Source organism: Arachis hypogaea, chromosome 13 (genome assembly GCF_003086295.3).
Source record: "Arachis hypogaea cultivar Tifrunner chromosome 13, arahy.Tifrunner.gnm2.J5K5, whole genome shotgun sequence".
Taxonomy (NCBI): Eukaryota; Viridiplantae; Streptophyta; class Magnoliopsida; order Fabales; family Fabaceae; genus Arachis; species Arachis hypogaea.
In genome coordinates this window covers 120,973,304-121,090,836 of record NC_092048.1, presented here as the reverse complement: position 1 = coordinate 121,090,836, position 117,533 = coordinate 120,973,304, and the positions used below count along the sequence as shown (strand labels likewise).

The 117,533-nt window shown below is 36.2% G+C and overlaps 5 protein-coding genes, 1 long non-coding RNA gene and 1 other non-coding gene across 11 annotated transcripts; 2 read left to right on the top strand and 5 right to left on the bottom strand.

The window, feature by feature from the left end:
• Nucleotides 1-31,037: 31,037 nt before the first annotated feature.
• Nucleotides 31,038-31,145, bottom strand: LOC112740049 (small nucleolar RNA R71). Its single transcript, XR_003170984.1, has one exon. It is a non-coding gene; the product is annotated as a small nucleolar RNA R71 (small nucleolar RNA).
• A 21,071-nt stretch (nt 31,146-52,216) lies between these two features.
• LOC112733004 (MACPF domain-containing protein At4g24290) lies at nt 52,217-54,939 on the top strand. The gene is made up of 6 exons (XM_025781848.3): nt 52,217-52,710; nt 52,803-53,041; nt 53,112-53,313; nt 53,403-53,586; nt 53,690-53,856; nt 53,934-54,939. Exons 1-6 carry the CDS (start codon nt 52,456-52,458, stop codon nt 54,615-54,617), a joined length of 1,731 nt encoding a protein of 576 aa, XP_025637633.1. The 5' UTR covers nt 52,217-52,455; the 3' UTR covers nt 54,618-54,939.
• A 1,742-nt stretch (nt 54,940-56,681) lies between these two features.
• On the bottom strand, nt 56,682-61,554 carry LOC112733003 (uncharacterized). Of its 5 annotated transcripts, none has more exons than XM_025781844.3 (8): nt 60,846-61,554; nt 60,339-60,430; nt 59,707-59,854; nt 59,362-59,493; nt 59,104-59,259; nt 57,532-58,956; nt 57,243-57,444; nt 56,682-57,162 (listed from the first exon to the last, which is right to left on the bottom strand). In XM_025781844.3, exons 1-8 carry the CDS (start codon nt 60,957-60,959, stop codon nt 57,020-57,022), a joined length of 2,412 nt encoding a protein of 803 aa, XP_025637629.1. In that variant the 5' UTR covers nt 60,960-61,554; the 3' UTR covers nt 56,682-57,019. The 5 variants fall into 5 exon arrangements, with proteins under 5 accessions (XP_025637629.1, XP_025637630.1, XP_072068505.1 ...); XM_025781845.3 differs by having other exon boundaries at nt 57,275-57,444; XM_072212404.1 differs by having other exon boundaries at nt 59,583-59,854; nt 60,846-61,470.
• Nucleotides 61,555-63,079: 1,525 nt separating this feature from the next.
• Nucleotides 63,080-63,778, bottom strand: LOC114925001 (uncharacterized). The gene has a single exon (XM_029291255.1). The coding sequence runs from the start codon at nt 63,776-63,778 to the stop codon at nt 63,080-63,082; it is 699 nt and encodes a 232-aa protein (XP_029147088.1).
• Nucleotides 63,779-76,866: 13,088 nt separating this feature from the next.
• Nucleotides 76,867-81,668, bottom strand: LOC112733002 (phosphatidylinositol 4-phosphate 5-kinase 2). Its single transcript, XM_025781842.3, has 8 exons — nt 80,232-81,668; nt 79,976-80,140; nt 79,643-79,808; nt 79,368-79,478; nt 79,066-79,259; nt 78,831-78,961; nt 78,713-78,755; nt 76,867-77,737 (listed from the first exon to the last, which is right to left on the bottom strand). The coding sequence occupies exons 1-8, from the start codon at nt 81,329-81,331 to the stop codon at nt 77,410-77,412; spliced, it is 2,238 nt and encodes a 745-aa protein (XP_025637627.1). The 5' UTR covers nt 81,332-81,668; the 3' UTR covers nt 76,867-77,409.
• A 13,826-nt stretch (nt 81,669-95,494) lies between these two features.
• Nucleotides 95,495-99,857, bottom strand: LOC112733001 (oxysterol-binding protein-related protein 1B-like). Its single transcript, XM_025781841.3, has 10 exons — nt 99,127-99,857; nt 98,721-99,053; nt 98,538-98,637; nt 98,003-98,328; nt 97,739-97,894; nt 97,360-97,527; nt 97,107-97,247; nt 96,682-96,918; nt 96,466-96,579; nt 95,495-96,182 (listed from the first exon to the last, which is right to left on the bottom strand). Exons 1-10 carry the CDS (start codon nt 99,529-99,531, stop codon nt 96,009-96,011), a joined length of 2,154 nt encoding a protein of 717 aa, XP_025637626.1. The 5' UTR covers nt 99,532-99,857; the 3' UTR covers nt 95,495-96,008.
• A 5,535-nt stretch (nt 99,858-105,392) lies between these two features.
• On the top strand, nt 105,393-107,325 carry LOC112733000 (uncharacterized). The gene is made up of 2 exons (XR_003168171.3): nt 105,393-106,770; nt 106,896-107,325. It is a non-coding gene; the product is annotated as an uncharacterized lncRNA (long non-coding RNA).
• Nucleotides 107,326-117,533: the final 10,208 nt, after the last annotated feature.

Here is a 117,533-nt window from a genome sequence, read left to right as displayed (position 1 = left end):
TGTTGTTGTTGAACGGCAGTTAAAGGGGTAGCCAAGTCAACTTTTCTTTGTCGAATTCTAGCCAGTTTTTGCTTGATTCGGGCTAACTCTATCTCGAGATCTTCTTCTTGCTTGTTATAGTAAGCTTGACCAGTGAGGGCTTGAGTGACCCTTAAATCATATTCTTGATAGGATTCTTTCATCGGTTGAAGAACCGCATTGACTTCTTCTGACTCAGATTTGGTCTTATTTATTTTTTCTCTGGCTCCCTGCAACTTATCTTGAATAGTGATGTAGCTATTTGAAATTTTTGTAAATCTCTTCACTATAGAAGAAAGTGCAGGAGGAACCTAAAGTTCGAGGGAAGAACTAAAAATATATGATAAAAAATAATTCAGGTTCAATTGACTGGTCCATTCAGAAAGAGCGTGTTTTAAAAGTTCTAAAAGATTGGATAGTTGCTGCAGAATGTGTTGACTGAGTTTAGAAGAAACGTTGGATGATGAAGGAACTGTAGGAATGGGAGTTGAGATAGGCACTTCTCCTTCTTAAACGATTTCTGTTAGAACTGCTACAAGTTTGGCTAGTTCAGTGTTCGAAGGTGTGGAAGTAATGTCAGGTATCTTAACAGATGGTTCTGGACCATATGAGGAAGAAAGTTCAATGGTTCTTTCTGGACTTTAAATTCTTCGAGGAGAAGGGACAGTCCCTGCATTTTAAGCAGATAGTTCAGGGCTGTGTGTAATATGAGATGTGTGAAACGCATCAGCTCAATGGAAGAAAGAGGATATTCAATGGGTTAATTTGTTGGTGGTAAGGGTTGCTTTTGAGTTGAATCGGCCAAAACTTGTGTTTCTGGCAGGATGATCCAAATAGGATCAGCAAAAATCACGATTTGAGTAGATGAGTGGGACTCTTGTTGTGTTTGTCTTCTTTGATCCCCTTGTGTTCCCGATTCAGGAGTCGATGAGGGAGTAGAGACAAATTTAGCAGTTTTTTTGGTCTGCAATATGAAAAAGTGTTTTATAAGTTATGTTTCTTTCGATTTACATAAGCAATTCGAAATTAAAGTGAAGTTACCTGGATGAACTTTCTTCAAATGAAATGGGGGAAAAATAGCATCTGAGTCATTATCCGAATCAGATTCTTGAGAAGGAACAAAGATGTTTGGTTGTGCTGGTTGCTCGCTTTCATCAGAGGAACTTTCGCCCGATGATTGAGTCTAATAATAGCCAAAATTTTAGAGTTGAGATGTATTCAAATGAATTTGATAAAGGAAGATTTAGAAAAGTTTGGTCAAAAAGTTTACCTTTTTGGAGGTTGTTGCTAGAATTTTTTGAATTTACTTTGGTTGTTGGTGCTGTGCTGTGACTTCGAGTTTTCTTTTCGAAGTTCTTTTTGGTGAACGATCAACAATTGGAATGATTCTCAATGCTGGATTTTTTATTAGATCGAAAGTACGATCGTATTGAGAATATTATTTATTTCACCACTCAGAGAAGGATTTGGTGACGAATGAGATGCGCTCATAGAAGAGATGGGAGTAATTGCTTCAGTGTTGTCGGTTAATTGCAAGATAAAGATCAATGTCTTCTTTTGAAGAGCATGATTAATTCGAGGGATGGGTACTGGAATGGCTTAAGAAAATCCTAGTTGTCTGGCGACGTAGTGAGGAGAATAGAGGACCACTCTGAATTGTTCTTTTTTGTATTGGGGCAGTCCAATGAGGATTACCTGAACAGCAAGAATGTGTGCCCAGTTCGAGTTGGTTATTTCGTTCTCCCCGTCATCTGAAGGAAAGAGAAAGCATTTGAACCATGCAGGGCCACAGTTTCGACGCAGAAAAGGAGTAAAGTTCAAATTATTGTTAACAAAATTGTTGCAGGAGTGAAATAGAGAAAAAACAGCCCAAAAAAGGTCTTCAGTTGTCTTGGCATTTTCAAAATTTGGTTGGAGAGTGGCTAAACGAAATTCCTCAATATGCTGTTTTTCAGAAGTACTATTGATGAGCGGATATTTTATACGCTTTTTGGGGTTAATTTGATATAGATTTTAGTATGTTTTAGTTGGTTTTTAGTTTATTTTCATTAGTTTCTAGGCAAAATCCACATTTCTGGACTTTACTATGAGTTTGTGTGTTTTTCTGTAATTTCAGGTATTTTCTGGCTGAAATTGAGGGAGCTGAGCAAAAATCTGATTCAGGCTGAAAAAGGACTGCTGATGTTGTTGGATTCTGACCTCCCTGCACTCAAAATGGATTTTCTGGAGCTACAAGACTCCAAATGGTATGCTTCTAATTGCGTAGGAAAGTAGACATCCAGGGATTTCCAGCAATATATAATAGTCCATACTTTGCTCAAGGATAGATGACATAAACTGGCGTTCAACGCCAGCTCTCTGCCCAATTCTGGCGTCCAGCGCCAGAAACAAGTTGCAAGTTGGAGTTCAACGCCAGAAAAGGATCCAAAGCTGGCGTTGAATGCCCAAAACAGCCCCAGGCACGTGAGAAGCTTTAGTCTCAGCCCCAGCACACACCAAGTGGGCCCCAGAAGTGGATTTCTACACTATCTGTTATAGTTTACTCATTTTCTGTAAACCTAGGCTACTAGTTTAGTATTTAAACAACTTTTAGAGATTCATTTGGGATCTCATGACATTTTAGATCTGAACTTTGTACTCTTTGACGGCATGAGTCTCTAAACTCCATTGTTGGGGGTGAGGAGTTCTGCTGTGTCTCGATGAATTAATGCAAGTATTTCTGTTTTCTATTCAAACATGCGTGTTCCTACCTAAGATATCCATTCGCGCCTAACTATGGAGAAGGTGATGATCAGTGACACTCATCACCTTCCTCAATCCATGAACGTGTGTCTGACAATCACCTCCGTTCTACATCAGATTGAATGAATATCTCTTAGATTCCTTAATCAGAATCTTCGTGGTATAAGCTAGATTGATGGCGGCATTCATGAGAATCCGGAAAGTCTAAACCTTGTCTGTGGTATTCCGAGTAGGATTCTGGGATTGGATGGCTGTGACGAACTTCAAACTCGCGAGTGCTGGGCGTAGTGACAGACGCAAAAGGATAGTAATTCCTATTCCGGTACGACTGAGAACCTGCAGATGATTAGCCGTGCGGTGACAGCGCACCTGGACCCTTTTCACTGGAAGGATGGATGGTAGCCATTGACAACGGTGATCCACCTACACACAGCTTGCCATAGGAGGACGTGCGTGCGTGAATCAGAAGACAGAGGAAAGCAGAGATTCTGAAGACAAAGCATCTCCAAAACTCCAACATATTCCCCATTACTGCATAACAAGTAACCTTTAATCCATGCTCTCTTGTTTATTCGCAATTCAACTGATAAATATAATTGACTTCCTGACTAAGAATTGCAAGATAACCATAGATTGCTTCAAACCAACAATCTCTGTGGGATTCGACCCTTACTCACGTAAGGTATTACTTGGACGACCCAGTGCACTTGCTGGTTAGTGGTACGAGTGTGAAAAGTGTGATTCACAATTCGTGCACCAAGTTTTTGGCGCCATTGCCGGGGATTGTTCGTGTTTGAACAACTGACGGTTTATTTTGTTTCTTAGATTAGGAAAATTTTTCTTTTTGGTTTAGAGTCTCTTATTATTATTCTTGGTTAAAAATATCCTTCTTCAAAACAAGTGTTACATTTACTGTCCAATTGGCTAGAGCGTTGGTCTAAGTCCGTGGCAGTTTGGTATACTTTTTTTTTTTAAATCTTTTTCAAAAATAATAATTTCTCTATTAAATTTTGTGCCAAATTTTAAGTTTGGTGTTTTCTTATTGATTTCCCTTTGATTTTCGAAAATTTTAGTTTGGTTTTCTAAAAATTTTAAGTTTGGTGTTCTTTCTTCATGTTCTTGTGTTCTTGTGAGTCTTCAAAGTGTTCTTGAGTTTTCCTTGTGTCTTGATCTTAAAATTTTAAGTTTGGTGTTCCTTGGTGTTTTCCCTCCAAAATTTTCGAAAACAAGGAGCATTAGATCTAAAAATTTTAAATCTTGTGCTATTTTATTGTTTTTCTCTTTCCTCACTAAATTCAAAAATATCTTTTCTCTCTAATTTTAAAACAAATTTTTGAAAATTATTTTTAAAAATTCAGATTTTTTTTCAAAATTTAAAATCTTTTCCAAATCATATCTTTTTCAAAACTTCCTTACCACTTTCTCTCCCCTCATTTTTTCGAAAATCTTCACCTATTTTTATTTATTTTATTTTAATTTATTTTATTTTCGAAATAAATAAATAAATAAATAAATTAAAATAAAATTTTTTATTTTACATCATCTCCCTTTCTCCATCATGGATCTAAGTGGAAATGAACAGTCCAGGAGGACTCTGGGGTCATATGCTAACCCCTCTACTGCTTCATATGGGAGTAGTATCTGCATACCCTCCATTGGAGTCAGTAGCTTCGAGTTGAATCCTCAGCTCATTATCATGGTGCAGCAAAGTTGCCAGTATTCTGGTCTTCCACAGGAAGAACCTACAGAGTTTCTGGCACAATTTTTACAAATTGCTGACACAGTACATGATAAGGAAATAGATCAGGATGTCTACAGACTATTACTGTTTCCATTTGCTGTAAAAGATCAAGCTAAGAGGTAGTTAAATAACCAACCTAAGGCCAGCATAAGGACATGGAAACAGCTGACAGAAAAATTCTTGAATCAATACTTTCCCCCAAAACGGATGACACAACTAAGGCTGGACATCCAAGGCTTTAAACAAGGAGATAAGGAATCTCTTTATGATGCCTGGGAGAGATACAGAGAGATGCTACGAAAATGCCCCTCTGAAATGTTTTCAGAGTGGGTTCAGTTAGACATCTTCTATTATGGGCTTGCAGAAGGAGCTCAGATGTCTCTAGATTACTCAGCTGGTGGATCTATCCACATGAGAAAGACAATTGAAGAGGCTCAAGAGCTCATTGATACAGTAGCCAGAAATCAGCATCTGTATCTAAGTAGTGACCCTTCCATGAAAGAAGAGGTTAAAACAGTAACTACTGAACTCAGCCCTGTAAAACAAGCTGCTGAATTCAATCAGCAATTGGACTTTCTAACAAAGCAGTTAGCCGAATTCAAGGATAAACTAAAAGAAACAAGGATGGATAATATAAATATGGAAGAACAATTGAAGCAAACAAAGCAACAGCTGTCAAGACAAATAACAGAAGAATGCTAAGCAGTTCAATTGAGAAGTGGGAAAACATTAAATACCCCACCTCAAGGCAGCAAAGAGCCAAGAAATGAGCAAACCACCCAAAATTCACCTGAGGACAGTAAGAGCCCAGGGAAAAGTAATTCTGGCGTTAAAACGCCAGAAATCTGGTGGAAGGCTGGCGCTGAACGCCCAGACCATGCCCAAGACTGGCGTTCAACGCCAGTAACAAGCAAGGACTGGCGTTCAACGCCAGAAACAAGCAAGGATCTGGCATTGAACGCCCAAAATGGGCACAGTTCTGGCGTTCAGACGCCAGGAACAGACAAGGAGTTGGCGTCTAACGTCACTCTAGCTTCTAACTCTGGCACTCTATTGCCAGTGAGGGATCAGACACACACAAGTGCTGATGACAACCCCTCTAAAAGGGCTTCTTCAACCACTTCTGTAGGCAATAAACTTACAGCAACTAAGGTTGAGGAATATAAATCCAAGATACCTTATCCTCAAAAACTCCGGAAAGAGGAGCAGGATAAGCAATTTGCTCGCTTTGCAGATTATCTCAGGACTCTTGAAATAAAGATTCCATTTGCAGAGGCACTTGAGCAAATACCTTCTTATGCCAAGTTCATGAAAGAGATCTTGAGTCATAAAAAGGATTGGAGAGAAACAGAAAGAGTTCTCCTCACTGAAGAATGCAGTGCAGTCATTCTAAAAAGCTTTCCTGAAAAGCTTAAAGACCCTGGGAGTTTTCTGATACCATGCATATTAGAAGGTAATTGCACCAAGACAGCTTTGTGCGATCTTGGGGCAAGCATCAACCTAATACCTGCATCCACTATCAGAAAGCTGGGCTTAACTGAAGAAGTTAAACCAACCCGGATATGTCTCCAACTTGCTGATGGCTCCATTAAATACCCATCAGGCGTGATTGAAGACATGATTGTCAGAGTTGGGCCATTCGCCTTTCCCACTGACTTTGTAGTGCTGGAAATGGAGGAGCACAAGAGTGCTACTCTCATTCTAGGAAGACCCTTCCTAGCAACTGGACGAACCCTCATTGATGTCTAACAAGGGGAAATAACCCTGAGAGTCAATGATGATGAGTTTAAGTTGAATGCTATCAAAGCCATGCAGCATCCAGACACATCAAAAGACTGCATGAAAGTTGATCTTATTGACTCTTTGGTAGAAGAGATCAACATGGCTGAGAGTCTCGAATCAGAGTTGAAAGACATCTTTAAAGATGTTCAGCCTGATTTGGAGGATTCAGAGGAGATAAAAAAGCCTCCGAAATTTCCTCTGGAAGAGGAAAAACCTCCTAAACCCGAGCTCAAACCATTACCACCATCCCTGAAATATGTATTTCTGGGAGAAGATGACACTTTTCCAGTGATCATAAGCTCCGCTTTAAATCCACAGGAAGAGGAAGCACTTATTCAAGTGCTAAGGACACACAAGACAGCTCTTGGGTGGTCCATAGGTGACCTTAAGGGCATAAGCCTAGCTAGATGCATGCACAAAATCTTATTGGAGGATAATGCTAAACCAGTGGTTCAACCACAGAGGCGGCTAAATCCAGCCATGAAGGAAGTGGTGCAGAAAGAGGTCACCAAATTACTAGAGGCTGGGATTATTTATCCTATTTCTGATAGTCCCTGGGTGAGCCCTGTCCAAGTCGTCCCAAAAAAGGGAGGCATGACAGTGATTCATAATGAAAAAATGAACTGGTTCCTATAAGAACAGTTACAGGGTGGCGCATGTGTATTGACTATAGAAGGCTCAATACAGCCACCAGAAAGGATCATTTTTCTTTACCATTCATAGACCAGATGCTAGAAAGACTGGCAGGTCATGATTATTACTGCTTTCTGGATGGCTACTCAGGCTATAACCAGATTGCAGTAGATCCCCAGGATCAAGAGAAAACAGCATTCACATGTCCATTTGGAGTGTTTGCTTATAGAAGGATGCCATTTGGGCTGTGTAATGCGCCTGCAACCTTCCAGAGATGCATGCTCTCTATTTTCTCTGATATGGTAGAAAAATTTCTGGAAGTCTTCATGGATGACTTCTCAGTATATGGAGACTCATTCAGCTCCTGTCTTGATCACCTGAAACTTGTTCTGAAGAGATGCCAAGAGACCAACCTAGTTTTAAACTGGGAAAAATGTCACTTCATGGTGACTGAAGGGATTGTCCTTGGGCATAAAATCTCAAACAAGGGGATAGAGGTGGATCAAGCAAAAATAGAGGTAATTGAAAAATTACCACCACCTGCCAATGTTAAGGCAATCAGAAGCTTTCTGGGGCATGCAGGATTCTATAGGAGGTTTATAAAGGATTTTTCAAAAATCGCAAAACCTCTAAGCAATCTGCTAGCTGCTGACACGCCATTTGTGTTTGACACAGGGTGTCTGCAGGCGTTTGAAACGCTGAAAGCTAAGCTGGTCACAGCACCAGTTATTTCTGCACCAGACTGGACATTACCATTTGAGCTAATGTGTGATGCCAGTGATCACGCCATTGGTGCAGTATTGGGACAGAGGCATGACAAGCTTCTGCACGTCATTTATTATGCTAGTCGCATTTTAAATGATGCCCAGAAAAATTACACAACCACAGAAAATGAATTACTTGCAGTGGTTTATGCCATTGACAAGTTCAGATCATACTTAGTAGGATCAAAAGTGATTGTGTATACTGACCATGCTGCTCTTAAATATCTACTCACAAAGCAGGATTCAAAACCCAGGCTCATCAGATGGGTGTTGCTTCTGCAAGAGTTTGATATAGAAATAAGAGACAGAAAAGGGACAGAGAACCAAGTGGCTGATCATCTGTCCCAGATAGAGCCAGTAGAAGGGACGTCCCTCCCCTTTCTTGAGATCTCTGAGACTTTTCCGGATGAGCATTTATTTGCCATTCAGGAAACACCATGGTTTGCCGATATTGCAAACTATAAAGCTGAAAGGTTCATACTCAAAGAGTACAACAGGCAACAAAAGAAAAAATTAATCACTGACGCAAAGTACTACTTGTGGGATGAACCCTATCTCTTTAAGAGATGTGCAGACGGAATAATCCGTAGGTGTGTTCCTAGAGAAGAAGCACAAAGGATCCTATGGCATTGCCATGGATCTCAATATGGAGGCCATTTCGGAGGTGAGCGAACAGCCACCAAGGTCCTCCAATGTGGCTTCTATTGGCCCACACTCTATAAAAATTCCCGAGAGTTTGTACGTAACTGTGACAGTTGCCAAAGAGCTGGTAATCTGCTTCATGGTTACGCCATGCCTCAACAAAGAATCTTGGAGATTGAGTTGTTTGACGTATGGGGAATTGACTTCATGGGACCTTTCCCACCATCATTCTCAAACACTTATATTCTGGTGGCAGTTGACTATGTATCAAAATGGGTTGAAGCCATTGCCACACCCACCAATGATACTAAAACAGTGCTGAAATTCCTCCAAAAATATATCTTCAGCAGGTTTGGGGTCCCTAGAGTACTAATCAGTGATGGGGGCACTCACTTCTGCAACAAACAACTTTACTCTGCCATGGTCCGATATGGGATTCGCCACAAGGTGGCGACTCCATATCATCCACAGACTAATGGACAAGCTGAAGTCTCTAACAGAGAGCTAAAAAGAATCCTATAACGGACTGTAAATACCCGTAGAAAGGATTGGGCAAGAAGCTTGGATGATGCTCTGTGGGCATACAGAACAGCATTCAAGACCCCTATAGGGACCTCTCCATACCAACTGGTCTATGGTAAGGCATGCCACCTGCCTGTGGAACTAGAACATAAAGCCTACTGGGCAACCAGATTCCTGAACTTTGATGCCAGATTAGCTGGAGAAAAAAGATTGCTCCAGCTAAATGAACTAGAGGAATTCAGATTCACTGCTTTCGAAAATGCCAAGCTTTATAAAGAAAAATAAAAAAGTGGCATGACAGAAAGCTGTCATCTAGAATCTTTGAACCAGGACAAAAGGTTCTGTTGTTCAACTCTAGGCTCAGGCTATTCCCCGGGAAACTGAAGTCCCGGTGGAGGGGACCATATGTGATCACAAGTGTATCACCATATGGTTATGTGGAGCTTCAAGATATTGATTCTGATAAGAAGTTCATTGTCAATGGACAGAGAATCAAGCACTATATTGAAGGCAATATTGAGCAAGAGCGCTCAAGGCTGAAGCTAGACTAAAAGCTCAGCAAGGTCCAGCTAAAGACAATAAAGAAGCGCTTGCTGGGAGGCAACCCAGCCATGGGGCATCAATCCTCTAAGCATTTTGCCCTATTTTTATTTTTATTTGTTTATATAAAGTTCATTGATAACAAGGTAAAGAATCAATTGCATAAGTTCACAGGGTTACAGAAGGAATCTGCACACAAAACAGAGAAAAAGAGCTCACTGGCAAGAAAACGCCAGTAAGAGTCTGTTTTAGGCGTTCAACGCCCAAAAGAAGCATCCACTGGGCGTTGAACGCCAGTGAGGATAGCCATCTGGGCATTAAACGCCAGATTTACAGCATTCTGGGTGTTCAGAAAAACGCCCAGTAACAAAGGACTTCCTGGCGTTCAACGCCAGAAAGAAGCAGCAGATGGGCGTTGAACGCCCAGGAGAGGCAGCATTTGGGCGTTGAACGCCCAAAACAAGCAGCGTTTGGGCGTTCAAACGCCAGGATGGTGGGGAGGAGGTAAATTCAATTTTCTTCATATTTTTCATTTTAATCTTAATTTTCATGCTTCAATTCATGATTTCCTGCATAAACATGTTAAGAACCCTGATTTCTAAAATCCCTAATTTCTAAAAACCCTTCCTTAAAAATATCAAATGTATCTTAATCCATAAGCACAAACCCTCTTTTTCAATTTAATTCAACTCTTTTTCAAATTTTCAAAACAAATCTATCTTTTCAACTAATATCTTTTTCAAATCTCCACATTATCTTTTTCAAAATCTAGATTTATCTTTTTCAAAAATTTTTCATATCTTTTCAATTTTAAACTATATCCTCTCTTATCATATCTTCTATCTTATCTTTTCCAAATCAATCTTTTATTTATCATATCTTTTCAAAATTTTCGAACCCACCCCCCTCCCTTTAAATATGGGTTCGGCCTCCCCCCCTCTCCATCAACAATTGCACCTAGCTCTCTTTCTATCCCTCTCCTTTCTTTTCTTTTGCTTGAGGACAAGCAAACCTCTAAGTTTGGTGTGTTTATCCGTGATCACTAAGATCATGGCTCCTAAGGGAAAACAACTCACTTCAAGAGGCAAGAAAGAGAGTGTTCCAAAACCACTTTGGAATCAAGGGAAGTTCTTATCTAAAGAACATTCAGACCATTATTACAAAATAATGGGTCTAAGATCAGTGATCCCAGAAGTTAGATTCGATCTGAAAGAAGACGAATATCTGGAGATCCAGGAGCAAATTCGAATCAGGAACTGGGAGATCCTAGCTAATCCTGAGACGAAAGTGGGAAGGAATATGGTCCAGGAGTTCTATGTTAATATGTGGCAGACAGACAAGCAAAAACTATCTGGAACTGCTTTCTATAAATATCGGACCATGGTCAGAGGAAAGATTGTTCATACCATCCCTGACAAGATCAGAGAGATCTTAAAGCTACCTCAGCTGAAAGATGATCCAGACTCTTTCAACAGGAGAATGATGAGAACAGACAAGGGCCTGGATAAGATTCTAGAGGATATATGTATCCCTGGAGCAAGGTGGACCACTAGCACGAAGGGTGTCCCAAATCAACTCAAAAGGGAAGATCTCAAACCAGTCGCCAGAGGATGGCTGAACTTCATTGGGCATTCTCTGCTGCCCACTAGCAACCGCTCTGAAGTCACTGTTAAAAGAGCAGTGATGATCCATTGCATCATGATGGGAAAAGAAGTGGAAGTTCATCAACTAATTTCAACTGAATTCTACAAAATTGCTAATAAAAATTCTAAAGAGGCCAGGTTGGCTTACCCAAGCTTGATTTCTCTGCTCTGCAAGGATGCTGGAGTAAGGATGGGAATAACTGAGTATATCTCAATTGAGAAACCAATTACCAAAGCATCAATGGAAAAACAACAAGCACAGGATGACCCCATCAAGAAGAAAACACAGGAATTTCTCCCAAAAATCCCTCAATCTGAATATTGGGAGTATCTTGAAACATCAGTTACCAAGATGCAAGAAGCTATGGAACAAATAATAAAGGAACAGAAGGAACAAAGTCAAATTCTTTGCTATTTGATTAAAGAACAGGAAGAGCAAGGGCGTGACTTGAGGGAATTGAAGCGCCAGAAGTTATCTCTTGAAGGACCAAGCACCCCACAGATCCGAGGAACATCCACTTCCCAGAACAAAGGTTGTTAAATTCCAATTTCTGCTTTAACTCTGTGATAGTTGTCGTTATAGGAGTTTACCTTAGGAGTCATATAGTAGTAATTAATGTCTATTTTGATTTTACCTCCAATTAAGTTATAGTCTATTTTTCTCATCATCAGCAAACATGAATAAAATAGTAGATCTTTTGAATAAGAGGCAATAAAATTCGAGTTTTTAATAAGAAAAATTCTAATTAGTAACATGTGGTGGCGATGCTTTCTATCGTCTGAATGAATGCTTGAACAGTGTATATATCTTTTGAATTTGTTGTTTAAGACTGTTAAATATGTTGGCTCTTGAAAGAATGATGAACATGAGACATGTTATTGATAATCTGAAAAATCATAAAAATGATTCTTGAAGCAAGAAAAAGCAGCAAAGAACAAAGCTTGCAGAAAAAAAAAAGAGAGAGAAAGAAAAAGCAAGCAGAAAAAGTCAAAGCTCTTAAAACCAAAAGGCAAGGGTAATAGAAAGGATCCCAAGGCTTTGAGCATCAGTGGATAGGAGGGCCTAAAGGAATAAAATCCTGGCCTAAGTGGCTAAACCAAGCTGTCCCTAGCCATGTGCTTGTGGCGTGAAGGTGTCAAGTGAAAACTTGAGACTGAGCGGTTAAAGTCAAGGTTCAAAGCAAAAAGAATAGTGTGCTTAAGAACCCTGGACACCTCTAATTGGGGACTTTAGCAAAGCTGAGTCATAATCTAAAAGGGTTCACCCAATTATGTGTCTGTGGCATTTATGTATCCGGTGGTAATACTGGAAAACAAAGTGCTTAGGGCCACGGCCAAGACTCATAAAGTAGCTGTGTTCAAGAATCATCATACTGAAATAGGAGAATCAATGACACTATCTGAATTCTAAGTTCCTATAGATGCCAATCACTCTGAGCTTCAATGGATAAAGTGAGATGCCAAAACTGTTCGGAAGCAAAAAGCTACTAGTCCCGCTCATCTAATTAGAATCTGAGCTTCACTCAAAAAACTCTGAGATATTATTACTTCTTAACTTATTAGTCTTATATTTTATTTGTCTAGTTGCTTGAGGACAAGCAACAGTACAAGTTTGGTGTTGTGATGAGCGGATATTTTATACGCTTTTTGGGGTTAATTTCATATAGATTTTAGTATGTTTTAGTTGGTTTTTAGTTTATTTTCATTAGTTTCTAGGCAAAATCCACATTTCTGGACTTTACTATGAGTTTGTGTGTTTTTCTGTAATTTCATGTATTTTCTGGCTGAAATTGAGGGAGCTGAGCAAAAATCTGATTCAGGCTGAAAAAGGACTGCTGATGCTATTGGATTCTGACCTCCCTACACTCAAAATGGATTTTCTGGAGCTACATGACTCCAAATGGCGTGCTTCCAATTGCTTTGGAAGGTAGACATCCAGGGCTTTCCAGCAATATATAATAGTCCATACTTTGCTCAAGGATAGATGACGCAAACTGGCGTTCAACGCCAGCTCTCTGCCCAATTCTGGCGTCCAGCGCCAGAAACAAGTTGCAAGTTGGAGTTCAACGCCAGAAAAGGATCCAAAGCTGGCGTTGAACGCCCAAAACAGCTCCAGGCACGTGAGAAGCTTTAGTCTCAGCCCCAGCACACACCAAGTGGGCCCCAGAAGTGGATTTCTGCACTATCTGTTATAGTTTACTCATTTTCTGTAAACCTAGGCTACTAGTTTAGTATTTAAACAACTTTTAGAGATTCATTTGGGATCTCATGACATTTTAGATCTGAACTTTGTACTCTTTGACGGCATGAGTCTCTAAACTCCATTGTTGGGGGTGAGGAGTTCTGCTGTGTCTCGATGAATTAATGCAAGTATTTCTGTTTTCTATTCAAACATGCGTGTTCCTACCTAAGATATCCATTCGCGCCTAACTATGGAGAAGGTGATGATCAGTGACACTCATCACCTTCCTCAATCCATGAACGTGTGTCTGACAATCACCTCCGTTCTACATCAGATTGAATGAATATCTCTTAGATTCCTTAATCAGAATCTCCGTGGTATAAGCTAGATTGATGGCGGCATTCATGAGAATCCGGAAAGTCTAAACCTTGTCTGTGGTATTCCGAGTAGGATTCTGGGATTGGATGGCTGTGACGAACTTCAAACTCGCGAGTGCTGGGCGTAGTGACAGACGCAAAAGGATAGTAATTCCTATTCCGGTACGACTGAGAACCTGCAGATGATTAGCCGTGCGGTGACAGCGCACCTGGACCCTTTTCACTGGAAGGATGGATGGTAGCCATTGACAACGGTGATCCACCTACACACAGCTTGCCATAGGAGGACGTGCGTGCGTGAATCAGAAGACAGAGGAAAGCAGAGATTCTGAAGACAAAGCATCTCCAAAACTCCAACATATTCCCCATTACTGCATAACAAGTAACCTTTAATCCATGCTCTCTTGTTTATTCGCAATTCAACTGATAAATATAATTGACTTCCTGACTAAGAATTGCAAGATAACCATAGATTGCTTCAAACCAACAATCTCTATGGGATTCGACCCTTACTCACGTAAGGTATTACTTGGACGACCCAGTGCACTTGCTGGTTAGTGGTACGAGTGTGAAAAGTGTGATTCACAATTCGTGCACCAACTATCCCCATCTTTTTGCATGTATTTTTCGAATACAACATTGAGCTAGAGCTGAAGGAGCCAGAGAAGACCTCCTAGGCTCCTACAATGATTGAAGAGTTAGTTCAAAGACAAGTGACTAGGTGGCCAAGTTCTTCGAACAGGTGTCTTAAGACAAACTTGGCCAAATTCAATTGGTTGCCTTCATGTAACAGAGCAGCCAGAGGAAGAAATAATTTTTGCATTTAAACGCTTCTTGAACAAAAAATTATGGTATTCAGCCAGTAGTACAAAAATGTTACACTCTCTTCGTCGGTCACGGGATCATTTTCGTGACCCATATGATGATCAATGAAGTCACTGTATGAGGTTTTTAAAGTCATTTTGTATGTTCAATTTGGTTGCAAATTGGAGGTTACTTCAGGAAGGTGTACTGGAAGGCCAATGATACTAGCTACATCGAGTAGTGTAGGCCCTACCATTCCACAAGGAAGGTGAAAATTATTTGTGGTTTTGTTCCAGAAACATACACTGCTCCTATCATCCAATGCTGAGTGGAAAGAGAGAAATAAGAAAGTCGAAGAAGATCATAGATACCCACAACTTTCTAGACATCTTTCTTTGTTGTGATAAGGTGTTGATGCCAAGTTCAAAAATCATCTCCTCGAAGAGTAATTTTAGGGTTGTTCCTAAAAGACTTATTGTGATGAATGAAATGAGCAGTAGGGAAGTCCTTTTTAATGAGTAAATCCTCTTCTTTGGCGCTGGAAAAGAAGTCGAGCTTTTTATTAGCGCGCTCTAGGGTTTGAATAGGTCTAATAAAGCAGCATGGGTCATCATCAACAGTAAAAGGAATCAAAGTCCTTTTATCATCCAGTGGAAGTTGTGGGTCTTCAATGATTTCATCATTTGAAGGGTTTAAAATTCGCAAAGATGGTGGTTCCTGCACCAGAGTTGCAGGGCCTTTGCCTTTATCTTGAGCAGCGGGAGTGTTGCGAGATGAAGAAGTAGCCATTTTTGAAAAGATTAGGGAGTTGATGATAGTGAAGTATGGATGCAAGTAAGTTGAACGAGAGATTCGGAGAAGAAAGAAGAAGTTGGAGTTTTAGAGGACAAGGATTGAACGGTGGTAAGAAGATTTAATTTTGTGAATATAGTTGTTTTTAGCCATTTTGCAAAAGGGAATTCAAAAATGGAGGTAGCTTTCTGAAGAAGGTGGAGCGGTGGAAAGAGAAATTGTGAATCGTGAGAGACGTGTCAAACAGATAAAAAGTTAATAGGGGAAGTAAATGTCATTTATGGCTAATCATGGTGATTCCCGTTAATGATAAAATTAGGATTAAGTGTTTTGCCTTCCAAAAAATAATTTCGAAAACAAACACATTAATCCTAGGGAGTAATTTGTTGGTAAAAAATAATTGAATTCGAAGGAGGAGGTTATTCGAGTAACTAAGTGAGCTTTCAGAAAGAAGTTGGCATCGAAGGAGACACATGTTTGAGGACATTAAGTAAGAGCCCGATTAACTGAGAAAACTGAGGAGGTATTCGACAAAGAAGATCGAAGACTTTGAAATCGAAAGTCATTCTAAAACCGTCACATGATCAAGCAAAAGAGCGGGAACGGTTATTCACGTTTTCGCACATGTGGGATTTTCATTTCAAATTAATCGATTAAAGAAATGGTTATAAATACTAGAAGGCTCGAAGTCACAGGGGTTGGAACTCTGCTTCAGAAATTACTCACGTACACTCACATCCTAGGGACTTTTTGAGTCTGCTTCGAGTCAATTTTCTATAGGGTTCCTTCCATATGTCTTTACTTTCCATTCACATTTTCTGCAGACTTTACTTTTCATGCAAATTTACTTTTCAAGCAGCATTTACTTTATTCGTCCAAATTTATGTTTCGAAACTTTTAATCTTCATGTCAAAAGTCCTTCAGTCGACGGCATTTTACTGCTTTGTTTAGATTTAATGCAAACCATTTCAATTCCAGTTGATTTTATTTTCAAAACCTTTTATTTATTGTCTTTTCAGTCTTTTCTTCTAATCCTGTCTAATTTGAGAAACTTTGATGTACTTTTAGAAAACTGGTACTCGCAAAAGAGGAGTTGGTTTCACTCCCAGACTATTAGAATCGAACCACCATCGATTTGCTAAAAATCAACAAAACATGTTCGTTATTGTGTTTTCAGAGAATCATTTGGGAATGGAATTCGCAGCTGGAGGCCTTCTATGATCTGATGAGTGGAAAGTAAGGCAAGATGTATAGTGGACTACAACTACAACAGAGTCCGTGAACTTGAGTCCAAGAATTCACGATTGACGGGGGAGTTGGCAGCACTATAAAGTTATCTATGTTAGATTTGGCCGTGTAGCGTTGGTGTTTAGGTATAGTTGTGACTGTTTTAGTGGTTTATGCTCTAATTAAAATGTTTTATATGTTTAGACTAAGAATTCTATTGTGAACAGTGTAATATTTTGTTAAAAGTCCTTCAGTCGAAAAGTCCTTCAGTCGAAGGCATTTTACTGCTTTGTTTAGATTTAATGCAAACCATTTCAATTTCAGTTGATTTTATTTTCAAAACCTTTTATTTATTGTCTTTTCAGTCTTTTCTTCTAATTCCGTCTAATTCAAGGAACTTTGATGCACTTTTAGAAAATTGGTACTCGTAAAAGAGGAGTTGGTTTCGCTCCCAGACTATTAGAATCGAACCACCATCAATTTGCTAAAAATCGACAAAACAGATTCATTGTTGTGTTTTCAGAAAATCATTTGGGAATGAAATTCGCAGCTGGAGGCCTTCTATGCTCCAATGAGTGGAAAGTAAGGCAAGATGTATCCCCAAAAATGCTTAACAAATTTCTAAAGGCCACTAAAATGAAGATAGTGGACTATAATTACAGCAGAGTCTGTAAATTTGAGTCCAAAAATGCACAATTGACGGGAGAGTTGGCAGCACTGTAAAGTTATCTATGTTAAATTTGGCCGTGTAACGTTGGTATTTAGGTATAGTTGTGACTGTTTTAGTGGTTTATGCTCTAATTAAAATGTTTTATATGTTTAGACTATGAATTCTATTGCGAACAGTGTAATGTTTTGTTAGTGGAGTATTATGATGGTGAAGAACCATATTATGTATCGTTGTAACTAAAGTGAAAGGAAGGCTCCGTTAATTCAAAGAACATTTGTAGGAGATTATGAACATTGTTGAATTTGTGAAATGGTTAATCTCGTTTAGTATAGATACTAAATCAATATTAAAATGAAAGGAAGTGAGTAACAATTAAAAAATTTATAATTCTTTTGGCGGTGATTTTAAATTTTAAAATATTTTCGGTAGACAATTAAATTTAAAAATAGCAAGTAACAAATTAAATCCTATGCTGATTCAATGATGGATTCAATGCTGGATGGACATTGAATAAAGTGCGATAAGTATGGTTGGAACGATTTTTTTATTTTATTTTTCCATCATAAGTGATTCTTCTGGGTGGAGAACTGGATGTGAAGTTTAAATTTAACATAAAATAGAATAAATAAAAATATTTTATTGGTAATTTAGTTGTATTGACATGATTGAAAAGATTTGTAAACATTTTTTTTATATTCAATAAATTAATATCCATTTTATTTATATTAGAAAATATTTTTTTAATTAACTATATATTATCAAAAAATGATATTATTATATATTTTTTAAGAATTAGAAATAAATTATTTAGAAAAAAATTAAAATTTTAAAAAATCAAAATGAATTATTAACTTTTTAAAAACACTTTTTTATTAATTTAAGATATTATGTAGCACTAGGTGTTGCCACAAAACTAAACATATTACATTACATGACCGATGTAAAGCATTCATAACAAGCCCATCTACATATAGTAGACAAAATTTTGTCTCAACAGCCCAACACGATGTCGACTTCGCTAACGCTTCCAAGTTCCAACACCACTTTCGACTAAATACCCATTTTGGTCCTTGAGATTTATGCGATTATTCAATTTGGTTTCTGAAATTTAAAATTATCTATACTAATCCTCCAGATTCAAGTCTAGACACCAATAGGGTCCTTCGACTCTTTCTGGCGATGACTAGGCAAATGGAGTGCTGATATAGCACCCTCCCTGCTACGCTGGATGATGAGTAAACAATGTCGTTTACCCTTGGTACCTAAACAAGTCAGAAATGAAGAATAGTGGAGGTAGACAAGAAGAAGAATATTTTATTTTGGATCTCCATTGTTTCTTCTCCCTTCATATACAAAGTGATGATATTTCTGATTTGTTTGGGTGCCAAGGGTAAACGATGTCGTTTACTCATCATCCAGCATGGCAGGGAGGGTGCCATCTCAGCATTCCATCTGTCTAGTCATCACCAGAAAGAGTCGATAGACCACATTGGTGCCTGGACTTGAATTTGGAGGACCAGTATAGGTAATTTTGAATTTCGAAGACCAAATTGAGTAATCGCATGAATCTCAAGGACCAAAATAGGGATTTAGTCACCACTTTCCCATAATGCACTGCGAAGTTGCATTCTAAATTTCTAATTGACCAGGACACAAAGATTAAGTTCAAAATTCAAATTTCACGCAGACAGATCACTCGGTTGTTTATTCATGTTTTAGCTTTGTCAGTCCAAAACAGATCAATCCCACTGAATCATGATTTTTAACATTTTCTAAATTAAATATACATAGTCTGGACAATTGGGACAAAAAAAATTTAACTTCATACGATGGTATACGTGAACATTTATGGGTGGCAATGGGGTGAATAAAGGTAGATTTTTTGTCTTATCCACCCTACAATTATCTACATAGAATTCGTTCCGTTATTATATATGGATAAAAAATTGAACCCTAACTCATTTCCACGAGATATCTCCGGGATCGGATACCCGCTTCTATAATTATCAAAAAATTGGCAAATTCGCCACATTCTTGGCGAACTCCACTCAATTTTTTTTTTTTGTTAAATATGATTTATTTCGGTGTACTTATGTATTTTTAGAGATTATAACAATGGTTGTCATGGTTAAATATGTCTTATTTTTTTTAATTTATAATTTAAAAAATCTTTAAAAAAGTCATGCTTGTTGTCCGTGTATTTTTGTGTACTCCTATATATTGTTTGTAGATCTATATACTATTTTCTAGACATAAAAGTGCGTATTTCAAAAAAATTTGAGTGGAGTTCGCGAGAGGTTAGGTGAACTCTATAAAATTTATAGAGTTCGTCGGGAGTCCGACAAACTTATTTAAATGCCCAAAAAAAATGGTATCTAAAAAATTAAAATCTAAAAATCATATTTTAAAAAATAATAATTTTTTTTGTTTTATAATAAAAAAAATCCATTATTTTATATATATATTATATATATACTTAGAAAAGTATTACTCAAACCCGTCCTGTCCAAGACTCTACACGTTAAAAACCCGCTCTACATCAAAATGAGTGATTATCTGCTCCAAGCAAATAAAGAAAGGTAGGTAGGTATCCACAAATTAAAATTATGTTATCATTCCTATAAATATCTTCCTAAAAGATTAAGTGTTATAGAATTTTTGTTCTTTATTTTAGGTATACAAATTCAAAATATAAACTAATATATATATATATATATACTCTTGAATGTATATTATCTAATACAACAATTAACTTAAAATAGTCGGTCATATTTTATTGGATAATAATACAACTAAACAAGAGAAAGAGCATTTGCTTAGAGAATCAAAACTATCAACATCTATTTTTTTTTTTTTAATAAAATACACAAATTAATCATAAAAAATATAAATGTTGATAAATTTGACCATAAAAAATTTAAAATTGAATTATATCTATAAAAAATAATCTTCATTAAACAAATCTAACCGGTTGTCATTTGTCAATTGTTCATTAACCTCATTAGTGACCTATTCTACTTGTAACAGTAAACTTAATTAAATAATTAAAAATAGTAAATTAGAACCGTTCTTCTCCCTCTTACCCTTTTCTCTTTCTTAATTTTTCCATTCATCAACACTTATTATCATAACTACCCACTCTTTTCTTTCATCTTCAACCCTACTTTTTCTTCACCTTCATCAACTTGTATGTAAAATTTTATTTTTTTAAACGGTGCTATTTCTAATTTATTTTTGTTGGGTTTTAATTTTCAAATTAAAGTGAGATCCGCGTTGAGATAAATTAATTATATTATATAGTGTATTTTAATAAATGTATATTATTTAGAGATTGATTAAATAATATATAAATTAATATTAAATTTAAATTGTTTTATATTAACAATATTTTATAGAATATTTAATTTGTATATAATTTTATATAATTATTCAACTAAAATGTAATATAAATTAAAATATAGTTTATTATTTTAAAAATTTGAATTCATTTTAAAAAAAAAAGTATCCGCCTTTTATATTAAAGTTGTACAAAATTACATCTTCATTTGTTGTTTCTATTTTTACATTTGTTTTAGTTGTCATATTTTGACTTGATTTGGTAAAATTTTTTGACTATGAAATACGGACACTTCGCTGAGTTGCTGTGTTTGCGTGTCGGACACATTTTGGACACGACACTCACCGACACTCGTCCGACACGCGTGTCTGCTGTGTCCAACCGTGTTTTAATAAAATATAAAAAATTCTTTTTCGGACACACTTGGACACACCTAAATACCATCACGTGTCAGCGTGTCCAGTCTTATTCTTAACATATATTCTTGAAATAAATTTAGATATTGTATATATTATTATTTATTGAAATAAAAAATATTTTAAATACTTGATATAATTAAAATAAGACATTAAAAATAATTTTAAAAAATTAATTTATATTTTAATATCAATAAAATATCAAAATATTATTACGATTTATCTAAAAAATACTTTCTATTTTATATGTATCCGTGTCCCCGTATCTTATAAGATTTTAAAATTCGCGTGTCGACGTGTCCCGTGTCGTGTCGTGTCCCGTGTCCGTGTCAGTGTCTGTGCATCATAGCTTTTTGAAGACGTACTGTACTTTTCAAAAGCATAAGCACCTCATTTTGAGTTTGGTAAACAAAAAAGGTGCGCTTATGCTTGAAGCTTTTAAAAGTTAGGAGTGCTTTTGAAAGTACCTAAGGGAGGGCCTGGAACGGATCCACTCCTTAGGGTGTGGGGGCAAGTGCTCCCACTATAATTTGGAATTTTATTGAGTAGTATATAATAATAATATTTATTTGCCCCCACTAAATTATTAAATTTAACCCAGAATAATTTTTTTATTCAACTTTCGACACTTGATAGCCAATTTGAGAACTTCATATTAGATGTCCATTATAATGATCAAGTTTTAAATTTGAATAAGATTGATGTTCTTTCTTAGAAATCGACTCGAAAGAATATTATCTATTCATTTGTATTTCTTCTTTTAAAATTAGCTTTAGTTTTTTTTATAATAACTACACTAATTAAATGAACTTTTTCAACTATGAATATCATCAAGAGCTAATTGTATGAAAGTTGAATTTTAAATGATTGTTTAACTACATATACAAAAAAAAAGCATTTTAATTATATTGTCAAGGTTTTAAAATATAAAATATAAAAAATTAAATTTTAAATTATATGTTATTATTTAAATTACTATTTTAGTATTTTAATTTGTAATTAGATATTTTGAAACCTAATCATATTTTACAATAACAAAATATAATTATAACAACAATTATGCTACGTATACATAAAATAATCACTTGTACAGAATAAATCTTAAAATATAAATTTTGAAATATAAAAAACACATTAAAAATAAGTTAAATGATATATGTATTTATACACAAATTTATAGTAGATAATTTGATAACTAATTTTTTATGTAACGTAATATTTTTATTATAAAAATTATTATCATCTTATATATATTTCGCTCCCACTATCAAAATTTTCTGAATCCGTCACTGGAGAGAATTTTTTAAAGTTGGCTTATACTTATCAAAATTAAAAAGTCTAATATAACCTCATACATTAATTAATATATAAATTTTAAAAGCTATTATAGTATTTTTAAATTTTAAATTTAAAAGCTATTTTAAAAGTCCTTAATGCCTATTATAATATTTTTAAATTTTAAAAGCTATTTTAGATTTTACCAAATACACTTTTTATTACTTGTGCTTATTAAAAGTCATTTTTTATTTATTTTACCAAATATAGATGCTACAACTTTTAAAAAGTAAAAGATGTACCAAATGGTGTTCTTTGAATTAACTTGAATTGGTCGAGTGGTCAGCTCACTCGTCTGCTTAAGCAAGTATTGAGGATTCGAATCATTACAGGAAAAACGCTGAATACCGTCATATCTACCATTGGATTCGTCAAATAAATCCGCCAGTAATCAATTTAACGGCGGATTTACCATGGATCCTGGAGTTGACGGTATAAACATCGCCAAAAACTGATTAATGATGGATTTTTTTTACGCTAATTACCGGTGGATTTTTCGTCGGTATTTTCAATGAATTTGTCGAGATTGAGTTGATGATTATCGTTGAATTAATCCGATGGTAACTTTAGTGCTATTTCACTGTTTAGGCGCCAAGTTACTGTCGGATAAATTCGATGGTAAATCCTACGGTAATATTTTTTATTTTTTTGGGTACAGTTAGGCTACAATTAGTAGTCAAATTAAAATTCTTGTTAACAAAATTGTTAGAGAAATCTAAAATTAGCAGAAATCAACAAATTATTTTATTAAAAATAAATGGTCTGAATACAATAAAATATCACAGAAGTAGAATACAATGAAGTAGACAAACAAAAAAATAAAATCCTAACCCCTACAAATTCCGGTAATCGTCGTCATCGTCATGGTCTCTTACTAAGGCAGCGGAGTAGGTGCTGAGGTCGGTGCCTCACCAGTAGCGTTATCGCTAGCTCCAGCATGCATCTGCTAGTTGTACGCCTCCATCTGCTCTTGCTAGGGTTGGAAGTGAATCAAGCTAAGTCGAGCTAGACCAAGCTTAAGCTCGGCTCACAAAAATTGAGCTAGGCTCACAGCTCGACTTATTAACAATCGAGCCTATTTCTTAAACTCAAGATCGGCTCATCAAAAGCTCACGAGCTGACTCAAATAATAAGAATATAATCTATATTCTATATCAATAAATTATAACTTATATATTTTAAAAATATTCGAAAAGATCAATTTTATATATTGTTTATCTATCAATAAATTATAAAATTTTTTATGTCCTACATCAAAATTATATATAAAAAATAAATATAAAATTTTAAATAATTAAGATCATATATATATATATATATTACTATTTCCTATGTATATATATAATATGAAAAATATAGATTAAATGCATATAGGCTATGTATACTCAAGCCAGCTCACGAGCTAATGATATGAGCTTATCCAAGCTCAAACTCGGCTCATTTAATTTATGAGCTTAATTCCAGGCTTAAGCTTGACTCACTAGCTCACGACTTTAGCTTATCGAACTATTAACGAGTCGAGCTCGAGCTAGCTCATGAGCTGGCTTGACTCACTTCCAACACTAGCTCTCGCAACTGATCGAGCTGCTTCAACTTCTCCGTCAGGTCCAAGCTAATGGCAATAGCTCCTCCCACACGTGTAAGAAGGTCGGTGTACCTTTGCTCAGACTGCTCCGCTTGCTGGTGAAGCTCCTATGTTAGCTGACGAACTGGATTTTCTATTGGTAAAGAAGTTCACAAATATAATCGCGTTGTAAGTATAGCTCCTAAACCAACAGAAAATCCTTTCGTACAAATGTTTGGTTGTCACAAGTAACAAACCCAATAAAATTTATAAACTGAAGTATTCAAACCTCGGGTCGTCTTCTCAAGGAATTGCAGGGAGGTATGACTTATTATTGGCTATGGAAAAGGTAGAATTTTGGGTTTAAAAGGTTTGAACAAGGAAAATAAATTGCTGGAATTAATAAATTAATATCTAATAAAACTCTTGGCAAGGTATGAAAATTGAAAGTCCTATCCTAGTTATCCTTATCAATGGTGATGAGAATTGAGTTTTAATTCCACTTAGTTAACCTTTACTAAAGCAAAGGAAAGTCAAGTGGACTAATTAGTTAGATCCTCAAGTCCTAGCCAACTCCTAAGGAAAGACTAGAGTTATCGGAATTCAATTCAATTAGCAAAACTAACAATTATCAATCACGGTGAGTTTAACAACTCAAGAGTTACCAATTAATCAACCAAAGCCAAAAGAAAAAAATCTAAATTAAATTAAAAGCATTCATATAAATAAAGCAAAGCAAAGTCAAATCTGAAATACCTCAAATTATATTAAATAAAACATTCAAATTTAAATACGAAGAATTCATAAGCCAAATTGGTAACATGAGTCAGATACGAATAAAAGCATTAGAATAAATAAAAATATAAGAGGAATATTGAACTTGAGAGGAAGTTGAAATCCTAAATTCTTTAAGAGGAATCCTAATCCTAAAACCTAAGAGAGAGGAGAGAACCTCTCTCTCTAAAAACTACATCTAATCCTAAAATTATGAATGTATCATCTCCTCCTTTGATTCCTCTATTCTCTGGCTTATATTCTGTGTTTCTGGATTCAGAATTGGGCCGAAAAAGGGTCCAGAAATTGCTGGGGGCGTTTTCTGCAGATTCTGCACATGGCGTCTGTCACGCATCCGCATGGGTCACGCGGTCGCGTCATCTGGAGTTCTGCTCTTCCACGCGGTCGTGTCTGTCACGCGTACGCGTCATTTGCGTTCTGCTCAAGGCACGTGTCTGCGTCAGTCACGCGTTCGCATCGCTGCCTTTTCGCGCTAGGCACGCGGCCGCGTCGTCCATGCGTTCGCGTCGCTGCCTTTTTCTTCAAGACTCCATTTTTGTGCTTTCCTTCCATTTTTGTATGTTTCCTTTCTGTCCTCTAAGCCATTCCTGCCTTAGGAGATCTGAAAAAACTTAACACATAAATCACGGCATGAATGGTAATAAAGTGTAGTTAAAATTAATATTTTTAAAGCATAGGAAACATGTTTTTCACATATATCACATAATAAGGAAGGGAAAGTGAAACCATGCAATTTACATGAATAATTGGGTGAGGAATTGAATAAATCACTTGAATTGGGCACAAAATACATCATAAAATATGGGTTTATCAACCTCCCCACACTTAAACAATAGCACGTCCTCATGCTAAATCCAAGAGAAAGGGTAAAGTCAGAATGGTGGAATCTCATGCAATGCATTCTATTCTAAATGCAACTACCTAAATGAGTCATGCAATTCTAATTATTATCCACTTGTATATAAAGCTTACATGTAATTAAATTAATTCATATCCTCAAGGAATCATATATGCATAGCCAAACCCTAGATAATGTTAAAGCACTTTTACAATTGAGATGGGTAAAAGTATTTCACAAACTTGCAAGGCAATTAACAATTAAGCAGAGATATATGGTGATGAGCTATTGAACCCTCACTGGAGTTTGTGTTTACTCTCTAGTCACTCAGTGTTTATTGGGTTAATCACTCTATTCTTTTTCTATCCTTGCTTTCTAAAACTTTGTTTTTCATCTAACCAATCAACAAATATTGAATATAGTCATACAAAAATCATGAGGTCTTTTTCAAGGTTGTAATGGGGCCAAGGTAAAGGTAAGGGTATATGTATAAGGCTAAGTGAGCTAACAGAGTGAATCCTTGGTTAGTCTAAGATTTCACCTAACATACATACCTTATATAATTTAAAGTTCCTTTTCCTATTTACCCAAATTTTCCCACTTTGTATTACAAGCTCATGCATTAAATTTAATTTTGAAATTTTTTGACCCATGTGTATTGACTCTTTTTATTTTGCGTTTGGGAAATTTTTGTATCCCCTTTATTTAAATACTGAAGATATTTTTTTTTACACATGGTAATTTGACTTCACATGAGCATTCATTTTAAATCCTTACTTTGTTTCTATCATTCCATGTTCCGATAAAATTCCACACACTTAAATTGTACACAATATCTATCTTAAGCTAACCAAGGATTCAACTTGGGATTGTTATTTTGTTTTTCTGCTTAAGGCTAGTAATGTGGTTATAGAACAAGAGGGGATTAAAAGCTCAAGGGGGCTAACAAGGATGATGTAAAAAGTAGGCTAATTTAGGATAAGTGAGGAAAGATTCAAATAATGGCCTCAATCATCTCTTGGTATGTATCTATATTCTATATTGGACATATAGATTAAAACAAAGTAAAGAACACCAGAATGAAAAAGAAGGGCAAAACACACAGAAATGAAATTTATGGTTTGAATGTAACCATACAATTAAGCTCAAAACTCACAGACTGTGTGTTCTCCAGCTCAAAAATCATATATCAGTTATGTATGTTATGCAAGTAGAAATCAAGCGTTCCCATTATTCTCAATGTAAATCTTAGGGTGGCCCTTAAAATCTTAGTGTTCCTCCTTGAAGAAATGTTGTTAACTAACTAACATGTAATGCTATATATACAAGGTGTGTGGATTGTTTTAATTTACTAAAGTTTCTAGTTTACTCCTTTTTATTTTCAATTAAACCAAACTAATATATGCTAAAAGGGTAAACTATACTAATTAATCCACATATTCTATAACTAATAAGTTTAGAATTGCAAACTAAACTAAATGTCTAAGATATAAACTAGAGTGCAAAATGCGGAAATAAAGTAAAAATACAGCAAAAGAACAATGCACAAGTACTGAAAAATAAAAATAAAGATAAAAATACAGAAAAATAAACAAAATAAGATAGAAGAGTCTGTAGTGGTTCACCAAAAAGATAAGCCAGGGATGGCGACCTCCCCACACTTAAAATATATCATCGTCCTCGATGCTCACTCAAGATGGGTGTGAAGAAGTGTCATCACCGGAAGGATGGGCTGCTGGTGTCTCTGTGGTGGTCTGAGGGTCTGCAGGCTGGATAAGTGTAGGAGGATCGGTCTGCTGCAGTGGAGGATCTGACTGTAGAGGAATCTCCGGGTCTGCAGCCTGGATCTGGTGTGGCTCCTCATGCTGTGGCACAGCCTGCTCTGGTCCTGCCTGCTCAGCCTGGTGATGAGCAGATAATTTATACGCTTTTTGACATTGTTTTTACATAGTTTTCAGTATGATTTAGTTAGTTTTTAGTATATTTTTATTAGTTTTTAAACAAAAACCATATTTCTGGACTTTACTATGAGTTTGTGTGTTTTTCTGTGATTTCAGGTATTTTTTGGCTGAAATTGAGGGACTTGAACAAAAATCAGATTCAGAGGTTGAAGAAGGACTGCAGATGCTGTTGGATTCTGACCTCCCTGCACTCAAAGTGGATTTTCTGGAGCTAAAAAACTCCAAATGACGCGCTCTTAATTGCGTTAGAAAGTAGACATCCAGGGCTTTCCAGCAATATATAATAGTCCATACTTTGCTCGAGTTTAGACGACACAAACTGGCGTTCAACGCCAGTTCCATGCTGTATTCTGGAGTTAAACGCCAGAAACAGGTTGCAAAGTGGAGTTAAACGCCAGAAACAGGTTACAAACTGGCATTCAACTTCAAGAGAAGCCTCTACACGTGTAAAGCTCAATACTCAGCCCAAGCACACACCAAGTGGGCCCCGGAAGTAGATTTCTGCATCATTTACTCATTTCTGTAAACCCTAGTAACTAGTTTAGTATAAATAGGACTTTTTACTATCTTTGTAAGGGATCTTTGATTAGTTTTTATGCTATCTTAGACTTTCATGGGGGCAGGCCATTCGGCCATGTCTGGACCATTATCACTTATGTATTTTCAAACGGTAGAGTTTTTACACGCCATAGATTAAGGTGTGGAGCTCTGCTGTTCCTCATGAATTAATACAAAGTACTACTGTTTTTCTATTCAATTCAAGCTTATTCCTATTCTAAGATATCCATTCGCACCCAAGAACATGATGAATGTGATGATTATGTGACGCTCATCATCATTCTCACTTATGAACGCTTGCCTGACAAACACTTCCGTTCTACATGCAAACAAGCTAGAATGAATATCTCTTAGATATCTAATACAGATGACCGAGTCCGAGATATTAGAATCTTCGTGGTATAAGTTAGAACCCATGGATGGCCATTCTTGAGATCCAGAAAGTCTAAACCTTGTCTGTGGTATTCCGAGTAGGATCTGGGAAGGGATGGCTGTGACGAGCTTTAAACTCGCGAGTGCTGGGCGTAGTGACAGACGCAAAAGGATAGTAAATACTATTCCAGTATGATCGAGAACCGACAGATGATTAGCCATGCAGTGACAGCACATTGGACCATTTTCACAGAGAGGATGGGATGTAGCCATTGACAACGGTGATGCCCTACATAAAGCTTGCCATGGAAAGGAGTATGAATGGTTGGATGAAGACAGCAGGAAAGCAGAGGTTCAGAGGAATGAAAGCATCTCTATACACTTATCTGAAATTCTCACTAATGAATTACATAAGTATCTCTATCCTATTTTATGTTTTATTTATCTTTTAATTATTAAAACTCTATATCCATTTGAATCCGCCTGACTGAGATTTACAAGGTGACCATAGCTTGCTTCAAGCCGACAATCTCTATGGGATCGACCCTTACTCACGTAAGGTTTATTACTTGGATGACCCAGTGCACTTGCTGGTCAGTTGTGCGAAGTTGTGACAAAGAATTAAGATTATGAACGTGCGTATAAAGTTTTCAGCGCCGTTACCAAGGAATAGAACCGTCACGATTTTTGCGCACCAAGTTTTTGGCGCCGTTGCCGGGGATTGTTCGAGTTTGGACAACTGACGGTTCATCTTGTTGCTCAGATTAGGTAATTTTATTTTAATTTTAAGCTTTTTATTTCTTATTTTCGAAAAATACAAAAAAAATTCTTCTTTTTTCGTTTTTCCCAATTGAATTTCGAAAAAAAAATAAAAAATAAAGTTTAATAAAATAATAAAACCAAAAATATTTTGTATTTCTTGTTTGAGTCTAGAGTCAAGTTTTAAGTTTGGTGTCAATTGCATTTTTTTAATTTTCTAAAAAATTATTTTCAAAAATTTCATACATTGCATTCTTCATGATCTTCAAGTTGTTCTTGTCCAGTCTTCTTGTTTGATCTTCATATTTTCTTGTTTTGTGTCTTTTCTTGTTTTTCATATGCATTTTCAATTTGTTAATGTCTAAAGAATAAAAATTTTTAAGTTTGGTGTCTTGCAAGTTTTCTTTTCTTGAAAATTTTTCAAAAATAAGTTCTTCGTGTTCATCTTGACATTCAAAGTGTTCTTGGTGTTCATCTTGACATTCATAGTGTTCTTGCATGCATCACATGTTTTGATCCAAAATTTTCATGCATTGAGTCTTTGGGTTGTTTTTCTCTTTCTTCATTGAAAATTCAAAAATCAAAAAAATATCTTTCTCTTATTTCACTCATAATTTTTGAAAATTTGATTTGATTTAGTCAAAAAATTTTAAAATTTAGTTATTTCTTATGAGTCAAATCAAATTTTCAATTTAAAAATCTTATCTTTTTCATTTTTCTTTCATAATTTTCGAAAATTCCAAAATGATTTTCAAAATTTTTTTTCTTATTTTGTTTCATAATTTCAAATCTTTACTAACAATTAATGTGATTGATTCAAAAATTTTAAGTTTGTTACTTGCCTAGTAAGAAAGGTTCAATCTTTAAATTCTAGAACCATATCTTTTTAGTTTCTTGTTAGTCAAGTAATCCTTTGATTTCAAAATCAAATCTTTTTAAATTTTTTTCAAATCTTTCTCAAAATAAATTTCAATCACATCTTTTTCAAAATCAATTTCAAAATCTTTTATAACTTCTTTTTTAACCTCTTATCTTGTTTTAAATTGATTTTCAAATCTTTTTCAATCAATCTTATCTTTTTATTTCAATCATATCTTTTTCAAAACTACTTAACTAATTCTCTCTCTAATTTTCGAAAATCCCTTCCCTCTTTTTCAAAACTCCTTTTTAATTACTATTTGTTTTAAATGTTAATTTGATTTAATTTTATTTTCCTTTCTTAATTTCCGAATTTTAACCTTAATTTAAAATAAAAACAAAAATATTTATATTTTATTTTATTTTATTTTCAAAATTCTCTCCCCCTCAGCTCTTTCTAATTATTTTATTTATTTACTAACACTTCTCTTCATCTCAAAATTTGAACCCTCTCTTCCTCTTGGTGTTCGAATTTCTCTTCTTTTATTCTTATCTTCTTCTACTCACATAAAGGAATCTCTATACTGTGACATAGAGGATTCCAAATTTTCTTTTCTGTTCTCTTCTTTTTCATATGAGCAGGAACAAGGATAAGAACATTCTTGTTGAAGCTGATCCTGAACCTGAAAGAACTCTGAAGAGGAAGCTAAGGGAAGCTAAAGCATAACTCTCTGGAGAAAATCTGACATAAATTTTCGAAAAAGAAGGAGACATGGCCGAAAATAATAACAATGCAAGGAAGATGCTTTGTGACTTTACTGCACCTAATTCCAATTTACATGGAAGAAGCAACTCAATCCCTGCCATTGGAGCAAACAATTTTGAGCTGAAACATCAATTAGTTTCTCTGATGCAACAGAATTGCAAGTTTTATGGACTTCCATCCGAAGATCCCTTTCAGTTCTTAACTGAACTCTTACAGATCTGTGATATTGTTAAGACCAATGGGGTTGATCCCGAGGTCTACAGGCTTATGCTTTTCTCGTTTGCTGTAAGAGACAGAGCTAGAGTATGGTTGGACTCTCAACCTAAAGATAGCCTAAACTCTTGGGATAAGCTGGTCACGGCTTTCTTAGCCAAGTTCTTTCCTCCTCAAAAGCTTAGCAAGCTTAGAGTGGATGTTCAAACCTTCAGACAGAAAGAAGGTGAATCCCTCTATGAAGCTTGGGAGAGATACAAGAAACTGACCAAAAAGTGTCCTTTTGACATGCTTTCAGAATGGACCATCCTGGATATATTCTATGATGGTCTGTCTGAGTTATCAAAGATGTCACTGGACCATTCTGCAGGTGGATCCATTCACCTAAAGAAAACGCCTGCAGAAGCTCAAGAACTCATTGACATGGTTGCAAATAACCAGTTCATGTAGACTTCTGAAAGGAAACCTGTGAATAATGAGACGCTTATGAGAAAGGGAGTTTTTGAAATTGATACTCTGAATGCCATATTGGCTCAGAATAAAATATTGACTCAGCAAGTCAATATGATTTCTCAGAGTCTGAATGGATTGAAGGAATCATCCAACAGTACTAAAGAGGCCTTTTCTGAAGAAGAAGCTTATGATCCTGAGAACCCTGCAATAGCAGAGGTAAATTACATGGGTGAACTCTATGGAAACACCTATAATTCCTCATGGAGGAATCATCCAAATTTCTCATGGAAGGATCAACAAAAGCCTCAACAAGGCTTTAACAATGGCAAAAGAAACAGGTTTAGCAATAGCAAGCCTTTTCCATCATCCACTCAGCAAAAGACAGAGAGCTCTGAGCAGGATCCCTCTAGCTTAGCAAACATAGTCTCTGATCTATCTAAGGCCACTCTAAGTTTCATGAATGAAATGAGGTCCTCCATTAGAAATTTGGAGGCACAAGTGGGCCAGCTGAGTAAAAGGATCACTGAAACCCCTCCCAGTACTCTCCCAAGCAATACAGAAGAGAATCCAAAAAGAGAGTGCAAGGTCATTGAATTAACCATCATGGCCGAACCTACAAGGGAGGGAGAGGACGTGAATCCCAGTGAGGAAGACCTCCTGGGACGTCTAGTGATCAGCAAGGAGTTTCCCTCTGAGGAACCAAAGGAATCTGAGACTCATCTAGAGACCATAGAGATTCCATTGAACCTCCTTATGCCATTCATGAGCTCTGATAAGTATTCTTCTTCTGAAGAGAATGAAGATGTTACTGAAGAGCAAGTTGCCAAGTACCTTGGTGCAATCATGAAGCTGAATGCCAAATTATTTGGTAATGAGACTTGGGAAGATGAACCTCCCTTGCTCATCAATGAACTAAGTGATCTGGATCAACTGAGATTGCCTCAGAAGAAACAGGATCCTGGAAAGTTCATAATACCTTGTACCATAGGCACCATGACCTTTGAGAAGGCTCTATGTGACCTTGGATCAGGGATAAACCTCATGCCACTCTCTGTAATGGAGAAACTGGGAATCTTTGAGGTGCAAGCTGCCAGAATCTCATTAGAGATGGCAGACAACTCAAGAAAATAGGCTTATCGACAAGTAGAGGACGTGCTAGTAAAGGTTAAAGGCCTTTACATCCCTGCTGATTTTATAATCCTAGACACTGGGAAGGATGAGGATGAATCCATCATCCTTGGAAGACCCTTCCTAGCTACAGCAAGAGCTGTGATTGATGTGGATAGAAGAGAATTGATCCTTCAACTGAATGAGGACAACCTTGTGTTTAAAACTCAAGGATCTCCTTCTGTAACCATGGAGAAGAAGCATGAAAAGCTTCTCTCACTGCAGAGTCAACCAAAGCCCCCACAGTCAAACTCTAAGTTTGATGTTGGGAGGCCACAACCAAACTCTAAGTTTGGTGTTGAACCCCCACATTCAAACTCTAAGTTTGGTGTTGGAAGGTTCCAACCTTGCTCTGATTATCTGTGAGGCTCCATGAGAGCTCACTGTCAAGCTATTGACATTAAAGAAGCGCTTGTTGGGAGGCAACCCAATGTTATTTAATCATATCTATTTTATTTTCTCTTTGTTATTTCATGTTTTATTAGGTTGATGATAATATGGAGTCACAAAAACTACTGAAAAAAAATCAAAAACAGAATGAAAAACAGCATTAAAAACAGCACACCCTGGAGGAGAGGCATGCTGGCGTTAAACGCCAGAAACAAGCATATGTCTGGCGTTTAACGCCAGAACCAAGGATCTACCTGGCATTAAACGCCAGAAACAAGCTGCATTTGGGCGTTTAACGCCAGAAACAGGCAGCAGTCTGGCGTTAAACGCCAGGATTGCACAGCAAGGGCGTTTTACACGCCTAATTGGGGCAGGGATGTTAAGTCCTTGACCCCACTTGATCTGTGGATCCCACAGGATCCCCTCAGGATATGTGGACCCCACAGGATCCCCACTTTTTCTTCTCTCCTCTTCACACCTTTTCATAACTCTCTTCCCCAAATGCCCTTCACCAATCACTTCAATCACTTTTTCCCATCACCCCCTCATCACTCACATCCATCTTCTCTTCCCCATAAACCCCACCTACCTTTAAATTCAAAATATTTTCCCTCCCAAACCCAACCCTAAATGGCCGAACCTTAACCCTCCCCCCACTCCTATATAAACCCCTCATTCTTTCTTCATTTTCACACAACATAAACCTCTCTTCTCCCCCTTGGCCGAAACAACCTCTCTCTCCCTCTCCTCCATTTCTCTTCTTCTCCTTCTTCTTTCTTTCTTCTTTTGCTCGGGGACGAACAAATATTTTAAGTTTGGTGTGGTAAAAAGCATTGCTTTTTGTTTTCCATAACCATCAATGGCACCTAAGGCCAGAGAAACCTCAAGAAAGAGGAAAGGGAAGGCAATTGCTTCCACCTCTGAGCCATGGGAGATGGAGAGATTCATCTCAAAGGTCCATCAAGACCACTTTTATGAAGTTGTGGCCAAGAAGAAAGTGATCCCTGAGGTTCCTTTCAAGCTCAAAAAGAATGAGTATCCGGAGATCCGACTTGAGATCCAAAGGAGAGGTTGGGAAGTTCTCACCAACCCCATTCAATAAGTTGGGATCCTAATAGTTCAAGAGTTCTATGCAAATGCATGGATCACTAGGAACCATGATCAAAGTGTGAACCCGAATCCAAAGCATTGGCTCACCATGGTTCGGGGAAAATACTTAGATTTCAGTCCAGAAAATGTAAGGCTAGCGTTCAACTTGCCAATGATAGAAGAGAACGCACGCCCCTACACAAGAAGGGTCAACTTTGATCAAAGGTTGGACCAAGTCCTCATAGACATATGTGAGGAAGGAGCTCAATGGAAAATTGACTCAAGAGGACAAGCCCATCACCAAGAAAAGGATGGAGCAAATAAGAGATCATGGACCTCAACATGAGCATGAGGAAATTCCTCACCATGAAATTCCTGAGATGCCTCAAGGGATGCACTTTCCTCCACAGGATTATTGGGAGCAAATCAACACTTTCCTAGGAGAATTAAGTTCCAATATGGGACAACTAAGGGTGGAGCACCAAGAGCACTCCATCATCCTCCATGAAATTAGAGAAGATCAAAGAGCTATGAGGGAGGAGCAAGAAAGACAAGGAAGAGATATAGAGGAGCTCAAGAGCACCATTGGTTCTTCAAGAAGATGAAGACGCCACTTTCACTAAGGTGGACTCATTCCTTAATCTCCTTGTTTATTTATTTTCTTGTTTTTCGATTTTTAAGCTTTATGATTATTTATATTTGTGTCTTACTATATGATCACTAGTGTCTAAGTGTCTATGCCTTAAAGTTATGAATATGAATCCATCACCTCTCTTAAATGAAAACTGTTTTAAAAACAAAAGAACAAGAAGTACAGGGTTTTGAATTCATCCTTGAAACTAGTTTAATTATTTTGATGTGGTAACAATACTTTTTGTTTTCTGAATGTATGCTTGAACAGTGCATATGTCTTTTAAAGTTATTGTTTATGAATGTTAAATATGTTGGCTCTTGAAAGAATGATGAAAAGGAGAAATGTTATTTGATAATCTGAAAAATCATAAAAATGATTCTTAAAGCAAGAAAAGCAGTGAGTACAAAAGCTTCCAGAAAAAAAATAGCGAAAAAAAGGAAAATAGAAAAAGAAAAAGCAAGCAGAAAAAGCCAAAAGCTCTTAAAACCAAAAGGCAAGAGCAAAAAGCCAAAACCCTTTAAAACCAAAAGGCAAGGATAAATAAAAAGGATCCAAGGCTTTGAGCATCAGTGGATAGGAGGGCCTAAAGGAATAAAATCCTGGCCTAAGCGGCTAAACCAAGCTGTCCCTAACCATGTGCTTGTGGCGTGAAGGTGTCAAGTGAAAATTTGAGACTGAGCGGTTACAGTCAAGGTCCAAAGCAAAAAGAAGAGTGTGCTTAAGAACCCTGGACACCTCTAATTGGGGACTTTAGCAAAGCTGAGTCACAATCTGAAAAGGTTCACCCAGTTATGTGTCTGTGGCATTTATATATCCGGTGGTAATACTAGAAAACAAAGTGCTTAAGGCCACGGCCAAGACTCATAAAGTAGCTGTGTTCAAGAATCAACATACTGAACTAGGAGAATCAATAACACTATCTGAATTCTAAGTTCCTATAGATGCCAATCATTATGAACCTCAATGGATAAAGTGAGATGCCAAAACTATTCAAGAGGCAAAAAGCTACAAGTCCTGCTCATCTGATTGGAGCTAAGTTTCATTGATATTTTGGAATTTATAGTATATTCTCTTTTTTTTTATCCTATTTGATTTTTAGCTGCTTGGGGACAAGCAACAATTTAAGTTTGGTGTTGTGATGAGCGGATAATTTATACGCTTTTTGGCATTGTTTTTACATAGTTTTCAGTATGATTTAGTTAGTTTTTATTATATTTTTATTAGTTTTTAAACAAAAATCACATTTCTGGACTTTACTATGAGTTTGTATGTTTTTCTATGATTTTAGGTATTTTCTGGCTGAAATTGAGGGACTTGAGCAAAAATCAGATTCAGAGGTTGAAGAAGGACTGCAGATGCTGTTGGATTCTGACCTCCCTGCACTCAAAGTGGATTTTTTGGAGATAAAGAACTCCGAATGGCGCGCTCTCAATTGCGTTGGAAAGTAGACATCCAGGGCTTTCCATCAATATATAATAGTTCATACTTTGCCCGAGTTTAGACGATGCAAACTGGCGTTCAACGCCAGTTCCATGCTGCATTCTGGAGTTAAACGCCAGAAACAGGTTGCAAAGTGGAGTTAAACGCCAGAAACAGGTTACAAATTGGTGTTCAACTCCAAGAGAAGCCTCTACACGTGTAAAGCTCAATGCTCAGCCCAAGCACACACCAAGTGGGCCCCGGAAGTAGATTTCTGCATCATTTACTCATTTCTGTAAACCCTAGTAACTAGTTTAGTATAAATAGGACTTTTTACTATCTTTGTAAGGGATCTTTGATTAGTTTTTATGCTATCTTAGACTTTCATGGGGGCTGGCCATTCGGCTATGCCTGGACCATTATCACTTATGTATTTTCAAACGGTAGAGTTTCTACACGCCATAGATTAAGGTGTGGAGCTCTGCTGTTCCTCTTGAATTAATACAAAGTACTACTGTTTTTCTATTCAATTCAAGCTTATTCCTATTCTAAGATATCCATTCGCACCCAAGAACATGATGAATGTGATGATTATGTGACGCTCATCATCATTCTCACTTATGAATGCGTCCCTGACAAACACTTCCGTTCTACATGCAAACAAGCTAGAATGAATATCTCTTAGATATCTAATATAGAGGACCGAGTCCGAGATATTAGAATCTTCGTGGTATAAGTTAGAACCCATGGATGGCCATTCTTGAGATCCGGAAAGTCTAAACCTTGTCTGTGGTATTCCGAGTAGGATCTGGGAAGGGATGGCTGTGACGAGCTTCAAACTCGCGAGTGCTGGGCGTAGTGACAGACGCAAAAGGATAGTAAATCCTATTCCAGTATGATCGAGAACCGACGGATGATTAGCCATGCAGTGACAGGGCATTGGACCATTTTCACAGAGAGGATGGGATGTAGCCATTGACAACGGTGATGCCCTACATAAAGCTTGCCATGGAAAGGAGTAGGAATGGTTGGATGAAGACAGCAGGAAAGCAGAGGTTCATAGGAACGAAAGCATCTCTATACGCTTATCTGAAATTCTCACTAATGAATTACATAAGTATCTCTATCCTAGTTTATGTTTTATTTATCTTTTAATTATTAAAACTCTATATCCATTTGAATCCACCTGGCTGAGATTTACAAGGTGACCATAGCTTGCTTCAAGCCGACAATCTCCGTGGGATCGACCCTTACTCACGTAAGGTTTATTACTTGGACGACCCAGTGCACTTGCTGGTCAGTTGTGCGAAGTTGTGACAAAGAATTAAGATTATGAACGTGCGTATAAAGTTTTCAGTGCCGTTACCAAGGAATGGAACCGTCACGATTTCTGTGTACCACCTGGGCATGTGTCTCCGCCTCATGGTCGCTCGCCTCTGCCTCAGATGTATCAGAAGGGGTGTCAGGCTCGGAGGGGATGTCGCTGCCGGATCGGATCATCAACTTAAGGTGCTCATAGCGCCGCTTGTTGTGACGCTCCATATGATCCAGGCGGGCAAAGAGTCGATGCACCAGATGATAAATGGGCTCAGGAGCAGGTGGATGTGCAGTGGATGAGGCTGGTGCAGCAGTGGTGGCAGATGGGGCAGCTGAAGATGTGGCTTCCTCACCAGAAGCGGTGAGGAATGGGGTTCTGTAGCCTAAAGCCTGAAACTTCCTGCTGTGAGAAATGATCTTCTTGCAGTCTGCAGTAGTCGGCTTTGCATCAGCCAGCTCCCAAGGCACGTCAGCTTGGCGGCCTAGCTGGGTGATCAGATATGGGAAAGGGAGAGTGCCTCTGACATGGGCTCTGGCCATGTAATGCCTGATGAAACGTGGAAGATACAGGTCCTTACCCTCCATCACACACCAGATGAGGGTGATCATAGCAGCGGGCAGCTCTGTCTCATGAGTGCTCGGCATCACATAGTTGCTCAGAATCTGGTGCCAGAGCCGAGCCTCATCATTCAAGTAAATCAGCTTGATTCCCTTAGGCATCGCTGTATTCTTTCCCATGACCCATGGGATAGTAGGATCAAGGGCTATTCTCTGCTTGACAGCATCCCAGTCAAATCTCATAAATCGCATATCCTATTCAGCCTTTTAGTAACCGTCAGGCTAATCAGACTTAGGCTGAAGGTGGAGGATGTCCTCAATAGCTTCCTCAGTGACCAAAATATGTTTCCCTCTGAGGTGCACTACATCCAGGGAAGTCTTGAAATAGTTGCAGTAAAACTCTCTGACCCAGGAAGCATTGACCTCTGTCAAGTTTCTTTCCAAGAAGAACCAGCCTCTCTATTTTATCTGTTCAGAGGTGTACTGCTGTAGTTCTTCTGGAATTTTTAGAGTTCTTTCCAGGTATAGGTTCCTGAAAATGGCAAACACTGGATACTTAAGCTCACAGTATCTGTTTACAAATTTAACTGGATCTGTGGCAGTGAGGAGCTGGTCAGCCTTCTCCTGCGGGGTAAAGTGCTTTTCCCGCCGGGAGTCATCATGCAAAATGTCCAGGATGGTCATAGAGGATTCGCCTCTTTTCCTTTTTCCAGTGGTTGCTTTGCCCTTTCCTTTGTGCTGAGGGTCAGACATCTTGAAAAGAAGAAATTACAGGATATAATTGAAGAACAAAAGCAGGAAAACAAGTAGGCAAATAGAATAATAGCAATATAAGCACAGAGTGGCGAAAGAGCAAGAGAAGCATGAAATGAGTTGAATATATGTGCAATTTGGATTGTAATCGAGTGAAAAATTTTGAAAAGAAAAAAATGCAATCCAAAAGGAGTGATAAGCGAAATTCAAGTTAAATAGGAAAAATAATGATCATGCCCTGAGTTAGAAAGTTGAAGTAGTTAGGTTAAAAGCAAAAGAGAAGTTAGAAAGTTAAAAGCGGTTAATAGGTGAAAAGGAAGTTAGAAAGTGAAAGCAGTGAGTTAGTAAAAAGGAAGTTAAAGTAGGGGGCATGATAATGATTTCCTAGTTAACAATAAATTTCACAAGTTTAAAGAAAATAATCAACTCATAGTCAAGCAAGGATATCAGGTTATTGATGATAATTCATATAGATACCGGAGTAGCTAAAATTAAAATAAAATCATCAATAATGCAAGTTATTAACCAGGGAATCTAAAGGAATAAGAATGCGAGCCCGTGCATTCATGAATTGGTTTGGTTATAGCTAAGTAATGCAAAATGCAAAATTGCCAAAACCAATACATGAATGAAAATGAAACAATTTGCAAAAAATTGGGCAATATTCCGGCTAAAATTGGATGTTCCCGGGTAATAAACAGCAGGAAAAATCAGTTCATATAAATTTAAATAAAGCTGCAAATAGACACAAGTAACATGAACATGAAAGAGCAGTGTAACAGCAGCAACAAACATGGAAGAACAATATATGAACAATATGATCATCACAGGAAAATCAGAATTCCAAAATAGATAAAACAAGTAGCAAGAACGGCGCAATTATCAGGTCTAAATCTACTAACCACATCCTAGCTACCTAACCACCTAAAATCCACTACAAACATGCATCTCTAACTATCCTATTCTGAACAAAAATTGAAAAACTAACTAAGGAATCGAAAAGAGGAATTGCAGTATAGCGGAACCTGGTGTGTAGAAGTACAAATGTATGGAACAGAGATGAGGGCAGAGAGATGGTGGTGGTGACGCGGCGGCGCTGGGAGGGAGCACAGCGGCGCGGTGGTGGAGCAGGGGTGGGTTGGGGGTTGGGGTTTGGGTTGGGTGAGGTGGTAGAGGAAGGAAGGAGGGGGCGAGGGTTGTGGGGGCTATGGTGGTGGGAGACGGTTCTGGGCGGTGTGGCGGGGTGGTCGGGGCTGGCCACGGGTGGGGGGGCAGCGGTGGTTTAGAGGGGTGGAAGAGGGTGGACGGAAGAAGGGAGGGGAAGAAGGGGAGAAAGAAGAGAGGGGGTGTCGGTGGTGTGGTGCGGTGGTCGGGATGGCGGTGCGGTGGTCGGAGTGGGGCTGGGAGTGGTGGTGGTTGGGTGGCAGAGGAGGGAGGGGGTTGTAGAGAGGAGAAGAAGAAGGGGGGTATGGGGGCGCGACGGGTAGGGTTTCGCGTGAAGGGGTTAGTATTTTTGAATCCACGCGAACGCGTGTGGCACGCGATCGCGTGACTAGGGTCAAATGGGTTCGACGCGGTTGCGTGATTGACGCAATCGCGTGGGTTGGGTAAAAGAAGGGTGACGCGGATGCATGAGGCACGCGACTACGTCGCTGAAAATTGTGCTAGACGCACACTTCCAGCGTCGTTTCAGCGCAACTCTCTGTCTCCATTTAGGGGGCCATAATATCCACACGACGCGGACGAGTCGCTCACGCTTTCGCGTGGGATGAGTGTTTTGCAAGTGACGCGTTCGCGTCAGGGACGCAAACGCGTGGGCCGTTTTGTGCTAAACGCACACCAGCCGCACGATTCCAGCCTAACTTTCTGGGCGTTGGATATTTACGCCGATTTCCTTCTCACGCCCACGCGTGGCCTACGCGCTCGCATGGGGTGATCTTTTTTTTTAATGCCATTATGCAATTATGCAGTATGCAATGCTGATGCAAATGCTATGAATAATATCCAGTTTCAATGAAAGTAAAATAAAATAAAGACAAACAATCATGAAAATTGAAAAAGAAGCGATCATACCATGGTGGGTTGTCTCCTACCTAGCACTTTTAGTTAAAGTCCTTAAGTTGGACATTTGATGAGCTTCCTGTTATGGTGGCTTGTGCTTAAATTCATCCAGAAATCTCCACCAATGTTTGGAATGCCAACAGCCTCCGGGGTCCCAAACTAGGCATGTGAAGCTTTTGAGCAGCTTCAAACAGATTCTCAGGCTCCCGGGGTGACAAATGTCAGAATAGATTCTAGGATCCCAAACTTTGCTTTTAAATCCGCCTTTGTCTTAATCTATATTCTTCCATCCGGGCGGTTTAGAAATTGTATTCTCACCAAGATGACCAAACGCCTTCCGAGACCCATTCAATTAAACTTGATACCAATCCTTGCACTTCGAATTGAAGCTTGGAACCTTATTGAATCTTGCACACCAACTCTGAGTACGAGCCGTTTCCCTCTTACTCTTAAAGCCGCAGAGAGCTCTAAGCTGGCCATCTGTTTCAAGCAAACTATATTCAAGTGAAAAAGTAAAGATAAAGATTAAGGATTGTACCCACTTGAAGCTTGTATTAGGTGGTAATGGCCTTGGGATAGGTGTTTTCAGTGGTTCTGTAAGCTTTACTCCCTTATATTCTTCTATGAATTCCTCCACTTCTTTGCAAAATTCTTCAACTGCAACTGCGTCTTGATCAAAGTCTTCTATGTCTTCCTCGTCACTCAAGTCATAAGCTGGAGGTTGAGAGAAATCTACTTCGACATCATCTTCATATTCACTTGGATAAAGTTCTTCAGGCTCAAGGAGTTCAGTTGCAGATGCAAGTTCATGACTAGGAGAGGTTGATTCATGATCATCACTGCCTAAGGAATCAATTTCTTGGTTTGTTTCGTCCAATTTTTCACAAGGCATATGCTTTGGAGGTTGTGCACTATCCTCCTTGGCATCAAATTCGAACTTCTCGGTGGAATCCTTTATAGTTCTCGATTCCCATGGAGGTTCAGCATCTCCTAAATCTTCAACCACTTTTTCTTCTACAACTATTATGGCTTTCTCCACTTGTTCCAATACAAAGCCATGCTCCTCATTGTCCACCGAAGTTTCTAGTGTCTCCTCCATACTACGCTCTTCTTTTGATTCTCCACATGTAGCCATGGGAGTACTTTGAGTGCTCAGATGTTGGGAAGCTATTATATTTACTACCTCGGTTAAGGCAGTAGTGAGTTCCAGTACGTCCCTTTGCATCTTTGCTTGCCCTTGAAGAAGAACACGAAGTTTGTCATCCATTGGAGATTGGGGTGGATATGAGGGTTCATTGGTTGGGAGAGAGGGTTCATAATAAGAATGTGGTGGTTCTTGCAAGTAATTGGATTGGAATTGTGGTGGATAAGGATCATACGGTGATGAATGGTGAAAAGGAACTTGTGAGTGTGGTGGTTCAAAGCTATATTGAGAGGATGATCTATAAGCACAGAGTGGGGCTTGTTGGTAAATACAAGGGGGTCCACCATATCTATCAGCTTGGTATGCATTGTAGAGTGGTCCTTTCCCATGATATCTTGGAGGGTGTTGTTGCCTAAAGGGTTGATCAGATCCTCTTGGCTCCATCCATCTTTGATTGCTTAGACCTTGATGCATATTCTTGTTATAGCTTCCACTCCTTTCAACAAATTTAGAACCAAACTCAAAGCGAGAGGGGTGAGAATTCATAGTAGCTAATGGAAGTAAAAGGGAAAAACAAAAACAATTAAACAAGTAAAAGAAAAATATTTACAATAACCAATAATAAGGCACACGTTTGCAACTCCCCGGCAACAGCGCCATTTTGACGAACTGGATTTCCTATCGGTAAAGAAGTTTACAAATATAATCGCGTTGTAAGTATAGCTCCTAAACTAACAGAAAATCCTTTTGTACAAACGTTTGGTTGTCACAAGTAAAAAACCCAATAAAATTTATAAACCGAAGTATTCAAACCTCGGGTCGTCTTCTCAAGGAATTGCAGGGAGGTATGACTTATTATTGGCTATGAAAAAGGTAGAATTTTGGGTTTAAAAGGTTTGAACAAGGAAAATAAATTGCTGGAATTAATAAATTAATATCTAATAAAACTCTTGGCAAGGTATGAAAATTGGAAGTCCTATCCTAGTTATCCTTATCAATGGTGATGAGAATTTAGTTTTAATCCCACTTAGTTAACCTTTACTAAAGCAAAGGAAAGTCAAGTGGACTAATTAGTTAGATCCTCAAGTCATAGCCAACTCCTAAGGAAAGACTAGAGTTATCGGAATTCAATTCAATTAGCAAAAATAACAATTATCAATCATGATGAGTTTCACAACTCAAGAGTTACCAATTAATCAACCAAAGCCAAAAGGAAAAAATCTAAATTAAATTAAAAGCATTCATATAAATAAAGCAAAGCCAAGTCAAATCTGAAATACCTCAAATTATATTAAATAAAACATTCAAATCTAAATATGAAGAATTCATAAGCCAAATTGGTAACATGAGTCAGATACGAATAAAAGCATTAGAATAAATAAAAATATAAAAGGAATATTGAACCTGAGAGGAAGTTGAAATCCTAAATCCTTTAAGAGGAATCCTAATCCTAAAACCTAAGAGAGAGGAGAGAACCTCTCTCTCTTTAAAAACTACATCTAATCCTAAAATTATGAATGTATCATCTCCTCCTTTGATTCCTCCATTCTCTGGCTTATATTCTGTGTTTCTGGATTCAGAATTGGGCCGAAAAAGGATCCAGAAATCGCTGGGGGCATTTTCTGCAGATTCTGCACGTGGCGTCTGTCACGCGTCCGCATGGGTCACGCGGTCGCGTCATCTAGAGTTCTGCTCTTCCACGCGGTCGCGTCTATCACGCGTACGTGTCATTTGCGTTCTGCTCAAGGCACGCGTCCGCGTCAGTCACGCGTTCGCATCGCTGCCTTTTCACGCTAGGCACGCGGCCGCGTCGTCCATGCGTTTGTGTCGCTGCCTTTTTCTTCAAGACTCCATTTTTGTGTTTTTCTTCCATTTTTGTATGTTTCCTTTCTGTCCTCTAAGCCATTCCTGCCTTAGGAGATCTGAAAATACTTAACACACAAATCACGGTATCGAATGGTAATAAAGGGTAGTTAAAATTAATATTTTTAAAGCATAGGAAACATGTTTTTCACATATATCACATAATAAGGAAGGGAAAGTGAAACCATGCAATTTACATGAATAAGTGGGTGAATAAATCACTTGAATTGGGCACAAAATACATCATAAAATATGGGTTTATCATTAGCTTCTGAACCTCCTCCCTAAAGTCGACAACTTTATGGGGATTGGCAAGGTTGGTGGCAGAGGCAAAGGCAGAGGAAGTTGCCAACGCGGAAGAGCGGAGGCTACTGACGAAAAACGACCCCAACCCGAAGCAGCAATTCTTGTGGGGTTCAGAGGCAGTCTCGCGTCAAACCCTATCAGGATCTACCATTGAGGTCTCAGAGCCGGTTTCGTCGTTCCCACTAGGCAGTTGAGATTGCTGGGTCACGACATCTAACCTCTGGGTGTAATCCTCTTGTGTCACAGACGTTGTGATTAAGATAACAATTAATTGACTTTAAACCAAATAAATTTGAAACTTAGAATTAATTTAAACTCACATAATGGATCACAGACCGCTCGTCAGCAAATTTCTCGTTGTTGGCCTTCAAAGTATAGGTATATACTTGAAGGTATCCGCTAGTGTCGCCTCACGGTTCAACGACTTAGACTACTAATTAATATATCAACCAATAAAATAAATGAATAAATTAACCAACTAATTCAAGTAACTACTAAAAAATTAAATAATGACAAAATTCTTACCAGTCTGCTCTTCGTCTTCATGAAGGCCGCTGACCTACCCGTATACTTCGACGACCTAGGCGAAGTCCTGTTAGCGACATTCGTCATATGGCGATACTTGAACCCCTCATCATTGTTAAAATAGGCCTCCAGTTCTTTCTTGATGGCTGGACATATCTATAACGTTAGGTGGTCGCACCCTTACGAAAGTCGCTCATCATCTGCTGAAGTTATTTAGCTATCCGGTGGTCGTAGATCTTCCTGATCATGAGATTATGTTCTACATCCTATATGAATTTCAAGTGCACAAAGTGATTCAGCAACATTTGTTTTTTCCAAAGTTAGGAGTGAGACTCGAACCCGCGACCTCTAGGTGAGTATGGAGAGACTATGCCATTTGAGCTATAACTCGTTGGCGATTCAACAACATTAGTTAGTTGGAATAAAATATAGTTAATTAGTTCAATATTATTGGGTTCTTACCGCCCACTTTTGAAACCATCGATCTCTGGTCTCAACCGGGATCTTCGTGTAGGTCGGCCACGGGTGGTCAGACATCGACTTAATGACCTCAGAGATCTCTTATGTGCAAGCATTATTGTTTGGTGCAAACCTATTAGAGAAAAAAACCTAACATTAACAAATACATAGAAACGCATAAACTTAAGATTAACAAATTTAACCTTAAAAAATTGTATGTACTCACGCCTGCATGCCATCGGGCCAGATTCTCAACCGGATGACGGGCAGTGGTGGAGGGGCATCCTGCTGGGGACACTGGAGGAATCACCTACCATAGGCTCTGTCGCTGGATCTGCATGGGGCGTAGCAGAAGGAGACACGTTGTTCGGGTTTGGGACCATGATGAACTGCTGGTCCGCTGGACCCGCCTGTGATGTCACAGGGGTCAACGGGGGTAGTCGGAGTAGAGGGCGAGGACTGAACAATCTCAGGAGATTCGGTGGAAACTCTCCCTCTACCACGACCACGAGGTCCACTAGGTCTACCTCTACTACCTGTCGTCATGTCTGCAAAAAGAATGTATTATTAACACTAATCAACTTACAATTAAATTCACTAACTCTAAACATATTAATACACTCAATACAGTAAACATATTAATAACATCACAAACACCAATAAATAAAACATAAGAAAAAATTCAAGAAATAACAAATAATTATAAAAAATATGAGAAAAGATATGAATAACAAATAATTAGTTTAATTATAAGTTAGGAAGTCAAAGTTAAGTACGAATTATTCAATATTTAAGATTATATTGCAATGTTACAATCATACGAAAAAACTCAAGAAAAAAAAATTGTACATAGACATAACTCAAAACACTTAAAATAAGAATTTTAAGAAGAAACCAATTTATGTCACAATTAACACAAATATCTATCAACCCTAAACATAATTCTAAGACTTTCGAAAATATAATTTTAATTTTTCAATTTTACTCAAAATCTTACTAAAATTTCAATAGAGTCTCCCCTAAAATTTGGATTTTTCCATCCTTCAAAGGTTCCATCAAAGTCAAATATCCATCCAAACTAATATACAAGGCCACCCACCAAACAAACCAATGGAATTTACGTCAAAAATTAAAACAAAAAAATTTCTCATAGCTCATGATTTTCCAATCTAACAAAAACAAGTAAAAACAAAACACAAATAATAATCAAAAGTAAGAATAAATTCTAAATTATTATATGATAACCATGACACAAATCCTAAATTAATTTAACCCTAAATTAACATGACCAAAAAATATAAATTATAATTTAGTACTGTATGTTCTGATATTCTAATATAACAATTAATAAACACAAACATATAAACTAAACATGATTTTTGAACTAATATTCTCAGACATCCTGATTTCTAAAAAAATGTATAATACTCCAACTAACTCAGAATTATTCAACAGCCACAACCTTCACTAATCAAATTTCTAACACTAATAGAATAACAAACTAACAGATAACACACTAACAATTAAAAATTTTGGTTTCTAATTTTGAAATGGATGTCATGGAGATAGAGAGTGAGGATGTACCTAAATCTGGAGCGGTGACAAAAGGGCTGGGTAGAGAGAGAAACAAAGAAGCAGCGATAGAGCGGGACCAACGACGGTGGGCTGGAGCGGTGGCGAAGGGGCTGGGCTGGGTAGAGAGAGAAATGAAGAAGAGGGTTTAATTTAAGAGAGAGAGAGAGAGAGAGGGTTTTTGAAATGAAGGAGAGAAGGTTCGCGCTCTCAATTTTAGAGCTGAAACCGTCGGATTCACCATCGGATAAATCTGACGATAACCCACTGCGTGTCACCAAAATACAACATTTAACTAAAATATGTTACTGTCGGATTACTGTTGGAACAATCCGACGGTAAATCTGAGAAAATAGTTCGCGCCTATTCCATACCTTTTTCGTCACCAACCTTTTTTGCATACAAAATTGTCCCTAAGGTTTAAAACCAAGTTTTAAAATCATCCTTTTTACTTAAATATTAAAATTTTGGACCAAGTTATTCATAATAAAAAAATTATAAAATAAAAAAAAAAGAGAAAAAAAAAGAAGGGGAAAGGGAAGAAAAAGAAGGTGGAAGGGAAGAAGAAGAAGAAGAAGCTGTCTACGATCAGCCTCTGTTTCCATCGCCACCTCTGTACGTTTTGGTCCCTAAAGTAAGGACGATTTTAAAACTAAGTTAAATCTTAGGGACGATTTTTTATGCAAAAAAATGTTCGGGACGAAAAAAATTTTTGACTTATACCTTAGGAACCAAAATCGTACTTAACCCTTTATGTTAGTTGTCATACTTTATCTTCTCATATGGTATTTTTTGGATTGTAATAATTAAAGAAAAAAATTTTTAAAAATGAATGAGAATGAGAAACACAAAAAATATAAATTAGTTTTATAATAATGATATATTTGAATATACTTAGTAAAGAGATGTACCAAATTTGAACTTACTTGGGTTTAGAAAAATGAATAATAACGAAAAATACAAAAAAAATTAAATATAAAATTATGAAGTAATTTATAATCATGATATATTTTGAATGTATTTAGTAAGAAAATGTGACAAATGTAAACTTATTTGAAGGAGTTTTCATTAATTGGTATGAGAGATTCAAAAATAAAGAGTAGTAGAGTCTTATGTAGCATGCATAAGTAGACCAAATGTAGTAATAAGGGTATTAATATGTATAAGTTGTAGAATTTATAATTTTTAACTGAAAATTTTTTAATTATTATTATTATGATACTTTTAATGTATATTTATTATATTTAGTTAGCTTTTTATGTTTTAATTGAATAATAATAGATAAGAATTTTTTTTATTTTTTAAAAATCTTTTACTAAAAGATTATTAGTTGATTTTCAAATTTCGCTAAGTAACAAAAATTGCTGACATGGTATCGTTAGAAGAGGAAATATGGCCTAAACACACTATAAAAGAAGGGCAAATCACCCATATAAACTATAGGCTTGAAAAAATTATGTAGATCACCCAAATCAAAATACAATTTGCACATGTCCCTAATGGACATTCTTATATATATGATACAGGTAGAGTCGAATTATCCATGCTGGTACTAAATCGAATGAGCATCAATCGAATTAGTATGTACACGTGTAAATCGAAGGAGGTTGATTCGATATACTCATAACCCTAGTAAATTGACTGAGGCAAATTCAATTTACTCATGCCAATAAAAAACAAGTAAATCGACTGGAGATGCTTCGATTTACATGGAGGAAAGCCAATGAATAAAACTACACAGCTCAATTCGATTTAGTATGAACATACGAACTAATATAAATGGATGGAAGCAAATTTGATATACTATGGTACAAACGTATATAAATAGTTGTTGAGTGTGAATTCTTCATCATAGTAAGCATCACAATGGCTAGTGATGAGAGTTTTTTAGTTTTGGTGCACTATAGATGATAAATTAAGAAAAAACGCGTTCCAGAATTAAGTTTACTAATAAGGAGCCGCTTAGTGTTTTTCTCAAACCTTCAACGAGTTTCACTGAGTTTCAGAATACTATAATCTGAAGACTGGGGCTGCAAGGCGTGAAATGGGTGGAGAAGTTATTCTACAGAATTCTGATTTCCATTTTGCAGGATGATGTGAAGTATTATTTGTTTGTTATAGGCAGCGACGAAGATTTACAAGTTATGTTCCATTGTCGTCGCCAATTCCCGGAAGTGAGGACCCTTGAGTTGTTAGCCAAGCTTGTGGATGTGGTCTTTACTTCAGGAGGTTCTAACCAGAATTCTCAGCATTCTACCATGGCAACCTGCTCTAGTTCGAGGCCTGTTGGAGCCTCTTCATCTCTACCTGTGCTTGAGCCTGAGGCAGTTTTGGTTGCATCCCCGTCCTTCGCTGCTAAACCGCACTCGTGATGGAGAAGTGGGCGACACTGATGTGGTACCGAAATCCCGACAGGGTGGAGCACCGAATGGTGTGAAAGATGTATATCAGGATGAGGATGATGATGATGTGGAGCCCGCCACAATTACCGATGATAGCAATGATGAGGATGCGAGAAGTACTCCAGCTGGGGGTGGTGGAGTGGCTAGTTCAGGAACTCCGCAATACCCCCCACACTTTTCAACTTTGGACTTGGATGCCATGAGATAGCAGGAAAAACCTGCCGTGCCTAGAGGCTTTATGGCCAGAGACACACAGGATACAGGAGGACTAGCTGAGTTCCAAGTTGGCAAGCAGTTTCAGGATAAAGGGGAAGCCGTGCTGAGCATGAAGACTTACAACATCCGACGTGGGGTTGAGTATAAAGTGTTGGAATCCAATTATCATAAGTACCATGGGAAGTGTAAGAAATTTGGCAACGGGTGCACATGGTTGATTCGTATTAGTCTCCGCCAGCGCAGGGATATTTGGGAGGTAAAACGGTACAATGGACCGTATACTTGTCTGGCCACTTCGATTTCTAGTGGTCACAGGAAGCTTGATTACCATGTGATCTCGACTTTCATACTGCCTATGATTAGAGCTGATGCTGCCGTGTCGATATAGGTACTGCAGAATGCGACAGAGGCCCATTTTGATTTTTGACCGACTTACAGGAGGGGTTGGATAGCTAAGTTGAAGGTCGTGACTCAGATTTACGGAGACTGGGAAGAGTCATATAATGAGTTGCCGCGGTGGGTGCTAGGTGTGCAGATGATGATGTCGGGTAGTGTGGTAATGTTAAGGACGAGTCCTGTGCAATTGGGTGGCTAAATCGATGAGGAGCAAGCTTATTTCCACCGTTTTTTTGGACATTCTCACTGTGTATCGAGGTCTCTCGATATGCACGACCAACAATATGTGCAACTCCATCCAAGCGATATATTCGATTTGGGTCGTCTTTCATTTTTGTGGTATCAAATTTGTAGCACAGCCTTATTTTCTTTGGATTTTGGGATGTGGTGGGGGTAGGGAGGTGAAATGTAATTCAAATGAATTTAATTCGAATTCTATATATAGGGTGAAAGAGAGTAAATCGAATTAGGGGCCAAAGATTTACATTGAAACTACATTGTATATAAATCGAATTATGCTGCTTCGATTTACCTCAATTCGAAAACCATTGCTAAATCAACACTCCCTTATTCGATTTACTATGGGCGAGCTCAAAACCATTTGCTTCCCTAGTAAATCGAAACTCCCTGTTTCGAATTACATTCTTACATACTAATTCGACATACATTGATTCGATTTACTATTATTACTCGTAATTCGACAAAGCCTAATTCGATTTATATAGGACTTGTAATTCGACAAAGACTGATTCGATTTACATAGTTACATGCATTAGGGACATGTGCATAAGATTTGGGTGATTTACGTAATTTTTTTAATCCTATGATTTATATGGGTGATTTTTCCATAAAAGAATTTAGTATCAACTTTTATATAATAAGAATAGAAGTGAAATTTGAATTTGACAGATGCTTTTCATGTTAACCAATGCTTTTTCTCAAGAGATTTTAACTTTTTGGAATTTAGATTTGACAGTAACAACGTTAAAACGAGCAATGGACAACGTTATTTACTCAAAGTCAAAATCTGATAAAATTATGAACTTTGGCAAGAGCAAGAGAAGCTCATACGGCGGCAGTAAAAAATAAAAACTTGTTCTTCGGCCAATCGCAATCCGTTGTCACAGCCAAGGACAACAACAAAAATAAGAGGAAGTCTCCAAATTTGAGAGAAAATAACAGTAATGACGGTATATTTTCCTTCACATCCGGCGTAATTCTTCCATTATGGAAGTGAAGAGCCGGATTCTTCCATTATGGAAGTGAAGAAAAAAGAAATATGGGTTGATGAAGAAAGAGAAGAGTGGATGGTTATAGTGATGGAATTGATGAATGGAGAAGTTTAGTTTTTGGAAAAGAAGAAAAGGGTCAAGGGTAGAAAAAAAATTTAGAATTTATAATATATTTTTAACTATTTAGTTTCATTATTTAATTGAATTTTCATATCAATGTCACTTAGAAGTTAAAACACTTAATTTACATGTAGATAAATCATTAACGGTATCACTAAATAGAAAGTCTAGGGAGCTAGTAATTTTTGTGTTTTGTAGTAAGCATTTAATTATTAAAAGAAAAGAGTGATCTTTCATCATTAGATATAATCTCACACTGTTAAAAATATTATTGATGACTAATTAATGGTTATAAAACACAAAAGTTACTGGCTCTCTAGTACTCTTCGTTACTAAATAATTGACTATTGGTTAGATTTGTCTAATAGAAATTATTTTTTGTGGGCACAATTTAGTTTTAAATTTTCTATGATCAATGTTATCAGTGTTTATATTTTTTATAGTTAGTTTTGATACTTTAGTTTTTTTTTATATAATAAAACAGGGCTAACAAACTAAATTATGAGACATGTAAAAGACATTCCGCTAAGGCGCTATCATCATCATTAATTAAAGGATGTAGTTAACACGTATTTTAAAGGCTAAAAACACATAATAAATTTATTATTAAAAAACTTTTTAAATATTTGTATTTAATAAATACAAAACATTAAGGACTAAAATTAAAGAGTGATAGTTTGTTTAGGAGATTAAATATACATTATTTATTTTTTTAATTAATTAATACTGTTAAACTACTAAAATGAAATGAAAATTTATATTACTAAAAAAAATAATATCAAAAAATATGAATGACAAATAATTTTTTAAAAAATTAAAAATATAACAAAAATAGTCAAATATTAAACATATATTCTTAAAAAATTTTGAAGATCGGATTTTGACACTAAGCTTAATTAAAAAAAAAAGCCTTTTTATTATTAAAATTTGGTGATTTTATACTATAAATTTATTTTTTAATTTTTTTTATGTGGTATTTTGTAATTTTTTTAAGAGTTTAATTTTGATGTATTGATAGTGTAAAACATTTTACACAATCATGCAATTATAACCCTTTTTTTGAATAATCATTCACACAATCAATGTAAAAGGTAGTTATTTTTGCTAATATGCCATTATGTGATTAGATGCACATGTAAATATGTGATTAGATGCACATGTAAAACGGTTTTACACAGTGCATCAAAATTATTATTTTTTAATACTGAAAATATTTAAAAAAAACAAAAAACAGAAAACAAATTTTGTTCATTCTAAATAGTTTGCCTTATTAATACATGTAAATTAACTGCTGGGACTAAAATCCCGCGAATATTAGTTAATAGCTAGTATCTGAAAACTGAAAAGCATGCAAACCTAATCCACTCAACAAGTCAATGCACTGAATGACCCTCTATTCCTCCTTGCTACTTCCATTATGAAATTATTACACAATCTTTGAAACCTAGTCTTTTAGATTTGCGTTGACTTGGTTTAATTTCATCTTAACTCAGTGTGTAGTGGTTTTGTTCATTCAAGTTTGAGAGTAATGGAAAGAAGAATAGATACACGTTTTGAAGCTGCCCAGAAAGCAATAAACTCAATTGGTTTGGGTTTTGACATAACCCAAGATATAGATTTTGGTAACTGTAAGAAGGGTTCACGGTTGATCCTCATCAATGAGAAACAGTGCCGCCATCTTGATATTCCTGAAGGCCTTTCAGTTCCAGATGTCCCTGACTCCATCAAATGTGTCAGAGGGGAATCCAATAGAGTCCACTCTGAAGTTCTCACCTTACAAGAGGCATCTTCATCTTCGTCTTCATCTTCATCTTCTCTTGCTTACTTGCTTTAGTTTAATAAACTAATCCTTTCGATGTTTAAACATGTTTGAAGATGTTGGAGCACTTCAACCAAGAAATGTGCTTGGGAGGGAAAACTGCGTCTGGTCATTTCTGTGCATCATTTGGATTATCTGGGAGATGCATAAAAGAGTTGACTACCATTAAGTCTCTTGCATATGATGGATGGTTCATCAAACGTTATGCCATTGAGTTAGAAAGGTATCATGGTGAGCTCCAAGACCATGTTAAAGAAGCAGTGCCATCCTCATGGGACCCTGAGTACTTGGCTAGGTGAGTCTGATCTGTGCTTGTGACTTCAAAATGATGTTTAATTAATTCTTTTTTATTTTCATCATCAAAGGTTTATAGAGCGTTTTGGAACTCATGTTGTGGTTGGGGTAAGCATGGGAGGGAAGGATGTGATATATGTTAGGCAAGATGATCCATCATACCTTCATCCAACTAGTATTCAGAAAATTCTCAAGGATACAGCTAACAACAACTTCATGGATTCTGCAGAGAATAATTGCGTTGCTTCTCAAGAATTATGCAACACCAAAGAGGTATATATCCATGGCTGCATGCCCATATTTACTTTGCATCTCGTTCAACTTTCGCTACTGGTTTAGTTGCCTCTCATCTTTGTTTCCAGAATATTGTTGTGATACACGATAGAAGAGGTGGTAGAAGAGGAAAGATGTATCATGGTGAATGGTTGGATACTTTAGACTCAGAACCTGATGTGATATCAATGATTCTTCTGCCTCTGACAACACTATTGAGAAGTATCCGAGGAAGTGGATTTGTGAGCCATGCCATAAACCTTTACCTTCGTTGTAAGCAATTATTTGATATATTAGCTTCACCACAAAACAGAATATGTGCCATGAATATCTGAATTAGCTGAACCCTGCACATGAATTGTGACTTTTTAAACAGACAAACCTCCAACTGAAGACCTTCATCAGTTTTTCGAGTTTCAGCTGCCAAGACAATGGGCACCTGTACTTAGTGAAATTCGTCTCGGTTCTCATTGGAGGCACCAAGTCAACACCTGGCTTCGATTTAGTATCTTTGGCCCTAAGCTTTACATAAACACGATTCCTGTGAGTATTGAATCATATCATCAGCATTGGTATTGGTGAATTTTCAAGAATGTTGCACTCACCTTTGATCACATTAGGTTGATGTAGGCAATAGACCAGTGATTGGATTGAGATTACAATTGGAAGGAAGAAGAAGCAACCGATTGGCAATTCACTTGCAGCATCTGGCTTCTCTGCCAAAGTCGTTTCCACTCTCAGACAACGCGAACGCTTACTTGTCATGTGACTCTTACAGCTGCAGCAACCACAAGAAAGTGAAATGGAACTGCTTCTCATATGTGTGTACAGCTCCTGTTGAATCAGATGACAGTCTTTCCATGGTGACAGGAGCACAACTACAAGTTGAAAAGAAGTGCCTGCTTTTGAGGCTGCGCTTCTCCAAGGTCATCGGCGCCACGCTTCAGAAGCCACCTCAGTGGGATCAGTCCTCTAACATTGGCTATTTCAGCCGCAAGTATGGTGGCATATTGTCATTCATTTCGAAGGAGGGACAAAAGGGTCGTCCGAAACCTGGTGACAAGACCATTGGCTCTAATACATATTCTGCTGCACGCCCTGCTCCGGTTCACACTCCTAAGCTTCAAAGATTTGTGGACACAACTGAAATGATCAGGGGACCAGAAGATACTCCGGGATATTGGGTTGTTTCTGGAGCAAGGCTTTCTGTCCAGAATGGCAAAATATATCTGCTTGTTAAGTACTCACTCTTGAGCTTTGTTGTGCAATGTGAAACTCAAGCTTCAGAGCAGTGCTTTATATAAGGCTTATTTGAAGTCAAAGTTGTTGAATGTGTCTGCAGAATCTGCTGGTTTTTTGCTGATTGTCTAGGACAAATGTTATCAGAATTTCAAGCTAATATTGGATTGATTATATATATATATAGTGAGACTGATTCAATGACTTGTGTAGGTTTGTTACTTAAAGTGACTCACTTTAGTCAACGTATTTAACTAGTATAAGATCCTAATACTATTAGGCCTGTAATTTATTAATCAAAATTTTTCGCTTTGTATTTTTTTTTTGTGACTAGTAATTTGACATGGTCAAAATTATTTAATGATAACAATCAAATTGGTATTTCAATTTTTACATGATTAAATTAATTCCTTAATTGATTTAATCAACTTTTCAGCAATATTAACTTGTTTGGTATTTGTATGTCTATGTATTTTTATAGGAATAACAAGAATGAATCATTTTTATCTTGTTTGGTATCTATTATAATTTATAAATAGACTTAAGCAAGCATGAAGCATTATAAATTTAACGTTAAAAGAGCGTGATTATATTTGCGGGCTCTACGTTATTGTCATTGTCGTCTTTTTTCCTTCATGTTCCTCCTTCACCTCCTCCCCCTCTTCCTTTTTCTTCTTTCTTTTTCTTCTTCGCGTTTCTTCTTCTTTACGTGTTTTCTCCTCATCGTCATTCTTTTATTGCTGCTGTTATTGCTGCATTTTTTTCTTTTTCTCTTTCTCTCAATAATTTTGCAACATTGTAAGTTTCTTCTTCTTTTTTATTTGATTTTTCTTCTCTTTTTCTTGGTTTTATTCCTCTCAAGAGAATGAAACAAGAAGAATTATAACAAAATAAAATAAGAAGAAAATGAAAAAGCAGTAGAACATGAGGAGGAAGAGTTTTGAATTGTGCAAAACAACGAGATTAAATGCACCTTAATTCACTTAGAAATGAACTGAAATTACATCCAAAATGAACAGAAAATTAAATTTCAAATGAACCGAAATTACTTAATTATGACGATATACAAACAAATTCGTTTCAAAACAAGCACAGATCAAATGCAACTTATTTAAATCCAGAATGAACCGAAATTACTTAATGATTGCGTTCAAAAACAAACACACAAACAAAATTGAATGATCATAAATTCACTAAAAAATGAACCAAAATTACATCTAGAATGAACTTGAAATTACTTAATGACGACGATACACAAACAAACTCGTTTCAGACCAAGTGCACCTTATTTAAATAAAGAATGAACCGAAATTACTTAATGATTGCGTTCGAAAACAAGCATATAAACAAAATTGAATCATGAACAAAAATACATCCAAATCCATCAAGTGATTTTGCAGCATTATACATTTCTTCTTTGTTTGATTTTTCATGTTTTTATTATTGTTAAGAGAGTAAAACAAGAATAATTATGAGAAAAAAATAAAAAAGAAAAGATGAATAAAACAAGAAGAAGAAGAATCTGATGAGGAGTTTTGAGGAGTTTTTTATTCTTCCTTTTTCTTTTTTGTTTGATTTTTCTTCTCTTTTTCTTGGTTTTATTTCTCTCAAAAGGGAATGTGAGGAAGAAGAGTTTTGAATTGTGTAGAACAACAATATCAAATGCACCTTAATTCACTCAGAAATGAACCAAAATTGCATCCAGAATGAACTGAAAATTAAATTCCAAATGAACTGAAATTACTTAATAATGACGATACACAAACAAATTCGTTTCAAAACAAGCACAGACCAAGTCAATTTTAAACAAAAACACATCCAAATCAATTTTGGATCAGACAATGTCATCAATACAGCAAAATTCGATGATAACGATAACAATAACGACGACAACGATAACGACGATACGTATTAGAAGAAGACAATGACGATAATGATGATGATCATGATAATGATGATAGAGGAGAAGGATGAAAAAGAGGGAGGATAAGAAATTCTAATAAGAAAAGGAGAAGAAGAAGACGTAGCATCAGGGGTGAAAAAGAATGTGCGTGCCTAAATTTGAAGGAAGAAGAAGAAGAATGCATGAAAAAAAAGTGTGTAAATCTAAAAGATTTGGTTGAACTTGGTTGATTAAATTACTTGGATGTAGAGTTTTATTCTATTTGATATTATTTTGTCCGTAAAGTATGAACTTTATGATGAGTGTGCTTCTAAAAAAAAGGCTACTCTGAAGTTTTATCTCTGTAGCCCCTCACAGGAGGAAAAAAATTACAGGAGCTGGCTTTTGACCATCTCAAAGTAACCATTATTCACTAACCAATTAAACTAATACTCTTGTATCTCTAGCCCTAAGCAGTAAGCACCAAGATCTCAAGTTGAAGAAACTAATGCTTTCTTTTACTTTTTCTTTTCTAATCTTGTTTTACCTTTTATTATTATAGAAGAGGCTCAAATATCAATTACTTCAATTTAAGCTTCTCTGCTGAATAAACCCCTTCAGTAGTCCTCTTTGCTTTTGGTGGTGAATATTTCTTACTCTCTTCTTTACCTTCATCATTAAATGCCTTACTTGGTTCTGGATTTGCATCTTTGTCTTTGTCATTCCTCCTATCATAAAACACAGATTAGAACAACAAAATAAAAAACTAAAGGAGGCCAAATCAAAGAAGAAACAGAATAAAAAATACCTGACAACCTAAAAAACGAGTCAAACACGAACCTTAGGTGCAAAAACAGGAATAACAAACCAACAGCAGTGGCACCACCAAACACTGATTTCAGTATTAGCTTCTTTCGGGGTTTTGACTTTGATATTTCTGCAATTTTCTCTTCTTTCTCATCTAAATTGTCAAAGGAGTGCGCACTCTCGTTGTCCGGATTTATTACTTCCTACACAAGAAAATTGCAAGAGGCTCAATCTGCATATAATGGAAAAGAAAAGTAAGCATTGCTTGATAAAGCATCAGAAAAACTTACTTGAACAGGTAACTCAGGCTCAAGGGTATGTTCTGTATGGCAAACGAGAACCATGTCGTCTTGACTTGATTGATTACCATCATTGCATTCAAGTTCTGAGCTTTGATTTGTTATGCAGATCCGAGTGTTAGATACATCTTCATCATAGTTGGCAGGAACAGTGGCATCATTGGTGATCATATCTATTACTCCTTCACTTCCATCTTCACAGTTATCCAAACTCATAGCATTTGATGCTATAGCCTCACTATCATTTTCTGGCTGTTCATCATCTACAAGTGACTTGAAATCAGTTGCACCAACCGCATACGCTTCAGCAGTTTCTTGTTTATGAGTCATAGTTTCCTCATGTGAGGATTCATTGTTGTCTATAGCTCCACTTTTTGTCATAGGAAATTTTCCTTTCTGGTCCCATTTACAAAACTGGGGTAGTGAAGAGGACTGGCAAGACAGCAGCTTCCCACATTGGCTACAGCTATTAAGCGACGATGAAATTGAATCAACTTGAGACTTCCAGTCCTCATATACAAGAAACTTTTCTGATATAGTTGCATTTATGTCATTGCTGTCGGAGACAGCTCTGTTCGAAGAATCAGTCTTATTACATAGGAAGCAATCAGGAGAATATAATGAATGCTCGGTTTCCTCAAGTTCCTTGACAAAATATGTATACTTTCCATAAGTGATTTCATGTTCAATTTCCTTATACTTCATTTTCTCCTGTGATTCATATTCTTTTATACCTTCCCACTGATCGCTTTTCTGATAATCATTCTCTGCTTCAAATTGGTCTCCCAAGTTCAGTACTTCATGTAGAACCTCCATATTCTCACCAGCTCCAAAGCATCTACCATTTTCAATACTCAATGGAGTTGCGCATGAGCCATGAGAACTAGCACTTTTATGTACATCTGCTGGAATATTTTCTTCAATGAGCAGATCCTGGTCCCAACTATCTTTCGCATTTGAGCTAACATCTCTTATCACTGACATCCTGTTATTCATAGGAGTTCCAAGGATCGAATCATTATCTCTTAATAATTCATTCTGTGTGTAACCAAATTCCATCATTCTACTTTCTTGGCCCCTAGTATCTAAATGAGGTATACCACCACTAAAGTCAACATGTACATTCCCGGAATAAGGAGTCTCAGAGATATGATATTGTAATAATTCCCTTGAGCATAACAATTGAAACTCATCATCAGAAATTCTTGGTCTCTGCCGGCTTCGACTGCCCAGTTCATCTAAACTGGTGGACATAAAATCATTTTCAACCATTGAAGAAGTTGAATTGCACTGTATCTCTGATTCATAATCACACAAGTCATCAAAATGATGTACTAGATGTCTGATTTCTGTGTCATTAGATTGGTCTGAATATGTTTCCCAATCTTTGATCGAGTCTGTAACGGAGTAGTAGACCTACAGAAGCATCATTGTTTTAGAGATACAAGTAGCAAAATCATTTAGCAGTGGCTCAAGGGTACAGAACATGAAACTCACATATGTGACCATTCATTGGCAATATAGTAATTTTGTTTTTACTTATTAGTGAAAACAAGGACACACCTCCCTGGATTCTTGCCCTGAATTCTTCTGTAAGTAATAAGTGGAAGAATCTGCAGGCCTTCTGTGAGACAGCTCTATGCTTTTACGTATGTATCCAACCACATCCTTCGGCATGGTTACGGCACAAGTAACATTAACAATATCAAAATCTGGAACCTGGCAACATGTTTTTATGTTATCAAGAAGCAAAATTTAAAGGACAAGATACAAGAGCAGGTGACTGGAGTTCATAAGTGATATTTTATGCAACTTACTTACATCTATATCCTTAGACCTTAATTTTTTGGAGAATGAGCGTATACACATGCATACTTTTCGAGTATTTCTTCTCTCAACAACATCTGATGGAGAGAATAGGTCAACTCCAGTCAATTCCAAGATTTTGCAAATCTGTATAGGAAAAAAAGAGAGATAACTTTGATACCCATTCATTAATGTCTGTTTTCACCAACCAAAATTTGAAAATATTTAGAACTAACTGAAATGAGGCTCCAGAGTTTCTCTTTCTTCTACTAACGTACTCATATGCTTAAATCAGTAGACATGATTTTGGCAAATCTTCCTTTGAATTCTGTCGAAAGGAAAGGTCATGTAATAATTTACCTTCAGGAATGAATCAACATTAGAATAAGGTCTATATCTCCCACTGTTACTCTTAGAAGCAAATGGCTGGCTTTTGGAAGCTTTTATGTGTTTTAGCTCCATATGCTTTGCCAACAGCAATTTCCACACCACTTTTGACACTAAAAACCTATAAACCAATTAACTTGTATTTAGATTCCAAACAATATACTGAAATGCCAATGCAAAAGCTTCATGTTCAGCTCCATTCCTCTTGGAGTTTAATCCTTGTACTAATCATTTAAAGTGGTCCTAGTTTTAGCTTTTAATTCAATTAAAGATATTAAGGCTAAAAAGTAGCCTCTTTAATTTATGACAGGTGAAGTCAATTAGTCAAAGTATTTAATCTCAAATTGATTGAATCTTGCTGGAGGTTTGCTTGGACTAAAACATACCATTTATTATTCTTTACAGTAACCAATAACCATGTAACTTCTTGCTTATTGGGAAAAGGTTCAAAGAGGAAACAACTATTGCATGGTGCAAACAATTATGGCAAAAATTCTGGTTCTTAGCAATTTCCAAAACTTAATTACATACCAAAAAAATAGGAATAACGGAAAGTGTAGGCTAACAAAAGAAAAAGAGAGAGAGAAATAGAGAAAGTTAAGTACAGCAATTCTCCATCAGCAAGGAGTTCGGATATAATGAGTTGCTCATTCAATCTTATCTTCAATACTTCCCCGAGCCAAATTCTCGTTTGAGTCTGTAAATTGAAGGCGAAAAAAATGACAGTGACACGAAAAATAAACATAAACTAACAGCAAATCCAGAGAATAAAGAAACGATAAAGTCTAAGAATAAATCATGGATTACTTATGTTGTTACCGCCAGAGAATTGAGATAGTTCCAAGACTGAACTCAACCTTAGCGATAAACATAAACTAACAGCAAATCCAGAGATAAACTAACAGTTCCAGGAATACATCTATCTATTTTGATCCTTATTAGATTAAAAGAAAGAAATGAAGATGCAATGCAAATCCAGAGAGTGTTAATCCTGATTCCAATTCCCTCAACTTGAAAGTTAAAATCAATTTTGATCGGTGACAAGATGACACAGCAAGAAGCAAACACGAAAAACGAGCAAGATCGAAAGAGAGAGTGAGAGAGTGATAAACCTGCAGAAAGGCATCATCGAGTTCACGAAAGCTGGATTCCGCTGAAGAAGGAGAAGCAGTTTTAAGAAGCTCCGGCGATGGAGCAGTCTCCGATGACGAATCTTGGCAAACCATGGCTTGGTTTTCCCGCCAAACAGAGAGAGATGAATTGCAGTTTGCAAAACGAAAAGAAAGACACGACAACCTAAACAAAGAAGATAGGATTGGACAAAAAGTGAAGTGCAGGTGAGCAGGTCACATAAGACAGTGCGAGGATTCTGTGTGTCCTTTTTGTTTTCTTTTTATTTAGCAAAGTACCCTCCCCAATCCCCATGCTTTCTCTCTTCATCTCTCCTTCAACTTCAATTCATTGTGCCGCTTCCGCGGATAGAAATACGGGTCAACATCTTCATTACCCTACTTCACCAATCACATTTACCCTCCTGTCTCATACAAAAATTATACAATTTTTTAGTGCATCTCTTATGTTATGTTATGATATAGTGTTACTTTAATTAATTTTAGAAGAAGAATGGTCACATGGTCTCGTTATGGGATTCTGTATTCAGTATGCACTGTAATTGGAAGCTTATGATTATGGGACGGCTTTCTTGGAACATTGTAGATCAGAAATACTACCATTACTAAGGTTTTTCTACATATGAACCAAAGAACTCGCCTTATAAATTAAAAAGATGTTTACCAATACTAACAAGGTCCAATCCAACATTCCTTTTTTAATTCGTCCAGTTAGATATAATTATTAATATATATTTATCAATTAATTTAAATTTTTAAAGTAAACAATTTTATGATTTGATATTAAACAATTCATGTAAATCCCAAAAAAAATTACATGAAAAATTGTATTAGTTACAATTATTTATATACTTTTACTATTACTTTAAATTGTTAGAATAATTAATATATTGGAATTGACTAATAAATAATATTGGTATTGTTTTCTTCGTATTAATAGTAACAAGGTGTGCCTACATTTAAATGACGACGCATGTTCGGTGCAGTATTCATCGCAGTTTTCACACGTTAAACAAAGGACGTTAATTAAGGTTAAATAAATAATAATTTTTTTAAATAATATAAATAATTATTAATTAAATTAAAATATATTATATTTTTAAATTATTTATCTAAATTTTAATATTAAAATAATTATTCATATATTTAATAAAATAAATATTTAATATATTTATTAATTATATTATTTAATATTTTTATTGTCTATCTATATTTTTTAATTAAATATTAGTATATGGGCCTAATGGATATTAAATAGCAGTAGCAAGTACAAGTAGGAATGCGTTTGGCATCGAAGATAACAACGTGGATGAGTGGAAATCAGGCACCGATAAATGTGCACAATATCCACCTTCTCCTTATGCGACGATTGCGTTACGTGTCCCTTCCATAGACACTGCCTCTATTTCTGTTTTCTTTGTCCCATCCTTGCTGTCTTTTTTTTGTTTCTTTCCTTTTTTTTTTTTTCTCTTTTCTCTTATTTCTACCTTTCACAAATCACAAGTTTTGTTTCTCCTTACAAAAATATTGGCAAATTTTGACCAGACTTCTATCAGTCGGATAAAATATATCAAAATCATGGATAAGGTTGTAATGCATTGTTGGTTTACCGTGAAACCTGCAAATAAAAAGAGATAAATAGATAGAGGATAAAAAACCTAAATAAGCTAAAGGGAGATTAATTTTACAGAGATAAACTAAAGCAAAATCTGATTCATCAATCAATCAAAGAATATTTCTATATAGTTCGAACTAAATAGGTTCGAATTCACTTTCCAAGTAATTCGAACCAAATAGGTTCGAATTACACTTATAGAACAAAGCAACATAATTCGAACTAAATTGGTTCGAACCCTAACTTAATAATTTGAATCTAATAGGTTCGATTTACACTGAAGAAATATTTATAAAGTAATTCGAACCAGTTTGGTTCGAATTACTCAGAATTCGTTCCAGCAAGCAATTTAAGTTACGAACATAGTTTCCGCATCATGTCTTAATAAAACTTGTAAAGTTATTTTTGCTGGTGTGCATTAGACATACATTTCGTTTAAAACTGCGGTGACAGAACATATTCATTAACTAAAATCTCATTCAAAGTACATCGCACTAACGTTAACGATTCTATCAGTCACCAACTACAAGCAAGAAAACCGATAATAGTAGAATCTAAACGCGAAATTGAAATAACAAAAGTACCAAAGCCACCAATACACCTAATCATGTCCCCGTGTGTGCTCTGCTCCTCCGAGCTGTGGGCAACTCCGACGTGTGTGGTCGGGCTGCCGACAAAGCCCACATCTCTTTGACCGGTTCGGATCTGCCTCGTCCATATTGGTCCGTATCCGAGTGGACCTGGGACGACCCTCTCTCGCACGCCTCTTATTGGGGTCAAGGATGACAGTCGGCCCGTCATATGGTGGCCAGAAACCCTCCGGAATGGGAGGTGTGAAACCCATCTGATACACACTGAAAACCGAACTAAGACGATACACCTGGTGGACATAAGGCTCCCATGTAAGCCGTGAGTAGGCACAGCATGCCAGTGCGTGGGGACACGGGAAATGAAGTGCCTGGAAGTATCCGCAGTCACATGTGTGAGATGCAAGCGAGACTCTGTAGGTACCCAGTGAGAAAGAACCAGTCGGAGTTGTCTCTGCGACGATGAACTCGGAGTTATCCCTGTCGTACACAGTTACCGTGAAGCACCTAGCCGTCTTCAAGTTGGCCTCTATACACTTCACCAAGTGCTGACTAAATTGTTGTCCGGTACCCATCTGCGCCTCAGCCTCCCTCCCTTTGCGAACAAATAATTCGGCCAACCTTCCGTATGTTGCCTTGACTAGCGAGCACACAGGAAGGTTTCTGACACCCTTGAGGATCGAGTTCACACACTCAGATATATTCGTCGTCATGTGTCCGAATCTACGCCCCTCATCACAATGCTATGTCCACAAGGAATACTCAATCCGGTTAGCCTAGTCACACATCGTCGGGTCTTCGGTCCTAAGAATATCAAACCAGTACTGGAACTCGACCTCGGTCTTAGCGTACGCCGCATTTACAAGTAGCCTCCTTGCGTCTTTGACCTTGAAGGTGAGGGCGAAATTTGCCACAACATGTCGAATGCAGAATGCCCGGTATGCAGACGGAGGTAACCAGCCTCCGTCAGGAGCCTCAAGGGCGGCTTTGATGCCGTTATGCCTGTCCGAGATAACCAGCAGACCCGGCTGCGGTGTCACATGCTCACGCAGGTGGGAGAGAAAGAAGGACCACGACTCAGCATTCTCACCCTCGACTAATGCGAATGCAACAGGGAGTATGTTGGAGTTCCCGTCCTGTGCAATCGCGACAAGCAACGTTCTCCCATACTTGCCATACAGATGGGTGCCGTCAATACTAACTAGGGGCTTGCAATGACGGAATGCCTCGATACATGGTGGAAAGGTCCAGAATAGTCTGTGAAAATAAGCTCGAGACTCGTCCAACTGTCCACCGACACGAACAGGGCTCGTCCTTAGCACTGCAATAGTACCAGGCATCGTCAACTGCACTCCTAACACCCACTTTGGGAGCTCGTTGTACGACTCATCCCAGTCACCATAGATGAGGGCAACAGCCTTCTGCTTCGCCAACCAGACCCTTCTGTAAGTCGGCCTAAACCCAAAGTGTGCGGCGGTGGCATTTATGAGCACTTTGATGCTGACGGATGCATCAGCCCTCACCATTGGCATAATGAATGCCGATATGACATGGTAATCCAAACTCCTGTGGTCGCTGGAAATGGAGGTGGCGAGACAAGTATGCGGTCCGTTGTAACGTTTGACCTCCCAAATCCCCTTGCGCTGTCGGAGACTGAGCCGAATCAACCATGTGCACCCATTTCCGAACTCAGAACACTTGCCCACATACCGGCAATAGTCAGACTCCACGACCTTGTACTGTACCCCTCGCCGGATGCTGTAAGTCTTGACACTTAACAGGGCCTCTTCTTTATCCGAAAATTGCTGACCAACCTGAAACTCTATCAGACCTGCAGACCCTTCAGCATCTCTAGCGCCAAATCCAGCCGGCTGCCCAGCAACCCCCTCCTGCCTCATGGCATCCAAGTCCAAAGAGGAAAAATGTGGAGGGTACTGCTGCGTGCCAGAGCTAGAACCACCGCCCGGCCCAGCAGGCTCACTTGCTCCAACATCATCGCCACTGTCATCAGCAATCATATCCGGCTCGACATCATCGTCCTCTGGATCATCCAAGAATCCATCTCCAACCCCAGCCGGTGCAGCACACTGTAAAGATGTCGGCAGATACCCACCTTCACCGACCTTGTCGCCTACACTGCCGATGAGATCAACAGCGAACGAAGGGGAGGCGACAGGTTGGACGGGTGGCTCGTACGCAGGGACGGAGGAAGATGCAACGGCAGGTCTGGAGCTAGAACCGGCTACCGTGGCTAAAGTGGTGGTATTCCGATTTGAACCCCCAAGCTGGACACCGCGTCAACCAACTTTGCCAACAGTTCTGGTGTCCTAACCTCTGGAAACTGCCAGCGACAATGAAACATGACCTGCAAGTCCTCATCACTCCCGATCGTGAAACAATCGTACTTTACGGTGTTCTGGAGCACCGTGATTGAAAATCGATAAAAAAAACTTCTTAACCCGTTTCACACCTTCCAGACCGAGTTTCGGCAGTACAGAGCTAACAAGGTCCTCATACCTCGTCGTAGGCGTGACGATAATACAGAGAGGATCCTTATCAGTGAACTTCACACTGGAACGAGTTTTCTTCTTAATGGATCCTCTGTGGTGAACCAACACAGTGAAACTCTCCTCACTAGCCATGTAACCCCACTCTAATAATAGCAACTCATCTTCACACCATATATATACAGCTCTCCTCCTCACTAATTCGAACCATGCTAGTACGAAATACGGTCTGTGTAATTCGAACCAAGCTGGTTCAAATTATGGAGGTTGAGTTCGAACCAAGGTGGTTCGAATTATGTGGCTATGGGAACATGTGTAATTCGAACCTATTTGGTTCGAATTACTTGGAAATTGAGTTCGAACCTATTTGGTTCAAACTATATAGAAATGTCATTTGGTTGATTGATGAATCAGATTTTGCTTTGGCTTATTTGTGTAAATTTGATATCCCTTTGGCTTGTTTAGGTTTTTTACCCATAGATCGAGGTCTAAAATTAAATAATACCTTTTGTCTGTTGTACATCACCCGTTCATGGATCCAAAGGGTAAAAAACACAAATAAACCATGGGAGGAAACTTGTTACATGAATAAGCCAAATGGAAAAGTGACTCACGAATCAGCCAAAGCCTATTTTTATATAATTCGAACCTATTTGGTTCGAACTCCATTTGAACATAAATCGAACCTATTTGGCTCGAACTATACAGTTATAATTCGAACCTAATTGGTTCGAATTACTCTTGATTACGTGCCTCCAATAATTCGAACCTAATTGGTTCGAACTATGAACAATTGGGCTATATAAGGAGTTCGAATCAAGCAAATTCGAACTACTTATCCTTTTCCATACCCCACCAAATCTCAGAGAAAACGACCCAGATTCGATCCGAGAAATAGTAGAACCGAAGACTCAGCTGATGGGGGACGATCCTGCAAGGCTGTACCGGTTGGACGGGGTTGCTCATATAGCCGGGGTCATCAACGACGAGGTTAGTAGATAGAAAACTTTATGCACACGGTTTATCTGAGTTAGTGGTTTTGCATGTGGTTTTAGTGGCAGTTTATGTTAGTGGTTTATCGTGGTGGTATTGTTAGTGGTTTGTTGTAGTGGTTTTATATGCGCTTCTGTTAATGGTTTATGTAAGTGGTTTATGTTAGGTGGTATTGTTAGTGGTTTGTTGTAGTGGTATTGCAAATGGTTTATTTTAGTGGTTTTGCATGCGGTTTAGTTGGTGGTTTAGCGTAAGTAGTTTTTTGTACGTGGTTTTATATGCGGTTGTGTTGATGGTTTATGTAAGTGGTTTATGTAATTGGTTTATTGTGTTAGTTTATTTTTTGGTTAGCAGTATTGTATGTGGTTCTAATAATGCGGTCCGTTTAATGCGCAGCCACAGCGATGCATCAAGAGCATGCGGCGGCAACAAGGCATGCCACTCGATGAGCATTATGTTTCCTACTTGCAGATGGCCGGGTTATACCATCTGGCTAGGCTGAATGATAGATGGTTCCGGTTAGATGAGCCCCTTGTCAGCGCCTTCGTCGAGAGGTGGCGTCCTGAGACGCACACCTTTCATATGCCCTTTGGAGAGTGCACGATCACGCGTTATGTCAGCGGTTGCCTTACAGACTTCCATGTGTATATCGAGGGTGGACGTCCAGCTTGGGTGTGGTTCGAGGAGTTGCTTGGAGTGATTCCTCCTCCGAGCCAGGTTCAGAAGTTCGTAGTAAACTGCACCTGGTTCCAGGAGACTTTCGGAGAGTGCCCCGAGGGAGCCGATGAGGAGACTGTGCGAGGGGCGTTCCTATTCCTGTCGAGGCGTCACAGAGGGGTCCTGGGCGAGTTCCTGACATGGATCGAGTCGACGACGTCCCTGATAGGCGTCGGGTTGAGAGGAGAGCTCGTGTTAGGACACAACGGAGCCAGCGTGAGGGGAGGTGGCTAGAGCAGGCTATCGACGAGGCTGATGAGGCAGGTAGGGGTGGTCGTCGAGGACGAGGGCGTGGAGGCAGACGGAGGGCACCCGTTGCGGGCTAGGACGATGGTGAGGCTGGTGGCCTTGGTGGACAGGGGTACGCCACCGGAGATCCCACTGCCCATGCTGAGGCTAGACTTGGGGAGGGGACGCTCGGAGATTACTTTGTTGGAGTTCCCCCTGACGACCACACACGTCAGGAGAGTAGGCCATGGGTGAGTCCAGGCAGCACGTTTTCAGACTTACTTGCCGGTGTTGGGTTTGATGAGGATCTTGGATCCCCCTTCTTTGATGACATCAGTGCCATCATGCATGATGATGAGGCTGTCCCTGGGCGGAGTCAGACGACGGGGACACAGGTACCGTTAGATGTCGATCTGAATGAGCTGCCTTCCGTGCCTCCTCCTGAGTATTTCGCTTTGGGTGGTACCCCAGCTTCGGCACATACTGCTGGGTCACATTCAATTGCCGGGCCATCCTCATCCCGACCGGTACATGTCCAGCCTAGGACGCCTGCACAGCCAGCCCCGCAGGACGAGGACGAGGACGAGGAGATCGAGGATCAGGAGCCGTTTATCCGGAGAGGTCAGAGGACACGGGTTCCACGTCGTTGCTTCACGGGGTCGCACCTTTTTAGATGATTTCTGTGCCGAGTTGTATGTTACCTATGTTCGTCTATGTATTTTGTTAGCAGTGTTACTTCGTATCCACCTTTAGATGTATGTGTGTGTTACTCTGAAAACATCTGTACTTTGCATTTTGATGTTATTTAATTGCCGCATCATGTCTTGATTAATTTAACTCGTAGAATAATTTATTCCCATGCGTGTTCAATACACATTTTGTTTAAAACTCCTTAAACGAAACATATTCATCAATTCCGATCCCATGCACGTAACATATTCAGCTCTGTTCCTTACTAATTCGAACCATCTTGGTTCAATTTGCATTTAAAGTAATTCGAACCAATTAGGTTCGAATTAGTTGAGGCACGAAATCAAGAGTAATTTGAACCAATTAGGTTCGAATTATAACTATGAAGTTCGAACCAAATAGGTTCGATTTATGTTCAAATGGAGTTCGAACCAAATAGGTTCGAATTATATAAAAATAGGCTTTGGCTGATTCGTAAGTCACTTTTCCATTTGACTTATTCATGTAACAAGTTTCCTCCCATGATTTATTTGTGTTTTTTACCCTGGATCCAAATCCCGAATCTGTATTATCTTTAAAAGCATAGTTTATATGAACGAACTCTACTAATAACTAAAGCAAGTAATCATCAATTTGCCAGAGTTATAGGACGACTAACATTAAACAGAACATATCATTTATGAAAAAAACTCCAAACGAAAAAAAATATTATTTTTAGTCAGTATCTTTAATTATTAATCTAATTTTTTAGTTTAATGAGAGGTGTTTGAGATTCAGTTCAACTTGAAATTCAATTTAAATTTTAATCTATTTTATTGGATTCTAATTTATTATTTTTATTTGATGTTATTTTTAGATTAGATTCATATTGTACTTCGGATCACTCGATTCATCGAAAAATTACTTTTTATGATAAAAAATATATATTTTCAAGTGAAATTAATAATGTCATATTATATTTTTATATTTAAATTAATATTTTTATATTATACGGTATTGATTTTGTTAAAAGTAATTTATTTTGATATAAATATGATATAATATTTATTAAATTTAATTTTTAAAAATAAAATCTTATTACTTTAGTATATAAAATTTAAAATTTTGTATATACTAATTTTATATCGGGTTAATCCTATTTAATCCATTTTATTTCGGGTCGCATCAAAATAGACCCTATGACCTTTTAGACATAAATCAGGATTTAATTAAATTTGGCTCGATTCATGAACATTACTAAATATAATAATTTAATAATATATTTTTAGTCCATATTTTTAAATATTATTGACTAATTGCTGGTTAAAAATAATAACTTCTATTTGTTTTTTAGCATTCCTCATCATTTATGGTAACGGTGACTTGTTGGGCCAAACCTGCCAAAAAAAAAGGCAAAACGGGGAGAGATTTTGGACCGACCAAACTTTTAAAACCTACCAATCCCCGCACTGCCGAACCTGCAGCATTTGGCGGTGCAAGGTGGGCTGTCTTTTTTTTTAGGTTATTTTAGTAACTTTAAAGATTAAGTGTTGTTTTGGTCCCTAAAGCTGAGCGTGAAAATTGAAACCGTCCCTCATCTAATTTTCGATTTAGAAACGTCCTTAACGTTTTTTTTTTTCGTATTAAAATCATCCTTTTAAAATTTTTTGGACAAAAATACCCTTCATCACTACTGGCACCTTTACCTCCACCACCGGCACCGGCACCGGCACCGGCACCGACACCGGCACCGGCACCAACACCAACACTAACACCGGCACTAACACCGGCACAAACACCAACACCTCCACCTCCACCTCCAAGAATAACAGCATCAACAGAGAAGAAGAAAATCAACAAATCAACACAAATTTAACACAAGCAAAAACAGAAAGTAACAAATCAACAATGGAGAAGCAGAAGCAGAAACTCAACAATGGAGAAGCAAAGCAGAAACTCAAGCACAAAGCAGAAAATTCAACAAGAAAGAAAAGCAGAAGCAGAAAATTCAAGCACAAAGCCAAATCAACAGAGAAGCACAAAGCCAAATCAAAAATTCAAAGCACAAAGAAGCAGATGCAGAAGGCGAAGCAGGACCACCGGCAGCTCGTGGGCGACGGAGTGACGGCGGCTGGGTAGATCGGCGGTGGCAGGAGCATGCATGAACGGCGGCGACACACTCCATGGCTGGGTAGATCGGCAGCTCGGGCTCCCCTTCCCGGCGACGCACTCCACGGTGGCGGCAGAAGCATGCATGAAGGGAAGGCGGCGACGTCTTCCTCTGGTCGTGGTTCTGGCAGCGGCTCGTGGGCGGACTGGAGACTATGCAGGTGTCGGATGATAGCGGCGGCTATGGCGAAGGACTCCTCCCCTCCCTCCCGCGTTTCCTTTCCCCCACCCCCCACCCCAACGCGTTTCCTTCCCCCCCCCCCCCACCCCCAACGCGTTTCCTTTGCCCCCTCCCCCAAAACGCTTTTTTTTTTTTTAAATTTTATTTTTTTATTAAAATAGGGGTAGTTTAGGAATTAAATTAAAAATTTTATTAAAAGGACGATTTTAATACGAAAAAAACGTTAAGGACGATTCTAAATCGAAAATTAAATGAGAGACGGTTTCGATTTTCACGCTCAACTTTAAGAACCAAAACAGTACTTAACCCTAATTTTAAAGATGATATAAATACAAAATTTGGATTAGGGATTCACACTTTCACCGTTTCAAATGCAGCCTCCTTACTCCCTAAGCTCCCTCTTCACTCTCGTCTTTCACTCTCGCATTCTTTGCAGCGACGACAGCAGCAGCAGCAATTCCATTGCATAGTCACATCAGCGTCCCTTGCTCAGAGCATCGGGGAAGGCGTCTCCCTCTCTCATAGCTCTCCATCTCATCCCTAGCTCTCTCTGTGTCCTCCCTTTCTCTCCCTCACATTCATGGTAGCAAGATACAGTCGTCTCTCCTCTCTCACAACTCTATCTCTCGTCCCTAGCTCTCTCTGCGTGTGTCTCTCTCTCCCTTGAATTCACGGAGGCAAGGCGCGCTCGTCTTTCCTCTCTCAGTTCTGCGGCAGACGACGGTGAAGTGCTCCTATTCTCTTCCGGAAAGCTCCTCCTTTAGTAAGCTATTTGTTTATTTGTTTATTTTTCTTTTATTTTTTCTGTTTGTGGGAGGGATGTTTAATACTTTGATTATTTTATTTGATTGCTGATTCTGTTTATTATTGACCATTGATTTTGTTTGATACTTTGTTTATTATTGAATATTGATCAATAATAAACAGAATCAGTAATAAAATAGAATCATCTAAGTATCAAATATCTCTCCCACAAATAGAAAAATAAAAAATAAACAAATAGCTTACTTGAGGAGGAACTTTCCAGTGGTCAAAACAGAATCAGTAATCAAATAGAATAATCAAAGTATCAAACATCCATTCCACAAATAGAAAAATAAAAAAAAACAAATAAACAAATAGCTTACTAGAGGAGAAGCTTTTCGGCAGAGAACAGGAGCACTTTACTGCTATCCGCCGCATACCTGAAAGAGGAGAGATGAGCGCGCCTTGTCGTCGCGAATGCGAGGGAGAGAGAAACGCGACACATAGAAAGTCAGAGACGAGAGGTAGAGCTGTGAGAGAGGCGAGACGACGGTGCCTTGTCACCGCGAATGTGAGGGAGAGAGAGACATGATGAGAGAGGGGGATGATATGGAGAGTAGGGGTGTGCATAGCCCGGTCCGGTCCCGAACACTTTAGGGGCTAATTTGGTGTGATTTCATCGGGTCTAGGGTCGGGTATGGGTCTCAAAAATAGACCTGGTCATTATTTTGGGTCGGGTCCGGGCCATAGCTTAGGTCACCCGAAATTGGCCCGGTGGCCCGGTCATCATACATAATTAATATTTTGTGTTATTAGTGATGGATGATGGCTATTATTATGTGAAATTTAAGTGTTGTAAACCTTAATATTTTGTGTTATTAGTCATTATATATAAGACTATAAGTTAATATTTTATGTTTAAAATGCATAAGACTTTAGACTAATGCATAATCTTGTGTTATTTGTATTGATTTAAATATTTGGTGTTATTAGGCAATATTAGTATTGATTATGGTTATGCTTTAATTTTAGAGAAGAGTTGGTTCTTATTATATTTTTCTAAGTGAATTTTACCATGTCAAATAATGATTGGAGTCTTGGAAATTTGGATATTTTTACATGCTAACTTACAAGAAGGATCAAGGTAATATAATGTTAATGGCCCAGTTTTCACCCGGTTTTTACCCGGTATAATCGTGGCCCGAAAGTGTATAGGTTTCATCGGGTCTAAGATCAGGTTCGGGTCTAACAAATAGGCCCGGTATATTTCGGGTCGGGTCTGGATCACATCAAACCCGGTTTCACCCGGCCCATGCACACCCCTAATGGAGAGCTGTGAAAGAGGGAGACGCCTTCGCTGTGCTCTAAGGTAGGGACGCCGATGCGACTGTGTAATGGAATTGCCACTTTTGCCACTGCTGAGAGAGTGAGAGACGAGAGTGAAGAATGAGCTCAGGGAGTAGGGAGGCTGTGTTTAGAACGGTGAAAGCAAGAAACCGTAATCTAATTTTTGTTTTTATATCATCTTTAAAATTACCAAAATAACCTAAAAAAAAAAAAGGCAACCTGCTTAGCCAGCCCGCCCTGCCAAAGTCTGCGGGTTTGCAAGTCCAAAATATCTCCTTGACCCATCTTTTTTGGCGGTTTGGCCTGACGAGTTCAGCCTATTTTTCTACCACTAAAATTTGGATACCCATTTAATTGTAGGTGAAAGTGAAGATGTGATTCCTCAAGGTGCTAGGTGAGATACTTCTAGAACATATTCAAATTTTATTGATTTGGAAGTTGACAATTAATTTATGTGTTGATTTATGAATTATGTTTGTGTGTTTTGACTTAATTGTAGTTTAATTATTAGATATAAATTTATGTATGGATTATTTATTTAATTATTTATGTTGTATTGTTGTTGTGTTTGAAACTTAGTAAGTTATTATGGTTAATTTTATGATTTAAATGTGTTTGAAATTTAGAATAATATTATTTTGAGATGTGCCATTTCGTCTTTTGGCGAAATGGGATAACGAGTTGAATCCATATCAATTTAATAAGATGGATCGATCCACTCCATATTTGAGTGGGCTTTGGGGGACAGGCAGACGGATTTCCTTTGCCACTCTTAATTTATAGTAACTTGGTTAATATAAATTTAAATTGAATCAATTTATCGCTATAAAATAAAATTTTCACAATTGTAATGCATAGATTTTAAATTTAATATAATATCTAAAAAAACATCAAAACATAATTCTTTTATTTTTATTTAACATAAACTTAAATAATTAATTAAAAAATTATATTTGGGATACTAAATGTTAGACATAATTCGAAAATTTTTAAATTTTATTTAGTTTTAAAATAAATTTATTTTATATAAATTTAATAATTTTTTTAATGATTATTCATGCAATTAATGTAAAATGTAGTTATTTTTTTAATATGATATTACATAATTGGATATAGGTGTAAATTTAATTTATACTTTAAAAGCATCAAAATTAATTACATTTTATATTATCAACATATTTTTTTTTAGGTTAAATACTATTTTATTCCTTAACATTTGGATTAAATCCTAGGATTTAGTCCGTAATATTTTAAACGTCAATTTTTGTCTTAAAAAATTTCAAACAGGTTCAATGTTGTCAGTTAACAGAGTAAGCAATATAGACATTACAACCTTATCACTTAATTCACGTATTCTTTTGTGTGTTAAAAAAATATAATTAAAACATTTTTGTAACACTTCTTCTTCTCAACTTGCTTCTTATACAAAACTCAAAATTCTATCAATCAATAATCAATGTTTCAAGATTAAAGAAAAAACTTTTAAATTGGTCAATAAATTTTGTTTACAAATTAAAATTAAATATTATTGTCTCTTCAATATGCGATTTGTTTGTGTCAAATTTAATAATAAGATAACCTATTTGAAATTTTTGAGAATTGTAACAAGACATCTGAAACTTTTTTAAGATTGAAATAAAACTTTAAAATGTTAAAGACTACATTAAGACTTGGCTCAAATAATAAGGACCAAATCCTTTACTCTTTTCTTTTTCTTTTCCTTTTTTGGGTTTGATTCTTTTCTATTTTGGGCCCATGTCCTATAAGTATCATTGTTACGAAAGTTGTTGAGTTTTAGGTAAGGGCCACATAGGATTATTGAAAACGTTTCTAGCTGTGGGCTACGGCTACCAAATCAGCCCAGACTCACCAAGGTTTGCCATAAATCATAAATTCCATACTGATCTATATCTAAAAATGTCATAGGGTCCAGGGTTGATACCAAAAACACGCCTTTGCACATTTGATTTTCCTTTTCTTTTATTTTTTTTTTAAATTTAGAAAATGGAAATTGTATGCTCTGCCCGTGCAATTAAATTCTTACAAAAAGAAAATATAATCTTAAAAAAAAATTATTATTGCTAAAAATTGGAATTAATATATTGTCACCAAAATTTGTTTTGAACATTCTCTTCTATGGTTCTACGTAAAAAATTCAAATTAAAAATTAAACACATTTTGAAAATGTAAGACAAATGCATTTTTTAGCCTGCATTTAGAAAAGAGATTGAACCAAAGAAATAAAGATTAAATTAAGTCTTTGTATTATATTTAGTGTAAAATATATAAGACTAAATTATATTAAGATAAATATAAAAACTGATTGATAAATTTAAAATTAAAAAATTTAAATGACAGTATTTTATAAAAAAATATTATTAAAATTTTAATTTTTATTGTAAAAATTTTAATTTCTTATATGTGATCACCAAGCACAATACTAAATCCCCAATCTCCAGTATCATGGCAGTCTCATAAAACAAATGCAGTCTTACGGTATTTGGTTGTAGTGTTATAGAAAGCGTGAAAACTGAGAAGTGATGAATCGAACTAGGACAAAGAGGCTCAAAATTTATAATTTTGTTAAACGGGAAAGGAGAAAATTAAATAGTTTGTTTAAAATAAATAAATAAATAAATATTGATGAAGAGACAGAGACACATAATTCTGCGAAGTGGCTGTGGCCTGTGGCTGAGCATGCGTGTGGTGCTGTAACGCAAAAAAGCGGTTCTGTTTGGTTCTTTAATTAATTTGTCCAATCATTCCATATTATTCTGATGATTCACCAAAGCAAAATCATTCATTTCATTTTGGACGTAAAATCATTAGTTTACAGTCTTGAAAAACAGCCTTGTTAGTTGTTACCGACATTAAATCCTAATAATAATAACTGAATTTCTTTCCTGACTTGAATCCATTGATTGCGTTGTTGTGCAATGATGCAATGTGCTACACTGTCACTGCTCCAAATCCTTCACATATCAAAATGGTGACCAAAGCGTATCTCCTTCCTGACATTAACGCTGTGGTGTCATATGCTCTCACCAGTGTCAATCCATGCCATAATTGTTATTATTTAATTTTAATTTCCACACACATTAACATAATAATTTGCATTTTGAATTGAGCCTAAAATAAAGTGATGCTTTCTTTGAAGATGTGGTTCAGAATCCAGGCTGGGAATTCATTTGATCTTGAATTAGACCAACAATGCATTATGCATACATTACCATTACTATATAATATAGTTTGGACCATACCTTAATAATTTAATATACACCAACCAACCATATACAATGTAAAATAAAATTACTGTCTGATGAGAAGGAGACAGAGAAAATGACAAAGAAAAGTTAAAAGATTACGAAATTGGCAGAGTGAATGGGAAATGAATGGATCTATTCATTCATAGTGTAAATAGAAAACAAAGAAATAGGAAGTAGGCAGGAGCGAGCAGGCAAAGGCAGATTTGGGATCATAACTGTTGCTATCTATTTGGATGTTCACTCACAGTCACAGTCACAGTCTCTACTCTCTACAAACGGCCACGATCACCCTCAATAAACTTCCAAATCAAAGCAGGCACACCAGCACCCAACAGTTTCCATTACTTTCACTTTCTAGCTTTCTTTCCTTGCCTAACACAACAACCTCTTGCTTCTCCATATCTTGACTATAGTGACACATCAATATCACTGTTTTTTTTTATTTTATTTTATTTTTTGTCTTTCATTGCTCACTTCACCTCATTCCTATTGGGCTCTCTGGTGTTGTAAGGGGGAAGCTACTTCTCCGTTGAAGTTGCATCATTTCTTCTCAATATTAAAATGCACAATGCCATAGACATAACATGCATACATAGCTATCATATGCCAAGCCAGTTGGTCCACATTGACATGCCACCAATTTATATTGCTTTGTCGTCTTGCTTTGTTTGCACCTTGGTCTCCGTTTTGTTCAAAAGAAGAAAGAAAGGGGCATACCCCCGTATTATTGTTATGTTTTTTCTTTTCTTTTTTTCAAACTTGGTTCATATATTAATATATGAGAGTGGTAACATTAAAGAAACAGGAACATGAACCAACGAAACAACCACCTCTTTTCTTTCTCGTTTGCCTTTCTCTTCTTTTTATGGCTTACTCACTGCCAAAAAAATAAAAAGTGAAAGAGAAATACCCGTTTGAATGAGACTGCGGGACAGTGTAGGGCCCCCCTCTCTGGAAACTTTACTTTCTTGCACAACAGGTAAACTAGACTAAAAACATGTCTTTTTGATTTTTGTTTTTCTACAACCAAAAATTGTATGTTCAATTCTACTATCATCAATCTTTGACTGTCTCTCTGTACAGTTATTAAACCCCTCCTAGGTCAATTTGAATCCCACCCTACCCTCTTCCATAACCATATCCATTTGCATTTTTCTATTTACCTCTATACCCTTTTTCTCTACACCCCCACAATGGTCCACATCCACAACAAAAAGCAATAAGAAAAAAGAAAGGAAAAAAAAAAAAAGAATATTTCATCACATGCCAGTGATGCCATAAGATGTACAAAGCTATTGTGTGAAAAGGAAAATGCCTTCCCCTCCAAACTGAAGAACAAAAAAATAGCATCTGTTGTGGAAGTTTTCTCCCGCCATCTATTTCAACCATTGTATTTTGCAATGGCTATGAGAAAAATTTTCCCACCAAGAATGTTGCAGGGCCTCCAATTCCAACTTAGACAAGCAACCATTTTTACAAGGAATGCTCATGGTTTTTCCAGTGGTCTTATTCCCCCAAGCATATCATGTGTCCTCTACAAAGATTCTGTGTATGAAATCCCTGAACCTTTTGGAGTATAGCTTAGGATCAACGGCTGAGATGGAAGTGGGATCCACTTGCAGTGACTTGTATGCATGCTCTAGCTTTTTGCTAATATCATAGTCTTGTAAAATGTCAATGATACCAAAGTAGAGGATTACATCAGAGATCTCACTGCTACTCTCTGAAGGAGTTGAGTTGCTACTACTCCCACCACCACTACCTGCCACCACCAACTGATCCAATCCACCACCCTTACACACTCTCTCAGCTCTTGCAGGCATGTTCATTCCAAGCCGGATTAGAGGTCCCCTGAAAAATCAAGGACGAATCACAATTATGGACGAGTTCTCGCATAATTTTTAGATTGATAGATATTATGGATGGAGAGAGTAATTATCAATTTATGTAAGTTAAAGGTTGCCATTAGTTAGGTTTAAATCAAAGAATGAGGAGGGAGCAAAAACAATAAATACTCATGCATATGTCAAGAAAAAACGAAAATGCTTATGATATGTCACTGCCCCGCAAATATGTATGTCCCAAGATTCAAGTCCTAAAAACGACCACTGATCCATCAATGTCTTTGTCAGTTTAACATTTGGCTTTCTTTACAAAAGAAAGCTATTGCCCTACCTAAAAGATCAACTGGACCCCACCGGCATTTGTTGTCAATTGTCAACAAAAACTGTCAACAATTTCCCCAACGGGATCATTGATTCATTTCTTTAATAAGAGTTCAATAAGTTCATAGATGGATAGGTCTAAAGACTAGAGAGAATGGCAAATATAATCCTCTTTCACCTTTCAGTTCTTTTTACATGACCATGTACTATTTGACATTTAAAGACAGAAGAACTAGCCTCTCTGGTTAATTTTTTAAACCCGGGACCATTTGCACCAAACCTCAACGACACAGCACATGCACACAAGGGAAAGCAATTCCACCAACATGTACAAACAAGATATTGATGTTATAGATTGATACGCCATTCTCTCATGAATCATCTAGTAGTAAATTTAAGTTACTGAGAATTAATGCATGATTACAAGAATCCACCAAATGGTCCTGTTGGACTATAAATGCCTGGTCTGGAATTACCTCAACAGTTTTAGACAGAACAATTAAAGCGCATCAAGATTTCCAAATCACCAACTGTTTCTATAGGATATTGATAATGATCATAAATTAATGATAAAGAAATGCAAACTATTCTACGCTAGAGAGACAAGAAGGATTTCTATATACATACAAAAAGAAGAGGACATAAATAGAAAAGAGCATACCTGCATATGAGCACCTCATCATCATGGGCATCTCTCTTGCCGGCTACATCCATAAGCATGCAGATTTAGTGAATTCACATGAAAGGATAAGAACTAGAAAATAAATATATATATATACCTCCCCTCAAATCATCTGGTGAGGTTTTCAATTCATCAAATGAGCAATCATCACGAAAATGAACGCCAATGAGAAGACTGTAATCCATGATCCCCTCTGCTTCCAGGAACTCAGTGTCTCTATCAAGTTGCCTGAGTATAAGCCACTATAACATAAGACCAGACTAACCCCAAGAGCAGCAGTTAACGTTGAATGTAAAAGCAAAACAAGGAACTCAGAAAGTTTGGTACTGTACCATTTAAGCTCTTGAAACCACGACTGTTCTAGGCGAAAGACAAAATTGAGATCAAGGTCCTTGAGAGTGGTAGTCTCGTCAATCTCCTCCTGGGGCTTATCTGTTATCCGGCCATAAGAAGAACCTTTGAGGTCAAACCTCTTATGGATGCGATACTCCGAACAAAATACATTTCCCATTACGATGAACCGAGTCTGTTTTGTCATAGCATTATGAGCATTACAAATTTTCATCACACCACAACAGGGAATTTGGAAGGTTAACCAAACCAATAACTCCAAAACTCAAACGGGAAATCATACCTTTTGACCCCCAACAGGCTTGACACAATGTACCCCAAGGAATGCTGTTACCAGGGAGTTCTTGTACTGACAAACATGCTGATAGTAACTTGGAAGCATCCTAATGAGAACCTGACATGGGCACCAATTAATTGTTATTGAATACCCAGATAAAAAGCATGGTGACCAAAAGTTTTACCTTGCTGAACATAATAAATAACAGAGTTTTTCACTTGAAAATTACGGGATTCCAACTTCCAAGTCTATACTTGGCTAGGAAAGCAACAACTACTAACCTTGACCTCAGATTTCTTGACGGTCTTGATTATGAATCTGTCATCTTGAGTGAGATAAAACAAGCTTCCACTTTTGCCAGGAGAAGACATCTCTCTGAGTGTGTCACTTCCGCAAATGGCAAGCATGTAGTCCGCAGGATCTATGGCAAATAATTCCCTTAGATGTCTAATTACCCAACCAACCAACCAACAAAAACAAGTAACCACCAAAGATATAGGCAGAATTAGTATGGTATACACAACAAAAAAATCTTTCCTCACTCAGAAATGAAGGCAAGTAAAAACAACAACAATTAATAAAATTGACTCATAATAACAATAATGCCAACACACCTGAACACCATGGGACAATAGTCTTTCCACCTGAAGTCCATTGACTGATGCCGAGGCGTAACCTTGGACCCTTCCGGCGGGAATCTCGTCCAGAATTTCTCGTTCGGATCGAAATCCCCTGGCCGGAGATCTCGCACGATGGGGGTATACTTTCCAACAGTGTACCTAAAAATAGAAACCAACTCCTCGAAATATAAACATAGAAAAATCAGATAAAATTGGAACCCAGCTGCTAAAAAAGAAATAATACACCTACCTGATACCAAGTTGAAGATTAACCATCAAATCATAGTTCTTGTGCCCCTTGGACACAGTTTGACCTGGTTTCTTGAAATCACCATCAAGAGACCAACAAGGACTCTTCTGAGAAGAAACCCCACAGCTACTACTCTCTCCACCATTCTCAGACTCGCTGCCGTCCCTGTAAAACATAGAAGCTTCGGCATTATCAACAATGTCACAGGTAATGTCACCAGCTTCACCATCAAGCTCCCAAATGCAAATCCTGGGAAAACTGACGCTCCTTCTGCCACCATCGACCGAACAGCGCACGCTCTTCTTCCCTTCTTCATTGACAAACTCCTTCCCCCAGTTACCGGCACAGCTTCTTCCGCTTCCATCGCCCCAAGTGAACACACCCTTCCCTTTGGGCACTCCTTCTTCCCAGAAACCTTCGTAGCGGTTCCCATTCGCCCAAACCAAAATACCTTTCCCCGAAATGACACCGTTCTTCCACTCTCCGATATACTCATTTCCGTTCCTCCACACGTACCTTCCCTCGCCGTCCTGCAAGTTGCACTTCCACCAACCTTGGTACACGTCTCCGTTGCCGTAGCGTTTCTCACCGAAGCCGTGCTTTCTGTCGGCGACCCATGATCCGCGGTACATGTCGCCGTCGACTCCAATGAAGGAGCCGAAGCCATCGATCCGACCGGACTTGAAGTCTCCCTCGTAGGTGGCGCCGGAGGGCCACGAGAACCTTCCTTTGCCGCAGGCCTTGCCTCTCCGCCACTCTCCCTCGTACATGCAGCCATCGGACCATAGGTACTTTCCGGCGCCATGAGGAGCGTTCCCAGACAGGGTGCCGATGTAGATGTCGCCGTTGGGAAGTGTCTTCTCTCTGGCGGCGGGGGTAGGGGAGTCGTCGGCGGCGGAGGAGGAGGAGGGAGAGACTCGGCGAGAGGCCGGTTGGGATCGTGTCCGAGCAGGTTGTATGCAGGCTGAAGGGAGAAGAAGGTTGTCGGTTGTTGTGAGTGTGTGTGAGTGCTGCTGCGATTTTTTCTTCTTTGGAGTAGCAGAGTTGTTAGGGTTTAGATGAATGTCTTGGTGAGAGAGAGTTAAGAGGCCCTCTTGCATTGTTATGACCGGCGGCGGCGAAGATGAGTTGCCGGAAAGTGAAGTGCTAAGGGCTAAGGCATAGGTAAAGCTATCTTGGTTAGTGGTGCCTTCCACATTGGGGATCGCTAATACCCTCTCACTCTCACTCGCTCACTCTCCCTTCCCAACATACAACATACATAGACATAGGCTCTACCAAATTCCACGTGAATTTTGGTACCACTATTGTGTATCCCCCGCGCCCACAGGTATTACACTGTTAATATTAGTATTCGTAGGGATCTACTCTACACTCTATGTGGATTGCCTCATTGCATGCCCTTCTTATGTCTTTTACTTTACACCGCATGCATTCACTCCCACATCTATTAATTTCTCTATTATATGCTACTAATTTCTCCATTAATCAAAGTGGGTCATCAATCAAACACATAGTGGACATCACGTAGTAATTCCACTCACTACTCATTACTAACAAGGCTGACTATGCTCATGGAAAAATTAAGACCATGCATGGTTTTCCACGGATTTATCATTTTCCTTTTTTTAACTAATGTGTGTAATTCATTTGTAAATACTTTAAACATCTTTAGAAAATGTGTTTCGATGTCTAAAAAAAGACTTATTAAAATATTTTTTATTTTTTTGGTGTCTAAAATCTTTTTTATTAATAATCAGATATATATGAATGTATGTTGTTAGACAAATCCTTTTATAAAAAGTGGTAACTTATATTTATGGGAAAAAATTAGTAGTAATTAGAGGGGAAAAAAGAAAGAACGAACGAAACCATGGGTTAGTAGGGGTGGTACACAGTAATTTTGTTGGGGCTAGGAGAAGCAAGGAGTGGGGAGTTGGAAATAAATGGGTTTGGTTCACAAGTCACAACGGCTATGATCATGAATAAGGCTTAGGCTGTGTGGTTGTGCGGCACTGTGCCCCATGTTTAAGTTTAAGCCAATCATAACGAAGGAATTAAGAAACTCTGCGCGGGAACATGCCCACTTCATTTATTGTGCTCAACTAAATTAACCACCTTAACCTTGGGCCAACTTACCTAAATCAACATTAAACTAGTTTCTTTCCATAAACCACTGGCGTTTTCTTTAAAAAAAATAAATATATATTTTTTCCCCAGCATGTGAAAAAGGTTCAAATGTTTGGATATTGTTCTTAAGAATTCGATCATTTAGACTAATGTAAAAATTGTTTTATATCCTAAATAAAGGACACAGAAAGAAAACAAATTATATATACAAGAAGAGTCGAAAAATGAAGAATAAGAAAAAGAAGAGTAGAAGAACGAAGAAGGGAAAAAAGAGTAAACTATTATATTTTCCTATGAAAGTTGAAAATGCTGATAAATTTATTCATAAAAAATATTATCATTTGTATTTATAAAATATGGATTTCATAGAACAAAATTATTTAAACACTAAAATATTATATAAACACTCTAAATTACCCTTATCATTATTCACATCATCTTTTCCCTCCCCACTAATCACTCCATCATTCTCATCTGCTCATCACCTTACCACCACCACTAATCTCATCCTCTATCTCTCACTAATAAGTAATAATCAATTGATTTTCAAACAATCCTAGCAACAATTTTTTCAGCCGCGAGCCACCTCTTCTTCTCCGTGACAAATGTCGCGGTCTCTATTTCTGTTCCTGCAGCTTCCAGCGTCAGCGACCACCACTGTCGTCCTCCTTCCATTGTAGCCACCCCTCCTTCTCTCCTTCCCTGTCTTGCCCTCGCCGACCAGAGGACCTTCGCACCAGCCCCTGCTTCGCCGTTGCCAGCAACCCTAGAGCCGCAGTGCCTCGCCTCTCCTCTCTTCACTGTCGACCGCCCTCACTTACCGTGGCTACCTTCTCCTCTTCACCGAAGTGCCGCTGACAGGCCACTGCACTAGCCGTCACCACCGCAATCCCCTTTGCGAACCAAAACCGTGGCGAGCTCTCTCTCTCTTCCTATCTCTTTCGCCATCTGTTTTAAACCACCGAACCCTAATTCACTTCTCCTTCTCCTCTTCGTTCCCTTCTTCTTTTCTCTTTAAGAACCAGAGACCTCCGAACCACCATCACAGCCCTGCCATTATCGCCGTCCGTACTTCCAACCGCCAGAACCACCGCAAACCACCGTCGTTTCCACCATCTGCGACGAACCCAAGTCACCCTCACCGTCCCAGTCGTTCTTTCTCTCGGTCTAGACCATCGCCAGCGAGCCACTCACCAGTCTTGCATCTCCTCCACCGAACCCTAACTCAGTCCCTGTTCTCGCTCTCTCTTCTACTCCAACGAGTTGTCGACAATGTCACCATCATCATCAGCTTCTCAATCGCCAAACCTTCAGAACAACTGTATAGCTAGCGTTTCTCTCGCCGAAATAGAGCTGAAACAGAACAAGTTCACCCCTACCTCTCAGAGTTTGGCTCAGGTGAGGATTCCTCAATTTATTCAATTCCTCACATGGGCTGTTTGAGTTTGACAATTAATTTGTTGCAGGGGCATTAGGTGGTAGCACTCTGTTCCGAGTTCAATGAAAAGTTGAAAACGATGATGATGAGGGTAATTTGGAGTTTTATATGATTTTTTAGTGTTTAGATAATTTTGTTGTATGGAACCCGTGTTTTATGGGTACAAATGGTAATTTATTTTTTTATGGGTAGATCTGTCAGCGTTTTCAACTTTCACAGATAGAAATGATAGTTTCCTCGAAAAAGTTAAAAAAAGAAAATAAAGAATTCGTAGAAGGAGCACAATTGTAACAAAAAAAGACTCATCAACAAAAGAAAAAATTATAAAAAGAAAAAAATGCGTAATTTCATCTACATATATTGTATGAATAAATTTTGTTCTACAATAAATTATTAAACTAAATTAAGTAAATTTGTTGAATAATAACTATTTTCAACTATAAACAATTAAGACGCTATAAAAATTAATAAAAAAAATTAAACAAACGTTATATCCATTAAAGATAGGTTTTATCATATAAAATATTCAACCGTTTATCTTTTTGTTGATTCTATTTAAAAAATTACCAAATTAATCTATTATTATCATTAATTTTTGATATTTCAACCCATCTATATAATAACAACAATAAAATTTTTTCAAAAGCATCACTAAACTTTCGTAATCTTCTTTTATTAATAACAAACTTCACCTCTATAATCTCCATAACACAACATAACAGAGCAAAAAAATATCTCACCTTTACTAATACTACCATTGTGACTATGTTGACAACTATTATTTTTTATTAAATTTTTAAAGTGATCATTGAGATTCATGTTGTACATTGATTTGGTCCATAAAGTTCTAATAACACTATGATCATTCTCGAGATTAAGTTTTGAGTACTATAGTGGTCCTTCAACTCATTTTTTGGCAATGACTCAACAAATAGAGTGATGAGTTGACACTCCCATGTCACGCTGGACAATGATGAAACGACATCGTTTGTAATCAAAGCAAAAAAATATTGTTTTAATAGTTGTGGGCACGAAAATGGTTTGCACACACTTTAATTGGGAGCCAAAAGCAAACGATGTTGTTTCACTCTTGTCTAGCGTGGCAAGGCAGTGATGGCTTACTACTTCATTTGTTGAGTCACTACTAAAAGGAAGTTGAGGGACTACTATGGTACTCAAAACTCAATCTTAGATACAACAATAGTGCAATTGAAATTTTAGGGGTCAAATCAATGTACGTCATAAATCTCAATGACCACTATAGAGATTTAGTCTCATTATCTTTTCTTTGGAACACAATAACCAATGTCATCATTGGCAGCCACAATAATAATTAAACACACAAATCATAAACAAATTATTCTAAACCCAAATTAAAATTAACCATAAATGATCATGGTTGTAATTTCACCTCATCTTCTTCTTGCAAGGAATCCATCTAGCTTTTGACTAACAGTTTTTGATCTCATGTATGTACAGACAGATGGCTCTACCACCAAAGAAGTTAGTATCAAGGAAGCCACGTGCTCTTCTCATGCAAAATGGAGGCATCTGATGAAAAAGTCGAGGCTGACCTATATTAGGAGATAGTTACAGTTTTTTCTTTATAGCTGTTAGAATCTATTTCTGTTAGTTAGAGTGTTGTAACTTTTTTTTACTCTCTCTGTACGTGATTATGCATATATATATATATATATATATATATATATATATATATATATATATATATATATATATATATATATATATTAAAATGCCATGCACCGTAACAAAATTGAGTTTTAAAATATTATGTAGGAATATTTCATTCATCTATTCTTCTTTTGAAAACTTTGAACTTTTTTTCATTATCTTCTATATGGTATTACGAGCTTTTTCGATCCTTGCTCATTTCTAATCTTTCTTCAACCTTGTTCTTGTTATTTTTTGTTCTTTTAATCCATTCTCTTATTATGGCAACTTCTACTGAAACCATAAACAAGAACCAACTTATTCCAGTTCCTGATAAACTCACTGAAAATATGTTTTTTAGATTCCATGACACCAAATTGCTCTATCCACCATCCTCTCCTAGAACTTTGGTGATCATCTTGATCCCAAAAAATTTCTCCCAAATTTGCTTTCAACGCTGACAAAACAGCAGGCAAAGAATATTCAACTTACACAGCATGGACTCAATAGGATTATGCAATTCAAACATGGTTTCAATCTTCCATGGATATCTCATTTCAGACTCAAATTGCTAGTTGTGATCATACTCATTAAATCTAGAAAAGGCCCAACACTCATTTTACTGCGCACACCAAATCAAGAATCAAATAATTGAAGACTTAATTAAAATCCACCAAGAAACTCACCCTCACCACTACGGAGTATCTTCTTCAAATAAAAAAGATTGTTGATCTTCTTGCAGCTGTAGGTTCACCTCTTACCGTTTATGAAACATGTTAATGCAATTATTGATGGTTTGAATTATGACTATAAGGCTTTTTGTACATTCATTTTTGGAAGAAAAAAAAATCATGGAGCATTCCAGAACTTGAAGCTTTTCTCATGGCTCAAGATGAAATGAACAAACAACTCAACAAAGAAGAGACCCCTTTGGTTCAGGATAATTACACTCAAACACACTCTTCCACACCTACACCTATTAATACTAATTCTCAATCTTCTTTCACTAATTCTTGTTTTTTTGGTTCCAATTTTCGAAGATTTGGTGGCAGATAAGGAAGAGAAGGTCATAATTACCTTGAACGTTGCAGTTCTTGGCAAAGCTCTAATTGAATTTAATGCCAACTTTGTGGCTGTCTTGGTCATGGAGTGTGATAGTGTTACTTTTGTTTTGACTAAACTTTCAATAACCCAAATTCTTCCTCCTAAAAACTCCTGTCTCCTCTTGCATATACATCCTTTTATAATCCTCAAGCTCTCATTGCTACTCCTTCTTCAGTGTAGGACAATGCATGGTACCCCGACTCTGCTACATCAAATTACCTCACCCATGACAAACAAAACCTCCTTTCCAGCACCAAATATTGTGGCTCTGAACATGTTGCCATAAAAAATAGCATAGGTATTCGTATCCATTATATTGGTAACCCAACTCTTACATCCCCTTCTTCAAAGATTCAATTTACTTTACTTAATTTATTGCACGTTTCTAACATGGCAAAGAATTTCATTAGTGTCCAAAAATTTGCTGAAGATAATGGAGTATACTTTGAGTTTCATGCTCATCATTGTTGTTTCGTTCTTCACATAATGATCATATTCTTTTGCATGGCATTGAATCTAATGAAATCTACAAATTCCAAAATGTTTCTATCCCTAAATCTCTTACTTTATCTAAACTACAAGCCCTTTTTACCAACATTTCTTCCTCTGACTATGGCATAAGCGCTGTGGTCATGCTTCTTCGAAGGTCATTGTTGTAGCTCTTTGAAATGCTTCAACTCCATACTCTCAACCTTCCAACCCCTCATCCTTATGTGATGCATGTTGTAAAGCCAAAAGCCACCAATTACCTCATCTATTAACATATACACTCAACCTCTTGATCTTATCTTTGCTGATGTGTGGGGTCCTTCTCATATTTCTTCTTCACCTAGTTATCAATATTACTTGTCCCTAGTTGATGCATATTCTGGATTCACTTCCATTTTCTTGTTGATCAATAAATATCAAACTTTTACTGCCTTCAAACAATATAAATCCTTTGTTAAAAATCTTACTGGTCGCACAATCAAGAGCCTCCAGACAAATAATGGAGGTGAGTTCACCTCTAATGCCTTCAAACATTTCCTTCTCTCTTCCGACATCACTTTTAGACTCACATGTCCTTATTTTCATCCTCAAAATAGCAAAGTTGAGCGTAAGCATTGTCATATTACCGAACTTGGTCTAGCCATGCTAGCCAATGCCTCTTTTTCTCTATTTTTTTAGCCTGATACTTTCACTAGTTTCACATAAATTATCAATCGCTTACCTGCTTCTTCCTTAAACATCAAATCTCCCTTTGAAATTCTCCATCATGAACGACCAAATTACACCTTCTTTAAGGTCTTTGGTTGTCTTTGTTATCCTTATCTTCGATGTTACAATCGTTACAAACTTGAACATCGTTCTAAACCATGTGTTTTTCTTGGATATGCTACGAATCACAAAGGTTACAAATGCTTAGCTTTTGATGGCAAACTCTATATATCTCATCATGTCCAATTTGATGAATCCATCTATCCATACCACACTCTTTTTTCTCAAGAAACCACTCAGCATCAGTTCTTTGCCCCAACTTTTATTCCTTCTTGTCCTTCTATTCCTATAACCTCTTTTCCTACTCATCCACCCTCTCCTCCTTTATTATCTCTGCCATCCCAAATAGATGTCACTTTTTTCCCACCTACTACCTCTGCTACTCATCAACAATCTCCCTCTATTCATTTTATAGCCATTTCATCTCATGTTCCCATCACTGGAATTGAAGTTCCTCTCCCTCTACCCATTCTTGATCCACCACAACCTCTTAACACTCATCCCATGCAAAAATGTGCTAAGTCTGGCATCTTTAAACTAAAGTTTTACCATACTACTCTTACCTCATCACAAGACTCTTTACATATAATTCCTTCCTCTGTTGACCAAGCCATGCAATATCCTAAATGGAAAAATGCAATACTTGAAGAATATAGTGCACTGCTCAAAAACAAACCTTAGAATCTTATAGAGCCACCACCAAAAGCCACTATCATTGGCTGCCATTGGATCTTCACGGTCAAACAAAATCCAGATGGATTGATAAAGAAATATAAGACGTGTCTAGTTGCGAAAGGCTTCCACCAAAAGGAGGGCCTAGATTTTGACCAAGTCTTCAGTCCTGTCGTTAAACCCACAACTATTCGTATCCTTCTCACTTTAGCTCTCTCAAAAGGTTGGCAAATTCGTTAATGTGACTTCAATAATGCCTTTCTTAATGACACTTTAGGCAAAGATGTTTACATGATTCAATCACTTGGATTCTCATCTTCATCTACTTTCTCTATGTTTAAGCTTCATAAGACTTTGTATGGCCTTAAACAAGCATCCCGTGTCTGGTTTACTACTCTAACATAAACTTTAAACAAATTTAGGTTCCATCACACTAAGTCAGATCACTTACTCTTCATTCGTACTAATTCATTTTCTACTATTTACATACTAGTTTATGTTGATGATATCCTTTTGACAAGCACTGATCTAGCTACAATTTCTTTGTTAAGTTCACAACTCAATGATGTTTTCTCGCTCAAAGATTTAGGAATTTTGAATATTTTCTTGATATTGAATTTATGTTTTTAACTAATCATCATGTTGTCTTGCCTCAAACTAAGTACATTAGGGAGCTTCTTAATCGGGCAGGGACAACACATACAAAACCCATGCCCACACCTATGACCACCAACCTAAAACTATCAAATCAGGGTGATGATATCTACGAAGACCAAACTCTATATCATTCCATCGTTGAGGTCTTCAATATGCTACGATTACTCGACCCAGAATTGCATAGTCTCTAAATAAAATAAGCCAATATATGTATCACCCTCTTCAATCTCACTGGTCTGCAATAAAAAAGGTATTGCGATATCTTGCGGGTTCATTGTTTCATGGTTTAGAATTCTTTAATACAAATGATTTGCGTTTGATTGGGCTAATAATTTGGATGATAGAAAATCCACATTTGAATTCTGTGTCTACTTGGGGAGCAACTTAATTTTTTGAAGCAACAAGAAACAGGTGAAACTGAAAGTGAGTCACGACAGCACGAAGGTGGAGTTTCGGAGTATTATGTTAATAATGGAGGAACTCATTTGGTTGCAGACCCTTCTTCAAAAGCTTCATGTCCCTCTCTCTCACCCTCCCGTTATCTACTGCGACAACCTCGGCACCTGTTTCTTAGCTGCAAATCCAGTTCTACATGGGCGCTCAAAACACTTTGCCTTGGACATGTCTTTTGTTCGAGAAAGGGTCGAGAAAAAGTTCTTCTTTGTGGAACACGTCCATCTAATACACAAGTCATTGATGTTCTTACGAAATTGCTACCTGAAACCAGTTTTAGATTTCTAAAATCCAAACTCAGGTCCTCTCTTCTAATTCGCTCCCGAGTTTGAGGGGGATATTAGGAGATAGCTACAGTTTTTTCTTTATAACCGTTAGAGTATGTTTTCGTTAGTTAGAGTCTTGACTCTTGTAACTTTTCTTTATTCTCTCTGTACGCGACTCTGTGTGTGTGTGTGTGGGGGTGCAGGCCCAAGAAACAAGAAGAGAAGGGTGGGGTGAAAAAGATGCAAGCGTATAGATGAACTTTAATTTTTTTTGAACTGGTCGAGGTAGCAAAGAGAGTTGATAACGTGATTGAAGTTACAGTAAGACGGAAATTTGACTGCTTCTTGATATATTAATTAAATGTGTGGCGGTGACAAAGATGATGAACAATTTTGCATTTGAGTGGAGGCTATGACTACTTAATTAGTAGTTATTAGAAAGGAAAAGTCTAGGGGGCCAGCAATTTTATTGCATTTTGGCCAACATGTAACCAGCAGAGAAATGTGAGCCATTGGATGATATCTTACATCAATCTCACACCATCAAATCATCATTGATGGCTAGTTGATGGCTACCAATCACAAATGTTGCTGGCCCCTAGCATTGCTCTATTAGAAATTAAGGATATGGAGTGAGTGTATATTGAAAAAAGATTATGTGATTTGATTATTAATAAAAGTTGAATTTAAAGGATAAAAAAATTGATAACGATAAAAGAAATAATTTAGAAATTTAATATAATTTTTAAACAAAATCAATAAAAAATATTTTTTATAGATATAATAATTGTTTTTTAATTAATTTTAAATTTTTTATAGTAAAAAATGATTATTTATTCTAAATTTGATTGTAAAAAAACACGGTGGAGAAGGGTAAACCATAAGAATAATCAGATTAGTAGTTAGTAGTTTTAGGTTGTATGCATTTATTTTAATCACGTGAAGAACTCACTTATTTGTGGCCACAAATATGGATTATTTTAGTAAGATGCAATTCTAGCATAAAGCATGTGACGCTGGCATAGCTTAGTGGGCCTCAGTCCTTCATTCAACTAACAAAACACATTCAATATTCTCAAGTTTTGAACTTCTGATAAGGGAAAGCTCAATCAAAACCAAATCTACTTCTATTAAACTAACTCCTTTTGCGCAAACCACATTCAAAATATTGCCTTGTTAGACAATTGTCGTCACAAAAATAAGAATTAAATTAATATGACATGTTAACCAATAAAATAACAAATATTATTATCTATTATCTATAATAATAATAATATATAATGGAAATATAGAAAAGAGTTGGTATATAAATTCTTTTTCTTAAAATATCATCTATTATATATAATTCATAAAAACTTAATTGTACTGCTTGATCAGAATGGAACTCCTTAAATTCCCAGACCCAGGTTCTGAATCTAATGGCCAAGTAGAAGAGCTGGTGATCTGGGTCTTCCTGATGGCTATTTTGTAATGTCTGATTAAGAGGGTATTATGTTCTAGTGGAAAATATAAAATATAAAATAAAAATAAAAATTACTATATAAATAATAATATTATCGTACCATATTTTGGGTCAATGATTTCTGGGCCAGATGGTGATCTCAAACGACAATAATCCAAATCATCCACCAGCCGAATTCCAAAGATAACAAATTTGTGTTCTTTTTTTATTCCCCAGGAATTTTGTTTCTATTATATATTTGTTAGCTATCACATGGGTATTACTACTAATAGGTTTAATATATAACTTTCTTGAGATTTTATAATAGCTTAGCCCTTTGATCCGAATTGGAAGAAGAAATCGCTGTTCCATACTTCCATAAATACTTTATTTTTGCCTCTTATACCAATTTAACATGCTTTATTGCTTCATAATACATGTTTTTATTATCCTTGTCCAAATTAGACGATTATGAAAGTTATAAAAATAATATTTTAATCAGAAATATTTTCCCCTATAGCATAAATTAATATAATTTATAATGATGTATGTCGTTTAAAGTCATTGTTAGATGAGTGCTAAGAACTATTTTTAGTTTGTTGCATATCTTTATAAAAACATATTTAAATATAATTTTGTTACTTTATTGGTTGTATTTCGTGATCAACGGAGTAAAATTTTAAACATAGTATATTAGATGCATTATATGGTGATATAGCATATCGTTGAATAGATCATCATCATCATCCTTTGTTCTTTGCTATGAACACAACCAAAGTAATTACAACTAGACTTAATTAAATAAAAAATCTCTGGGTGTCACGGGGAGAACCACACAATTTTCTGGCCTCTAGTACATGGAAGCCACTCTTATTCTTCTTAATGGAGTTGATGCTAATTAAATATTTTTCACCTACTCCGTACTAACTAATAATAATGCCATATTTCCATTAATTGTAACTTGAATGCAAACAAGATTATAGTCAATGGAAGAGGTTTCCTCTTTAAAAACAAATTAGAGTTGGATCAATGTGGAGTCCCTCTTCTATGCATTCTCTGGTGCTACTGTGCTAGTATCTATTTTATGCATCAGGAAATTAAATACAACAAGTTGGAATTAGTGCGTGATAAATTAATAAGATGATCCAGGTTAAATAAATCTAATTAAAATTATTAGGATTTAATTAATATGCATCGTAAAAGTAGAAGATTATTATTATTTGTAGAAGATTTTAAACTTTTGATTTAAATAAATGCATAATAATTACATCGGAAATTAAATTTTATGCATATTTTTATAATAATTTTTTTATTAATAATTTTAATTTGTATCTTTAAGAAATATGTTAACTAAATTTAAATTATTAATATGCAACTGTGTTATAATTTGTACTATTTGATTTGATTATGTTAATTAGGGCATACTATAATATCCTGCTTTTATATACTATGTATGTATGTATGTACGTATGTATGTATGTATGTGAATTTGATTTGATTATGTTAATTAGTGCATACTACAACATCCTGCGCGCGCGGGTGTTTGTTTAAGGTAAATAAAAAAAAATCATATTTAAAAAATAAAAACAATATAATTATATAGCTTTGTATTTGATAAATAAATAAAAAAATATTTTTATATATGTGGGTTTAAAAATTAACATTGTTTAAAAAAATTATGTGTAAAATTAATTTATGCTTATTAAAATTAAATTATTTAATATAACTCCTTATACTAATAAATACCTATATTTTTGTTTTTATCATGTTTACATTTAAATTTTAAAAATCTTTTATTAAAAATAATTATTGCGAGTTGTATTTATTAAAAGTCAATTTTATTTTTGTTTACGTACCAAACATAGTTACCAATTTTTTTTTTAAAAATTGAACACTTAATATGATTCTTCTCCAATTTTAATTTATTTGTAATATATGTGTTTTTAATCCTCATAAATTATTAATAAATTTATTTTTAAAAATTCTTTTACTGGTAATGATTTGGTGGAGAAGGATCATTCAAAAAGTGATGTTGCAAAAGAAAAAAGTAAGTAAAATATAAAGATCTTTTAAAAAGAAAAAAAAAATGTCAAACAAAAAAAGAAGAGAAAAAAAATGGTATGTTGGTTGATAAAGAAGATAATAATACTAACAAAGTATACTGACATAACAAAAACAGTACAAATATATAGAAGTTATATTATCCAATTTTTTTGAGTTAAGAATAGTGTTATTTTTCGTATAAATAGACATGGACTGAATTGAATATTCAATCTTAAAAATTATAAAAGTTACCTTCAATAGCTTAATGCTGAGTGCTTCTCACATGTCACTGATTGTAAAGCTATATTTCTACCGAATAGAGCTCCTAAGGCAATCAAGATTCCTGTTAATCCAGTTTCCTATTGGACAGGTTTAGATATAATAAGAGAAAATAAAATAAAATAAAAATGCTTGATTCATGAACGTCAAGTCTTTGGATTTTCTTCGTTGTTATTTATTTACGTGTATATACGGCATAGAAGTGAGTCAAGCCAGCTCATGAGCCAGTTCGAGCTCGACTCGTTAACAGTTCGATAAGCTAAGCTCGTGAGCTGGTGACCAAGTTTGAACCTGAAATTGAGCTCATAAATTAAATGAGTCGAGCTTGAGCTTGGATAAGCTCAGCTCATTAGCTCGTGAGCTGGCTCGATTATATATATATTATAACAATCTTAATTATTTAATATTTATATTTATTTTTTACATATAATTTTAATATAGGACATAAATAAAAAATTTATAATTTATTGATAGATAAACAATATATAAAATTGATCTTTTCAAATATTTTTAAAAATATATAAGTTATAATTTATTGATATAAAATTATAGATTATGTATCTATATTTCTCTTATTTGAGCCAGCTTGTGAGCTCGAGCCAGCTCGTGAGCTTTTGGTGAGCCGAGTTTGAGCTTAAGAAATAAGCTCGATTGTTAATGAGTCGAGCCGTGAGTCAAGCTCAATTTTCGTGAGCCGAGTTTGAGCTTGGCCTAGCTCAACTCAGCTCAGCTCACTTCCAGCCCTACGTGTATACTATGGTCACTATTATTTTTGTTCATATTAGTTGCCTAACTTGTCATATTCAATGTTTTTAATGTATGGTGAATCTTAATCAGAATCAAACTATTAAATGGTGACGTATCACACTAAAATTATTATTACATTTGTGATAAATCATGGTCACGCCATTTGGATTCCATTTTCTTTTGGATTTCCATGTTTAATTTTTGGATAAATATATACTCGTTTAACTTCAAACAAACTCTATCGTTATATATATATATATACACACACACACACACACGAGAGAGAGACTCTGACAAAAAATATTTAAAACATTTTTAAATAAAAATATTTGATCTTATTTATTAAATAAATTATTATATATTAAATTTTTGCATAATATATATTAAAGGTGTTGTTATACTTTTAAAATCGTTAATTTAATTTTAATGCTAATCTTTTAATTTGTTTAAAATTTAAATTTTTAACCAAAAATTTCAGTGAATTATTTTATTTTTTATTATTTTTATAAATTTTATAATATTATTTTTCTTCTTTCATTTCATTATCATTTAATTTTTTTCATTTTACAAATTTAATTATTTTTAATGAATTGGGTTTTTATTTATAATTCTCTTAATAATTTTTTCTAATTTTTGAAGATCTATATTTTAATCTACAAATTTTTATTACTAATTATTCTACTTTTAGTCCAATAATTCTTATTATTTTTTAATTCTTTGAATAAAATTTATCATGAAATTGAGATTTTAAAAAAAATTATTTTATATTGATTTAAAAAATTCGAATTAATATTAGTTATAATCATTAATATAATTATTTCTTCTTTTACATCTTCAATTTTATTCATAATTTTTATTTTATTATTAATTTATGTTTTTAGAGTATATTTTTTAAATGTGACTAAATAAATAACTTAAAAAAAATATTTTTGCAATTTTTATGAGTGGTGTCCATTCCGAGGACGTGTTAATCGGCTTCAATAAGCATGAGGCAACATAAATATGTGAATAGAAAAATGTTATGAACCCAGGTATAGATAAAGATTGAGTGGAGTTTTATTCTATTGAAGAAACTGAAAAGGCGCATCTATATTAAAATGACAAGAGAGTAAAGATTATAATAAATACAATCATTAAATAAATTTTACATTTATCAATCATCAACCACTCTTCCAATCTTGCACCGAAAGGTAAAACTTTAATAATGAAAGACCACCCTATATATTACGTTTCGCCCAACAAACTTCAGAAACAGATCACTTCCATGGCTCATTAGAATAAACATTAAGAAAAGAAAGATAAAAAAAGTGCATATATACGTTGGATTCCCCTTTAATTTCCTACAAGGTATATCTAGCTTTATCTTGGTTAAATACTGTGTTTCTCCAAGTTAAACTCAATCCAAAACCCAACTTTGATTTGAGCTTTTGACTGCGAAAAAAGTTGCAGTTGGAATTGATTAGCCACTATATATATGTGCACTCAAAATTACCTATATTCATAGCTAGGCTTTAAATTACTAAAGCAATGATTATAAATATGCCTAGGATTAAGGAAGGTAGAGTAGGCAAGGATCACAGGAAAATTGAATTGGGAATTAGTGTTTCGGGTCATGATTATCACTTATCAATATCAGTATCATTAGTAGGTAGTTGGCCAAAAATGTCATGGCATGCTTCCCAGTTGCCCTTTTCTCTAGCTTCCCAGTATCCACCAACATAACAGTATGTATGGCTATTTTTGTCCATAGCAAACCACCTTGGCTTCCAACCCTTTTCTTGCACCTTCCTTGCCTGCCAATACAGTCAACTATCAAAAACCACCAAATTCATCTCATTCACTACATATATTAAAGATATAGAGATATTATATTAGAATGTTTGTTAGATATTTCCGAAACTAATCACCATATTTACCATCCTATATAAAAGTATAATTCAATTGTAATCAGCCGTTTCCACTATTTAGCAAATTTTTTAATTCTTGATTTTTCTCTCAGCTATATTTTATTCACAAACCACCATGATTCTCAATGAGTTTCAAATATTTGATTTGATTAAGTTGCACCAATGATACCTGCCGTTGTCTTTGTTCCAAACGCAACTTCTCAGCATTGGCCTTTTCATACTCTCCGTTCTCCAAACACCTTTGGTCAGGTCTTAATCTTGAATCGGTTGGTGGCAACTTCTCCTGTTTGTCAACTCAAATGTAATTAAACACTAATCATCAATGAGGATTTGTTCTAGGATTTTGTCAACAAAAGAGAATATTACATAGATTCACATTGTTTACCTTTAGTTCAGGTGTGATTTCATTTAGTGTAATAGCAAACTTGGTAAGGTTATATCTTGTTTGGTACTCGGAAGGCTCACTCTTCTTCCATATTAGATGTGATTTTGATGACTCATTAGACCCTTCTACTTCTCCTTTACTAGAATTCTCTAAAATTTCATACTGCAAGCTTTCATTCCATTTTCCATACACAGTTGCCACTTTTTTGCCTTCCTTATCTTCCACTACTCCACGTACCTGCAGCAAAACTTGATTACAAAGCATGAGAAATATTACATGTCTACGGACTATGAACTAGAACAAAAGTTATTCAACTCATCATTTTGGAGAAATAAAATCTGCATACATCAACCCTTCCATATGGTTGCTAGGGGTAAAACCAAAAGCATTATTGTTGCTACCATATAAATATATAGAAGAAGCACCTGGTGCGGGTTTCTCTCGATGATTGATTGCTCCTTGAATTTAAGCATACAAGAATAATCGCGGTTCCCCTTTATCCTCATTGTACCATAATGGTCACAATAGAGTTTTCCTAATATGAGGTTGTAAATTGCTGTTGTTACCTGATGGTAGAAATGTTGAATTAAATATCTTAAACAGAAAACTGGCAATCTTTTGGAAGAGACATTGTTAAACTAACAGTAATAAATGCACATCAATCAAATCCACATATACCTTGCTCCACTGAAAGACTTCACCATCATCAAACTGCAAAGTTATTACACCAACAGGATCAAGATGAATTGAACGACCCCAAAATTTACTTTTTAAATTGCTGTCACCCCAAATTGTCCATCCTCTTCCCTCACAATGGCATGCTAATATCATTGGGTGATGACTGACCTATCTCAACATGAGCACCGTAAGTATTTTATTTCCAGCCACCAGTTATTTTCACAACTAGGGGGAAAAAAATGCCTTTAGCATGATGTTGAGACAATGATATATCCTTGCAAATGAACTTTTAACAATAAGATATAGAGTATATACACATATACAGTACCTATAACTCAATGCAGTACTAATTGTTAATGCCAAAGTAAGTATAGGATACCTTCTCAGATATAAAGCGAATGCCTTTTTCTGGATACAATGCCTCATATGTCTCACCCAAGAGTGGATTGAATGGTTTGCAAGTCCTGCCATCAATGCAAGCATACCCTGAAACCGCAAATGCAGCCACACATATCATCCTCATGACATTGTTACCCTGTATACCATGTAGAATAGTAGTAAGAATCAGTTATAGACAACAATTGCCTCCAAGTGAATTTTGTATTAACTATGTCTAAGGCATATCTTGCAAGAAGGAAATAACCATTTTGCCCCAAGCATATGCTTGGTCTAGAAGGTAAGAATACTCCAAATCTTCAAGACATTTCTGCAATGAAGAGAGGGGTTCATTGAAATAAACCGGCAGACAGATTCTTGTAAGGTCCTTCCCGATATTATCCTTTATTATTGACCACAAACTGACTCCTTTATCTTTTTCAACAGGATCAGGTAACTTCTTTCGTCGACTAACATCCTCATGTTCCAAATCAAGGCCGAATCTATAAGGCCGAAATCCAGTGCTACTCTCAGAACATGTTGAAAGAATATCAAAAGTATCAAAGAATGCATCACGGTCACTAACACTTCCTTCTGTAATATATCAAAACAGTAAAAATAATTTAAAATCTGTTGTATGGATCCTAGAAAGATCAACATGATAGCTTGATAAATTTAGAATAACAAGGATGGCCATATACTAAATCAGAAAGAATGTCACTATTCTCAACTAAAAGCATTATCATTACCAACACTTTACAGTCATAAGTATATTGTACAGCTAATTCAAGATATATACGCACCACTGTTATTGTCATATGTGGTTCGATAGGAATTGGCATCATCCCTTGAGTTCTGACTTTTGCTTTTAATGTGTGGGTTTTGCAAGTCAATATCTTCTGTCTAGAAAAGACACAGGTGGTTGAAGTGAATACAATAGTACACACTAATGGATGGTTAACATAATCATAAATAATTACATGTACCGTGTCCAATACATGCAGCAAGTGATTGTTGTTGAGGACATGTGATAGCTCAGTTCTCATAATGTCCTCACTGTCCTGGATAGCAGCCTCAGGAAGACCCTCCTCCAAGAGGCGCTGCCTCAACCTGTGGGTGGTAACCACCACCGACGAAGAAGAACGAGGAGAAAAAAAAGTATTACTATTATTAATGGTGCTGTTCTTGACGGCCTGCAGGGCCTCGAGCCAGGTTGCACGGTCCTCCTTATTCTCTGCCTTCAAATGGATCTTTTTCTTTGTTCCCGTGTACACACAAAACCTCTTCCCATCTAATTTGTTCTCTCGTGCCGTACACACCTGCATCATTCAGAACAAATTTCATGTAACGATAGAGTATATTCTTGCAAGAGAAATGCTGATAATAGCGTACCCTGAGATGGAACTGGCCAAGGGGTTGTTCCGGTTGGGGTTGGGATTGGCGGGAAGTGCAACGGATATCGGCGGGGAGGCGACGGAGAGACTCTTGGCCGACGATCTTGGCGGCGGAGGGGGTGAGAAGCAGGTTATGTGTCTCCATCTTGTAATAAGACAAGACACCATCCTCGAGAATGAACCACCGTGATCTCCACCCTCGAGCGTAGTTCACCCATTTGTACAGCATTCCCGATATTGTTATTCCATTGTCATTATTATTATTATTATTATTATTTTCAATGATCTCGCCCAAGCGGTATTCATCGGCGGCTATCGTGTTGCTGCGGGAGAACCGCGCCGAATCAATGCGGTCGCTGCTGAAGCTGCCAAGGGATCGGAACGACGCCGTTGAGGTTGCCATGTGTCCGCTGATTGTGGATTGATGAAGCGTCGATCATTAAAGGAGCAGAAGAAAAGAAACGAAAGCGATGCATAGCAGCCAAATGCAGTTGGACGCGCCAATGGAAGAGGAAGAGGAACATAACTAGTAGCTACTTCCTCCGCATCTATTTCATAGGGACAGCGTTCTTGGCGCCCTGCCATCAACTCTATTTTGTTTCTCTTCTGGGTTATGCTCGTATTGACTAATAACAGATGGGCTTAGGACCAATATTAATAATTGGACTCCTTATGGGTTGCTCCTATATGCCCCAAAAGTCAAAACGTTTCAAGACCAAAAACAGAGATCAAAGCCCCAATCCCCGCTTTGCGTATTGTTGCACACTTGCACTAGCTATTGCTGTTGACTTCCTGACAAAATACAAACCTTGTTGACTTTAATGATTATTACATCTGAGTGTATTTTTCGGCCAAGGAGAGTTAAAACTCATTTTGGCTTCTAAAATTTTATTTCGACGTTTGATTCTGAAATTCTAAGTTACTCAATTGAGACTTTCAAATATTAAATCATAATTTATGTTTGTTTCTGCAGTGATCTCCGTTAATGAAGCGTTGATGTAGCACATTAAATTGTCACATTAAAATTATCAAAACGACACTGTTTTAAGACTCTTGCATGCATAACTTTTACAAAAGAGAATCATTCATGATTAACATTCATCTTCTCCCATATTGTTTGAAGAGGTTGTTAAAGAATTAACATCCGCATAGTAACAAAGGCTGAAAAATAGGTTAATAATAAAAAAATTTTTATAATTTTTTCAGATTCTGTTCTATATTTATCTGTTGATTTAGAATTTATTTTGTGTGTTGACTTGTGTTACAATTTAAGTTTAGAGTTTTGTTAGTTTGTAGATTTTAAACAGATTAAGATTTTGGATTTTTTTTTTTTTTGCTGAACTTAAAAATGGTAATCATTATTTAAATGTTTTGTTTTGTATTTCTATAAACAAGAAAAAAGAATTGGACAACAAGCTTAAAGAAGTTTTTATTTGTTTTGTATGTGTATTATTTGTTCTCTATTTTTAGTTCATACAAATAAAGATATATATAATACAAATTAGAAAAAAAAATTACACAAACTATTATCATTGTTATACAAGTAAAAGCAGTTATTTTAAATTGTTTCTTATTATAATTATAAGCTCTTCACTTTTATTACTTTATTTTGAACAAAATATAAATCCAATTCGAAGTGTTTGGATCAGTTATATAGAATTGAACGGTAGGATATTAACACTATTGACATATTATTTAAAAATATAACTGATGTTATTGTTATTGAATTTGTATTGTAGATGGATGATGGAATAACAATTGTTTTTTTTTTTTTTATCATGGAGGACAATTTGAGAGCCAATCAAGGTGGAGATGTGGTTTATATCAGAGACCACATTGATAACTTGGTTGGACTGGATGAGGACAAAATAGATGTCTTCTCAATAAGAAAATACTACAAGGTGCTGAAATATGACAAGTCGAAGGAGTGCTGGTGGCTAGCTCTTGGGAAGCCATTGAAGAGTGAATTGAGAGCACTCTCAAGTGACAATGAACTGTTTGAGATGTGCTTTCATGTAATGAATAATCATGGAGTTGTACATGTCTATCTTGAGCATGGAGTATCTGAACTTGAGGCTGTAGAGGTTCTAGAGTTGATTGAGATGACTCTCATTCCAGAAGAACCTGAAATTGACTCCAACTCAAGCACCTCATGTATCCGAAACACATCTCTTACCCAAAACACCCACATATATGCTGGCCAGTCCAGATCCAACGCCCCTATGGAGCCCACCTCCACTTTTCTAGTCTAGCCTACCTCTGTGAGTCCAGTCCAACCCACAACTGCACCTCCAAGCTCTAATCTAGCCCATACAATCACCTCCAACCCAACCCACCTCTTCAGCTCCAGCCCAGATCACCTCTTCACCACCAATTCAGACCACATCCAAATTCATGATAAACATCCTACCAATCTAGCTTCTAAAGCAAAACCTAATCCTATTAAGAACTCTACACTAACCACCACCACTGTTAAAAATTTCACTCCAACTATAACTAAGAAATCTAAGTTTACTCTAAAAATAAGTACTACCAAAAAAATACTACATCACTACCTAAAAAGGTGACAAAATCAGCTTCTAGATTTGCTCCGAAAGGGAAGAAGGTTGCTGGTGAGGTGGTTACAGTGACCCTCTCGAGTAGTAAGAGCAGTGACTCTTATGAGAGTGCGAAAGATGAGTTTTATAGGCCTGGACTTGAGGCTTTTGAAAACTCGAGTAACTATGATTCTGATTGTAAGGTGGCTACGGCAAGGATTAGGGAGTGTAAAAATAAGAAAGGTAAGGAGAAATCCAAGTTATGCCTTGATGATTTCTGTGATGAGGATGAGGTCATTGTGCATAATTTAGATGAAGACATTCAAGTGACTTTTTTGGAGACTCTTATTGATAGTGCTAAAGATGTTGTTACTAATGATGTTCCTAAAAATGTTATCACTCTTTCAAAGATTGTGCTAACCCGACCACCTAGCTCACAATTAGAAGATGGAGATAAAGTGATTTCACCCTAACTTAATTTAATTTTAGATTTAAATTGTATTTATGATTATATATTTGCTATAATTATGCCACTAACTTAATTGTATTTGTGGTATGGTAACATAGGTGACCCCAATAGGGAGGCCCAACAAACTACTACCTAAAAGAAAATCCTCTCCAACCCCAAGCTCAGCAAGTCTTGATCCAATGCAGGGAGCAAATTCTGAACATCTTTAAAGATGGCTGCATATATAAAATTTGTCCCCACACCTAGGCCGAAACAAGAGTTTAAACCTCCTAAAAATAAGTGATAGATAATTAGATTAAGAATATGCCTTAGTATTATGTTAATTTTTCCTTCTTTTTTTTTTTTGTGATTGGAGCATGGTTATCATATTTTGTGACTTGGCTATTAATGCTTTTTTGAGTTGTATTTTGTTCATACACTTATCAAGTTTATGTTGCTCAGTTTGTGTTTGGTTGGTTTATGGCAAACGATGCCCTTGGATATTGGTTATGCTATGCATGCCTTATTTTGAATACATTTATGTAGTGACAAATTTTGAAACTTATAAAAAGTTCTAGTAGATTTTATATATTAAGATTTATTTGTTAAGAATTGTATAACAGCTACAGTATCTTTGTAAGAAGGATGCTTCAACAATATATTTGTTTTTACATTGATTTGCTTCATACTACGAATTTATACAAACAGTTACATATTTCTAATCACATCTTACCTACACTTATACCATAAATAATAATAAAGACACAAACAAACAAATCATCAAGCTCAAAAAACTTATCTACAGTTTTAAACATCTAATCTCAGAATTTATTGTGCTAATTCTCCATGCTAAACACATCTTTCAATTATCATCGTTGTTTGTAAGTACTTGTCTTTCCACTATGCTGTCTTCTTTCTCACTATCTGCACACACAAAGAAACCACACCACATCTTTTCAGCTGTATGTCATTTTAGCAACAACAAAGAAACAAAATATTACAAGAATATCCAAGAAGAATTGCAGTCCAGTAACAGATTGAAGAAGACAACACATAAAGGGAAAATTATACAGCAAATAATTTATATTATAATTTGGACACCCATAAAAAGGTCTCTCGAGATTCGCATGTGTCCTAGACTACCGAAGCACAAGACGCATTCCATAGCCACACTAATTTGGACTCTTCCCCAATCTATCACGATTAGGGTTCCTCGCAGAGACGCCATAGAAATGCGACCTCGTAGAGGTCGCAAAAGCTTGGCTACCTGAACCCATCATCTTCCCAACAAGATCGAAGATGGGCTGTAATTTAGGGTTTTAAGTCTATTTTCAGGGGCTTTATTTGGGTTATTTTAACCTTTGCCACATCATGTATCCATCAGCGTTCCACCATGGCAATCTGATACTCAGGTGGCAATATAGTTTGGCAACTTATCGTGCCGCATCAATGCTCTGTTAACGAAGATCACTGCAGGGACAAACGTAAATCACGATTCAATATTTGGGGTCTCAATTGGGTAACTTAAAAATTTTGGGGTCGAAATTGAAGCGGACGTGAAATTTCAAGGGCTAAAATGAATTTTAACTCCTAAAAATAATGTTGATTTTTTTATTGTATGCTTATATTAAAATTTATGGATTTTGTCTTTTATAAATTAAAAAAAATATTTAAAAAAAATAAATGAATATTATTTATCAGGATGTAATCTTTTCAGAATTTTTTTAATATGAAAAATATTTGAGTGTTATGTATCTATATTCCATTATGATGTGTTATGCAGAAATGTGGACTTGCAGTATCTCTGAACCAACACACAATATGTGTGTTGCTTTTGGTGGAACCAACTTTTACACAGAAAGAGGAGGCGTGGCGAGCTCCTATTGACACACAACCTACGTATTTTAAGCGGTGGAACCAGCCTTTGCAGGAAGAAGGACGCGTGGCTTGCTTTGGTCAACACGGAGGCTGAGTGTTGCTGACTTTTGCAGAGAGATTTTCATCGCTTTTTCAGAGATTTCATGCAACACGGTGAATAAGTGTTGACTGTCTGGCTGCATGTAGGAGGCGTGCCTGCTCCGAGAACATACGACATAGCAGAGTAAAAGCTTTAAAAGTCCCTTCTAGGTGAGCTCCCCTCCCTTCTCAAACGAGTTTGCTAGTGAAGAAAAGAGAAACAAAGAGCTTTTTCTGAGTGAAGTCAGTAAAAAAAAAACAATAGAATTTTCAGTGTATTTAGAGAGAGTATTTAGTATATCTTGTGTGAGATTTATGCATAAAAAATTATAAATGCATGCTTAGTAAATATAGTACGTAATTATACATCGGTGGCATAACATATTGTCAACTATTTGAGATAACATAATTACGTAAGTTTATTATTTTTACTAATTTAAAACTTATTATTTGGTTAATATATACTATCTTGAGTGCAATTATTTTGGTTAATTTTATTATTAGCAATATTGGTATAGTTGATCAATTGATTCATTTTTTTATTTTATGTGATGAAAATATTATTTTATTTTAATTTATAATTATTAAAATTAATGACTAAAATAATTATCAATAAATAATTTTTTAAATATTCTATAATTATTTTTTATTTTCTATTATAATATTATTATTTTATTTTAATTTGTTATGATTAAGAATAATAAATAATACAAATATTAATAAATAAATTTTTTGAATATTATGTAATTATTTTTTATTTTTTGTTATAATATTATTATTTTAATTATTAAAGTAAATAAATAATATAATATCAATAAAGAAAATTTTCCAAACTTTCTATAATTATTTTTTATAGTTTTATAATATTATTTTATTCTAACTAGTATTTAATAAAATTAATAAATAATATAAATATAAAGAAATAATTTTTTCAAACTTTATATATTTATTTTTTATTTTAATATTATTATTTTATTTTCTGTTGTATTTATAAGAAGTAATAAATAATAGATTTAATTACTCTGCAGGTCCCTAAACCCTAAACCCTTAAACCCTAAACCCTATAGTTTCATCGAATTTTCAATTAGGTCCCTATACTTTTTTTCTTTTCAATTGGATCCTTAAATTATTTAATTTTTTTTAATCAAGTCCCTACCATAAAAAAAAAGTTTAAGATAACAGAATATTCTATTAAAAAAAGAATTTTCTAAAATTAAAAATAAAAAACCTCATTTAAAACACTTCAATAATTTTTAAATTTCAAAAATGCCCTTTAACATTTTTTAATTTAGAAACCCCATCCCTGCCTCTGATCCCCTTTTCACCTCCTACTCTCTTGTCCACTTCACAGATCTGATTAAAACCAACGGGAAAAAAAAGAAAATTTATGGAAAGCATGTGCAATTGTTGTGAGCTCACTCACTCAATCGTTCTTTCTCTCCCTCTGACTTTATTGTTCGGCTACCAACCTTCGACGCCGCCGATCCACCGCATCCATCGGAGAGAGAGAGAGAGAGAGTCGATCCCTTCTGTGTATGGCTTCGGAAGATGTGAAGAGCGGTGAATCTCCAGTCACAAAGATCGTTACTCTGGCCGAGAAAGCTAAGCTCGCTAGTCATGAAGGCGTCGTCACTGCCGCCGCTGCTCCTTCCTACGCCTTCACACCATCTGCAAGTCCCTTTTCGCCAGTGGAGCCGTCGGAGGAGTGTCAATTCCGTTTCTCACCTCTTTTTTTATTTAATTTTTTAATTTTAAAATTGATTGAATATAATAAATTAATGATAATAGTTTGATTGGAATTTGAAAGTATTTTTTTGTTTGAATTTTGATGCTTTGTTGTTGTTAGGTTTCTCGAAGGAACGATTTTGATGTTTCATTGTTTCATTTGTCTGAAAACACTGAAGCCTTTGGCTTCTGTCATACTAAATTATTTATTTTTAATATTTCATAGACCGATAATTATGGGAAATAATTGTGTTTTTTATTTTATTTAATGGGATCTTGTGAGTAACATGATGTGTTGAATTAATATGACCGATGTTGTTCATTTGGGAAGTAGTATTGATTGTGCTCTTGGTTATATATCACTGTCCCTTTTATTAGGTTTGGATTGGATCATGATTAAAGAACTACTACAAATTTGGTGAATTTACAACAAAATATTCATTGTTTTTAGAGATTTAGATTATAAAGTTTGTTTATTGTTGATTATGAAATTTGTTTATTGTTGATTGTTGTTGTTGTTGTCATAATGCTGGTTTGCAATACTTGTCCAAGTCTTCGGATAAAAAGTCTTCGATATGCTTTTTCTCTTAGACTTGATCATACCCTTATCGCTTACTTGGTATATATATATATATATATATATATATATATATATATATATATATATATATATATATATATATATATATATTTTGATCCAAATTTTATATATGTTCACAAGCTACTTTTACTGAATTTCATATATTCTACCTTTTCTGTAGCACACTAAGCTTAGAACGAATTTCTCTTAGTGTCACATAAATAGCAAATTATGGAACTACACAAAGAGTAGCAACCTCTCCCTTAAACTCTTCATCTTGCCGTGACTTTGGCTTGTAGCATGCCTCTTGTTTTGGTTCATGCAGTTTTGTGGATTGGTTTTATGGTTTTGAGGTTGTGGATTATGATGCTGGTTCTGCTGCTACTTCAAGAGAAGGTGCTCCTCTTTTTGAAATATGTTTGATCATTTATATTTCTTTATTAAATAGCAAGTTAAATGGCAAGTTATGACTGTTCGATGAATTTATTATGTTTGACTGTGTGACCGGAGAACTCCCGAAGAGATGAATGGACCTTACAAATATGATCCTGCTCCGACTTCTTTGTTCTGAAAGCAAGCTACCATGATTTAATTGAAGCTTTTGGTGGAAAAGGCCATCTTGTTGGGACACCAGATGAACTTAAGTCTGCTCTTTCAGCATTCTTCTCGGCTTAGAAATCGGCCATTATCAATGTTATTGTTGATCCCTATGCTAGTTCAGAGAGTAGGAGGCTGCAATAACACAAATTACATAGCCTTATGGTTTTCTATGGTTTTCATTTTTAGATTTCAAATTTCAATAACACAAATTATATAGCCTTATAGTTTTCATTTTTGTGATTTTTTAAAGTGTACCATGATATGATACTATATTCTATGAATCCACATAAATGTAAAATGTTACATGATCATAATAAATACTTGAATGATGGAAACTGAATTTTATATATACTTATTACTACTATTTCTGTTTCATTTTATCCATTCTTTTTTTTTGTATGTTCTTAAAATGAGGTATTTTGAAAGTAAAAAAAAAAAGAGAAGGTATTTCTGGTATAATTTGTATATAATAAATAAGCAAAAGAATAATAGTGACAAAATAAAAGGGATTATAGGAATATCTTTCATTGAATATTTATAGTTTCATTGAATTTTCAGTTAGGTCCCTATACTTTTTTTTTTCCTTTTCAATTAGGTCCATAAGGGTATAAAAGTAATTTCACAATTCACTAACATTTTTTTGACGTTTAACGTTAATAGGGACTAAATTGGAAAAAAAATAATGTATAGGGACCTAATTGAAAAGAAAAAAAGTATAGGGACCTAATTGAAAATTCGGTAAAACTATAGAGACCTGCAGAGTAATTAAACCTAAATAATATAAATACTAATAAATAATTTTTTTGGAATTTTCTATAATTATTTTTTTTTGTTTTAATATTATTAATTTATTTTATTTTGTATATATTATAATTAATAAATAATATAAATGTTAATAAAAAATATTGAATTTTCTATAATTATTTTTTTATTTTATTTTTTGTTATAATATTGTTATTTTATTCTAATTTGTATTTATTAAAATTAATAAACAATATAAATAATTAGTATAAATATTTTTTGTTACACCAAGTTAATAAGAACCTTCTGTCCCATAAATTTGATTTACCGGAGATGTGGCATCCGGCGGTTGATGAGGCCTTACAGACAATTGAATTCTACCAGATCTTAAGAATTTTGGAGATCAGAGGACATTCTGCATTGCTAGCTGCTCTTGTGGAGAGTTGGAGACTAAAAACTCACACCTTCATATTGTTGATCAGTGGGGTTACAGTGAGAGTCGAAGACGTGGCACATATATATGGCCTATCGATTGATGGAGAGGTTTTGACCGGATACACGGATAGTAGTTATGACTTCTTGATCAACCAGAGCCTAGCAATTTTTGGCAACAAACCCACTGTTAGTAGCTCCTCCAAAAGATACATAAAGTTGTCTTAGATTCGTCATATTAGAGATAGACCTCCTTTAGACACTTGAGAATCTGTTCAGTGATACGTTAGATGTTGCATCTTCCGATTGCTAGCTACCACCCTTTTCGCAGGTAAGTCTACGACATATGTCCACGTAAAGTATCTATCACTGCTCCATAATTTTGAGCAGATTCACACTTAATAATCTAATTTTCTAATAATATGTTGTATTTTGTCTTGCGATTGTATGAAGGGCTCATCATACCTACTGACCTACGTGCACACCTTGAGGTGTGTGACACAGTGAAATCGTTGCTGTTATTCGAGTATGTCGAACGGCACCCTGCAGACCAAGTCATGTGCCAGTATGGGTATGCACAAACTGCCCCTGAGCCTGCCCAAGTCATCGCAGTGGATTAGCATTGCGTCACTCTTAAAAATACAATAACCAAAAAAGACCTACGAACCACCACTATCACCAAATCCACTTGGTCCAGCACGCTGAGGACATCTACTCCGACTATGACCTTGTCTCCTATAAAGACGGCATATCTAAGGACCACGCATTTCCAATGAATCTATTTCATTCAGATAGCGGGTCGATTTAGGACGACCTTTTGACATTTGTCTCGACAATATTAGCGACCATTGTCGGTCCTTGGTAAGCAGACCATGTCTTTGTATTGTCTAACGGGACAAACTCCACTCTGTAGACCTTGTGAATCTCTAACATCTTGTATATATTATTGACATACACATGCCAATCGAGGCACTGGTTAGTACAACAAGCAATAACATGGCGACATGGTAGTTGCTCCACCTGAAAACGCCCACAATCGTATATCCGGCATGCAAGATCAACTACTAACAATTTTTACTAGGCATTTTGCACACCTTAAACACCTCATTTCTTCTATCAAACTAGTGTATAACTGTTTCCTGCATGCTGCATATTTGCTTTTATTCGTCGAGTGACCAATTCAGAGTAAATAAATCCAATACGCTTGCGTTGGTGAGCCTCAATACTCTTCCATATAAATAGCTCATTCAACCGATGATATATTGCTCAGATGAGTGCCAACGCAGTAAAATTTTTGATACCTTTCAACACTGAATTGATGCACTCAACAAGGTTCGTCGTCATGTAACCCAATCGATGTCCCTCGTCAAATGCCAATACCCAATTCTTAACTCCGATGTTGTCGCACAACTTAGTATATGCTTTGCCTTGCTCTTGCAAACTCTTGTAGTTGATGTTGTACTCCTCCACTATCCTTGAATAGTCTATGTTGACCACAAGCTTATGAAGTTGCTACCGATGTGCTTAATGTAGTATATCTACCATGCTCTTGGAGGTTGCCAATCACCGTTGCTATGATTTATTGCTACCCAGATTGACTCATGTTGATCGAAGATTATCCCTACAACGTCTCTTCAAATAACATGCCTTCATAAATTACTGAGAAAAAGTACCACCCATCAGCGATCTCAACCTCCACAATGACAAAAGCAATCAGCACAATATTTTGGTTCCCATCTTGTGTAACTGCAACAAAAAGGCAACATTTGTATTTTCAGTAAAGGTGTGTACCGTCAACCTGAACCAGCGACTTGCAATGCTGGAAAGTTCTAATGGATGAATTGAAACTCTAGAATACCCGGTGAAGTATTCTGACATCGCCCACATTTTCACTCCTATTATACAGGGGTCATGTTTCTATTTAGACTTGTGAACCAGGTATCTTCTGAACCATTGCCGAGAACCACAATGACAAAGCTTGGTAAGATTCTTCTCAGCCACCAAAACTTTGGCTATCAACTTCTACTTTTCCAATCAAACAATGACTAGACTTTCGCAATTATAGATTTCACCTTTATGGGTAGGTCAAATTCAACCAATGGTCTCATAGCCTCAGCAATTGTGTTCAATTCCAACTTGGAGTGATCCTGTGAAATCATTTCATGGAGGACATGTGCCTCCCGTTGTATCTCTGTATCTCCCAACAACCATTCTTTCGTATTAAACTGACTCGGATAAACCAATCACACCCACGGCCATATGTCTTGCATTTTGCATAGAACATCTGTGACTCGGATTCATAAATAACGTAATCGACTCCTCTAGAGATAGTATAACTCTAAATTGCCGTAGTTACCAATTTTCTAGAACTGTATTCCATTCTGATCTTGAACTTTCCATCCTCAGGATCAACAACACCTATAGAAAAAATAAATTGCCGCTCATCGATTCATCCAAAAAACAAATTAAGAAAAACGTATTACATACTTCTCACGTACCTATGTTTGCATATTCAAAAAATTTTAGTGTATACATGGTGTCAAGATCCAAGCTACACATAAAAAGTAGAACGTCTATGGGTTGATTGACTGCAGGTGGAACCACTACATTTTTCAAGAATACCTTACCTCCTCCATGGCCATCCTCGTCCTCGTCACCGGTTTCATATGTAGCTTCAAAGTCCTCTTCGCTATTACTGTTCAATTCTTCGTATACTTCAACTTAGTCATCTTGCACATCTAGGTCATGTTGAATCCCATCCGCAGCTATACGTTCAAACTCAACATACAACTCAATCATTGGGTGTTGCATCTGAGTTTTCTGGTGAATATGAAACATACGTTGAATATTTGTTTTGTCAACGATTAACATAATTTCAAACTGTATTAGATTGCTAAATATGATAACCGGACTCTGGTAGAGAATATCGTTCACCCTCTTTAAAATATCACTCTATATGCTTTGATAGAGACTGTACTATAGTTATGCGAATATCATAGTATATAGAACCACAATCGAAAATGGATTCTCATACACAAAACTCACCCCCTCATATGTATTTCGTATAATCTCACCGTTGTGGTAAACCACTATATTTGCAGTGTCTTTCGTCACACTAACAATGCACTAAAATACCTCTCTTGCAATGAAGTAAAATGGTGACGACTTCAATTTTTATAGGTAGAAAAATCTACCACGTAGGTTATGTGTTGGAATCGCATCGAATCAACAACTGACACGTGTCCACTACGCTTCCTCGTGCTGACTTAGCATGTGTCCTGCATGTTGGGCCAGCCCTACCTACAACATCCACTAACTTGTATATACATTATAAACGGCTATTTCTAACAAAAAAAACCCAATTTTTTTTATATAAAAAAATAAGCCTAATTTTTTTTGGACATTATATGTAGTTCATTAGGCGAATTAATGCTCTTCAACCATGCAGTTCGTCTAGTGTAACCTAATTTTGATATAATTTAGTACGATTTGGATCGTATTGATATTTTCTTTAATTAATCTAATTTTATTCAAATAATTTTAAAATTTTAAATAGATATAAATTAAATTAATAATTTAATTTAATTTGATAAAAATAAACATAATCGTAATCTGTATCATTATTCTCCTATAATTAACTATGTTTATTTTGTTTGGAAAACAAATTAACTCTTTAAAACCGTTAGTTTTAAATTTAAAAATAAGAGTACTAGTATTATTTTAAATTAAAAAATTTAAATAAGCATATCCGTATTATTTTAAATTTTTAATTAAAATAAACATACTCATATTATTTTAAATAAACGTATTTTGTGTTATTTTTAAATTAAAAATTTTAAATAAACATACTCGTATTAAATTTTATTAAATTAAAACAAAATTTAATTTAAAAATAATACAAAGACATTTATTTTTAAACAATTAACTATTTTTTAAAAACGAATAAACACAATTAATCATATGAGTACAATAATATGAGTACTTTTATTTTTATAAAATTACATCATTATTTTTAATTTTAAATTAAAAAATGAAAAATTTTAAAATTTTAAACTATTTTAAATAAAATCAAATTGATTAAAAAATATATCAATATTTCAAATCATAACAAATTATATCAAATTAAATTGCAGAACACACAGTTCTTCTATTCACTGGTTGAACTGTTTGGTTGAGGAATATTTTGTCTAGTGGATGAACTAAGCTTATTTATTAAGTGAATTGCATATAATATCCAAAAAAAATTATATCTTAGTAAATAATATTTTTTATTTATTTTTAAAATAATAATTATTTTGAACTTACAAAAAATCTTAAAAGCTATACATTATAAATGAGATAATAATTAAATTGGTCATTGAGTTTTGAGACAATGATCAAACTAATCCTTTAGTTTTGAAATGGTCATATTTAATATCTTTAAACTGTTAATTCAATTATTAGTCTCTTCATTTGTTGATTAGTTAATATATTAATAAAATATTGATATTAACAGTCACTATCACGTGGAATGTTATATTGTTATTAGATAGGAAAAATATATGGAGTTAAGTGTCCACTAGTCAAGAATTGAACAACTCAATTAATAATAATTAATTTTAAATTATTTTTTTAAATTCAAAATTTGATTAACTCACATTAATGCCATTTTCATATCAAAATTTATCCTAATTTATTTTCACTTTCACTCACCATTCATCACATAAAACCACAAATCCTAATCCCTCTTCCCAATGTCCCACGCTGTCGCAGTTTCGTCCTCGCACCGTTATCGTCGCCGCAACACTGTCCTCGCGCGCCATCGCCGATCATCCTTGCATTCTTCTTTGCCACCTCATCTGCCGTTCGCGCAGGAAAGACAGCCACCATCGCGCTTCTACTTCATCCTCTTCGCGTCCCGTCGTGATTCTCCATCGCTCACCACTCGCACCCTACTACTCTTCATCCGTTGCGACGCAGCCACCACCAGGTCCCCATTCGCGATGCACGATCAACTACTCCGATTTATGACGACTCCTCCACTCGTCGCAACACGCCACCGCGAGTCTCCTCACTGTCCACGCAACGTCGTCCAAGACGTCGTCGTCGGTCACCCTGCGGCTCTTCTTCTCCTCCTCCTATTTGGTTTTGAATGATTTTTTAACTAGCTTTTTTTATGTTTTTTTTTTACATTTCGGATGATTCTTTTTATTAGTTTTGGATGATTCTTTTTCCTATGTTTTATATATTTTTTTCTTAGGATTTGGATGATTCTTTTTATTAGTTTTGAATGATTCTTTTTCCTATGTTTTGTATTTTTTTTCTTAGGATTTAGATGATTCTTTATCTTATGTTTTGGTGCTTTTTATTTTTTGGAGTTTCGAAGTTTTTTTTTTTTTGGAAAGAGGAATTAGTGTTTGTGTAATAAATGGTAAAAGGTGAATTAGAGTAAGAAGAGGTAATTAATAATCATTAATTTTGTATCTTTTAAAAAAAATTTAAATAACCACTAATTAATGACAATTAATGTTATTAATTAGTATAGAATATAATTTAAAAATATTTGTTGGCTTATTGTTGGCTGGACCCTCTTAATTTCTTAACATTGTTGAGATAGATAAAGTGGCATGACGAGAAAGAGTTTCAAACTTTCAATAGAGAATAATCAATTTTATTATGGAATGAAAGAAGAGTTTAATTTTGATGTATTAATAGTGTAAAATATTTTATACAATCGTGTAATTACATTTGTTTTTTGGATAATTATTTACTTGATCAATGTAAAAGATAATTATTTTTACTAATGTGATATTACATAATTAAATATACGTGTAAAACTACTTTACATTATTGACAGTATATCAAAACTAAATTCATAAAGGAATCATAGACCAATTTAATCAAATTTTAGTCTTTTGGTTAGAATATAAATTAGCTATATAATTTTAACTAATAATTTTTTTTAGTTACAAAACTCACATCTTTGCATTTCTATTTCAGTAACAAACTTTTCCCTTTATTTTTATAAAATAATCAAACATCTCACATAAAAATAATTATTTTGTACGTGTATATCAATTTCTTAACCATTCTGAATTTACAGTTTATAAATAAATACTTATTCTAAACTCACATGTTACCAAATAGCTTAAATGTCAATTTTAAAAATGAGATTATATTATATAATACATTAGAAAATAAAATAATTATAACTATTTGAATCACATTTTATAGTACTTAAAATTTTATTATTTTCTGATATTTCAAATTAATCTTAGTAATTGAAGGAATCTTTTATAGATAAGCAAGTCATTAAACGTTCCTTAAAATTTTGTTGTTTTAACGTGATACGTAGGATTTTTTTAAATAAATAAAATAAATATTTTATTTACGAATATAGATAATTTATAGTATTTTTACTTATTTGTATTGCATTATTTATCTTATTTACAGTATAAACAAAATAAGTATATGTATATCTCATTTACATTGTAAATGAAATAAGACACATTGGTCATTACACGTATCACGTTTGCACACGTGATACATAAGAGAGAACGATCAATACATATAAACGAGATATAAACACACTTATTTCGTTTACACCATAAACAAGATATTGAAAAAGTTATGACGTTTGTACTGTAAACGAGATAAAGTACGACAAATTTCGAATAGCTATAAAGGGAACTGCAATCATTTGTATTTTTCACAAATATTTTACTTTTTCTTCTCTTCTATTTTTCTTCCAAAAATTAAGCATCTATCATACCACTACTGATGACGAGTGGGCCACCACACATCCTCGTCCCGTCTTGTGGTGGTCAAAAACCGATCGATATTGATCAAATTTTTAGGCACCGACTACTTGTAAAATCCGGTAAATTAATAAATAACTAATTAATCAATTAATTATGAGCCAAAGAAATTAGAAAAATTAAATTTCATAATTTGAAGAAGTAAAAATGTTTAGAATAAAAATTAAAATACTAATTTTAAAGTTTTTAGTCTAAAGTTAGGCCAACGGACTAAACTGGATGAATCGGACCCAAGTTCATATACACAAACCATATAAAAGTTTGGCTTTCAGCCCTCTTTCCCCTTCATATTTCAATTCCACGCTAAAATTGAAGAGAAAAGAGATCAAGAATCCAAACCCTTATTGGTGTGAAATTTATAACCCACAAACTAACCGGCAAGTGCACCGGGTCGTACCAAGTAATACCTTAGGTGAGTGAGGGTCGATCTCATGAGGATTGATGGATTAAGCAACAATGGTTAAGTGATTAACATAGTTAGGCAAACAGAAAAGAGTATTTTGAGAGTTTAAAAGAATTGATGAGCGGATAATTTATACGCTTTTTGGCATTGTTTTTAGTATGTTTTTAGTAGAATCTAGTTACTTTTAGGGATGTTTTCATTAGTTTTTATGTTAAATTCACATTTCTAGACTTTACTATGAGTTTGTGTGTTTTTCTGTGATTTCAGATATTTTCTGGCTGAAATTGAGGGACTTGAGCAAAAATCAGATTCAGAGGTTGAAGAAGGACTGCTGATGCTGTTGGATTCTGACCTCCCTTCACTCAAAATGGATTTTCTCGAGCTACAGAACTCAAAATGGCGCGCTTCTAATTGCGTTGGAAATTAGACATCTAGGGCTTTCCAGAAATATATAATAGTCCATACTTTTCCCAAGTTTAGATGACGAAAACTGGCGTTCAACGCCAGCTCTCTACCTAATTCTGGCGTCCAGCGCCAGAAACAAGTTGCAAAGTGGAGTTCAACGCCCAAAATGGCACAAAAGCTGGCGTTCAAACTCCAAGAAGGACCTCTACACGTGCAACACTCAAGCTCAGCCCAAGCACACACCAAGTGGGCCCCGGAAGTGGATTTATGCATCAATTACTTACTTCTGTAAACCCTAGTAGCTAGTTTATTATAAATAGGACATTTTACTATTGTATTTGACATCCTGAGTTTTATCTTCGGATCATAGTAGTCTTGGTTACTCCGGTTCCCCTCTGGGGCCGAGACCAATGAACTCCTTCATTACTTATGTATTTTCAACGGTAGAGTTTCTGCACTCCATAGATTAAGGTGCGGAGCTCTGCTGTTCCTCAAAGATTAATGCAAAGTACTACTGTTTTCTATTCAATTCATCTTATTTTGCTTCTAAGATATTCATTCGCACTTCAACCTGAATGTGATGAACGTGACAATCATCATCATTCCTTATGAACGCGTGCCTGACAACCACTTCCGTTCTACCTTAGATTGAATGAGTATCTCTTAGATCTCTTAATCAGAATCTTCGTGGTGTAAGCTAGATTGATGGCGGCATTCATGAGAATCTGGAAAGTCTAAACCTTGTCTGTGGTGTTCTGAGTAGGATTCAGGGATTGAATGACTGTGACGAGCTTCAAACTCGCGAGTGCTGGGCGTAGTGACAGACGCAAAAGGAGGGTGAATCCTATTCCAGCATGATCGAGAACCTCAGATGATTAGCCGTGCTGTGACAGAGCATTTGGACCATTTTCACAAGAGGATGGAAGGTAACCATTGATAACGGTGATGCCCTTGCATAAAGCCAGCCATAGAAAGGAGTAAGACTGATTGGATGAAGACAGCAGGAAAGCGGAGGTTCAGAGGAACGAATGCATCTCCATACGCTTATCTGAAATTCTCACCAATGATTTACATAAGTATTTCTATCCTTCTTTTATTACTAAATTTCAAAAACTACATAACTATTTTATATCCGCCTGACTGAGATTTACAAGGTGACCATAGCTTGCTTCATACCAACAATCTCCGTGGGATCAACCCTTACTCACGTAAGGTTTATTACTTGGACGACCCAGTGCACTTGCTGGTTAGTTGTATCGAAGTTGTGACAAATTATGAATTGAGATTAGAGCACCAAGTTTTTGGAGCCATTACCAGAGATCACAATTTCGTGCACCAAGCATTAACAGTAAATTCAGAATATCAAAAAGCAAGCAGTAAATTGGTGTGAATAATATGGGAGAAAACAGTTAAGGCTTCAGAATTATCTATCTTCTGGATTGACTTTTCTCACTAACTATTTTAATCATGCAAGATTCAATTCATGGCAAACTATATGTGACTAAACCCTAATTCCTTAAACCTTTTTAGTCCCCTCTAACCTTCATCAACCGCTAATTCCTTGGTCACTCAATTCCAATTAGAGGATGAAGTTCAATTCTAGTTTATATGCCATAGAAACCCTAGTTACCCCAATATAAGAGGATTATATGTCACGTATCCCGTTAAGTCTAGATAATTAGAAATTTAGGAGAAATTATTTTCTAGTTGTTGTTCAAGTAAAGAGCTTTTCTAATTTATACAAGAACTCAATTAGAACAAGGGTCATACTTCCGTTCCAC

Excerpts from the sequence above, each read along its gene's own strand:
- LOC112733004 (XM_025781848.3), top strand. The coding sequence starts at position 52,456 with ATGGAAAGAAGAATAGATACACGTTTTGAAGCTGCCCAGAAAGCAATA. Across the intron at positions 52,711-52,802 it reads AAGTTCTCACCTTACAAGAG|ATGTTGGAGCACTTCAACCA; the intron begins GCATCTTCATCT and ends ACATGTTTGAAG. Across the intron at positions 53,587-53,689 it reads CATAAACCTTTACCTTCGTT|ACAAACCTCCAACTGAAGAC; the intron begins GTAAGCAATTAT and ends CTTTTTAAACAG.
- LOC112733003 (XM_025781844.3), bottom strand. The coding sequence starts at position 60,959 with ATGGTTTGCCAAGATTCGTCATCGGAGACTGCTCCATCGCCGGAGCTT. Across the intron at positions 59,260-59,361 it reads TAAGGTCTAAGGATATAGAT|GTTCCAGATTTTGATATTGT; the intron begins GTAAGTAAGTTG and ends ACATGTTGCCAG. Across the intron at positions 57,163-57,242 it reads CTCGTTTTTTAGGTTGTCAG|GAGGAATGACAAAGACAAAG; the intron begins GTATTTTTTATT and ends GTTTTATGATAG.
- LOC114925001 (XM_029291255.1), bottom strand. The coding sequence starts at position 63,778 with ATGACGACGAATATATCTGAGTGTGTGAACTCGATCCTCAAGGGTGTC.
- LOC112733002 (XM_025781842.3), bottom strand. The coding sequence starts at position 81,331 with ATGCAAGAGGGCCTCTTAACTCTCTCTCACCAAGACATTCATCTAAAC. Across the intron at positions 80,141-80,231 it reads AATCTTCAACTTGGTATCAG|GTACACTGTTGGAAAGTATA; the intron begins GTAGGTGTATTA and ends TTCTATTTTTAG. Across the intron at positions 79,479-79,642 it reads TCAAGAAATCTGAGGTCAAG|GTTCTCATTAGGATGCTTCC; the intron begins GTTAGTAGTTGT and ends TGCCCATGTCAG.
- LOC112733001 (XM_025781841.3), bottom strand. The coding sequence starts at position 99,531 with ATGGCAACCTCAACGGCGTCGTTCCGATCCCTTGGCAGCTTCAGCAGC. Across the intron at positions 97,528-97,738 it reads TTCGCTTTATATCTGAGAAG|GTCAGTCATCACCCAATGAT; the intron begins GTATCCTATACT and ends ATGTTGAGATAG. Across the intron at positions 96,580-96,681 it reads AAATCACACCTGAACTAAAG|GAGAAGTTGCCACCAACCGA; the intron begins GTAAACAATGTG and ends GTTGACAAACAG.